Raw genomic sequence first — 118927 nt, 5'->3', positions numbered from 1 at the left:
CAAAAAAAAAAAAAAAAAAAAAAAAAAAAGTTAAAAGTGGCCAAGCCAGTTCAACAAACACGGCCAAATGCTCCTGCTACCGTTTGCCCACGTTGTCATAAAGGTAAACAGTGGGCAAGTACTTGCCACTCTAAGTCTGATATAAATGGAAATCCCTTGCCACAGAACCAGGGAAATGGGAAGCGGGGCCAGTCCCAGGCCCCAATATCAAATGGGACACCTCAGACTCAGACTAATGTTGCATTTCCGCTTCAAGTGGTCCCAACGCAGCCCCCAGCACAAACAAATTTACCTACAGCCAACCCAGATGGGTCCCAGCCTCTTCTTCTGTCTCAGTACAATGCTTGTCCACCTCCACAGTGCGGGGTGGAGTGGTCGATCTCTGTAGTATCATTCCTCTAAATTTACTACCTAATTCTTTGCCTTTAATTGTCCCCACAGGGGTCACTGGCCCTTTACCTCAAGGTTCGGTGGGCCTGGTGTTAGGCAGGGCATCCACTTCTGCCAAAGGAATCACCATTCATACTGGTCTCATTAATTCTGATTCCTCTGATGAGATTAAACTTATGGTGTCTGCCAAGGTTCCTGTTTCCATTCCTGCCAGGGAGTCATTTGCTCAAGTACTTTTACTACATAATATTGTTTTAAACAAAGGAGATAAGACACGGGGCCCTGGGATGGGCTCCAGCGGTGAAAAAACCGCTTATTGGATTAATGTAATTTCTAAACAACAGCCCACCTGCTCCATACACATTCAAGGAAGAAAGTTTGAGGGCCCAGAAGACACTGGGGCTGATGTTTCTATTATTTCCTCTAACTTATGGCCTTCCTGCTGGCTTAAGCATCCCGCTAACATGGGACTAGTAGGTGTTGGAAAAGCTGATGAGGTTCACCGGAGCACATTTATCTTACCTTGCACCGGCCCTGATGGTCAAAAGGGTACAATTCAGCCTCATATCATGCCAATCCCCGTTAATCTTTGGGGTAGAGATTTGCTGGCACAATGGGGGGCTGAAATTAATCTTCCATATAACTCTTATAGTGCTCCCAGTCAACATATACTACCTAATTCTTTGCCTTTAACTCCCAAACCAATACCTAGAAACCTGGAACAATTATAACGTGGGGAAGAGGGTATGCTTGTGTTTCACCAGGAGATCATCAATCTGCTGTCTGGGTGCCCACTAGGAGACTTAAACTTTGTGTAAATACTGACAATGAAAACCACAGGGAAGAGACGTCTGCGTCAGAGACCACCCTCATATGTGGTGAGATCTGTGCCGACTCCTCAGAAACTGGCACGCCAAATTAAAATGGGTCTGGTCAATCCTCCCTAATGGCAACGGAGACCCCTCTAGCTAATCCCACTTCTCCTAATTCCCTTTCTTTTTCTCCTTATGAACCTAAAAATCTCACCATTTCTATTAGCCTGAAAATAACATTCCTCTGTTCTTCTCTTCCTCCTTCAGCACTGGATCTCGCTTACAATAGGTTTTATTTAATAATTCTCCTCCTTATACTTTCTGACCAGTTTCCCCTCACACTGATTTACCTGCTGCACAGAATTATTCTTATTGGGCTTATGTGCCTTTTCCTCCACTTATTCGACCTCTCACCTGGATGGATACTCCTGCGGAAATCTATACTAATTATAGTATGTGGATGCCTGGAGCTACAGATGACTGTTGCCCCACTCAACCAGGAGAAGAACGCACTGCATTTAATGTTACTATGGGTTATAAATACCCTTCTCTGTGCCTCGGACATGCTCCTGGTTGTATCCATCTAGAAACTCAAGTCTGGGCTGCTTATCTTCCGAAGAGATTAGCTACAAAAGAATGGGGACATTTGGTCTCCGGCCTCTCCCTTTCTCCTTTAAGACAAATGAAAGGGGAAGTAATAGGAGATACCCCATACCTTCAATATAAACCTGCAGGAAAGCCATATCCTAAAAATTTTGAGGGCCCATCTAAAACTTTAATTTGGGAAGATTGTGTTAACTCACATGAAGTAGTATTAAAAAATGACTCACATGGTTTAATAATAGACTGGGCACCAAAGGGCTATTTAGGAAACAATTGCTCCTCTTGCAGAAGGGAATGCCTGGGGGCTGCTTATTTTATTTCTTAGTGGGAGGACAAGGATCATCATCCTACTTTGTATAGTAGGTTCAGCTCGTTCTTTCCCTTAAAATGGGAAGATAAGGATATTACCTCCCCCGCCCCGCCCGAGGCCTCATATGATACTCCCCGTTCTGAGTCCAGAACACCCAGAACTTTGGAAATTGGCGACTGCCATGTCCGGACTGCGAGTAAGGCAAGGGGAAGCTTTTCTGTCTGTTGTCCCTGCTACCGCCCCTGGCATCCGTGATTCTGAACCCCATGATAAATCCCCTTTGAACCCTTTTCCTCTTTTTGATGCCGATCCTCTTTTATGGGACTCCAATTGGCATTCTGATAATTTTTCTCAACCCAGGTATGCCCCTCTACCTGTTCAGCATCCCTGGGCACCTCGAATTGCTTTTTTATGGTGGAGAACAAGGGGCATGGCCACCGCCGCTCCTTTCTCTCGGTATCAGTGTAGATTCAGACATTCTGCTTTGTTTACCTCCAACCTGACTATTCCTATACAGAGCTGTGTTGAGCCTCCTTACATGCTGTTAGTGGGAAATATCAAAATTTGGATGAACAATCAAACTGTCCAATGTATTAATTGTCATTTTACACACTTGTGTTAACTCCCGTTTTGACTCCAGGAAAAGTGTAATGTTGGTTCAAGTTTGAGAAGGAATCTGGATACTGGTAACTTTACCCAGACCTTGGGAATCTTCCCCTCAGTACATTTAATTAATGAAGTGTGATAACAAATTCTCAAAAGATCTAACAGATTTGTTTTCACTTTAATTGCTGTGATCATGGGCCTAATTACAGTCACTGCACTGGCCACCACTGCCGGAATGGCGTTACATCAATCTATTCAAACGGCTGATTTTGTTAACGATTGGTAAGCCAATTCCACCCAAATGTGGAATTCTCAATAAGACGTTGATAAAAAATTAGCCAATCAAATTAATGATTTAAGACAGTCTGTCATTTGGCTTGGAGATTGGGTAGTGAGTCTCGAACATCACATGCAAATGCAATGTGATTGGAACGCTTCTGATTTCTGTGTCAAACCATATGCCTACAACAAGACTGATCATTCATGGGAATTGATCAAAGGACACCTTCTGGGTAGGGAAGATAATTTATCCTTGGACATAACCAAATTAAAGAAACAAATTTTCGAAGCCTCTCAAGCTCATTTATCCATTGTGCCTGGAGCTGAGGCATTAGATCAGGTGGCAGAAAGTCTTTCTGTGCTAAACCCCATGACCTGGATTAAGTCTGTTGGGGGCTCCACTGTGATAAATTTTGGAATTATGTTTTTCTGTTTAATTGACTTGTTTTTAGTGTGCCAGACCAGTCAAAGAATCTTGTGTCAAAACCAAGAGAATGAACAAGGCTTCATCACCATAGCACATTTATAGAAAAAGAAAGGGAGAGATGTTGTGGGAAGTCAGGGACCCCAAACGGAGGGACCAGCTGGAACCATGGCAGAGGAACACAAATTGTGAAGATTTCATTTTAATATGGACATATATCAGTTCCTAAATAACACTTTTATAATTTCTTATGCCTGTCTTTACTTCAATCTCTGAACATAAATTGTAAAGATTTCATTTTAATGTGGACATTTATCAGTTCCCAAAATTAATACTTTTATAATTTCTTTTTCTTTTTTCTTTTTTTTTTTTTTTGAGATGGAGTCTCCCTCTGTCACCCAGGCTGGAGTGCAGTGGTGCAATCTCGGCTCACTGCAAGGTCTGCCTCCTGGGCTCACACCTTTCTCCTGCCTCAGCCACCCGAGTAGCTGGAACTACAGGTGCCCAACACCATGCCTGACTAATTTTTTTTTGTTGTTGCATTTTTAGTAGAAATGGGGTTTCACTGTGTTGGCCAGGATAGTCTTGATCTCCTGACCTTGTGATCTGCCCGCCTCGGCCTCCCAAAGTGCTGGTATTGCAGGCATGAGCCACTGTGCTTGGCTCACTTTTATAATTTCTTACGCCTGTCTTTACTTCAACCTCTGAACATAAATTGTGAAGAATTCATTTTAATATGGACATTTATCAGTTCCCCAAATTAATACTTTTATAATTTCTTATACCTGTCTTTACTTTAATCTCTTTATCCTGTTATCTTCATAAGCTGAGAATGTACGGCACCTTAGGACCGCTATTGTGTTAACCATACAAATTGATTGTAAAACATGTGTGTTTGAACAATATGAACTCAGTGCACCTTGAAAAAGAACAGAATAACAGCAATTTTCAGGGAACCAGGGAAGACAGCCATAAGGTCTGCCTGCGGGGTCAGGCAGAATAGAGCCATATTTTTCTTCTTGCAGAGAGCTTATGAACGGACGTACAAGTAAGGAAGATATTGCTAAATTGTTTTCCTAGCAAGGAATATTAATAATTAAGACCCTGGCCGGGTGCGGTGGCTCAAGCCTGTAATCCCAGCACTTTGGGAGGCCGAGACAGGCGGATCACGAGGTCAGGAGTTCAAGACCATCCTGGCTAACACGGTGAAACCCCATCTCTACTAAAAAATACAAAAAACTAGCCAGGTGAGGTGGCGGGTGCCTGTAGTCCCAGCTACTCGGGAGGCTGAGGCAGGAGAATGGCATAAACCCAGGAGGCGGAGCTTGCAGTGAGCTGAGATCCGGCCACTGCACTCCAGCCTGGGCGACAGAGTGAGACTCCGTTTCCAAAAAAAAAAAAAAAAAAAAAAGGAAAATAGAACTTACATTGAAATATTGGGGGTGGGTTCCCCTGATACCTGGCCAGGCTCCATTTTGCAAGAGTTAAACCTCAGTGTGGCTATGCAGGGCCAGAGTCACAGTCCATGCCTCCTCCCCATGTCATCCACTGCCCTACCCCCAGCTGATGGGGAAGCTAGATTTCCCCTTCCAGTAGAAGCTGTTACAGGGTAATATTTCTGTTCAGACCAAAAAAAAAAAAAAAAAGGAAAGACACCAAAATTCTACTGCCCTGTCCCTCTCTCCCCACCTGCCACAGTACTGCACGCATACCTGCACACATGCAATCTAATTTTTCTTTCTTTTCCAGAACCCAGGATGGAGCTTCTGGCTGGCAGGCCTAGGGAGTGGGTGAGAAGGGCTACCTCTTGAGGGGAATGGTTCTGCCCTGCTCACCTCCCGGTGCCCCTTCCAGGTCACCTGGCCCCACTTGCCATCCTAGACCTGTAAACCTGCACATCTTCTCTTCACTGCAGGACCAGGCTGGGAGTCAGCACCACGCAGCTGAAGTTCAGCAGCCTTCTGGCCCTGGTGACTGGGGCAGGGGAAGGTGGGTATGAGCAGGAGAGGTGGAGGTGCAGGAGGTGCTGGCTGGGAGAGCAAGGTGGCCGGGCTGCAAGATTCACAGAGGCCTGGTGCAGGCCCTGAGTCCCACTGGTCAGGCTCCCACCAGCAGCTGAACCCACCCCCTCACTGCAGGCCCTGGGCCCTGGCCCTGAGCTGCTCTCCACCTGGCTGGCACAGGACACCCACTGGGACAGGACACCAGCCCCTCCGTGGTCAATATAAGACCCCCAAGAGAGGAGTGAGCTTTTTTTTTCCCCAGGCCAACCCCCAGACCCAGACTGCACAGCCAGGCCTCCTCCCTGGGTCCAGTGGGAGGGGCTGCCCTTGGGGGCCTCCCTAGTCCTGCTACTGGTCAGCTGGGTGTCAGATTTGGGCTCTGCCCACTGTTGGGCCTCCAGCCCCTCACTGGTCATTTCTGGGCAGCAGAGGCCGCAGCTCCCACTCCTGCCTGCTTCCCTGACCCCAGCCTTGACCACACATGCAGGGCCATTTACCCACCGAGTCCCCAACACTGCCAGGGACAGGGTGGAACCCTGCAAAGGCCTTGCATACCTTGGGAGCTAGAGTGGGGGCTGTGAGCCGCACCAGCACTGACCTGGTTGGCCTCCCCAAGGAGATGAGGCATGCAGCTTGGTGTGGCCTGTGCCTGCACCCACCACCCTCAGGGATGCATCACCCGCCTGGCAGGCCACCCCCCAGGCCACTGCCCAGCATCCCACAGCGTTGCGGGTTAGATCCCATGTGCATGGATCTGGGTCACTGGGAGACCGCTGAGCAGGTGCTGGTCAGCGTGGGCCCCATAGACCTGCTGGTGAACAGTGGTGTTGTGGCCCTGCTGCAGCCCTTCCCGGAGGTTACCTAGGAGGCCTGTGACAAGTGGGAAACAGGGACAACAGTCAGGCAGGAGAGCTGCTGAGGATGGGCCGGTGGAGGTGGCCGTGGTCGCTGTCTCCTGCCAGGTCCTTCAGTATGAATCTGTGCTCTGCACCCCAGGTGTCCCAGGTGAGCCAGTGGGAGGGGGAGGCCCATCGCTGAGTGGGCCGGGTGGGAGTGGGGTGGGGTGGGGTCAGTTGTCCCCCACTCTGCTTTCAGATCATAGTCTGGGGCCTTACAGACCACGGAGTGCCCAGCTCCATGGTCAAAATCTCCATCGTGGCCCATGTTGCCTTCCCAACCCCATCACCTACAGTGAGTCCCTCTGCCCACCTGCACACTGAGTCCATCAAGCAGGCCCCTGGCTCTGCAGATGGTCCTCCCTGGAAGGAGGGCACAGTCCCTAAAGGTCCTCAGTGTTGTCCTCAGCAGGCTCCACCAGAGGTGCAAAGCCCATGCTGACAAAAGCCATGGCCACCAAGCTGGGGTCACACAAGGTGGTTGTGGGGGTGGGGCTGGGGACCAGGCCTTAGGGGCGCAAAGCAGGTGCTGGGAGGCAGGGCTGGGGGCTGGTGATGAGAATGGGGAGAACGGAGACCACACAAGGCTCTAGGCAGAGGGGATGGGAATTGGCCAAACACAAGAAGTACCCTCAGGCCTGGGGGTGCCCAGGGACTGTGGGGACAGGGGGCTGGTGCACAGGCTGAGGCCACCACCTCTGGCTCCACTCCCAGATCCGGGTGATTCCCTGAGCTCCATGGTGGTACTGACAGCCAGGGACCAGAAAGAACCAGAAAGTCCCATCCCAGCTCTGCTGGAAGATGAGAGCCACCCACTGAGGAAGACTGCAGGTCAGCGTCACCTGTCAGTGGGGTGACCTGGGGAGCCTAGTCCAACTGCCCTGACAGGCCGCTGCCTCCACAGAGGTGGAGGATTTGTTCCCCAGCATCCTTTTCTTGCTCAGGGACTGTAGCACCTCCCCAGCAACTCGGACACCCTCATAGACACCAGGTACCCAGTCATCTAGAGCAGCCAGGGGCTCCTGCCCTGACCCCGCCCCAAGCTAAGGCCTGCCACGACAGGGTCGGTGTCCCACCCACGCCAGGTTCATGATCCCGCCCCTGCCGTGCTACCACTCAAGCTCCCGCCCCACCCACACCCTGCCTCCTCCTAACCCCCCACAACCAGCCCATTCACGTGCCCCACCCTGGCCTGCCCTCGCTCAGGCCCCACCCCTCCCTGCCCGGACCTCACTCTTGATCAGTCCCCAGTCCCACCCCAGCCCCACCTCCTCCTGACTCACCCCCACGCCACGCCTTGTGCATGCCCACAACCCACACTCTGCCTCCCCCAGCTCAGACCCATCATGCCCACTAACCCTCCCCGCTTGCACCCAGGCTCCGGACATGCCACGGTCATGCTCCTGTCCCACCCTTGGGTCCCCACCCAGCCTGTGCCAGGCCCTCCTCCCACGACCCCACTCAGTAGTCACCTGCAGCTCGTCCGTCATGCCCCTACTTATCCCAGACTCTGCCCCTAACAGGCCTGCTAACTCCCTGCCCCATTGCCATCCCCACCACGCCCTTCCCAGGCCACGCCTGCTCCAGCACCTCCACGGCCTCTACACCTGCCCCGCTCGCCCAGGCCTGGGTCAGACCCACCGCCCCACTGCGCTCCCCCACGTCCACGTCAGGGGCTATGGTGACACCACCTTTGTCTCCCCCACCCACTGTGTCCCCCCTGGGTTGGTGTGGATGGGTTTTAATAAATGGAAGCCTTTCTCTCTGGATCAGCACAGACCAGGATTCTGGGCTAGCTGCCATGAGGCTAAGAACAGGAGAAACAGGGACTGTTGCAGGAAGTCAGGGACCCCGAACGGAGGGACCGGCTGGAGCCACGGCAGAGGAACATAAATTGCGAAGATTTCATTTTAATGTGGACATGTATCAGTTCCCAAATAATACTTTTATAATTTCTTATGCTTAATTTGGGGAACTGATAAATGTCAGTTTTTTGTTTGTCCGGGAGCATCGGCAGACTCACGTCTAAAGAGTCGAGCTCCCCGAAAAAGACATTCTTGGCCTTTTTAAAGGCTTACAACTTTAAGGGGTCCACGCGAAAGGGTCGTGATAAATCAAGCAAGTGAGGGAAACGTGACTGGGGGCTACCTGCATCAGCTAACAGAACAAAAAGTTTTACAATGCTTTTTTTCATACAGTGTCTGGAATTTACAGACAACACAAGTAGTTTAGGTTGGTGTTGATGTTATTATTATTATTATTTTTAACTCCTAGGGCCAGGTGGTGGTGTCAAGGTTGTCTGGCTATTTATCTTACTTTTGTTTCTTTCTCTCTTTCCTCCTGTCTTGTGAACTAGGCAAGGTCGGGGGAGGAGGGCAGCAGGAGTAGTAGTGGTCTCCTTCCTTAGAATCAGTTACAGATGTGTGTGTGCACCTGCACACACTGGGCCTCCGTGTAAAAGCTACTTTGTTCTGTGGGTCATGGTAGGAAAGTCTAGAACTACTGCCCTGAGGACCTTCTGTGGCCAGGAGTATGGAATTGGTGACTGTAGGGCCTTTGCATCATCTGGGGCTTTGGGCCCGGAGAGGTGGACAGGTCGGAGGCAAGGGTGGCCAGGAACAGCAGGAGGCAAGGTCCTGGTTTGTTCTGGAGGACAGCCAAGTGCATTGTCCCCATCAGACCTGGCACTGCGGCCAGTCCAACCCCCCTTGACTGCCCTGTAAACTCTGCTTTCTGCCCCTACCCTTGGAGCCTGCTCTCTGCCTGCCAGCAGCCAAGGGAAGGACACCCCTCAACCTGTCCTTCCTGGAAGGCCCATCTGCTCAGACCCCTCCAGCGGCCTGCACATACCCCCAGGAGAGTGGCCCAGGCCTCACTGGTCCTGAGATCTGTGGCTCAAGACTTGCGCCCTATGAGTCCTGCTGGCTGGTCAGAAGTACCCTTGGCATCCCCCACCCCCACCCTGTGCCCTGTGCCCTCCCAGCCACTGCCTGGAGGGCCCGATCCTGGCCCCTAGCCCTCCGCCCTCTTGCCCAGCATTGGGCCCTGTGCCCGTCCACCTCAGGCCTATAGCTCCCTAGATGGTATGGTGACACCAGGGCCTGGCCGAGGCAAGCACAGCTGAAATCTGCAGGGCCTGCAAGACCCTCAGGACAGGCCTGGGCTGCAGGGCTGTTGAGCCCAGATTCAGTCCAGGGGTTCTCTTTCAGCAGAACTGGGAGCTGGACCTCCAACTTGGGCAGCCTCTTACGGGTGGCCTTGAATGAGAGGCGCATCCAGAAGTTGCTGTGCGTTCTCCGGGGTAAGCTGAGGATAAGCCAGATTTACTGCAACACGACGCTACCTCTGCAGTCCCAGCGGAACTCTCAGCCCCACCTTCCCTACGGAGGGCCTCAGGTCCAGGATGCGCCCCTCATTTTTCTGAACAGGCCATTTCAGAGCCGGTGAGCTGGGCTGAAGGACGGGGCCAGAGTTGCAGGGGAGAGGTGTGCAGGCTGTTGTCTGTCCTCCGCCCATGACTGGCTGGGTGTGGAGAGAAGGGCCATGGACAGCAGGATTCTCCTTGCAGAAGAGTTGCTGCCCTTTGGTCCTCAGGTGCGGTCTGTGGTGGGGTGGGCTGGCATCAGGGTCTGCAGGCTCAATCGCCTCATGCAGGGTGAGAGGTGTGCCCACGGTCCCCTATCGGGGGAACTCACCCCCAATATTTCAATGAATGTTCTTTCTATTTTCCATAAGTGTCAGCCGGCTGAGAAATAAAGAGAAAGAGTACAAAGAGAGGAATTTTACAGCTGGGTTGCCAGGGATGACATCACATATCAGTAGGACTGTGATGCCCATCCGAGCCTCAAAACCAGCAACCTTTTATTAAGGGTTTGAAAAGGGGGGCCAGGTGCGGTGGCTCAAGCCTGTAATCCCAGCACTTTGGGAGGCCGAGATGGGTGGATCACGAGGTCAGGAGATCAAGACCATCCTGGCGAACACGGTGAAACCCCGTCTCTACTAAAAAATACAAAAAACTAGCCGGGCGAGATGGCGGGCACCTGTAGTCCCAGCTACTCGGGAGGCTGAGGCAGGAGAATGGCGTGAACCCGGGAGGCGGAGCTTGCAGTGAGCTGAGATCTGGCCACTGCACTCCAGCCTGGGCGGCAGAGCGAGACTCCGTCTCAAAAAAAAAAAAAAAAAAAAAAAAAGAAAAGGGGAAGGGGTGTAAGCACAGGGAGTAGGTACAAAGATCACATGCTTAAAAGGGCAAAAAACAGAACTACTGATAAGCGTCCAACAAAGATCAGAAGGCAAAGGGCAAACAGAATTACTGATAAGGGTCTATGTTTAGCAGTGCACGTATTGTCTTGCTTAGCATCTTAAACAACAGAAAACAGGGTTCGAGAGCAGAGAATCGGTCTGACCACAAATTTACGAGGGCAGAGTTTTTCTCCACCCTAATAAGCCTGAGGGTACTGTAGGAGACCAAGGTGTAGCTCAGTCCTTATCTCAACCGCATAAGACAGACATTCCCAGAGCAGACATTTATAGACCTCCCCCCAGGAATGCATTCCTTTCCCAGGGTATTAATATTCCTTGCTAGGAAAAGAATTTAGCGATATCTTCCCTACTTACACATCCCTTTATAGGCTCTCTGCAAGAAGAAAAATATGGCTCTTTTTGCCTCACCCCTCAGGCAGTCAGACCTTATGGCTGTCTTCCCTTGTTCCCTAAAAATCGCTGTTATTCTGTTCTGTTTAAGGTGCACTGATTTCATATTGTCCAAACACATGTTTTACAATCAATTTGTACAGTTAACACAGTTATCACAGTGGTCCTGAGGTGATGTACATCCTCAACTTACGAAGATAACAGGATTAAGAGATTAAAGTAAGACAGGCATTAAGGAAGGAGACCACTGCTACTCCTGCTGCCCTCCTCCCCCCAACCTTGCCTAGTTCACAAGACAGGAGGAAAGAGAGAAAGAAACAAAAGTAAGATAAATAGCCAGACAACCTTGGCACCACCACTCGGCCCTAGGAGTTAAAATAAAAGTAGTAGTAATAACATCAACCTCTGACCTAAACTACTTGTGTTGTCTGTAAATTCCAGACACTATGAAAAAAAGCATTGTAAAACTTTATGTTCTGTTAGCTGATGCATGTAGCCCCCAGTCACGTTTCCCATGCTTGCTGGATTTATCACGACCCTTTCATGTGGACCCCTTAAAGTTGTAAGCCTTTAAAAAGGCCAAGTATTTCTTTTTCAGAGAGCTCAGCTTTTAAGACGTGAGTCTGCCGACACTCCCGGACGAAGAAAAAACCTCTTCCTTCTTTATCCGGTGTCCCAGGAGCTTTGTTTGTGGCTCATCCTGCTACATTTATTGGTTCCCTGACTGGGAATCGAGGTGATTAATGGATGGTCGAGGCAGCCCCTTAGGCAGCTTATGCCTACCCTGTAGAGCATCCCTGCAGGGGACTCTGACCAGCTTGAGCGATGCGGGTCCTGAGAACGCTCCCGGGTAGGCATTTGCCCCGGTGGAATGCCTCCTCAGAGCAGTGCACAGCAGGCCCCCATGGAGGATCAATGCAGTGGCTGAACACCGGGAAGGAACTGGCACTTTAAGTCCGGACATCTGAAACTTGGTAAGACTGGTCTTTGGAACTTGCCCACTCCATTTGAGTGGAAGCATGGCCTGATCACCCATGGGTTGCCTGTACCAGCACTTTGGTTCTTGTTTTTGACTTGACTTGAATTAATTGCTTGATACTTTGGTTTTAGTGTTGATTTTGACTTGACTTGAATTGCTTGATAAACAGGCGTGCCTTTATTGGCACTTTGGTTTTGGTTCTGATTTTGACTTGGTTTAAATTGCTTGACGAACAGGGGTGCCTTTAACAACACTTTGGTTTTAGTTTTGATTTTGATTTAGTGTGAATTAGACGAGTGAGTGACCTTTTACCCTTTCCTTCTTGTAGTGTGAATGTTGTTTTGTCTCTAGAGAAAAATGAGGCAGACACAAAGTAAGCCCACTCCGCTAGGAACTGTGTTTAAAAAAAAAAAAATCAAGAAAAGAAAAATAAAAGGAAAGTCATCAAATCACCAAAACTTACTCTATTAAAATGCATGTTACAGAACCTTAAGAAAGGTTTTGCAGGAGATTATAGAGTTAAGTTAACTCTCTAGGGGTTAAAAACTCTGTGTGAATTAGAATTGCCCTCTGTTGGTGTTGGACGGCCCACCGAAGGAACTATAGACAGAGAACAATTGGCCATGTATTTAAGGTGGTGACAGGGGTCGGAGAACAGCTAGTGTACCTAGATCAAATTCCTTTATATTGACTCATGGTTAAATATAATATAGACAAAATCAGCATAAATTTAGCCCTGTTTAACAGCTTATTGCAAAAAAGCCAAAAGTAAAAGTAAGAGCAGCTTCACCAGCAGACACAGAGTTAAACAAGGAGTCCCAGAAACAGCAAGAGAAGCCAGTTTTGCAGAAACCGCCAGAGATAATATAAATTATTTCTCCATATGTCCCAGCTTACCCCGCTTTACCGAGGCCAACAGCCCCCTCAGAAACTAGATTCAGGAGCTAACATGCCCCAGGTCTCACCTCGAAGAAGAGGATCGGAGGCTCGAGAAGCCAAGGAAGGAAGTCAAGACAGTCAAGTGCCCGTCTCAGATCTGGTTTTGCTCGAGCTATGCAAATGCCTCTCAGGGAGACACGAGGACCTGTCTATTATAATGACCAGGCCCACATCCGGAGGGGCAAAAGACTTTCGTCTATCAGCCCTTTTCAACCATTGATCTACTAAACTGGAAACACCCTGAACCTGCCACTTTGCTCCCGGCAGCTAGAGCCCTGTCGAGCATGACTGTGTAGAGGTGTTGGACTCAAATTTACTCTAGCAGACCTGACCTCTGGGACCAGCCTTGGGCATCAGTAGACCGGGAGCTATACGTGGGCGGGAACAACTTCATCAACCCACAAGGAGAGAGATGTGCAGAGTATGCGGTGGTAACCCTGGACACTGTTGTTAAGCTGAGCTCATTGCTTTAATTCGGGCCTTAGAACTCAGTGAAGGTAAGCCTGTAAACATCTACACTGACTCTTGGTGTGCCTGTTTAACCCTCCAGGTGAATGAAAAATTACATAAAGAAAAGAGCCTTGGCCGGGCGTGGTGGCTCACGCCTGTAATCCCAGCACTTTGGGAGGCCGAGGCGGGCGGATCACAAGGTCAGGAGATCGAGACCACGGTGAAACCTCGTCTCTACTAAAAATACAAAAAATTAGCCGGGCGCGGTTGTGGGCGCCTGTAGTCCCAGCTACTTGGGAGGCTGAGGCAGGAGAATGGCGGGAACCCGGGAGGCGGAGCTTGCAGTGAGCTGAGATCCGGCCACTGCACTCCAGCCTGGGCGACAGAGCGAGACTCCGTCTCAAAAAAAAAAAAAAAAAAAAAAAAAAGAAAAGAGCCTGTTAAACTCTAGGAAAAAGGGAAAAAAGACCCAGAGAATGCAATTCAGCTTCAGCGTTTGCAGAGGTACTGAGAAGCACTTCTGCAGAGGCTAAGAGTTGGTAGAAAAAAGCAAGTAATGGCCGGGCGCGGTGGCTCAAGCCTGTAATCCCAGCACTTTGGGAGGCCGAGACGGGCGGATCACGAGGTCAGGAGATCGAGACCATCCTGGCGAACACGGTGAAACCCCGTCTCTACTAAAAAAAAAATACAAAAAACTAGCCGGGCGAGGTGGCGGGCGCCTGTGGTCCCAGCTACTCGGGAGGCTGAGGCAGGAGAATGGCGTAAGCCCGGGAGGCGGAGCTTGCAGTGAGCCGAGATCGCGCCACTGCACTCCAGCCTGGGCGACAGAGCGAGACTCCGTCTCAAAAAAAAAAAACACTCTCTCAAAAAAAAAAAAAAAAAAAAAAAAGCAAGTAATATAAAAAAAGATTTCAGGAATGCTTCAAGGAGCTGACAAGAGCCTGAGTCAGTTTTATAAGAGACTCTATAAAGCATTCTGGCTTTACACCCCATTGAGCCCTGAGGCTGCTGAAAATCAGTGTATAGTGAATACTTCATTTGTAAAGCAAGCCCAGGGTAACATCAAGCAGAAGCTGCAGGCACAAATACCACCTAGTCTACAAAAGTGGCCACCAAGGTGTATGTTAACTGTGACCAAGGAACAAAACTGGGAAAGAGCAAAAGAAAAGGAAAGACTAAGAGTAAGTGTAAAAAAGAATAATTAGCAACGTGAGAGGACGTGGACGTGGATGTAGATATGAAAGAAGTCAAGTTAGGCAAGGATTCAAGAGCCGGACAAGGCGAGAGAGAGATTAATGTGCAAGATGCAAAAAGAAAGGACACTAGAAAGGTAAATGTTCAAAAGGCAATAAAGGAAATGGCCAAGGCGGCAAGACCAAGAGGCCATCGGCCACAGGCTGCCGCACTTTGGAGGAACCAAATACCAATTTGATCAGACTGACAGGAGCTGAAGAATATAAAGACTAGGGCAGACCCAGCACCTTCTCATTAGGCTCCCAGGAGCCCATGGTCACATTAGAAGTTAAAAGCAGCAAGATTCTGCCGTATCTGCATTCCAATTTCTCACTGAAGGCCGAGCCACTAAATAGAGTTACAAAGGGGGCGCGGAGGGAGAAGAACCCCTCCTCTAAGAAACTTGGCCGGGCGCGGTGGCTCAAGCCTGTAATCCCAGCACTTTGGGAGGCCGAGACGGGCGGATCACGAGGTCAGGAGATCGAGACCATCCTGGCTAACACGGTGAAACCCCGTCTCTATTAAGAAATACAAAAAACGGCCGGGCGCGGTGGCTCAAGCCTGTAATCCCAGCACTTTGGGAGGCCGAGGCGGGCGGATCACAAGGTCAGGAGATCGAGACCACGGTGAAACCCCATCTCTACTAAAAATACAAAAAATTAGCCGGGTGCGGTTGTGGGCGCCTGTAGTCCCACCTTCTCAGGAGGCTGAGGCAGGAGAATGGCGTGAACCCGGGAGGTGGAGCTTGCAGTGAGCCGAGATCGCACCACTGCACTCCAGCCTGGGCGACAGAACGAGACTCCGTCTCAAAAAAAAAAAAAAAAAAGAAATACAAAAAACTAGCCGGGCGAGGTGGTGGGCGCCTGTAGTACCAGCTACTCGGGAGGCTGAGGCCGGAGAATGGCGTGAACCCAGGAGGCGGAGCTTGCAGTGAGCTGAGATCCGGCCACTGCACTCCAGCCTGGGTGACAGAGGGAGACTCTGTCTCAAAAAAAAAAAACAAAAAACAAAAAAAAAAACAGGGCCGGGCGTGGTGGCTCAAGCCTGTAATCCCAGCACTTTGGGAGGCCGAGGTGGGCGGATCACGAGGTCAGGAGATCGAGATCATCCTGGCTAACACGGTGAAACCCCGTCTCTACTAAAAATACAAAAAAATTAACCGGGGGAGGTGGCGGGCGCCTGTAGTCCCAGCTACTCGGGAGGCTGAGGCGGGAGAATGGCGTGAACCCGGGAGGCGGAGCTTGCAGCGAGCTGAGATTGCGTCTCTGCACTCCAGCCTGGGTGACAGAGTGAGAGACTCCATCTCAAAAAAAAAAAACAAACAAACTTCTGTTATTAAAAAATACTGTTACTCGCAAATAAAAAGCTTTTTTTTTTTTTTGAGACTGAGTCTTGCTCTGCCGCCCAGGCTGGAGTGCAGCGACCGCATCTCAGCTCACTGCAAGCTCCGCCTCCCGGGTTTAGGCCATTCTCCGGCCTCAGCCTCCCGAGTAGCTGGGACTACACGCCCCGCCACCACGCCCGGGTAGTTTATTTGGTAGTTTATTTTGTATTTTTTAGTAGAGACGGGGTTTCACTGTGTTAGCCAGGATGGTCTCCATCTGCTGACCTCGTGACCCGCCCCTCTGGGCCTCCCAAAGTGCTGGGATTACAGGCTTGAGCCACCGTGCCTGGCCAGAAAAAGCTTTTAAGACTCAGTAAAAAACTAACCTGCTTAGGACATGACAAAGTTGATACACAAGCCTGTACAGGTTTAACATAGGTTTGATCCTAGGTCTTTATTTAGAAAATAGTTTCCAGCTATAAGAAAATTTAAAACCTTCACTGTAAGTGTATTACTAGTAATAGAAACTTGCTTGCTGCTGCCCTGTGTATTACACTTGCTCCTTCAAATAATAAAAGTGAGAACTCCCACTAATTGTGAAAATTCTCAAAGAGGGGGATAAGGACGGAGACCACTACTACTCCTGCTGCCCTTCTCCCACGCCCCCGCCACCTTGCCTAGTTCACAAGACAGGAGGAAAGAGAGAAAGAAACAAAAATAAGATAAATAGCCAGACAACCTTGGCACCACCACTCGGCCCCAGGAGTTTAAAAAAAAGGTAGTAATAATAACATCAACCCCTGACCTAAACTACTTGTGTTATCTGTAAATTCCAGACACTGTATGAAAAAAACATAGTAAAACTTTTTGTTCTGTTAGCTGATGCATGTAGCATCATTAAACCCCATGCTTGCTGGATTTATCACGACCCTTTCACGTGGACCCCTTAAAGTTGTAAGCCTTTAAAAAGGCCAAACATTTCTTTTTTGGAGAGCTCGGCTCTTAAGACGCGAATCTGCCGACACTCCCGGACGAATAAAAAACCTCTTCCTTCTTTAATCCGGTGTCTGAGGAGTTTTGTCTGCGGCTGGTCCTGCTACAATCCCAAAGCCTCGGGAAGCAATGCTGGTCTTTGCTGGACCACCATGTACTCTCATGACACCAATCCCTTCCTATCCTATTCAACTTCTAAAAGGTGCCCCTGGGCGGATGCTGGCTGTCCGAGGCGACCTGGGGTTCAGGTCCCTTTCAGATGAAGGTAGGGTCCAGCCCTATGGGGCTTAGCAGGTTTTCTCCCTGTGTGCAGAGACAAGAGATTGTGAGAAATAAAGACATAAGACAAAGAGATAAAGAGAAAACAGCTGGGCCCGGGGGACCACTACCATCAAGACGCGGAGACCAATAGTGGCTCCGAATGGCTGCACGCACTGATATTTATTGCATACAAAACAAGGGGGGCAGGGTAAGGAGGGTGACTCTTTCAAGTGATTGATAATGTCAAGCAAGTCATGTGATCATAGGACGGGGGGTCCTTCCCTTTTAAGTAGCTGAAACAGAGAGAAGGCAGCATACGTCAGCATTTTCTTCTATGTACTTATAAGAAAGATCAAAGACTTTAAGACTTTCACTATTTCTTCCACTACTATCTGCTACGAACTTTAAAGAGGAACCAGGAGTACGGGAGGAACATGAAAGTGGACAAGAAACGTGACCATTAAAGCACACCACCACAAGGAGGGGTTTAGGCCTCCGGATGACTGCGGGCGAGCCTGGATAATATCCAGCCCCCCACAAGAAGCTGGTGGAGCAGGGTGTTCCCTGACTCCTCCAAGGAGAGGGGACTCCCTTTCGCGGTCTGTTAAGTAACGGGTGTCTTCTTCCCAGACACTGGCATTACCGCTTGACCAAGGAGCCCTCAAGCGGCCCTTATGCGGGCGTGACAGAGTGCTCACTTCTTGTCTTCTAGGTCACTTCTCACATTGTTCCTAGGTTATATTAGTAATGCAACAAAGAGTAATATTAAAAGCCAATGATTAATGTTTGTACTAATGATTGATAATTATCCATGATCATTTTTATATCCAATTTGTATTATGACTATTTTCATTTTAACTATTTTCTTTATTATACTGAAACAGTTTGCGTCTTCAGTCTCTTGCCTTGGCACCTAGGTAATCCTCCGCCCACAGATGAAATCGGAGCTCTGCTGACATTGGTGTCTTCTCCAGATGTACTTGGTGGTTCAAATTCTTTCCCTTGGCTTTACAAGTGAGCCAGCGGTGTCCTGCTGTCAAGCCTGAGGGATAATGGGCACAGGCGACACTTTTTAGGACATGTGGGTGTTTTTAGAAACAAAACAAGAAATGTTAGCCCTGAATTCTCCATTTCACGTGTTCTTCCTGATATTAACCACACGTTCCTTCTAACATTAACCACCACATCGTCTTTTTGCAATAATCTTGGCAGGGGAAAATACGCTAGCCAGGGTCCACTAAATCGATTTCAAGCACGGAGGATGGGTCACACCAGGCAGTTCAAAAGACCCATCCCTGGGCTGGGCGCGGTAGCTCACGCCTGTAATCCCAGCACTTTGGGAGGCCGAGACGGGCGGATCACGAGGTGAGGAGTTCGAGACCATCCTGGCTGACACGGTGAAACCCCATCTCTACTAAAAAATACAAAAAACTAGCCGGGCGAGGTGGCGGCGCCTGTAGTCCCAGCTACTCGAGAGGCTGAGGCAGGAGAATGGCGTGAACCCGGGAAGTGGAGCTTGCAGTGAGCCGAGATCGCGCCACTGCACTCCAGCCTGGGCGACAGAGCGAGACTCTGTCTCAAAAAAAAAAAAAAAAGACCCGTCCCTGCGGCAGCGGAGACCCCGCCCCTCTCCCGTGCGCCCACTCCTTTCAGTCAATCACCGCAGTGGGGAGCAGCTATTTGAATGTCCCCGCCCCTTATCAGAAGGCCGCCCTGCCATTGGCCCCGCCCCGCCCCGCCCACCGTGGCCAGACCTTCAAGTCCGGCGGCCCCAGTAGGCGGCGCGGAGACTGTGCCGACATGGAGTTGGGTCTCGCGGGCCGCCGGGTGCTGGTCACCGGGGCGGGCAAAGGTGGGCGGCGGGGAAAGGTCGGTAAAGGCCGGCGGAGGGCAGAGGCGGGCAGGGGATGCCCTCACTGAGCCACGCTCCTGGCAGGTATCGGGCGCGGCACGGTCCAGGCGCTGCACGCGGCGGGCGCGCGGGTGGTGGCCGTGAGCCGAACACAGGCGGATCTTGACAGCCTCGTCCGCGAGGTAGGCCCCGCCGGGTCCCAGGGCTGCGAGGCGGCGAGGCGGCGAGCCAGGAGGGGGCGCCAGCCAGCGGGGGCGGTATCCCCGTGCGCGACTTCGCCTCCCCTCGCGGGCGCTGCGCTTCTCACCGCGGCCTGGGCGCCCTCGCACCGTCTTCCGGGGCTGGTGGCCTGCGTGGGCGGTCGGGCGGCCGGCAGAGCTGCCAGGGCCCCCGGGCTCAGAAAGAGGCCGAAATGGCTGCGGAGCAGGCCCCGGGCAGGAGTCGCTCGGGAGCAGGAAGGAAGTGACCCGGCCGGAGGCAGCGCCTGGCTGCTGGCCCCACAGTCCTGACACCTCCGGAACTCCTAACTCCTTTCCTTGTCCGGCTGAAAGGTCACCAGCCCCAGTCCCCAGCTGTGCCGCTTGGTGGGCACAGAGCCTCTGGTAACTGCCCCCTGATACACACAGTGCCCGGGGATAGAGCCCGTGTGCGTGGACCTGGGTGACTGGGAGGCCACCGAGCGGGCGCTGGGCAGCGTGGGCCCCGTGGACCTGCTGGTGAACAACGCCGCTGTCGCCCTGCTGCAGCCCTTCCTGGAGGTCACCAAGGATGCCTTTGACAGGTGAGCCTGTGAGGGCGGAGAAACCTCAGGGAGGGGCTGTCCCGGAGGAGGCAGCAGCCCTAATCTCTGACCAGGGTCTGTCCTTCGGCCTCTAGATCCTTTGAAGTGAACCTGCGTGCGGTCATCCAGGTGTCACAGGTGAGCTGCCCTGCGGACTGGACGGGAATTCTGATAAGTGGTGCCAGCTCTGCCTCACGGTCTCGCTGCAATTTCAGATCGTGGCCAGGGGCTTAATAGCCCGGGGAGCCCCGGGGGCCATCGTGAATATCTCCAGCCAGTGCTCCCAGCGGGCAGTAACTAACCATAGCGTCTACTGTGAGTACCCCAGCTGTGCCCTCAGCCCCACCCCCACCCCAGCCTCACCCGCATCACCAACCCCAGCCACAGCCAGCTTGGGTTCCTCTTCACAGGCTCCACCAAGGGTGCCCTGGACATGCTGACCAAGGTGATGGCCCTAGAGCTCGGGCCCCACAAGGTGAGCAGGGCTGGGGTACCTCCCCCAACCTAGGGCACCCCACTCACCCTGCTGACCCCAGCTGTCCCGGTGTAGATCCGAGTGAATGCAGTAAACCCCACAGTGGTGATGACGCCCATGGGCCAGGCCGCCTGGAGTGACCCCTGCAAGGCCAAGACTATGCTGGACCGAATCCCACTTGGCAAGTTTGCTGGTGAGTCAGGTGGGAGATCAGCCAGCGTGGTGCCAGCAGCCCCTGTGCGTGCCCTGGGCAGGGGTGGGAGGGAAAGATGGGCGACAGCCTCCTTCATCTATGCCCCTGACCCCCGCCCTGCCCACAGAGGTAGAGCATGTGGTGGATGCCATCCTCTTTCTGCTGAGTGACCGAAGCGGCATGACCACGGGCTCCACTCTGCCGGTGGAAGGGGGCTTCTGGGCCAACTGAGCTCCCTCCACACACCTCAAACCCCATGGCGTGCCCATCCTACCCCCAATCCCTCCAATAAACCTGATTCTGCTGCCCAGGCTATGTGCTATTCCTAGGCTGCCAGCAGGTAGCTGGGGGCTTGGAGCCTGGTATGGAATGCGGGCAGAGACCCATGAGATTCATATTCCAATCCAAGGCGGAGCCTGGCTCCCACTCCTGAGGTCTTCAGGCTTGGCCAGTTTGCTGTCAGGGAGGTAGGAGGTGGTGAAAGGCCAGCTCTTAAAGAGGGTGGTGAATTTCAGCAAGGTTGGCCTTTGGACCTGTCCAGAACCTCTGGGGTGAGACAGTGTGTGCTTGTTTTTTTTTTTTTTTTTTTTTTTGAGACGGAGTCTCGCTCTGTCGCCCAGGCTGGAGTGCAGTGGCCGGATCTCAGCTCACTGCAAGCTCCGCCTCCCGGGTTCCCGCCATTCTCCGGCCTCAGCCTCCCGAGTAGCTGGGACTACAGGCGCCCGCCACCTCGCCCGGCTAGTTTTTTGTATTTCTTAGTAGAGACGGGGTTTCACCGTGTTAGCCAGGATGGTCTCGATCTCCTGACCTCGTGATCCACCCGTCTCGGCCTCCCAAAGTGCTGGGATTACAGGCTTGAGCCACCGCGCCCGGCCCAGTGTGTGCTTGTTGATCACCCGCTCTGTGAGTATACGGTTGGCTCCTCTTCCTTTAAGCTAATGAGTAAGACAAAAGGGAAACAAGGAGGATGTCAAGCTTCTCCACTTCGTCAGTGACCTGAGCCACTGTGTTGAATCAGATGGTTTTTGGATACTAGAAGAGCATTTCCTCAACTTGTGCTGTTCACAAGGTAATGAGCAGACACAGCATCCTGAAGTCTAATCTACATTTTAATCATCTTAAGTCTAGACAAGTAACTGTAAATCAAGTCCCAATGTGAAGAATTGGCCAATTCCCATGGTGTAAATACTCCCACCACAGCTGATTTCAAGCTACCAGTTAGATGTCATTGAATGGGGAGCTGGAAGAGATGCCCTCAGCACCCCGTTATGTGGTGTCTGTGTCCATAGGTGCCGCAGATGTACATAACCCGGGGCAGAGAAAACAGTCCTGTGTGCAGAAATAACTAGGAAGTGATGTTTGTTGATTTTGCTTTTAATAACACAAATTGTAAACTTCTATAATTTAATTGTTAATGATCATTAACAACTGGCTAGCAAAATTCTTGAGAATTCCGCAGTCGGCTTTCCTGAGCCAGTAGGAGCTGCCCCCACACAGCACCAGGCAGAAGCAGACGGTGGCCCTCAGGGCACCCTCCAATCCCGAGTGACTCCATGCCCGGGACCATGGTTCGGGGCCCACCGTTTCTGGCTTCAGCGTCAGCAGACTGTGCTGGGTCGCTGCTCTCTTCGCTTTCCACACCACACCCCGACCTCCATGCCCTCCTCCACCCTGCCCCTCCGCCTGGATTGCCCTTACTCCCAGTGCCAGCCAGAGGAGCCGAGGGATGGGGGGAGGCTGCCTTGGCTCCCATGGGGCTCCGAGAGGCCTGACCTGCTTCAGCCTCTTTTCAGACTGTCCCAGTCAGCACAACAGGAGCTGCCTGAGAACCAGGCCGGCCTCTCCCCGACAGGTGCCCTCCCAGAGGCGCACATCAGCCTGAGGGAGCCTTGTACACAGCCAAGCAAACATCCCAAGGGCTCAATGCACTAGCTATTGCTTTGATCTGGGTCGGCTGCTTTGGGGGCTCAGCAGCTCAGGCCCCTCTTCCCTGGGGTGGGGTGGAGGAAGCTTAGTGCTGCCCTCTGGGAACTCGGCTCCGAGGTGAGGTGCGGCTGGGGTGACAACCTGCTCTGCACCATCACTTGGGGGAATTAGGAGCAAACCGCCCCAGGGCAGAAGGGCAGGTAGTGAGAGGCAAGAGGTGTAGGTGGAGAATGTTTATTGTATAAAATAAGAAGGGGCCGCCCCGCCTCGGGGCGCAATGGACAGAACTCCCCCCCACCCTCCCCCTCCAGGGAAGCCCATCCTGGGGCTTCCCTGCACCTGCCCCTGCAGCCCTGAGGGAGACCCTGCTCCCTCCTGGCCTCCAGCGGGGGCCAGGGAAGGCTGGAGCCACACCCCAGAATGAGGCAGCAGAGAGGACAGGATCCTGCCGCCCAGCCTCATCCCCATGCTTCCCCCCTGCCCACCCTCACTGCTCCCCACAGCCAACTCAGGGACACCACACGTCTCAACACAACAGCGGACACGTCTAGGGCTGCTCCCCGCCAGCCCTCAGGCTCAGGGGTGCCAGGGCTCTAGAAGACCGTGCACTTCTTCCCTGGCTTCTTCACTGGCGGCGGGCAGAGCACTGCGCGGATTGCCTCGTCAAACACTGTCTTCAGGCCCCGCTGGGTCAGGGCTGAGCACTCCAAGTACTTCACAGAGCCTAGGCAGTGAGGAGGGGAGACAATGAGGGTGGGGTAGGGCGAAGCCTCCCCACCCCTCCCCTGCAGGCCGCCTGCGCCTACCCACCAATCTCCCGGGCCATGGCCAGGCCCTGTGGGTAGGTGATGGGCGCCAGCTTCTTGTCCCGCAGCCGCTCAATGGTGTCCTTGTCGTCGCGGAGGTCCAGCTTGGTGCCCACCAGGAGGATGGGCGTGTGGGGGCAGTGGTGCCGCACCTCCGGGTACCACTGCAGGGACAGACGCTCTGACCCCAGGCCCGGAGTCTGCTACCCCAGCCCCACCTGAGCAAGTCACGGCCCTCCGGGACTTTCCCCACTGCTCCAGAGCTACACTTGGCTCTTCTTCCTTCAAGGGGTGACCAGGGGCGGATTTGGTGGGGAGATATTGAGAAAAAACATGCAGCCAGGGAACCTGGAGACCTCCCAGGGCCTCCCAGTCAAGGCCCATCCTCAGCAGACAGAGAGCCCCTCCGTTCTGAGAGCTGTGCCCACCACCACTACGCCACCCCATCAGCCCCCACAGTCATTTTCAGACCCCACCCCATGTGCCTACTCCAGGCAGAACCGTATCTCAATTGCCTCTAAAGGACAACTTCTCCGGGCAGGTTCTGGAGCAAGCCCTCTCCCCCACAGGGGCCCCCAGCCTTGCCCTACCTTGGCACGAACGTTCTCGAAGGAGGCCGGGCTCACCAGGGAGAAGCAGATCAGAAAGACGTCCTTGGGAAGAAGGTGGGGCCTGGTGGAGTGGTCAAGGGCTCCCCAGGGCCCTGCTCCCTCCCTCATCACGACCTCAGGGACCCACCCAGCTCCCGGGGCTGGCCCCGTTGTCACCTACAGTTTGGGGGTAGGAGAGTGGCCGCAGCCGATCATAGTCCTCCTGCCCCGCCGTGTCCCACAGCCCCAGGTTGACCGGCTTCCCGTCCACCATCACGTTGGCCGAGTAGTTGTCAAAACTGCAGAGTAGTGAGGGCAGGGTCAGGGCTTCGGAGGGGTCCCAGAAACCCCTGGCCCTGCCGGCCTGTGTCTTGGGTTTCACAACTCTGCACGGAACTAGAACTCTAGCCAGCACCTCAGCCCCAGCCGGGAAGCCCAGAGACAGGGCCACCTGAGCCGACATGGAAGCCCAGGGGAGATCCTGCCCATGAATCCCCCATGCCACACTCACACGGAGGGCCTGTGCTCTCCGGGGAAGCCCCCACACTCACACGGTGGGGATGTACTCTCCGGGGAAGGCGTTGGTCGTGTAGCTGATCAGCAAGCATGTCTTCCCCACGGCGCTGCGGACAGGGCAAGCCACGTGGCTCCCAGGCCCGGCCTCGGACCCTCTGCCCAGCAAGGGCAACCCCCTCCCCAGGAGCCAGAGGCGAGTTAGGGGCGTCTGGGGTGGAGACGGGGGTCCCAGCCCACCAGATCCGCGGCGACCTAGGGCTGGAGGACGACCAGGGCAGGCCGGGCTCCGGGGGCTGGGGTGGTGAATGGGGGCGCAGCGCGCCCAACATTGGGGCCCCAGGCAGAGGCCCCCGACTCCGAGGGTGGCGGCAGGGGAGGGTGGGGCCGGCGAAGGGTTCAGCCCAGGTGAGAGGCCTGGCCCCACCCACTGGGAGGACAGGGCGGCGGCCCCGCCTCGCCGGCAGCCAGCCCGGACGGGAGCCGGGCAGCATCAGGTGGGCCCAAGCTGGAGGCCCGCGGAACCCGCCCCGCCCCACCCCGCCCCACCCCGCCCTCCTCGGCCCCGGGGCGCACGCGGCTCGGGCGGGGTACTGCGGGGCCGCCTCGCGAGGACCCGGGCGCCACCCCCGCCCCGCCCCGGCGGCGCCCTGAGCCCCCGACCCCCCCCGGCCCAGCCCAGCCGAGCGACCTCCGGGCCGCGCACTCACCCATCGCCGACCACCACGCACTTGATGGCCTGCATGGGCGCGGGCCGGACGGCGGCGGGCGCGGCCGCGAGCCGAGCTGCGGAGAAATGCCCGGCGCCGCAGCGGCCGCGGACCCGAGCGCCGAGCGAGCGGCCGGAGACAGCCGAGCGCCGCCGAGCGCCGGGCGCGGAGACAGCCGAGCGCGGCCGGCGGGGGGCGGGGGCGGGGGCGGGGGCGGGGGCGGGTGGGGGGCGCCCGGCCGCGCGGCTTTGGGGGCGGGGCCGCCCGAACCCGGGCAGAGCTGCGCGAGCCGCCGAGCCCCCGCCTCTAGCGCGTCCCCTGCCCGGGGGTCTCCTGCAGGTCCCTCGGGGCGCCTTGCAGGCCGGAGAGAGCCCAGCGACCTGGACCCAGCGGGGACAGCTGCGCGCGCTGCGCGTTCTCGGGGACCCGCCCCCTGCCGCCGGGAGCCAGCTGGGAACTCCGGGGTCTGCAGCCGCCCGAACCCCCAAACGGACAGTCCCAGCGGCCCTCCCGTCCCTCCAGGCAGCGGCGAGGAGGGGCGAACGGCCGCACCCCGGCAGGCCCTCCCTGCAGGGCTGGGGGCAGAGGGCCGCGCGTTTGGAGAGAGGCACGGAGGGTCGCGCGTTTGGAGGGAGAGGCGGGGCCAGAATGTATCACAAAGTGCAAACGCGCTGTATTTCCAAACCCCGCCGCGCGCAGGCGGCTGCAGCGTTCACGGTGACATCGCAAAAGGCGAGGGGGAGACGCGCCCGCGGGACCCCTTCCTGGTGCGCTTCCAGGTGGCGTCGACCGGGATGAAGGGGCAGCGAGGGAGCCCTTCCCAGGCGCCTCCCACGGGATCGCCCGGCAGCCGCGGCACCACCTCCAGTCACCGCAACCCCCGCGTGGAACAGACGACCCGGGTCTCAAGGGGCGGCGCGGGCGGGAGGCGGCCCCCGGTCCATCTCGGGCGCCGCCTGATGTACTCCTGCTGCGCCCGGGTCCTCCCGGCCTGCCTCACTTTGGGGGGCTCAGGGTCCTCACGGGGGACCCCTGCACGTAAGCCAGGACGGCGTTCTGCAGGAAGCTCGCTCTCTGGGCCTCCTCGTCCCGGATGCGGGCGATCTCCGCCTCCCGGAGCCGCAGCTTCTCCCGGAGAGACGCGTTTTCGCTCTCCCTGTCCAGCAGCGCCTCTCGGTGGTCGCTCGCCATCACTGCAGGGCAAGGAGCGCAGTGAGCGGGCGCAGTCCCAGCGCACCGTGGCATGGCCTCAGCACGGGAGACCTGGCCAGCCCCGCTCTCTGGCTAGCCTCACGTCCCACCAGTGGGCGGCGGGAGGGCGAGGGTCTGGCTCACCTTTCAGCTGGCGCTCCAGGGCCGCCACCTTCTCCCTCAGCGCCTCCTGAGCTGCCAGCTCTGCCTGCAGCCGGCCGTTCTGCTCCTGCAGCTCCACGCGCACCCTGCTCACCTCGGCCACCCTTTCCTGGTCCTTGAGGCTCAGCTCCTGCCAGGCACGAAGGTTGGGGAGTGAGGTGAGGGGTCGGGCTAGCACGTCTGGGGCCCCCCGCTGGAGCCCCGGCTACCTGCTGCAGCTCTTCCAGGCGCCGCCGCAGGCTCTCGACTTGCAGGCCCAGCTGGGTGGCCCGGGTCTGGGCCTCGGCCACCGCCTGCCTCTGCTGCAGGCAAGCGCCCTGCGCCTCGTCCCGTGCCTGCGCCAGCAGTCGCAGCTTGTCCTCCAGGTGAGCCAGACGCTGTCGCTGTGAGCACAGGAGCCGCCACGGAGCATGAGGGGCTCAGCCTGAGCTCACCTGAGGGAATGTCTGCATGGGCACGACCCCACCCCTCTGCAGGACTGGCTGCTCTAGTTACTGCGACTCTGAACCTGCTCCCCTGGCAGCCACCTCCTCCAGATGCCCTCTGGGCTCCCCTCCTCCCTCTCCAGTCACACCACCCTTCCAGTCCCTCCATGCGTGTAGTCACAGGCTGCAGAGATGAGCCAAACCTTTCCACTCTCTCAGGCCCTGATCTAAGGCTGAAGCCAACCCAACAGTGTCCAGGGTGTGCTGATCTGACCTCAACACCACACTCCCGCCTCCCCACTCAGACCGCGGCTCTGGAGTCTGCATGTGGACCGTGATGCTGGGCAGCCTGGCTCTCGTAGAGGGTGGCGGACATCTGTGTGGCTCACCTCCTCCAGGTGGGCCTGGTTTTTGGCCTTGATCAGCTCCTCCTCCGCCTGGCCACGCTCGCTGAGTGCCGCTGCTTTCACTCGGCCCAACTCCTACATAGACGGTCACCTGCCAGTGCGTTCTCCTGTCCCTGGCCCAAGGCCCTTCTCTCTCTGGCCCATCCAGCCAACCCCAACGAGGGGAGCTCTTCTCTGCCAGCCTCCTGAGGGCCACGCAGCTGCTCTGCCACCTAGCTCGCTGGGCAAGGTGCCTACGGCCAACGGAGCCCGAATGCCACCTAAGTCCCTCTAGCTTCTTGGGCACATGGTGGGTGGGTCCCCAAAGTGGGACGTATGAGGCTCTGAGGGCAGGAAGGGGTCTCTGTGGTCCTGAGGTGGTGAACATCAGGGGTGCCTGCCTTGTTCAGCCCAGCGTGAAGGCAGAGCTTGGCCCTGCCTGGTGGGCGCTCACCTCTTCCAGGGACAGGCGAGCAGCCTCCAGCCTCTGCACCCGCTCCTGCATGGCCCTCTCACTCTCCTCCAGGTGCCGGGTCATATGCTCCACCTGCTCAGGGGCAGGAATTGTGGGGCCAGGCTGGAGAGCCGGGCCTCCCTACCTTTGCCCCATGGACTCCTCACCCTGGAAGGCAGGCGTCTCTTGGGAACCTTGTTCATTCTGAGAAAGCACTGCCTCGGGTGGCCTAGCAGGAAACTACCCTAGCATGCGCACGCTGCACAGGTGGGGCTTGGTATCTCTTCAGCGGCAGCCTGTACTACGGCTGAGGCATGGCCGGGGTCCCCTCCCAGCCCCAGTAGAAGGTTCTGGGTCTGACATCCGCTCAGGCTGGCAAAATACGGCCACCCAGTGACCCCAGGTTGGCAAGGGGAGCTCCCACCGGGCATGTGCTTTGGGGACACCTGCATGACGCCAAGGACAGAAGCTGAGGAGCGTTAGAGGCCAGATGAGGCCAACAAAGAGGGCACCTCCTTGATGCGCAGGCTTTCCGAGTCCTCCAGGCTCTGTCTGCACCTTCTCTTCTCCATGTCCAGGCGCTCTGGAAGCCCAGGGGGCAGAGCGTGTGTAAGCATCCCCTGGGGGACCCTGTCCCCAGGGTGCCCATCCCCAACCCTTCCACAGCAGGCCTGCCCATGCCCACCCTCGGCCTGGATGGCCCGCATCTTCAGCTCGGCTGATGTGCTGGTCAGTTCCTGCCTGGTCTGGAACAGCTGCTCCTGCTGACACCTGACCTTCCGCTCCAACTCCTCTACCTGGAAAGCCGGCACCAGAGAGGGAAGCTGCAGCCCGGCCCTGCCGTGCCCACCCTGGGCTCCCTGGCTCCCCCACAGCTACCTGGTTTTGCAGAAGCAGGTTCTTTTCATTAGCAGCAGACAAGTCTCTGAGGAGCTTAGACTCCCGCTCCGCAGCTTCCTGGGAGGGGAACGTGGTATGGGCAGTGAGGGTCACGAAGCTGCCGCCCACCCGTCTCAAGCCCGCCCACCCACCTGCTGCTCCAGCTTGAGCTCCTTGGCCTGCCTCTGCGATAGGCTCAGCTGCTCCTGCTCCGCTGTGGCCAGGAGCTCCCCCAGGTCCTGGGCCTTCTGCTCTGACAGAGCCAGGGCGGCCTCCGTCATCTGCAGCCTGCAGAAAGGAAGGGCAGCACCCCCGCCCCGGCTGGAGCTTCACGTGCCTTACAAAGTCCTCGCTGCTCTCACTGTTGCTGGGCGCCTAGTCAACTCCAGCCAGCACCCGCCTCCTCCAGGAAGGCTTCTGGGTTACTGCCCCAGCCTCACCGTTTCCCACCTCTACTTTGCAAACAGGACTTGCACACAGGCTCACACCACCCTCCTCTGCGCTGTGGGCACGTTTCTTTTTTTTTTTTTTTTTTTTTTTTTTTGAGACGGAGTCTCGCTCTGTCGCCCAGGCTGGAGTGCAGTGGCCGGATCTCAGCTCACTGCAAGCTCCGCCTCCCGGGTTTACGCCATTCTCCGGCCTCAGGTTCCCGAGTAGCTGGGACTACAGGCGCCCGCCACCTCGCCCGGCTAGTTTTTTGTATTTTTTTAGTAAAGACGGGGTTTCACCGGGTTAGCCAGGATGGTATCGATCTCCTGACCTCGTGATCCGCCCATCTCAGCCTCCCAAAGTGCTGGGATTACAGGCTTGAGCCACCGCGCCCGGCCCTACGTTTCTGAAGTATCCTGAGCCACCCCCTACTTACTTGGCCTTGAGAGCGTTGATGATGGAGTGCCTCTCATTCAGGGCTTCCTGAAGCTGTCCTACATGGGCTGCCGACGCCCTGTGGGCAGAGAGGAGGGTGCAGAGAGTAACCCAAACCCCAGAGCGCTCCTGTACCCCTCTGGCCTTGGTAGCTGCTGCTGTTCCTTAAGCATCTACGGTCGCCTGGGCACTGAGCCTCCAGCCACCACCTCGTGGTCTCACTTGTGGGCTCAGGTTGGTCCCATCTGAGTCTGAGCCAGGACCCAATCCCTGAAGCCTTGTCTTGCCCCTGCCCTGCGCCCGCTCACCTGCTGCTCTTGGCCATCTCTTCCCGCTGCTTATCAATGGTCTCCATCAAGTCCAGAAACTGGGGACAGAGACAGCCACAGCCCTGTCAGAGCACCTACAGCCTGTCCACGCGACCTTCTCGGGGGAAGGAGAGCCGGCGCCCACCAACACAGCAAGGCAGCAAAGGACTCCACCCACAGCGCCCTGTCTCCTTCACAGGAAGGGTGGCTCCTGTAGAGGGAGGCCTTGGGGCTCAGACACCAGCTCCCCAAGGAAGCCCACCTGCAGGAGATCAGACCAGGAGGCCGCCCTCCTTCCCGGTACGAGCCACTCAGACAGGCTCTGTGGCCCCAAGGAAGGGAAGGTGGGCAGACCACGGGGCCGAAGGAGGCAGGACATGGCCAGGCCCTCCAGCCACGAGCAGCTCCAAGGTCAGTGAAGGCGCCATTCTCACCTGCTTGGACTTCTCCTCCCGGAGGTGCTGGACCTCCTTGCTGAGGACGTGAGTGCGGGCTTGGTTCTCCTGGAAGGTGGTGAGCCGGTCCTGGCTGTGGCCCATGGCTTGCTCTGCAGAAGGGGCTGTGTCAGCCGGGCGCAGGGGCTCATGCCTGGAATCTCAGCACTTCGAGAGGCCGAGGTGGGCGGATCACCTGAGGTCAGGGGTTCGAGACCAGCCTGGCCAACATGATGAAACCCTATCTCTACTAAAAATGCAAAAAATTAGCCGTGCATGGTATTGCACACCTGTAATCCCAGCTACTCAGGAGGCTGAGGCAGGAGAATCGCTTGAACCCAGGAGGTGGAGGTTGCAGTGAGCCGAGATTGCGCCACTGTACTCCAGCCTGGGTGACAGAGCGAACTCAGTCACACACACACACACACACACACACACACACACACACACACGGAGCTGTGTCACCCCGGAGCTGCTTAGCCTCAGGAGTGGCTGGTGGCCACCAGCCCTGCACCCGGCAGCTGGCTGCTTGGGAATCTACGCCTTGTAGGGCAACGTCTCTCCTGGCAAGTCAGGGGTGCCCCCTCAGTGCATGAGGGTGGAAGGTGCTTTGTGGGGTTGGGGCTGTGAGCAGGAGGCACCTGGTGTTGGGGGGTGCGGGCACACGTGGGGCAGAGGTGGTGGGGGCTGCTACACCGCAAAAGGCGAGGGCCATCCTGGGGCATCTGGCCACCATTCCAAAGGTCAAGGGGCACCGCACAATGCTGAGGCGAACGCTGTGCCCAGCTCATGTTCTGGAAAGATCTGGGTGGCGTGTGGCTAGGGGGCAGAGGTCAGGAGCGATGACAACACCCAGGGCAGCACTGAGGCAAAGCCAGGGACGGTGCAGCTGGAGCCAGAGGCCAGGCAGAGCCAGCAGAAGGGGTGAGCCCTCAGTACAGGGGCCGGAAGAGGCTGCCACTGTGCGTGGATTAGGGAGTACAGGGCCTGGCAAAGTTCTCAGCTGGGTCTGGGGCACTGGGGCCTAAGGCTGAGACATCAGCTGCAAGGATTTGGGGTCGCTGGTGGGAGGGAATGTGGAGGCCAACACAGGCCAGGCGGCCCCACCTCTCATGACTCACATGCAGGGCCACAAACTCAGGGTGACCAGGGAGCCTTCCTGGCCAAGGCCTGGGCCACCTGAAACATCAGCAAAGCCATCAAGGCCAGGGCTGTGAGCCACACGGCTTCAGCTTTCCCAGCTGTGAAATGGGCACGCCGCCACTGCACAGGTCGTAAGAACTCAGCAAGCACAGGGCGCCTCAGACAATGCCAATGTGTGGTCAACGCCAATCAAGTGCCAAACAGGTGCCCCACGACCCCTCTGCTCCTTCCCGCTTCCCCTGGGCGCTCAGGCTGCTCTCCTCATCAGTTCCAGTCCTGAGCCGAGCACCCCGACCTCAGCGGACGGGCCTCTGTCAAAGGCTGACACAACGCTCCACACAGCCCCGCACCGTACCCACGGCTCTGAGGACATCCCCGGGGATGTTGTTCCCAGCCAGGTCCAGCCTCCACAGGGTTCTGTTGCTGGGGAGACAGTTCATGAGGGCCCGGCCCCCCAGGAGGCCAACGTTATTCCAGCGCAGGTCTGGAAGGAAACCTGTAGTCACCACACAGAATGCACCTGGCAGAGGGGGAGCTGGCCTGGCCAGGGTGCTTCCCTGTGGGGCACTGCCTTGTGGTCAACAGAGCAGGAACGCAGGCAAGTCCCCTAGCCCCTTACTTCCAAGAGCAAAGGCAGCCTCAGAGGGATGAAGGAGCCTGAGGCGCCTGGGAGGCCTCACCCAGCTGCTGGAGGGTGGTGTTGCCCTTCAGGGCGAGGGCCAGCTCCTCAGCGCCCTTGTGACTGATCTGGTTGTTGCGGAGGTCCAGCTGCTGCAGGGTGCCGTTGGCCGCCAGGCCCCCGCAGAAGGTGGCGAAGGCATCATCCCACGTGCCCAGGCTGTTCCACTCCAGCGTGAGGCTGCAGGAGGGGCAGGAACCAGAGTTCGCCTAGGGGACAGCCTGGCCTGTGGGGTCCAGGGCTTAGGGACAGGTGTGGGCTTGGGGTCTGATGGGCCGGAGCCTCTGACTACTCCCTGCCAGCGTATGTGAAACACGGGCAACTGGCAGTGTGGAACTCGGGCTGCAGAGCCATGTGCCCTGGGGCCAATCCTCAACCACAGAGACAGGGCCTGCGGTGATGGTGGGTCCGGACCACCCCCCACCTCTTAATGGACTTGTTCTGTTGGAGGAGTTTTCCCAGAGCCTCAGCCCCTGCGGCCCGAAGATTGTTGCCCTAGGAGAGAAACAGGCCGTCAGTCACTCCCGTGCCCTGACTGGCTCTGAATTCCCGCCCATGCCCCAAGGGCCTTGGTCAGCCAGGGGACAAGGCTGGGGTGCACTCTGCAGGGAGGTGCAGCCTCCCTCAGCTCCTGGGCTCCCTGCCTTCAGGGGACTTCCAAGGGCCGGCTTGTTTGCCGACATGAACTCTTGCTCCGGGGATGGTCACACACAGGAGGCCATCAGAGAACAGCCTGGGGACTCACAGTTTCCAGCCACCTGCCCAGACCCCCGGCCCCTGACACCTGGCATCTTCCCCCTCTCCTCTTGCCGGGGTGGCACATTCGGACACTCAAAAGCGCAGGTCTCTCACCTTTAAGTCCAGAAAGCGCAGCACGGTGTTGGCACACAGGCCTCGGAGCAGCAGTGTGGCCCCTGTGTAAGGGGGGCCAGCGGTCACTCTCTGCCCCTCCTGACCCCAAGATCCTCCCCGTTGGCCCCTTCTCAGGGCAGCTCCCTAGACCCAGGGAGGGACAACTGTCCCGGTGGTCTGGGTTGGCGCTGGCCAAGAGTCTCGCTGTGAAGTCATGTTTGAAACACCTGCAGCCCCTGTCAGGCACCAAGCCGGCTCAGCACGCGGGGAACCAGCTAAGCGAGACATGTTAAGGTCTCTCCCCTGTCCTACAGAGGAACTGTCCTCTACTCCCAGGTGCAGGAAGGGGCGCCCCTGCTCGCTTTAACTGCGGCACAGAAAGAGGAGAGCCTGGAGAGGAAGCGACCTCTGGGGCTGCCGAGGCAACAGTGTGGGCAGCTAAGGAGCAGAGGGATCCACCCTGCCGCGCCTGCCCACCTTCCTCGCTGAGCATGCAGTCACTCAGGACCAGCTCCGTGCACAGCATCTCCCTCGGCAGCAGCTTGCCCAAGGCCCTGCAGGTCTCCACCGTCAGGCTCTGCGTGGCCAGGTCCAGCCGGCCCCTGGGAAGCTGGTGCAGCTGCTGCAGGACAGCCTCCTGGGGCTCGGCCCCACTCTCCCTGCACAGGCGGCTGTAGGAGCGCCGGAACTCCTCCATGACCCGCGGGGTCGGCAGGGCCTCCTCCGCATGCTCCCGCAGCTGCTTAAAGGGAGCCGCCCGGTGCGGAGCAGTCCCAGCGCCGGGTACGGCAGACGGGGCCTCCGCCGACCCAGACGAATCCGAGTGGGCTCTGCGGGCGAGAGGTCCTGGAGCGCGGGGGCTGGGCGGTAGTCAAGGTCCGCTTTGGGCTGGGGCCCCGCAGTGCTTGGGGACTACCCGTGCAGGAAGCAGGCAGGCGCGTCGCACGACCCCTCCAGGTCCTGCCGCGCCTGCAGCCCCGACCCCCGCCCTCGCGACTGCCGCGTCGGGGCCTCAGTATCCAGGAAGAACAAGGCGCCCCGGGAGAGGCCGCGGGAACTACAACTCCCAGCAGGCTCTGCACAGGCAGCCCTCGGTGCGGGCCAATGAAAAAAAAGGAACTGGCGCGCCCTTCGGGCCGCAAGCTGAAAGAGGGCAGCGCGCTCCAGGTTCATTGGCTAGAGGCATGAGGGTGGGGCCCCGAAGGGGCATGCTCCGGGCTCATTGGCTGATGGGTGTGAGGGTGGTGTCCCGGAAGGGAGCGCTCCGGGTTTATTGGCTGAGGGACGTGAGGGCGGGGCTGATGGAGGGCGCGCTCCGGCCTCATTGGCTGAGACATTGGGGCGGGGCTCCGAGAGAAGGCGCTCCGGGCTCATTGGCTAGGGGAGCGGGGCGGGGCTCCGAGGGCGCGCTCTGCTCTCATTGGCTGGAGGGGCGGGGTTCCGGAGGGCGCGCTTCGATGCTGCGATCATGGAGGGAGCCGGAGCTGGGGCCGGCTTCCGGAAGGTGAGGGCCGGGAGGCAGGGGCCAGGCAGGTGTGGACGCTCCGTCCCGACCCCAAGCGTGAGGGCCAGACGCCAGCCCCCGCGCCGCCCACCTGTGTCTTTGAGGTTGGGCCCGTTCTCAGACTCCGACCCCCGCCTCGCAGCTAGTAGGAGGGCGCGTGGGGCAGCCGGGGCTGCGGGAAGGTGGAGAGGGTCTGCAGAAACAGGCAGGGGTGGGCGCCGTCATGGCGGAGTCCAAGCCGGCGAAGAGAGAGGACGAGCTGGGCCGCCGCCCTGCGCCCTGAGCCTGGGGTCTCCTGTTAAGGGGAGATCAGGCCCCAGGACGGGGACAGTGAGACCATCCAGCCCGAGGAGCCGGCAGGACCTACCCTAGCCGCCAGGCACAGTGGTTTCCCTTTTGCCTGCTCCCTAGTGGGCACCAGCACTGGGCTAGGAACGCGTGGTTTCCTCGGTACTCCACGTTACTCACACTTGACACGGATTAACCCCACCCGCGAGTGGGGAAACTGAGGCACGGGGGCGTTAAGTGACTCAGCAGAGCTAGGGTCAGACCCAGGCCGTCTGAGCCAGGATCCGCCCAGGCTGCAAGGCGTGCCCCGCTCTTCCCTGCCCCTGGCAAGTGGAGCTCTCACAGGGTGCCATGTGCAGAGTCCATGTGCGGGGTCCCATCGGTGCAGGCAGAGTGGTTTCTGAGCCTTTCTTTCTTTTGCTCTACCTGAAGGTTGGGCACTGAGCTTCCTCAATGTCAGCAGGGCCTCGTGGGCCTCTGTGGCCTGGGAAGGGAGGGTCTCAGGCCCTTGTGAACCCATCCTGGGGGGAGGACTTCAGGGAAGTCCTGTAGAAGCAGGGAGAATTCTTTGTTTCTCCTGCATCGGGCCCTTCTTTATCACCCGAGACAGCAGGGGGTCAGTGTGGGGCACTCTGGTGGAGTTGCTGAAGATTCTCGCCAGAACTCAGAAAGAGAAAGTCACTGAGGCCTGGGCCACCTCACTGGGTGGTTGGGAGAATCCACCAGGTTAGAGTAGCTGAAAGGCCACTGCTGGAGAGGGGGCACTGGGGACACACCCCAGGAGGTCATGTGTTCTCTCCATCAAGCCCACCTGACAACTAGAGGCCCGAGGGCTCTGGCCAGAGCTGGAGTTGTGGTCATTGCAGAGGATGAGTGTGAAGACGACGGGGAGCAGGGGGCCTGCAGCCCTGGTGTGGCGCCCACAGGTCATGAGGCAAAGCTGGGTGTGTCCCAGGCCCTCCCACAACCGCCCCAGTGCTGGGCCTGCCTTCCGAGGCCACTGCCGGTGTACGGAGCAGCCCCTTGGATTGTCAAGGCAGCCCCGGCATCCGCCACTCTCTGGCGTGGGGTCCCGGAGCAGGTGGGAAGGTAGTGCCTTCTGGACGTTTTCTGGTGCCTTTCCGGTATTGCTGGCTGTAAGCAGCAGGAAGGACCAGCAGGTGGCGCTGAGCTCATGCGGGTGGTGACTGGGACCCTGGCTAGGGGACGGCGAGGGCTCAGGACGAGCCGGGATGCTGGACCCTGCTGCCCCCTGCTGGGGAACATTTCACCTCCCGCGTCTCAGGGCTTCACCCATCCATGCTCTGCTTGTCACCTGCTGGACTGCTCTGGGTGAGGTGCTGTGACCTCCCTGTGGCCGACGCTGGCGGCCTGGCCGGTTGTTCACAGGTTAGTGCCTGTTTCTGGGCTCCTGGGCGCCCACTGCCCCTGCCCCCAGCCCTGGACGCTCCATGCTGGCTCCTTTCCCAGCCACTGTGGGCCAGTGCCTGGTCTGGGCCGCCTCACTGAGTCTCGTGGCTCCACCAGCCACCCAGGGCTGCCCTCCTGAGTCTCGGCCGCCACCACTGCCGCTGCCACCCGCCACTCTGTGTGGATAGCTCCTGTGTTCACACACAGTGCATCCCAAACTGAGCTCCTGCGTCCTGGCTCCAAAATACACATGCCCACAGCCCCCCATCTCCTCAGAGCAGTGCTGTCCTTTTGGGGTCTCAGCGTGGACTCCTCCCTTGTCCCTGTCCTCCGTCCATCAGGAAGGCAGAAAGGCCCTGGCTCTGCAGCCCCCTCCCTTCCCCCTACCCCGGGCTTGGCAGCCAGAGTGGTCCTTTCAAATGCCAGTGCTGCTTTCCACAAAAAACCTAGAAAGGACTCCCAGTTGCCTGCCACGGAGAGCTGATCAGGCCCTGGGCCCTCAGCGTCTGGCCCACCCCTCACTCCAGCCTGCGGACCACGCTGGCACAGCCTAGCTCTGTACCCCCAGGACACCAGCACCTCCTGCAGGATCATGAGCACCAGGGCAGGACTGGTGGAGCTGACCCGGCACCCAGAACAGAGTTGGCACAAGCAAGGCCTTACGGGTGGCACTCCCTCAGTCCAGCCCACCTGGGAGCAGCCACCTCCAGCCTCCAGACCCAACCTGGGCTCTGCCTTCCCTGCCTCTCCACAAGGAGAGCAGAGCCATGGCCCTCTGCCGGGGATGGGAGTACAAGATCAGGCCAGACTCAACGAGGCCTTTCTCCACTCTCCCTGGAGCCCCAGCAGCAGGGCTGCTCCCGTGTCTACGGCCACTCACTGTAGGGAGGCTCCTTGCACAGACCTTGCGAAGAGTCCTGGCGCCCCGAGTGGAGCTGCCCACACATCCTGCTTCTCCAGCTTCTGCCACCCTAACCACTAGGCTGGCCCTCGTCCCCTGCCCTGGGAGAAGCCCAAGCACAGAGGGCATCTCCAGCCGGAAATCACAGCCACCATCACCCAGAATGATCACCAGCCCGGGGGTGCGGGGGGAGGGTGGGGCCTGGCTGACACCCCCTCTCTTCCAGGAGCTGGTGAGCAGGCTGCTGCACCTGCACTTTAAGGATGACAAGACCAAAGGTACAGGCAGGGGTGTGGGCAGGAGGTGGGTCCCCGTACTTGTCCTCAGAGACCCTTTCCTGCAACTCTGCAGGGCCAAGGCCTGGGGCGGGCGGGGGTAGGTCTGGAGCCCCCAGCCGGAGCGGTGGGTGAGGGTCCCACATGACCTCCCCTGCCTTGCAGTGAGTGGGGACGCGCTGCAGCTCATGGCGGAGTTGCTGAAGATCTTTGTTGTGGGTGAGTCCGGGGCCCACGCTCCTTCCGGGCACCGCGTCCCGGATTCCTTTTGTGTTTTCACAGCGGGAAAACCAAGATGTGTTTTTCCCAGTTTCCCACAAGGTCCTAAACTTGGGTCTTCTGAGCCTGTTTGTCAGGTGCTGTGGCCTGGTTCTGGGGGCTGCCCGTGGGTGTGGGTGGGGGCACCGGCCCAGGCTGAGGCCCTCGCTGGGCTCGGGTTTAAGATCCCCCACCTCGCGTTTCTCACCGCAGAAGCAGCAGTCCGCGGGGTGCGGCAGGCCCAGGCAGAAGACACGCTCCGTGTGGATGTGGACCAGCTGGAGAAGGTGCTCCCGCAGCTGGTGGGTGAGCGTGGGTTGCGGCGCCAGTGGAGGTGCCCAGCTGGCTGGCCCTAAGCACTTCTCTCCCCCACAGCTCCTGGACTTCTAGGGATCTCAGCCGTGGCTGAGGCCACCCCCAGAGGAGCCCCTGGTCCACAGAAACAGGCCTTGTGTTTCCAGCGGTCTCTGATAACAGGCGGGGAAGGACCTGAGGGGTTGAGTTGATTCAAACAAGATCCCCAGGTGTCTCCAGCCTGTGCAGAAGGGGCAGGACTGCAGTGCATTGCTGCCCTCGGAGTGTCCAGTGGGGACACTGGTGTGGGAAGGGGCAGCACCTGGGGAGTCCCTGCCTCTCCTCCCTGGGGCAACAGTGTGCGTACCACCCAGGGTCCTACAGGCAGGTGCTGGGAAAGGCCCGGCCACCAGGTAGCCTGTGTGTTTGACAAACAGCGGCTGGCAGCACCGCCTCCTGCCCACATTCCTGCCACCCAACATCAAAGCTGGCATGTGACCTTTCCAGCCATGCGATATTCCCCTTGGAAGATGCTTCCCCCGGCTATAAATTTGTTCTCACAAAGCAACATCAATAAATCAAAACTGTCTCTCCCAGCTTGGCCTTCTTGCCATTAATCACCAAAGTCAAACTGCTTCAAAGCCTCGCTCCCCGTGTGCGCCCTTCCACTCCTGGTAAGAAAGCAAAGCACCAGGAGGACGCACTAACAAACAGCATGTGTGCGAGTGACTCGGCCCCGCCCCCAGGCGCTGCGGAACCCGGACCGCGTGCATGTGGCCACCCGCCTGGAAAATGTTACTCCTGCCTCAGGGGTTGGGGCAGCCACGGGAGCTGCCACCAGTGGGCAGTGGCTTCCAGGAATATTCCTGTGGCCGCAGGCAGTGGCCACAGGCAGGACCAAGACGCACAGGGTGAGAGAGACTGGCCCAAGGGCCTGCTGAAATGAAGAACAGGACTCCCCTTTTCTCCGACACCGGTCCCAAGCAGTGCGTGGGGGTGCAGCTCAGCCCCCTCAGGCCATGCCCTCTGCCCACCCTTGGAGACACAGGGCTGTGGGACCTGCCTGGATGCCCCGCCCAAGTCTGGCTGCCCTCTGACTCTCAGGGGCCTCTGGCATAAGCTCCACTTGTGCCAGTGCTTGGGAAGTGGGCAGAGCCTTGGCCACTTCCCCTCCAGCCCACCTCACTTTCTCTCTCGTCAGAGCCCAGGACTGGAAGCACCCCAGGGGCTCTCAGCTGAGCACCATCCCGGTGCCCCACGCAGGAAGGGGAAGGGGTAGGGAGTCAGGGTGGGAAGCACAAGAGCTGCCCCGTGGGACCCATCAGAGGCAGCCCAGCCTCTCTCCTGCCCTGGTGCCCAAAGACAACTTTGAGGCAAGCCTCTTCATCCTTGATTGAGCCCCACTGGCTCCGGGAAGGCACAGCTGCTGAGACCCACCCCTTCCCCGCTCTGCCCACCTCAGTAGGTCAGTTTGAAAGCCCTGGGAGCCTGTGGAAGTCATCAGACTTGCTGGGGAGGCTGGCTGTGGGGTGGGCCAGGGCCAGAACGCAGCACTATAGCCGCTCAGGGGCAGTGGGAGGCCCAAGGTCAGGCCCTGCCCTGCAGATGTGGGGGGACCTACTAACTCCTCCCCCAGCTCTCGGCCCGGGGCTTGGCTCCTGGGTTGCAGGTAATTTCCCCAAAAAAGCCTTTTTTCCAGCACTTCCGTTCTCCTTGGAGGAGGGATAAGTAACTATTAGGTAAAAATGAAGAGGAGACCCACATGGGTTCAGGATGCACACCACGGTCCACAGCGCTCCTCAGGGGCCCACACCGCGGTCCACCGCGCTCCTCAGGGGCCCACACTGCGGTCCACAGCGCTCCTCAGGGGCCCACACCACGGTCCACAACGCTCCTCAGGGGCCCACACCACGGTCCACCAGGCTCTCAGGCCTGGACACTGCGGTCCAGCTGAGCCAGGGCAGAGGACGGCGGCCCTTTTCTGGAGGAAGCACGACAGGAATGCGTTGAGGGATGCACAAGTCTTTATTCCTACTGGCAGGGGAGGTGGTCCTGTGGGTGGCAGAGTGGGCACCTTGGGCTGGTGGCTCTCACCTCTTGCTGGCTGTAGTGCAAACACACCAGGGTGACCACAGGCCCTGGGCTCCTGCCGCCCGGCCACCCGCCCAGCTGAAGCACTCGGCCCTGCCGGCCACAGCACCCGGCCCCCCACCCTCCACCCGGCCACAGCACCCTGCCTTCCACCCGGGCGCAGTACCCGGAAGCTTCAGCCACTTGGGCACCTTGCCCAGGCTCCTCTTCACAGGCTGGGCCGTCCCTGGGATGGGCTCAGGGGGGCCCAGTGCCCCCTCCTCAGCAGTTGGTTCAGACTCAGGTGCAGGGTCAGGGGCTGGCAATGGGGAAGGGGACCCGGTGACCCTGGACATGCACCTAGGGGGAGGCGAAGATGCAGGCTGGTGAGTGCCGCCATGGGAGGTGCCCCCAGACCCACAGGCACTTACCTGGCCACCAGCATGTCGGCTGCAGATGGAGAGATGGCATGCTCCAGCAGGCCAGGCTCCAGGTAGACACCTGCAGGGAGGCCCAAGCTCACCCTGAGCCTCTGAGGGGGGGCCCACCCGCCATCCACCATCCGCCCAGCATCTGCCCACTGGCACTCGGCTCTGGGAGGGCAGTGGCCAGCAGGTGGCTGTCCCAGCCCTCTCTCAGGGAGGTGGTTATTGGGGCCGCAGAGCTCCCTCTCAGACCCAAAGGAGGCCCCAGACTGAACGCCCTTCCAGGCAGCTGACTCTGAGGTCCAGAGACAGGCTGGCCGGGCTCCAACACCGGCCCCAACCACCGACACTCACCTGCCGGCTCCTTGGCTCCGAAGTGTACCAGAGCGGCCGGGAAGAGGTTTGCCTGCAGGGAGGGCGGGGGGCTCAGGGGCCGGGTGGGCACCGTGGGCAGAGCACCCCCCTGCGGTGGAGGCAGCCACACCCCCAGGGCCCGGCCCTGCTGATGGCCACAGCTCCACCATCAGGTGGGCTCTGCCTGCCCGGCCCCCATGAACCCCTCTTCGCCCAGCTTCCTGTCTGGCACCAACCCTACCCCTGTACGCAAGGCCAGGGCGCCCTGGGACCAGCGCCCTCCATGGGACCACCCCAAGCCCCAAGCCAGCTGAAAGCTGCAGCCTCGAGGGTCCTCAAGCCATGCAGCAACACAGTCCTCCCTCTTCTGGCCTCTGCACCTGAGGAAGGTGGGGCCAGGCGTGGCGGGTCCTGGCGTATGTGCCGGGACCACTGTGGAGAGGCGCAGCTGCCAGGGTGGGTATCCCCCTCCCAGCTCCAGATTCCCCCTCCCGGCTCCAGGCTGCTCGGGGCCACAGGCTGGGGGTGGGAGTGGGGCTGGGGGATGTTAAAAGATTAATAAGAGGAAGCTTCAAAGGCCAGGCCCAGGAACGCTGAAACCTCAGCCTCCAGCCAGGGGCCCAGGGACACAAACAAGGGCCGTGAATGCTTTGAAAACCCAATTGTGCCGCCTGGGATCAAAGCCTTGTGAGGAGAGAAGGGCCTGTGGGGTGGGCAGGGGCTGCCCGAGTGGCCCTGAAGAGGCGCCGGAAGCTGGGGAGCCAGGAAGGGAGCACGGGGAGGACAGCGCCAGGAGCCGCCGTGGTCTCGGCCTCTCACAGGCGGACGGCATGCTTCATCACCACGGGGCCTCCAAGATTCACATCCAGGCTGCAACTGCTCACAGAAACCCAGGGGACACTGCCCAGAGGCCGCTGTGGGCACAGGAGGCCTGGCCAGCCCCACCTGCAGCCCACCTGCAAGGGGCAAGAAGGCTCCCTCAGAAGCCACCGATGCAGAGAGGCACCTGGTGTTCATCACAGCCGCACAGGCCAGGACCCTCACCCGGCACTGCCCCGTGGGACACACAGAAAGAGGCAGGCAGGACTCGGGAACGCCAGCGGAGGGAAGTAGGCTTGGTGGCCGGGCCTGGGGCACCCGGGCTCTGTCTGCGCCTCTGTGCAAGGAGCACTGAGCCAGGCAGCCTACCCGGCTGTCCCCACGTGCTCGTGCCCAGCCTTGACTCAGGAGGGATCCCACTGCTTGGACGAGGGGATGGTGGAGAGGAGAGTCAGCAGACTGGGCGGCATGGAGGCTGACCCGTGCTTGGAGAGGCTCGGCCTCTGGATGGACCCCAAAAAAGGAGCCTCCCAGAGTCCATGTCACCTCTGTCCCCCACTGGTGGAAAGGGTGTTCTCTGCCCTGGTTCCCAGGCGCCATCTCAGTAAGCGACCCAGGGTGAACAGAACCACCCGGTCACCAAGCTGGGGCTAGAAAAGGAAGGTGGGTCACACCATCCCCCCAGCCACCCAGAGCAGGGCCCAGGACGGGCCTTTGAGGGAGGCTCAGGCTGAGAGGCCTTTCCCCACCAGCACTGCCCCAGGAGGTCTCAGGCTGCCCGCCTGGCTCCCTCGGCTGACAGGGAGAAGAGGGGGCACCCGCCCTGCCCTGACACAGCCTGAGGGCCTGGAGCCGGCTCCTCCCTCGCTGCTGCCCAGGACACTGGGGTTCCAAATCCGGCCACCTCTCTGCTGCCAGCCCCTTACCCCACTCAGTGTTGCCAGGAAGAGTTTCCGAAAGGAGGCCCACGCCAACCCCCATGGGGCAGCAACTCTGCAGGGGCTGCATGCACACGTGGCCCAGCGCCCCGGTCGCCCCCTCCAAAGAGAACGGCACCACCCTCGGGGAAACGAAGCCAAGAGAGGAGCCCTTACAGCCCAAGATGCCCGGGAGGGAGGTGGCACCATGGTGCCCGGGAGGGAGAAGGCACCACGGTGCCCGGGCAGGGAGAGACGGGGCATCCACCCACAGAGCGGGAGCGGGGACTGCAGGAGCCATCCCACCTTCTGCAAGACCATTTGTCAACGAGGAACATTTCAGAGGATCCAGGTGGGGTAGGGCCTGGTGGGTGGGAGGAAGGGGGCCTGTCGTTCCCAAGAGGCCCTGGCAGTGGGCAACACAGCAGTACAGGACGGGGCTGTCCGGGTGGAAAGGAAGGACAGACCTGGCTAGGGGTGGGCGCCCAGCAGGCACTCAGGCCGGAAGTGCCAGTCACTCCTTCCCAAGTGGGTGGCCAGTGTCCTGGCAGAGGGTCCCCCGAGGCAGCCTGAGAGCTCCAACAAACAGAGGGTGTTAGGAGCCAGGCTTGCCCCACCAAAGCCAACGGAAGGAAGCCCAAACAGCAGAGACTTTGAAGAGATAAGTGAGGTGACCGTGACATCAAAGGTGGGCCTAGTCCAGGATGACCTTCCTTACGACATGAGGATGCGGACTGCACACAGAGGTGACCGTGCCAGCCCTGATGCCCAGGGCCAGGAAGCAGGTTTCAGGCAGCGGTCGGGGCTTTGTTCCCCACAGTGGTGCCCCCACGCTGCTCACACTTCCCTGTCCTCAATCCTGGCCGCCTCCTCCCAGCCCTCCCAGAAAACCTGCGCTCTCCTGGGCCAGGGCCACAGAGGGCTGCCGGGCTACCCCAGCCCCCACACCCACGCACGCTGTCCCTCTTAGAAGCAGGGGCCGGAGCAGGGCCCCACCAGAGACAGACATGAAAGCCGGTGCTTCCACGCCCGCCGCCTGCTTGCCTGCCAGGGAGGCAGGCTTCCCCTCCTCGGCCCCGCCAGCTCTCTGACGGCAGGCAGGCAGGAACGTCACCAGGGACGCCACCCCGAGAGGCCCCCAGACTAGAGCTGAGCTGACGGAGGGCAGGAGATGGTGGCTGGCGGGGAAGCCATGTATCTCCAGGAGCAGCGCAGCAGCACCCCAGTGCTCTCAGGGGGCCTCCCAGTGGGAGGGTGGGCTGCAGGCCTGGGCGCTGGTCCTCCTCCACCCCAAGGCATCTTCCAAATTCAATGTTTATCAACTGGCTGGCCAGCAAGGGAGGGGGTGGAGACGGAGGAAGGAGGCCCAGAGTCCGCCCGGCAGCTCAGGGGCTGAGAGGGGACTGTCTCACCCCTCCCCTGCCTCCGTCTCAGGGAATCCCACTCAGTCCTGCTCCTGATCACCCCTGGCAGCTGCCAGCCTTCTTGCCCCATCTCAGCAAGTGGCTGCAGCCCCAGGCAGCAAGCAAGCTTCTCACCTCCAACCCAGGCCTCTGCAGAGGCCTGTGGCCACTTTAAAAAAAAAAAAAACGCCTCTGTTGCTAATTAAAATATCTGAAGAGGCTTTGAAGAGGAAACCATTAGGCCAGAGGGCTTCGGAAGGCCCCAGGCGGCTCTCCCACAGGCCAAGGACAGGACATTCATTGCTTCTGGCTCTGGAGGGCGGCCCAGCAGGTCTGGGGACCGGGCACCCTCACTCTGGCCCCACCCTCAGGAGCTCTCAGGGAGGTGGCAGGGACCCACAGAAGCAGCGGACAGCTATGGGTACCAGGGCATTCCTAGCAGGGGCCAGCGGGGCCAGCGGGAGAGGCCGGGAAGGGGGAAGGGGCAGGAACACAGACTTGGCAGCTGAAGCCCCAGGCGGCCGTCTCCAGCTGAGGTCCTGGTCCCTCTGGGGCTCCCCAAGCCCTGCTCCCAGGCCTGCCGGGCCCTTCCTCACCCAGACGCCTGGGCGGGCACTGGTGCTGCCTTGGCCCCAGCACAGCAGCCCAGGGGGGCCGAGACCTCCAAGCGGCCTCAGTTCAGGCAGGCCGCCTAGCAGGCCCTTTCTCACCCGGGGCCAGGCAGGAAGCAGAGGAGGCTGGAAAGACCTGTCAGAAACAACTTCAGAGGCGCACGGCCCCCTCTGAACCCACCCGCTCTCAAAGGCTTTATTATCCCACACCAGCGCCTGCCAAGCCACTCCTTCCTGACGGCGGGCCTCACCCTCGAGTCCTGCCCTCCCTGGAGGGCCCCGCCCCGCAGCACCCCAGGGAGGCCTTCGGGTACCTGAAAGAGGGTCCGCGTGTGGTCGTCCAGGACTGTTTTTGGAGGGGTGATGACTGAGGAGAGAAGGCATCTATGTGTTAGGAAGCACTGCGGTCCCCATCCACGCTCCCAAAAGAAGACAGGCCCGAAGATGGGGGTGACACCTCACGTGGGGCAGAAGAGCCCCTCATGATCACACCCTGTGCCCACACTCCGGCTGCAGAAACCCCAGCTGGGGGCTCGGAGGGGCTGGGGCGGGGCAGGCCCAACTGCAGGGGTCACCACCCATGTAGCCCAGCTCCCCTTGAGGGGGGCAGCCTAACCCGTTGCCACCTAGACGCTCCAAGGGAGGCCAGCCGCTTCCTGTCCACCGACCCTTCCCACAGTCCTCGCGCTGGAGTGGCCTGAGCCCCAGGGGTGGGGGAGCCCCAGGGCTCCAGAGGGGAGCGGAGCGCTGAGACAGAAGGCAGGAAGCCTGGCTCCCACCCTCCCACCGCCCGGCTCAGGGAGAAGGGCCCTGCTAGGTCCCCACACAGACACCATGGGCTGCAGGAGGCAGCTGGGCGGGAGGCCACAGATGCTGCTCCCGTGGAGAAGCTGCCGAGAGCCCCAGCTGGGACGGGCGGTGTGCCCACAGCACCAGGGTCTCGAGCACTGGAGGCAGGAGTGGGCTCAGGAGAAAAAACTTACACAGGTAAAACGACAGCTCGGGGTTCCCCAGGTGGCTCCTCACAAAGTCTCGCAAGTCCCCCACTGCAGAGGAGAAAGAACATACAGACAGCTCTTCTTCCACACCAGCCCCAGGCTGCCCCGGGCACTGGGCCACTGCTCCCACCCTCCTGGGCCTTTCCCCGAGGGGTGGGAATTCAGCCCTGTTCCTCCCACAGCACCCCAGGTGCTCGACGTGGCTGGGCCCCCGTGTGGGCCATACTTGGGACCCCCGCCCTGCTGCAGCAGGGCACTCCCGCTGCCAGCCTGTACCCCCCAGTCCCCCCCCCACCCCAGCCTCAGTGCTTCCCTGGGGGAGGTCCCTGCGACCTTGGGCTGCTGCCACCCAGCTGTCTGGGGTACAGGTCACAAGCCCCTGAATGTCACAGCACCACTGCCCTCCTCCCAGGGTATGGTGCCTTCCTCTGGGTGCCCCTCTGCCCCAGCTGTGCCCAGTAGGTGGGTGACGTGAGCACTCAGGACCACAGGCTCATCTGGAGCGAGTGCCCAGCCTGCCTGACACTGCAAACTGGGTTGCCTCTGCACCCCCAAGGGGACCTCAGCACCTGCACCTGCCCAGTGCCCTGGGACCCGCAGGCCAGGTGGCTGCAGTCCTGTAGCCTGGAAGGAAGGAGCCAGGAGGGGCTCTGTGGGCCCCCGCCCCCCTCCCCGGACACCGGCAGCGCTGCCCACCTGTCTCGCTGGGGCGGAAGAAGCCCTGTAGGACGTAGCGGTCGGGGAACAGAACCCTCAGAGCCACCTAGGCCAGACAAGTGCAGGGTTGGAGGGACGGCCGGAGCTGCACCAGGGACCAGGCACGGCCTCCCCGCTCGGCCCACGCCAGGCCACGGACACCAGGGCTGGGGCAGGCAGAAGCAGCAGCCACCCCCAATCAGGGCCCGGGCCTCGACTCCCCCATGGTAGGCCGGGCACGGAGACAGCCGAGTACCGTGCGTGCGCACAGTGGCCTGAGTTCTAAAACCACATTGACCTGTGTTCAAATTTGCTGTTTAAAGTTTCATTCGGGCCGGGCGCGGTGGCTCAAGCCTGTAATCCCAGCACTTTGGGAGGCCGAGATGGGCGGATCACGAGGTCAGGAGATCGAGACCATCCTGGCCAACCCGGTGAAACCCCGTCTCTACTAAAAAATACAAAAAACTAGCCGGGCGAGGCGGCAGGTGCCTGTAGTCCCAGCTACTCGGGAGGCTGAGGCAGGAGAATGGCGTGAACCCGGGAGGCGGAGCTTGCAGTGAGCTGAGATCCGGCCACTGTACTCCAGCCTGGGCCACAGAGTGAAACTCCGTCTCAAAAAAAAAAGTTTCATTCGGCCGGGCGTGGTGGCTCACACCTGTAATCCCGGAACTTTGGGAGGTCGAGGCGGGTGGATCACCTGAGGTTAGGAGTTCAAGAACAGCCTGGCCAACATAGTGAAACCCCATCTCTACTTAAGAAACATCCAAAAATTAGCCGAGCTACTGGTAGTGGACACCTGAAATCTCAGCTGCTCAGGAGGCTGAGGCAGGAGAACTGCTTGAACCAGGAGGCGGAGGCTGCGGTGAGGCGAGATTGCACCACCACACTCCAGCCTAGGTGACAGCAAAGCTCCATGTCAAAAAAAAAAAAGTTAGCCTGGACACTGGCTCACGCCTGTAATCCCAGCACTTTGGAAGGCCAAGGCGGGCAGATCACAAGGTCAGGAGATTGAGACCATCCTGGCTAACACGGTGAAACCCTGTCTCTACTAAAAAATACAAAAACAAAATTAGCTGGGCGTGAGTGGCGGGCGCCTGTAGTTACAGCTACTCGGGAGGCTGAGGCGGGAGAACGGCGTGAACCCAGGAGGCGGAGCTTGCAGTAAGCTAAGATCGCGCCACTGACTCCAGCCTGGGTGACAGAGAGAAACTCCGTCTCAAAAAAAAAAAAATTCATTCTAAATCATGAGCAGGGGAGGATCGACTGGCCACTACAGGCAGGCATGCCACAACAGGGGGGTGGGTCCTGCTCAGAGTTGTGCCTCCGCTGCCCCCACATCCCACCCGCAGACCTCTGGGGGGCCCTGCTCAGAGCTGTGCCTCAGTTGCCCCCATGTCCCGTCCATAGAACTGACAGGGGGCCCCCTCAGAGCTGTGCCTCTGCTGCCCCCACGTCCCGTCTGCAGACCTTTGGGTAGCGCTCCAGCTTCTCCTTTATCTGCGCCTCCCTGAAGGCCTTGGTCACCAAGGGTGCTTCTTCCAGGCGCTTCCTGTGGTGAGGAGGGGAAGGGAACAGGGCTTCTGGTCAGAATGGGGGCCACGGCAACTGGCCCCGGGCTCCTCACCTGCACCCGCCAGGGTGGAAGTGGGCTGCTCTCCCCGCACAAGGCAGGAAGATCTGAACACCCCTCCCGAGGCCCCAACCCTCTGAGGTGCTCTTAAGGGCAGCCTGTCAGGGACCTGGGCCACGAGCCAGTGCTGGCACCTGGGGACGGCGGGCAGCACAGGCACCCGACGGGGCAAACCCTGACTCGAAGAAGCTGGGAGGCACTGAGGGAGCACCCACCGCTCACTCTTGAGCTGGGCCAAGCGCCTTCTCACGTCATCCACTGTCAGCTCAAAGAACTCATCAGGCAGCTCCGCTGGCCAGGCCTGCAGCCGCTCCTCCAGGTCAGGGTGGCACACCACAGGCTCCCGGTCCACGGGCTCCAGGTCCACGGGCTAGAGGCAGAGGGCGCGGCTGACGGCAGGTGTCACGGGGGGCCCTCCACACCCCAGGCTGTCAGCGTCCCCAGCCGAGGTGGGCACACAGACTTGGGAGCTGGGCCCACTCTCTCCCTGGCCCCGGCCAGCACAGTGCCAGGGCCAGGTCCTGGGGGCAGGGCTGGGCACAGCAGCTGGGGGCCCCCACCCCACTCAGGGCCTGTCCAGGGCTGGAGACCCTCCTTCTCCCAGTCAGTGCACCAGACCTGACGCTGAGCCCCTGCTCCCCACCCATCAGGGTGCATGGCCCCTGGAGTCTGGCTCAGGCCACGTCAGGGTCTCTGTGGGGGGCAGGAGTGGCGACAGCCGCCAAATTAGAGCGTCGGCAAAAACCCCAGCCCAGCTGCCCCCGCTGTCCCCACTGCCCTTTTGGCCACAGCTCCATGGCCAGGCTGACTCCATGCACGCCTGCCCCCAGGGAACAAGTCGGCCCTTCCCTCTGCCCACCCTGGGATGCGGGAGGGACACTGTCACCCCTAATTGGCATCAACAGCAATGAAATGGACAAAGCCGGGCCGTGCAGCTCCCGGAGCCCTGGGCAGTGATTTCGGTGCATTCGGCCCAGTGTTGGAATGGGTGGGACACCACACTCGGCCCCATCCCCCCTCACACAGAACAGCCGAGAGCCGTCGGGAGTGCGGGTGGCCTGGAGCTGGCTCTGGGCTCCCACCCCTACCTCCAACTCTCAACACCTGGGGATGGCTTGGCAGGCCCTGGGAACAACCCTCCTGGTCTGGTCCCGTCTCCCCTGCAGTCTCCCACGCAGCCACAGGCCGCTGCCTCCTGCCCTGCACAGCATTCCAGCGCTCCCACCATGCCCACACTGGGTGACAGCCAGGGTGCGCCTGCCAGAGGTACACCTGTCCCAGGTGTCTCCAGGGCTGCCCTCCAGACAGACACATAAGACCTTGACTGCCGTAGGCGACAGGGCCCTGCAGCCACCCAGCACGTGGCTCTGTCATGACTTGTCACGGGAGTCTGGCAGAAGCCCCACTGGCTTTGGCAGTGTCGTCGCAGGGCAGCCAGCAAGGGCTGACCATGGCCCAGCAGTGGGGCCACAGGTGGCTGACCAAGGTCCCTGGGGGTTGCCCTTCCAAAGCCACAACCATCCTGCAGCCACTGAGAGCAGCCTGCGCCACAGCTTTTTATAACAAGATGCCAGGCGCCAGGCGGCCCCCCACAGCCCCAGCGCCTGCATTCCAGAGGGCCGCGAGCACGCCTGGGTTCCCAGGGGAGAGGAGGGCAGGACGCGGTGCACCCTGGGCCAGGAGCCACCGTGTCCATGAGCGGCCAGGCCAGCCTGTGGCAGGTCGGCATCCTCTGCAGCCTGGTCCAGAGCCTCCCTGGAGGGGCCCCCCGGAAGCCGCGCTGTCTCCCCGAGCGGGCAGAGCACCCCGATGGGCACGCACTGAGCCTGACGACCAGACGGGGCCCTGTCCCCAGGACACGACGTGCTCAGACGGCCACATCCAGGGCACAGCCTGGGAGTCACCGGGGGAAACGTGGGCTGCTGGCACGTCTGCATACTGGACAGCGCCAAGGATCCCCAGGCCCACAGCCCACACCAGGGTGCCTCCAGGATGGGGGCCATAGGGGACGGGGCCATCAGCGTCACGCTGCTAGGGGGCTGTTGAATTTCACTTGGAAAACAAAACTGATGAAATCTCTAATTCCTGTGGATCCTCCCTAGTTTCCTACTCATCATCCCAAGGGCCTGGCTCCGGAAGCTTCCGTCTGTCAGACGGACGCAGGGCCCCACACGGGGCTCGGGCAGCAGGGGAGAGCGGCCTCTACGGAAACCTCCCATGCCCGCCCTTCACCTGGGCAGAGAAGCCCCGATCGGAAGCAGCCTCACTGCAGCCTGGGGTCAGGCTGGATGAGCGGCTACCACAAGGGCCCAGGCCCCCTAACTCTCCCCCGAGAACAGACGGCGTCTGCAGCAGGGCTGCTGGGAAATGGCACTTGGCCGCCAAAGACAGAGGGAGATGCCAGGGGACCCTGTGTGTGGAGAAACTTCAAACACCCATCAGCTTAGCCCCGAGCCTTCCCCCGGAGAGAGGCTCTCCGTCCACAGAGAAGAGGCGCCAGGGAGCGAGAGGCGCCAGGGAGTGGGAGCCACAGTGGCGGGGCGTGGGGTCTCGGGGTTGCCCCGGCCATACCCGGCCCTGCTGACTGGCGAGCTCTGCCTGGCAGCCTGGCCCGAATTTGCGGCATCAGCGCTGCTTCCGCGCCAGGTGGATTCACTGAGATGTCTTTGGACGGAGGACAGAGGTTTGTGGATGAGACATCGTGAGGGAAAAAAGCGACAGCGACAGCCCTGCAGGGGAGTCAAGCCCTGGCTCCTGCAGGGGCTCCCGTCGGCCGGAGCCCAGCCTCCTCGCTGGTGCCCGGAGAAAAGAAAGGGGCTGCCTCTGCAGGCCAAAAATGACGTCAACCCGGGGTGAGGCGTCCTGGAGCCTCCAACACAGGGAGGAAGAGCAGGAGGCGAGGAGAGAGACAAGCACCCTCCTTTCTCTTTCCCCTCAATTTCTTATTTTGAAATATTTCATCCCACAGAAAGATTGCCAGACACAAAGTGAACACCCCTCACGCAGATATGATCGTCCGGCTGCATTCTCTTTCCTTCCGCTCTGGGGCAAATGCGAACGCACACACGTGCACACACAGACAGGTCCATACACACACCTGCATGCACCCAAGCACATGTGCACACGCAAGGACACGCACACACAGGCAGACATGTGTGCACACACACCCACAGACGTGCACACGTAAGGACATGCACACACACGCAGACACGTGTGAGCACCCACACCCAAGCACACATGTGCACACACAAAGACATGCAGACACACACACCCAAGCACACGTGCACATGCAAGTACACGCACACAAACGCAGACACGTGTGCGCACACACCCAAGCATACGTGCACACCCAAGGACACACACACCCCCCCAAGCACACGTGCACACGCAAGGACATACACACACCCAAGCACACGTGCACACGCAAGGATACGCACACACACCCAAGCACACACATGCACACAAAAGAAAACCACAGACTGCCCCCCAGAAACACAGCAGCATCTGCTGAGAAGAGGACCCTGGTCCCAGCTGCCAGCATCACACCAATGCCCACCACATGGGGGAGGTGGCACTCACACACCCACGCTGGAAATGTCCCTGCTGTCCCCAAGCACCCAGGCAGTTTTCCCACACGCACCATCATGCTGGGGCTGGAGCTGTGCCTCAGCCACTCCCCACGTCCCAGCAGGGGCTGTGTCAGCACGACACCTCCATCCACCACGGTCTGGCCCCCAGTTCCCTGTGCTGAGTGAGGTTCAGGTTGAAGGTTTCAGGGAGGAGACAACTGGATGTCGTACCACTGTCCCTACAAACGTCCCCACCTGGAAAGCTCCTGAGGGGAGGGCGGGCCAGCGGGGAATGAGGCCCAAACCTCAGCAGAGTGCGGGGGGCCCCAACCTGGGTCTCAGCCTTGGTGGGGTCCCCCAGGTGTGTGACCAGCAGGTGACCCTGGGGGCCTCGCCAAGCCTCAGGAAGCCGCTGGGGTCGGTCTCAGCCAATAGGGTGGCCGAGAGCCAGGACAGAGCCTTCCAGAAGCCTGCGTGGGGCTTCCTGTCTCAGATGAGGCCTCTCACAAGACCGGCCAACCCACAGGGCACAAGGCGGCAGCGGGAGGAACTGAACCACAGGGCAGCAAGAGCCGGGGGACCACTGCCCTGCAGGCCTCCAAGCCCAAACCCCAGGGTCCAGCTGATGCCCACGTCATGCGGCCTCATGTGTCTGCCATCCCGGCGCCCCCACCCCGCCTCTGTGCGGAGGCCGTGTTCTGCTCTGCCCAGCGGGCCAGGCCTGCCCCTGAAGAACCAGCAACATTTCCGGAGCACTCGGCACCCTCAGGCCTCCTGCTGCTCCCCAAAGCCCTTGCCAGTTCGCACGCTGCCTGCTCTGGCAGAGGCGAGAGCCCCGCGGCTGCTGGGGCATCCAAATGGCCGCTGACCCTCACCCAGCCGCGGACGGCCTCCCCTGAGCCGATCCAAAGAGGCCCAGACCTCCAGCCCCGGGCGGCAGGTCGCAGGTCCGTGGGAGCAGCTGGGCTCTTCCAGACAGGTTCAGGAGACGGAGCCTGGAACCTTCTCTGCGCCGCTGACATGCACGGACGCCAGTGCCTCCACCAGGAGCTTGGCATGCTGAGCCCGGCCTGGTTTCCGCCTCAGCACCCGGGCCCAGCTCCCGAAGGCCCCACACCCCCTTCTTCCCGGCCCTGCCCCTCTTGCTAGGCAGAGCCAGAGAGGTCTCAGAGGATGGGGACGATGCCAGAGACACGGCAGGCTCCAGCAGCCAGCGCCAGTGCTCTCACAGGGGCTGTGTGTGCTGAGCTCCTCAGAAGCTCAAAATACGCCACAAGGTTGGGGTGACTATGGTCACATGACACACAAGGAGGAGGCACGGAGCGTGGAGGGTCCAGCCAGCACCATGAGGGGAAGGGGTGCTGGCCTCTCAGGCTCCGAGGGTGGCCAGGCAGCTGTGAAAGACCCAACTCCTCCTGCAGGTGAAGCCCCTGCAAGCTTCTGCCCCTTTGGCCCCTTCCTGTCTCCTGCAAACCCAGGCCCCCAGCGGACCCCCAGGTCACAGCCTCCAGGAGGGCTGCACGGACTGGGCCGCAACGATGCTAACCATTTATCCAGATGCCCTGAAACTGGAAGGGGGCCGGAGAAAGGCCAGAAAGGACGGGCAGGACTGAGGACAGGGACGCTGTCGGGGATGCCGGGGGCAGCCCTCTGGGCGCGCAGCCCGACGACAGACAGTGCTGGGGCAGCCCCGGGCCGCTGACCTGGGAAACCAAGGGGAGGGAGGCTGGGGGCTGTGGGGCAAGGGCGCCAGGGGCACGCACACGGGCCGGGACACTAACCAGAGGTCTCCTTTTCTTGACAGTAATTTTCCAGGATGTGATGACACACAGAGGAAAAATGTGAACCCATTCAGAGGTGGCCCCAACCTCAGAGTTTCCAGCGTCTCTGAGGGTTTGTGTTTTTCCCTCCCAGCCTCCCTCCCTCTCCGGTCTCGGCCTGGCCTGCCCCACCAGGGCTCCGGTGAGAGGAGTGTGGAGTTTCCCCTGGAGGCTCTGAGCTTAAATGAATCACTACGCCAGACACGGGCCAAACCTCCCGAGTTACTCAGCACCCCGGCCACCCTCCGAGGCAGGCGGCGGAGCACGTGGACGTCATCAAAGGCCTGGGACGTGCACAGCAGGAGAGGCCGTGCCAGGGCGAGAGGCAGGCCTGGGCATGGACGCAGGCTCCATGGAGACACCGCTGCGACCGACGTGGACAGGTGCTCACACAGGACGCAGGTGGGACTGCCTCTGAAGACACCACAAACTCCATGCCCAAATTTTACATCCAAAGCATGGGGAACACCCTCAGCACACATCCCGCCTGCACCAAGCAGAGGCCTCGGGCCTCGAATCCCACCCAGAGGAGACAGCGCCTCACCCAGGCTGAGCACAACATCCGCACCGATGTCCACAGTCTGAGCCTGCCAGCGAGCAGCCACACGGCTGGGGAGAGGCCAACAAGCAAGGCCCAAAGCAGGAATGTTTCAGTTTTGAGACAACGTCGTGCCCAGGCTGGAGTGCAGTGATGCAATCTCAGCTCACTGCAGCCTCGATCTGTCAGGTCAGGCAATCCTCCCGTCTCAGCCTCCCAAGTAGCTGGGGCTACAGGCACACACCACCACGCCCTGCTAATTTTTAAATTTTCTTTGTAGAGATGGGGTCTCGTTATGTTGTCCAGGCTGGTCTCAAACCCCTAGGCTCAAGTGATCCTCCCAGCTCGGCCTCCCAAAGTGCTGGGATTACAGGTGGGAGCCACTGTACCTGGCCAAGAAAAGTTCTATTAGGCCTCATGTTAGGGTGCGATGGCTCAAACCTGTAATCCCAGCACTTCGGGAGGCCAAGGCGGGCAGATCACTTAAGGTCAGGAGTTCAAGAGCAGGCTGGTCAACATGACGAAAACTCCATCTCTACTAAAAATACAAAAATTAGCCAGGTGTGGTGGTGGGCACCTGTAATCCCAGCTATTCAGGAGGCTGAGACACAAGAATCTCTTGAATCCAGGAGGTGGAGGTTGTAGTGAGCAGAGATCACACCACCACACTCCAGCCTGGGTGACACAGACAGACCCTGCCTCAAAAAAAAAAAAGTTCTTTTAAAAAGATGAAAACAGGCCGGGCGCGGTGGCTCACACCTGTAATCCTAGCAATTTGGGAGGCCAAAGCAGGCGGATCACCTGAGGTCAGGAGTTTGAGATCAGCCTGACAAACATGGTAAAACCCCAACTCTACTAAAAATACAAAAATTAGCTGGGTGTGGTGGTACACGCCTCTTACCCCAGCTACTCGGGAGGCTGAGGTAGCAGAATCACTTGAACCCAGAAGTGGAGCTTGCAGTGAGCTGAGATCACGCCATTGCACTCCAGCATGGGCGACAGAGTGTGATTCTGTCTCAAAAAATAAAAATAAAAATAAGGCCGGGCGCGATGGCTCATGCCTGTAATCCCAGCACTTTGGGATGCTGAGGCGAGCGGATGACAAGGTCAGGAGATCGAGACCATCCTGGTTAACATGATGAAACCCCATCCCTACTAAAAATACAAAAAAAACTAGCCGGGCGAGGTGGCAGGCGCCTGTAATCCCAGTTACTCGGGAGGCTGAGGCAGGAGAATGGCGTGAACCCAGGAGGCGGAGCTTGCAGTGAGCTGAGATTGCGCCACTGCACTCCAGCCTGGGCGACAGAGCGAGACTCCATCTCAAAAAAAAAAAAAAAAAAAAAAAGGCTGGGCATGGAGGCTCACGCCTGTAATCTCAGCACCTTGGGAGGCCGATGCAGGTGGGTCACCAGAGGTCAGGAGATCGAGACCAGCCTGACCAACATGGCAAAACCCCTTCTCTACAAAAAACACAAAAATTACAGGGGGCGGGCACCTGTAATCAATCCCAGCTACTTGGGAGGCTGAGGCAGGAGAATTACTTGAACTGGGAGGCAAAGGTGGCAGTGAGCTGAGATCATGCGATTGTCCTCCAGCCTGGGTGACAGCAGGAGACTCTGTCTCAAAAAAATAAATTAATTAAATAAAATAAATATGAAAAGATGAAAATATAAAGCATGACGTGCTCATGAGAAAAAAATCATTTTTTAATTTTAAAAAGAAAAATAGTTTAAAAGATGAAAATAGAGGCCAGGTGCAGTGGCTCACACCTGCAGTCCCAGCTACTCAGGAGGCTGAGATGGGAGGTCAAGACTGCTGTGAGCCGTAACTGCGCCCCTGCACTCCTGCCTGGGCAACAGAGCAAGACCCTGTTTCAAAAAAAAAAAAAAAAAAGAAAAGAAAAATAAGAACAGGATTCCGGGAGCCTGGGCTGACTGTGAGCCCGCCCGGAGCTGGGCACGTTACAGGGTGGCAGGCGTGTGTCACCGTGGATAAAGTGTACCAACACCCATGGAGAGGCAGGAGAAGCGGTTTGGCGAGGGGGCTCATCCGCGGGGTGGTCTGGAGGCTGCTCCTGGAGGAGCCAGGGAAGGGCTGACAGGGCCCCTGACCTGAGTTCCTGGAACAATCCCAACCAGGGGATCTTGGGTCCAGCAGGGAGGGGAGTCCAGGCCAGGAGGGGCCGGTGGGGTCTGCGCCCTGCAGCAGCCGACTCACCCAGCACGGAGCCCCCACACTCCCGGTTCTCCCCACAGCCCCAGTGGTGAGCACCCACCCCCACTCGCCGGGTTCCTCACTGAAACACAAGCGCCTGTCAGTCACCAGGCTTCTAAACAGCCGGGACCCACCTGCAACGTCGCTGACCCATCTGCCAGCCACGCTTCACGGCCATTCCAATCAAGGCCATAGGCTGCGCCTCTAGGGACAGCCTGGGCCCTGCCTCAGAGCCCACGGTTGTCCTCAGACACCCATGAGGCATAACAGGGACCCGGGCCACCCTGGCCACTGACTGGGCTGGCCGCAGCGGCAGCACGGGCAGGAGCCCCTGGCCCCTCTGAGGATGCCTACTGCCCAGGGACAACAGCACCTGCCCTGCCAGGCACACGGGGGTCCCAGGCAGGGTGTGTTCACCACACCCAGTGCATGACCCGCTCCAGACCCAGCCTCCTCACTGCTGGTTTACCCCCAAAACCCTGGGACAGGCTCCTCCCTGCCCCACGAGTCCCACACTGGCCGTTGGCCACAGAGGGCCAGGGGTGAGCAGGGGTGCTGAGGAAACCTCAGGCCCCGGCTCCAGGAGCAAGGTTCACCCCCGAGGCAGGAGGGGCAGGCAGGGCAGCAGCCGCCAGTCCATGCGGGCAGACCCAGCCTTTGATCAGGAGCGGCCCTTGTGCCAGCTGCCGGGAGGCCGAGTCGTGGGGGGTGTCTGCTGGGACTGGCGTCCCAGCCCAGCACAGGGCTGCAGGGCGGCCTCCCGGCCGGTGGAGTCACTTCAAAGACAGGGCCAGGGGGCGCCGGGCAGCCCCAGCCTCTCCCAGCGCCCGGTTCTGATCGCCAGTAAAACTACCTTCTAATAATTAATGCCTGACATCAAAGGCAGGAACCGCCCGGGTCTGTGAACCACCCCGGGCCTCGGCCGAGGACCTGCCTGTATTTTATCCTGTCTCTTTCTTCTGACTCTTTATTTAAATCCAAAAACCACACACAGGCAAAACATTAATGGGAAACTTGGAAACTCTTTCTGCTTACTAAAGTGCACCTTTGAAGTTCCCCAAAAAAGTTCTGTTTTGTTCCTTTCTCCCCTCCCCCCCAGCACTGAAAGGACCCAGCAGCGGCATGTGGCCGCGGGCCCTCTGCGTGTGCGGCTGGCAGCGACGGGAGGCGCGGGGCAGGCAGGACGCCCTCTGTCAGTCAGCTGCCTCAGTCCCAGATCAAAGGCCCTCAGCACGCTGCGCAGGCCAGGCACACGCTCCCTCCCCTGGACCTCGCCTGCCAGCCGGGACCCCACCCCAACAGCACCTCCCGACGGGCGAGCACGGGCGGGCACTGCTCTGGGCTGCGAGCCCCAGCTCCACACCCCACACTCTGCAGACAAGACCCGCCCTGGGCACGGAGGGAAGAAGGGGCTGAGGCCCACACCTCTAGAATGGGGGAACGTGACAGCCAGTGTCCCTCACACCGAGGGGTCCCCACAAGAGCAGGCCTAGAGGGGGTCACCCCTGCTCACCCAGAGCACACGAGTCTGTCTCCAGCCTGACTCTGGGTCGAGGGGCACAAGCGCTTCATGGGGACTCAGGTGTCACAGTGCAGAGTTCGGCAGAGTTCCCAGAGGGAGGACGGCGTGCCAACACCATCATAGTCCCAGAATGGACCCAACGCCCTCACTCCCCACTCCCCTGTCCCCTCAACAGGGACAGTCCCAGGACAGCCAGGGGGACAGAAAGCAGAGGGACTGGACCCTGACGCCGGAAGCCCCTACATCCAATGTGGTGCAGATGCCCGGCCTCTGCCCTCCCAGGTGTGTGGCCAGGAGGCAAGTGGGAGGCGTGAGGCTGCTTCACTCAGAAGTGGCCAGAGGAGGACGAAGCAAACTCCTGACCTCACCTGAGGTCCGGGACACGGAGCACGAGTGCCCAGGGCACAGCCCAGGCCAGGGCTATGTGCACAGAGCCCTCCTGGCCACTTGTTTTTTTTTTTTGTTTTTTGAGACAGAGTTTCACTCTGTCACCCAGGCTGGAATGCAGTAGTGTGATCTCAGCTCACTGCAACCTCTGCCTCCCGGGTTCAAGTGATTCTCCTGCCTCAGACTACCAATGAGCTGGGATTACAGGCGCCTGCCACCACGCCCAGCTAATTTTTGTATTTTTAGTGGAGACAGGGTTTTGCCATGTTGTCCAGGCTGGTCTCAAACTCCTGACCTCAGGTCATCTGCCCACCTCGGTCTCCCAAAGTGCTGTGAGCCACTGCGCCCGGCCCAGACACAAATATTTTAAATGTCCACAGGAGATGGAGGCATGGGGGCCTTCCAGGCCCACTAGGTCAGCAGGAGCTCAGGAAGCTCTGACCCAGCCTCTGTGCTATGGCTGGCAGCTGGCAGCCTGGCCCTCAGGGGACACAAGGGCTGCGAAACAGCCTCCTCCCATCCCTCACCGAGAGCTGCATGACAGTCCCCCAGTCTGCCTCTTTTGGCACAAAATCCATAAATGCCACGAACACCCTAGTTCTGCAGGTGAGGAGGCTAAGGAAGTCAGGTTCCAGCAGCCCAGGTGCAGGGCTCTGATGCAGGGTCAGGACAGGAACAAAGGAAAAGTCAGCCACAGGGCCAGGGACCCCACAGACACGAGGTCCCCACGGTGTGGGGGAGGCATGAGACAGAGGGTCAGGCCACAACCCCACACAGGCATGCTCGGAGGTCAGCACCTGGCCGCCTGCCTGCACACACTCCCTGCCGAGGGCCCAGTGCCCCAGTGGTGGGTGGAGTCTGCAGTGAGCAGTGACCATAACCTTCGGAGAATTTCCAGAACCCAGAAAAGAGAGGCCACTGCCCAGTTCCCTTGTGAGCCAGGTGAAATCTGATTCCCAAACTGGATGAAGACAGAGCAAGGAAAAAAGTCTGTCTCATTTACTAACACACAGGCACAAGCCAATAAAATAAAGCACACGGTCATCTCCATCAATGCTGAAAACACTGGAACGGTTCAACACCCACTTAAGATTGTTTTAAATGTCAGAAAGTTAGGAATAGTGACTTTCTCAGCTTGATAAAGACTTTTTATAGCACACATCATCCTTGGCAGAGAAACTACTAGTAATTCCTGTTACAATCAAGACAAGGAAGGATGTCCACTAAGATCGCCACTATCCAAAAGCACCAGAGGCCCAGTTGCTGCAACAAAGGAAGAAAAACGATGAGAGGACAAAGGGAAAGAGGTCTGCAGAGACCCCAACAGAAACCAAGACACCACTAGAACTAACAAGGAGTCAGTCAGTCAAAAATGTAACAGGAAGCATGATACTATCCATAATATTATAAAAAGTAACTTTCAGGCCGGTGAGGTGGCTCACAATTGTAATCCCAGAATTTTGGGTGGCTGAGATAAGAGGATTGCTTGAGCCCAGGAATTTGAGACCAGCCTGGGCAACAGAGGGAGACCTTGTCTTTATGAAAAATAAAAATAAATTAGGCTGGGCGCGATGGCTCATGCTCATAATCCCAGCACTTTGGGAGGCCGAGGCGGGTGGATCACCCGAGGCCAGGAGTTTGAGACTAGCCCGGCCAACATGGTGAAACCCCATCTCTTTTAAAAATACAAAAATTAGCCGGCATGATGGTGAGTGCCTGTAATCCCAGCTACCTGGGAGGCTGAGGCAGGAGAATCACTGGAACCCAGGAGGCGGAGATTGCAGTGAGCTGAGATCACACCACTGCACTGCAGCCTCGGCAACAGAGCAAGATTCCTCATCTCATAAATAAATATATATATATATTAGCCGGGTGTGGTGGCTCACACCTGTGGTCCCAGCTGCTTGGGAGGCTGAGGTGGGGGGATCACTTGAACCCAGGAGGCGGAGGTTGCAGTGAACTGAGATCCCACCCACTCCAGCCTGGGTGACAAAGCGAGATTCTGTCTCAAAAAAAAATAATAAAAAAATAAATAAATTAGCCCGGCATGGTGGTGTACAGCTGTGGTCCCAGCTACTTGGGAGGCTGAGGGGAGAGGATGGCTTGAGACCAGGAGGTCAAGGCTACAGTGAACCAAGATCACACCACTGTACTCCAGCCTGGGCCACAGAGCAAGACCCCCGTCTCAAAAAATTTAAAAAAATTTGTGCTTGGCCGGGCGCGGTGGCTCAAGCCTGTAATCCCAGCACTTTGGGAGGCCGAGACGGGTGGATCACGAGGTCAGAAGATCGAGACCATCCTGGCGAACACGGTGAAACCCCGTCTCTACTAAAAAATACAAAAAAAACTAGCCGGGCGAGGTGGCGGGCGCCTGTAGTCCCAGTTACTTGGGAGGCTGAGGCCGGAGAATGGCGTGAACCCGGGAGGCGGAGCTTGCAGTGAGCTGAGATCCGGCCACTGCACTCCAGCCCGGGCGACAGAGCGAGACTCCGTCTCAAAAAAAAAAAAAAAAAAAAAAAAATTTGTGCCACTGAATGGCACCCTCTTGAACCAGCCCCCTTGTAGGCGTTTTGGAAAAAGAACACCCACGTGTGTGGCCGTGTCTGTCACTGGTGGCTCCTCCTCCCTCCAATTCCAGCACTCCCACGCCTGTCCTCCCGCAAACTGTTCTCGGACCTCGCATCCAGCTCTGTAAGTGCGGGGCGGCCACTCTCCCAGCCTGCGTGGGGCCTCGAGGGCATCAGGGTTGGCTCTGGGCCCTTCTCAGGACACTCTGAGGTTTGGGGATCACCTGGTGGCTTTGTGGACGTGTGGGGGGAGCGCAGGTGGGGTCCCTAACCTTCCCCACACACCAAGGGAGCAGAAGACAAGCTTAGCATCCATGCTGCCAGCCTGAGTGCTAACCAGCAGCAATGCGTGGCCACAGGGACAGGCCCTACCCTGTCCTGAGCAGCAGCAGGCAATCAGGGGCTGGGCTTTGGGAGGAAGACCCAGCACCTCCGGGAACAAGCCCAAGGAGGAGAGGAGCCTAGGATGTTCCAAGAGCCCAAGGAACTTCCTGGGGAATCCGCAGTGATGCCTTCACTCCCACGGGGTGGACGGGTTTCGCGGTATTTCTGAAGGCGCCATCGCCCAGTTGAGTCCCAGGAAGGCGGAACCCACACGAGTCTCCCGGCGAGGACGCCCACCAAGCCGCACCTCCAAGGAAGCCCACGGGGACACTGGGAAGGCAACTGGACGGCTCGGGGCTCCAGAGGGAAAATTCCACATCAGCTTCCAGGCAGGAGTTGATGGATGGGTGACCCATGCCACATGCTCCCCCTCTGAGCTCTGACGTGGCTGCAGTGGGCCAGGGAGGGGCCCTGCAAGCCCAGCTTGACCCAAAACACCAGAGACAGCCCTGGAGGCTGACAGCCAGTGGGCAGCACAGGGAAGGAGGAGGCGGACACTGGTGACGGGCAGAACCCCCAGGCACACAAGGCTCCGCACGATCAGCGTGATCCAAACGTGGGGCCAGCGGGCGCGGTGGCTCACGCCTGCGATCACAGCACTGTGGGGGGCCGAGGCGGGCAGATCACCTGAGGTCAGGAGTTCGAGACCAGACTGGCCGACATGGTGAAACCCCATCACTACTAAAAATACAAAAATTAGCCATGCATGGTGACAGGTGCCTGTAATCCCAGCTACTCCGGAGGCTGAGGCAAGAGAATCGCTTGAACCCAGGAGGTGGAGGTTGCAGTGAGCCGAGATCGCACTACTGCACTCCAGCCTGGGTGACAGAGCGAGACTCTGTTTCGAAAAAACGAAAAAAAGGCAAGGCGTGGTGGCTCATACCTGTAATCCCAACACTTTGGGAGGCTGAGGTGGGTGGATCACCTAAGGTCAGGAGTTTGAGACCAGCCTGGTCAACATGGTGAAACCATGTCTCTAGTAAAAATACAAAAATTAGCTGAGCATAGTGGCACACACCTGTAGTCCCAGCTACTCGGGAGGCTGAGGAAGGAGAATCACTTGGACCCGGGAGGTGGAGGTTGCAGTGAGCTGAAAGTGTGCCACTACACTCCAGCCTGGGCGACAAGAGCGAAACTCCATCTCAAAAAAAAAAAAAAAAAAGTGGGTGCCTCAGTAATGGGGGTTTAAAACCAGAAAAAAGGGCTGGAGGCGGTGGCTCACGCCTGTAATCTCAGCAGTTTGGGAGGCCAAGGTGGGCGGATCGTGAGGTCAAGAGATTGAGACCATCCTGGCCAACATGGTGAAACCCTGTCTGTACTAAAAACACAAAAAAATTAGCTGGGCATGGTGGTGCGCACCTGTAGTCCCAGCTACTCAGGAGGCTGAGGTAGGAGAATCACTTGAACCTGGGAGGTGGAAGTTGGGTTGCTGTGAGCCGAGATCGTGCCACTGCACTCCCACCTGGTGATAGAGTTAGACTCTGTCTCAAAAAAAAAAAAAAAAAAAAATCACCTCCCTGAGAGCTAAGAACAAGCCCAGACCCTGCTCAGGTCGGAGGATTCCAAGCCAGGCTGAAGACTGGCTGATGCGTCCACCAACGGCCCCACAACTCACCCTTTCCCCGGCCATGACCCGGAGGTTACCGCCCCTTTTCTGGAGATTTCTGAATACCCCACCTCTGAACGTGCACGTAGTTAAGAGTGGATGTAAATGTGACCGCGGCCATGCCCTGAGCTGCTGCCCTCCACGCACCACCCCAGGGCAGCCCACTCTGTGCCCTGTCACGGAGCCAACACGGAGCTGACATGGTTCCCGCCTCGTCATGGAGCCAACACGGTCTCATCCCGGAGCGGACACAGCCTCGTCCTGGAGCAGACACGGCCTCATGCGGGACCAGACACAGCCACCGTCTCAGTAAAGCTACTTTCTCTACCACCTGCCTACCCCTGAATCCCTTCCTGGGCAAAGCCAGAACCCTCCTGGCCGGAGCCCCACTTTCGGGTTCCTCTGCCCTGCATCACTGCCATGCCACCAGGCTGACCAGCTAAAGCCATGCAGGGCTACCATGTCAGGAGAAAGGACACCCCCAAGTCCCAAGGCCCAGGGCCCCTTTTACCAGCTCCGGCTCCCGCTCCTGCTCCTGCTGGGGATCCTGGCCCGACTTGGACTTCTTTGGCTTGGAGGGGCCTCCGGGGCTGGAGAGGGACTTCGGCAACGTGACTGAAGATGATGTCAGAGGCCTCGTGGGCCCAGGAGGGCCCCCCAGTCTCTGTCCCCCGCCTGAGAAAGGAACAAAGGGGGCAGGTGCGGGCGCCCTCGTGCTCTGCTTCTCCTGAGTGTCCTCGCAGCAGGGCCCTGAGGTGTCCACATCCTCCCAACGGCCCAGGTCGCCGCGGCTGAGCTCCCCAGATTCCAAGGGAAGTGAAGTGCTGGCGGCCGCCTGGCCAGCCGACACCGACGACACCGAGGAGCCCAGGCTTCCTGGGGTCTTGTCCACAGGGTCGCAGCACTTCATGACAAACCTGAGTGGGGCCAGAGGACAAGGGAAGCACCTTGTGGCGGCCCTGCCTGCCGCCTGCCCCGGCTCACCCCCTCCCACCCCCGGCTCACCCCCTCCCACCCCCGCCTCACCCCCTCCCACCCCCGCCTCACCCACTCCCGCCCCCAGCTCACCCTCTCCCGCCCCCTCCCACCCCATGCACCCTCCCAAGATCCACCTCCCCTCTGGGGGACACAGAGATGAGGCCAGCGCAGCCCGGCCCCCACGCCCACAGGCAGGCAGAGGCCGCCAGGCACCCTCCACGACGAGGGCCTGGGTACACCTTCTCCCCACTTGCCACGTGTCCTTTCTCCTTTCCTTTGAGACCACTTTTTTTTTTTTTTTTTGAGACGGAGTCTCGCTCTGTCACCCAGGCTGGAGTGCAGTGGCCGGATCTCAGCTCACTGCAAGCTCCGCCTCCCGGGTTCACGCCATTCTCCTGCCTCAGCCTCCCGAGTAGCCGGGACTACAGGCGCCACCACCTCGCCCGGCTAGTTTTTTGTATTTTTTTAGTAGAGACGGGATTTCACCGTGTTAGCCAGGATGGTCTCGATCTGCTGACCTCGTGATCCGCCCGTCTCGGCCTCCCAAAGCGCTGGGATTACAGGCTTGAGCCACCGTGCCCGGCCGAGCCCACTTTTTGTAGCTAAATAGACCCCTCGGCCCCAGCGGCACCGCCCTTACCTGATGGTGGCGCTGCCCCCGGTCAGGCCCAGCGACTGCAGCGTCGTGCCCCGCAGGGCGGCTTCACCCATCACCTGTGGGAGAAGCAGCCAGGACAGGTGGGCCTCGCACTGGGACCCCAGATCCCAGGGAAACCCTCCGGGCTCTGGCTCCAGGCACCACATCACCTCTGGGCACTGGCATCACCAGGACCACAGGCCACATGCCCTCTCCGGCCTCCGTCCTACCCACTCCCACATCTGGCCCCTGCCGGTCCACACCCTCCGCAAGGCCCAGCTTCAGTCTGGTCTGCAGCCGGGGCAGGACCTGCTGCCCATGCCTGAGCGAGTCTCCCCCAGCCTGGTCTCCGCAGCTGGGACCCAAGCTCACTGAGGCCTGGACTGGCAGAGCTGGGCTGCAAGGAGGAGGCCCTGGAACCAGGACCCCCTGCCCGGAGCGGGAGAGGCAGGAACGTGCTGTCACCCACGGGGGCAGGGAGGAGGCCTGGGCAAGACACGCACATCTGTGACTGAGCCGGCCGGGCCTCTGGGCCAGGGTCACCCCGGCTCCATGATGCTTGCCAGCCCTCCCTAGGCCCAGTCCCTGCCGGGAGCCCTCCCCCATCTGGTGGGTGGAGGTCAGGCCAGCAGCATCCACTCTTCAAAAGCCTCTGAGTGGGCCCCAAAATCACAACACACGGCTTCACAGGCTCTGGTGTCTGGCCAGGGCGAGACCCACCCCACGGCCGCCTCCCCCATGGGTCACAGCGGCCCAGCTGCCTCGGGACACTGCCCCACCCTCCTCCGACTCTCCTGCTCTCAGGGCATTCCTGGGGCTCGGCTTGGGGTGGGCAGGGCTTGGGCCTGGCTGGCTACGTCCCACATGCTAGCTCTGACCTGTGAGGAAGGTGTGGAGAAGCTGCCTCCAGCAAGGGCAGAGTCAAGGGCCCAGCACGAAAGCCAAAGGGTGTAAGGGTCCCCAGGGACCCCAGCCTCAGGCCAGTGCTGGGCCTGGGTCCTGAGCCCCGTGGCTGTCCCCTCGAGGGAGGACATAGACCTGAGCCCCTCTCACAGCCCTGGCCGGGGAGCTTCCAACTAGGGATAAATGGGGGGAGTGTCCCGTCCACACCAGGGCCCCCCAGGGCTCCCCCGGGACAGTGCCCCCCACCGCAGCAAAGGGCACTCAGCCAGGGTGGAAACAAAAGGCCCCTGTGAGGCCAGGGACGAGCGCTAGGAGGGTCCCGCCACGGCGGGCTTTGCTTGCGCCACGCCACACTCGGTTTTGAAAATGATCAAAACACCGAGCTAAGCAAATATTTATTAAATGAAACCACTTTTGTAACTCCTGGGCTTTGAGAGAAGCTGAAAAAACAAACAGGGCGCCGAGGGAGGTTTCGGGGCAGCCCGGGCTCCGAGGGCCGGCCACTCCCTCTTTTTCCATGAAACACGTCGTGCTTTCAAGAGCCCAAGTCTCTCGCCACTGCCCCGAGACGGCTGCGGGAGAGCGGATTTTCCAGCTGGGAAGTGGGCTGAGAGTGAGTGAGGACTGGGTGGGCAAGAGTGGGCCGCCTACCTCGTCCCTCGTGTACACGCAGACTGGGGTGGCCCCGCTGGGGTGCTGCAGGCACTCCCTGGGAGGAGAGGAAAGAAACCATCAGGTACCCCAGGGCACCTCAGCCAGTGCCACGGAGGCCCGGGGCAGGAGACTCAGAAAGCAAAGGTGTGGGGCCCTCACCCACCCCTTACCCAGAACAGCGTCCCAGGCCGAGGCCACAGCCCTCAGCCCAGGCCCCCACTGTGCCCCACAAGTACCGGGAGGAGACACCTGACAGCTGGAGGCACTCCCAAGGAGCATGGCCTGCGGTGCGTGGCCTGGGGGCTCCCCCCACCTCCAGTCTTGGGGCTGATGGCAGGACATGAAGCCGCCGATACGGCCCAGGGACCACACGGGAGGGACAAGCAGCGCTGGCTCCGGAATGTGGCTCATGGCCACCTTCACTCAGAAGCCTGAGCGTGAGGGTCCCAAGGTCTGGGCTTTCATCTAAAGCCACCCGCTAAGAGGAGGTGCCCCTGTCTCCACTGCCTGCTGTCCTCCCTCAGTGCCGACGCCTGATGTCACCAAAGCATGGGGGGAGGGGTGCTGCACTCCGCTCACGCCCGCTTGCCCGTGGCCGGGGAGGCCGTACTTGTAAGTCCATGTCGGACTCTGCCACCAGTGTCTTTCTGAGCCTTGCCCCCCAGGAGACACAGCTGGACCCGTGCATAAGTGGGCGTGCATATGCAGCATGCTCCCACACAGGCCTGATGTGCACAGCAGCCTGGGAGATAGGCGTATCCCACCACATACAGCCCCAGAGCACGTGAACTGCTGGCGGCACCTGCTGCATAACGGGGGCTCGCCTGTGTTTCCAACTCCCCACCGTGAATTCCTCCCCACTGAGAAAAACAAAAGCCTGTCTCAGGCCTTCCTCGGAGACGCCCCTGATCAGTCCCTCTCCAGGGAGGGGAATCCGAGAGGAGGGGGCAGGTGGCCGGAGCCTAGGCAAAGGGGAGGCCAGGGTTGGCCTCAGGTCAGGCAGGTGCCCTGCCGGACCCTATGGCCAGTGTGGCTTGCAGGGGCTCAGGTGGGACAGGAAGACACCTGTCTTCAGGTCAGGTGGTGACCAGAACACAGGGCATAAAGATAAGGTGAGAGCTGGGCTGGAAACTGCTTACAGCAACACCCTGGGATGGAAGGGTCAGAGGACAGAGTGTCTGCAGTGTCCAGGTCGAGACACCCATGCACGTACATGCACAGAGCGGGCTCCTGGGACAGGAGCTGTCAGCCTCCGCCTGAACCCACCTGCGTGCTTATAGGGCCACAGGGGCCCATCATGGGCCCACCGTGCACTCGCCATGCTCCTGACCCTGGGATCTGCTGACCTACTCGAAAGGGCAGGACTCAGCCGGGCACAGTGGCTCCCGCCTGTAATCCCAGCACTTTGCGGGGCTGAGAAGGGCGGATCACGAGGTCAGGAGATCGAGACCATCCTGGCTAACATGGTGAAACCCTGTCTCTACTAAAAATACAAACAATTGGGCCGGGCGCGGTGGCTCAAGCCTGTAATCCCAGCACTTTGGGAGGCCGAGACGGGCGGATCATGAGGTCAGGAGATCGAGACCATCCTGGCTAACACGGTGAAACCCCGTCTCTACTAAAAATACAAGAAAATTAGCCGGGCGAGGTGGCGGGCGCCTGTAGTCCCAGCTACTCTGGAGGCTGAGGCAGGAGAATGGCGTGAACCCAGAGGGGCGGAGCTTGCAGTGAGCCGAGATCGCGCTACTGCACTCCAGCCTGGGGCACAGAGCAAGACTCCGTCTCAAAAAAAAAAAAAAATGGTCAGGACTCGCCTCCGTGAAATGGGAACAGACCAAGCAGAAAAGTCAGAGGTGCCACACCCAGGACAGGCCCAGCCCCGCCACCTGGGGACTCGGCCATGTGTGTGGGTTTGACGTGTTTTCTTTTGTTTCGTGGCCTCTATTTTTCATGTCCTCACTCCTAGGGGAGGGGCATCCCTTCCCCACCCCAGCCCCAACTCTGACAGCCTGGTCTGGCTGCAGAGGCCCCACAGGGCCGTGAACTTAGCCCCATGCTCTCCCTGGACCCACTGCCTACAATGAAGCCCCTTCCCCGATGGCCTCTGGCCTGTGGAGCGCGTGCGCACCACGCACATGGCGGATGTCCTCTGCACACAGGCTGGGACACGCTCGCTGAGCTCCCATCCCACAGAAAAGCCAACAAAGGGCCTCGGATTTGCCTTCCCTCCAAATGGCTGGAGACTCGGCCCAGAGGCCCTGAGACCCAGGGCTCAGGAAAACACAAGGCCCCAAAATGCACGGAGCAGAGCCTGGACAGAGGCGGAGCGAGGCCTCAAGGAAGCACAGCCCCCAGGGCCAGGAAGGGGAACGGGGAGGGCAGAGGGTCCCGGCTCCCTAGCAGGATAGGGATGGCCAGGGGCCGGAGACGGCCACGAGGCCACTTATCTATGGCTGGGAAGCACTGGACCGTGTGGTGGCCGGAGTCCCAACTCAGTCCTTCCCCGGCACCGACCGCCAGCTTGGGGACCTCAAATCACAAACAGGGACAGAGCACAGCAGCGTGACATCAAACGCCAGCCGGGCTTTGATGTGCGGCTCCTCCAGAGGGATCAGATTCCCTCGTGCGGGATCTGAGGGAGCGGCTTGTGAACACGTTGTGTGGCGGCCAGCCGAGGGGAGGGGCGGCCGGCAATCGGTTCCAGACCTTCTGCGCCGGCCCAGCGCGCAGGACGACATGGCCCGGGGGAAATTCCAGCGCCCGAGGAGACAGAGCCCCCTGTGCCTGGCGAAGCCACCCCCGCCTGCCCCCTACACAGACCTCTGCAAGGCCCAATGCCTGCAAGGGCAAGACCCAGGGCCTCCCGGGGACCCTAGGCCAGGCCAAGCCACCAGACACCACGCTCCGAAGCCAGAAATGCAAGACAGGGTGCTGTTGGGCGCGTCCGCGGGTGCCTGCTCGCAGCGGGGTACTGGCACACTCTCACGCACTCTGCAGCTCTGCAGCCAGCAGAGCTCCCCGCTTGGCCAGGGCCAGAAGCCAGCAGGACGGCCAGGAGGGCAGACACGCCCCTGCTGCTGGCTTCGCCGGCATATTCTTTATGCACCACAAACCCCGCCCCGGTGGGGCCCTGCTCCGGCAAGGCGCGGCTGTGTGCTGGGGACAAGGCAGTGAGTCTGGAGCCCTCCGTGTTCATGTCCTGTCTGGGTCTGACAAAGCTGGGTGCAAACACAGGTGCTGACGAGAGCCTAGGCAGCAGCACGCGCCCTGCCGGGAACAGAAGGCCGCAGAGCTGTGGCTGCAGGCCAGGAGCCACTCGGCTCGGGGAGGCCCGCAGAGGGCACCACCCACCACACGACAGCCCAGCCGAGAAGTGGGCTGGACAGAGCCTGGGAGAGCCTCAGGGGAAGGCAGCCTCCGGCCGTCCCAACCCAGCCAGGTCCGGACAGGGATGGACAAGGATGAACAGGGATGAACAGGGACGGACAGGGATGGACAGGGATGGGCCCCAGAGCTCTGAGCTGGCCTGGCAGCATGCATAGACCCACCCTGAGTGTGGCCACAGCCAGTGCTCCACCTGGCAGAGCCCTGTTCTCACCGGCAGCCCCTCCCTACAGCCCAGCACACCCAGAGGGCCGCAGAAATCGCCCAGCTTTCCTGGAGCCACAGCTTTACCCACAGGAGGAGGAACGGGCTGAGATGCACTCAGCCAGACCCCAAGCACTGAGTCAAGGCTGGGAGCAGAGGGCTGGGCACCTGGGAAGAGATCCAGCCGGGGGCCGGGCACACTGGGGAGCCACTCCCACCTGGGGTGCCCACGCCAGCACAGCCCGGGGGCACCTCTGAGAGAGGGCAAATCCCCTCCACGGCCGAGCTCATGAATCTGACATTTACAGAAAGCCCATGCTGCTCCCTCACGGTCTCCAGACGGAAAGCAGCTCAGCTGCTGTGTGAGCTCCCTCGGCTCACCCTCGGTCACCCCCAACAGTCCCCGCTTCTCTTCCTGCTCAGCAGCTCAGCATGGTCCGTCCACACCCCTGCCTTTCACCACCGCTCCATGGCAACCAGGTCCTTACAGGACTTGGGGTTCAAGCTACGGGACTCGCTCGCCTGCCCCCGTGGACTGCCCCGACATGCCACAGCACCCCCCGAGTCGCAGTAGGACCTCCCGGGGCTCGTGCCTGCTGGCTCTAAACCCACGGAGAGAAACTCCTCATAGGAAATCCTTTGGCATTAACAACCTGAACCCCAGCAAAGACGCTGGCCAGAAAGGTGCTCCCTGTCCTTCTCCGGGTGCCTCCAGGAGGGCCCGTAGGCAATGAAATCCTCGTTTCCATCTCATGCGTCTCCTATCACGGAAGGCACACTCCCCATCATAAAGATCCCAAACTCAGACACGGGCCCACCGGGCAGGTGGAAACAGTGTCCCCCAGAACTCAGTGTGGCTATTCACACCCCTCTGCTGGGCAGAACCTTCAGATTACAGGGAAAATGGGAAAGCTTGAAGCCAGCAGTGTGCAGCCTCTGTCTCCTGCCTCCCTGCGGCAGAGCCTGAGAGGCAGAGCGGAGGAGCGGCCAGTCCACGAGGACCCGGCCCAGACCGAGATGCTCCAAGTGCACAGTACACGCAGGTCTCAAGGACTTTGCACAACAAAAGCATGAGACGGCTTGCTTTTCTACTGACTATGTGTCCAGGAAGTCGTATTTTGGGTATACTGAGTTAATTACACATATTACTAAAGCTAATGACACCTATTTTTATTTCTTCTTTAACGCAGTAACAAGAAAAAGTGAGTCACTGGCCAGGTGCGGTGGCTCACGCCTGTAATCCCAGCACTTTGGGAGGCCGGGGTGGGGTAGATCACCTGAGGTCTGGAGTTCCAGACAAGCCTGGCCAACATGGTGAAACTCCGTCCCTAAAAAAATACAAAGACTAGCCCGGCATGATGGCGCGCACCAGTAATCCCAGCTACTCGGGTGGCTGAGGCAGGAGAATTGCTTGAACCCGGGAGGCGGAGATTGCAGTGAGCCAAGATGGCACCACTGCACTCCAGCCTGGGTGAAAGAAAAGAAAACGTGAGGCACCTCCATGGCTGACACATGTGGCTCACTGGCATCCCCAAGGCCCCTGCTGCTCGAGTCGCTGGTCAGGCCAGGGCTGCGTGCTATGGTGACACCCTTGCAGTGGAGCTGCGACCTTTCAAACATGTGGCGGTCTCCATCCAAGGAAATCACCCAGGGGTCCCCAAATACACAAAGCAGGCTCTGTCCCAGGGCAACTCCTGGGCAGGCTACAGGCCTGCAGTCCCCAGCCATGGAACTCCCCTTCCAAGCACAGCGCTTACACTGTCCCTGGACTCAGACCTCCTCCGAAACACACGAAGGGAGAAACAACAGCTTCCCACCTGTCCCACTCTGCGAACACCTGGAGTTCCCAAGGCCTCCCCAAGCCTCCTGGGCCAGTGCAGGAACACTAGGCACGAGACAGCCTTCCTCCCTCATGCAGACCTGCTGGGGACCAGCTTCCAGCACAGAGCCCACGAGGCACTCCACCCTCACCGTGGGGCTGGCAACGCCAACGCCACCCACCACGAAACCTCGTCCACATCCTGCTCCATGGTTAGCAAACTCCAGCTTCTGGGACGAAGCTTGGGTCTGAGCTTTTAGAAATGTATTTATTTATTATTTATTTATTTTTGAGACGGAGTCTCAGTCTGTCACCCAGGCTGGAATTCAGTGGTGTGATGTCGGCTCACTGCAACCTCCACCTCCTGGGTTCAAGTGATTCTCCTGCCTTAACTTCCCGAGTAGCTGGGATTACAGGCACCTGCCACCACACCCGGTTAATTTTTGTACTTTTAGTAGAGACAGGGTTTCACCATGTTGGCCAGGCTGGTCTCAAACTCCTGACCTCAGATGATCTGCCTGCCTCAGCCTCCCAAAGTGCTGGGATTACACGTGAAAGCCGCCATGCCCGTCCCAGAGATAAAATGTAAGGAAACCCTGTCTTAAATTCCACCTCTGGAATTTAGCCCACGGGAGGAGCTGGAGTGGGTGACCAGGTGCAAAGGCCTCCAGCTGCAGGCTCTGCTCCAGCCCTGCCTGGGATGCCCTGAGACACAGCCAGATACCCCGCAACACCCACATGACACCCACATGATGGAACAGCATGGCTGTGAGGAGTGACAGGTGCGGGACCCTCCAGGAAGACGTCCACAGCATATTCACCAGCAATAAGAGTCAGCCACAAATCACTCTACACCCCAGGCATGAGCGTTCACCAAATGAGATGTACGTGCAGACACACCCGGAGACAGACCCACACCGCCACGCAGACCAGGGCCCCAGGCTGAGGGCTCCGGGCTTCACTACCAATGGCCCCACCACCTGCTGTCCCGGTTTCTCGAAAGAGTTGCCCCACTTGCTCCAGGTTTGTTTTTTTTTTTTTTTTTTTTTTTTGAGACGGACTCTCGCTCCATTGCCCAGGCTGGAGTGCAGCGGTGCAATCTTGGCTCACTGAAATCTCCACCTCCTGGGTTCAAGCAATTCTTCTGCCTCAGCCTTCTGAGTAGCTGGGACTACAGGCGCCCACCAGCACGCCCGGCTAATTTTTGTATTTTTAGTAGAGACGGGGTTTCACCATATTGGCCAGGCTGGTCTCGAACTCCTGACCTCATGATCCGCCCACCTCAGCCTCCCAAAGTGCTGGGATTACAGGGGTGAGCCACCGCACCCGGACCTGTTGTTTCTTTTTACTGGTTTTTTTTTTTTTTTTTTGGAGACGGAGTTTTGCTCTTATTGCCCAGGGTGGAGTGCAGTGGTGTGATCTCAGCTCGCTGCAACCTCCTCCAAAGCGCCCAAACCCACCCCCATAGCCACCACCAAAGCCACCTCCAGAACCACCACGCCCGGCCACACCTGTTGCTTCTTAAACTAAGTTTCACACAAGGTTTAGAGTCTGTCGAAGAGGCTTATGCTACCGCAATGCCCGCCCCACCTCTCCAGACACCCTTGGGCTCCTCCCCAGTGGCAGCGCCGGGCTACTCCGGGCCACTTCCTCACCTCCATCCCCATCTGAGGGCTGACAGCACAGCCAGGGAGGACGGCCCTCACCAAGCACCCATGCCCGTGGGAGCACTAGATTCTGCTCATGCCCGGAGGCACTGCGCAGCCCGGGGACATTTCCTTCAGGACGTTCATCTTTCCTGACTTCTGTTTCCCGTACTGTTTGGTTTTCTTCTCGCCCTCTGCCACTATTCTCTCAAGAAGCAGCACAGAGCCAGGGCGCCGGGCTCCCCAGTCCTCACCCAGCACCCACACAGCGCCTGGGGTCACCCACCTCCCTGCCTGGCACCACTCCTGCCTCGAGTTCCGCTCACCCCTGCCCGAGGCTTCGCTTTTCTCTTAGGCTCTGTCACCTCCTACCTCGGGTCTCGCTCACCCCTGCCTGTGGCTTCGGCTTTGCTCTTAGGCTCCATCACTGTTGTTTGAGTTGCGTTTTGGAGGGAAAATTCTGTGCTTGTCCTTAACCCGCTGCCATCCCCAGAGGTCTCCATTCACCCCAACACCTGCCAGGATGGCTTCCATCCCCATGACCACTGAGACCCAACCTGCAGACCTCAGTGCCCTCACCCATGAATGCAACACCTGTGCCACACAGCAGGAGCAGGCCCGGCCTGGGGCCACCAGGAGCACCCGACACACAGCCACCTTCCCAGTGTGGTGCTACTGTCAGACCGGAGCAGGCCTGGCCCTGGCCACCTTCCTAGCGCCCGACGCACAGCCACCTTCCCAGCGCCCGATGCACAGACACCTTCCCAGCCCCCGATGCACAGCCACCTTCCCAGCGCCCGATGCACAGCCACCTTCCCAGCCCCCGATGCACAGACACCTTCCCAGTGCCCGATGCACAGACACCTTCCCAGCGCCCGATGCACAGACACCTTCCCAGCCCCCAATGCACAGACACCTTCCCAGCGCCCGATGCACAGACACCTTCCCAGCCCCCGATGCACAGACATCTTCCCAGTGCCCGACGCACAGCCACCTTCCCACAGGCCCCACACTCAGCCCTCAAGACATGAACTCACTCCATCCACACACCAGCTGGGGCACAGGTGAGGAAACCGAGGCCCAGGGAGGGTGAGAACCTCCCAGGCTCACAGCAAACCCCAGCCCTGAATCCTTCCATTCTGCTGACTGAGCCTTTTACTGTCGACCAAGACTTCCAGCCACAATGAAAAGACCCAAATTGACAAAGTGCCCATTTTTACACATTTAGGAACAACGTTTAAACCATTAAGTGACAGATAGAAACTGATACACACCAATTACTTATTTTTATTTTTATTTTTGAGACAGAGTCTCGTTCTGTCACTCAGGCTGGAATGCAGCGGTGTGATCTCAGCTCACTGCTACCTCCACCTCCCGGGCTCAAGTGACCCTCCCACCTCAGCCTCCGGGGTAGCTGGGACCACAGGCACGCACCACCATGCCTGGCCTAACATTGCTATTTTTTGTAGAGGAGGGGTTTCACATGTTGCCAAGGCTGGTCTCAAACTCATGAGCTCAAGCGATCCGCCAGCCTCGACCTCCCGGAGTGCTGGGATTACAGGTGTCAGCCACTGTGCCCAGTCAGCCAATTACTATTAAGAAGATTTTCTGGCCAGGCGCGGTGGCTCATGCCTGTAATCCCAGCACTTTGGGAAGCCGAGACGGGCGGATCACGAGGTCAGGAGATCAAGACCACCCTGGCTAACACGGTGAAACCCTGTCTCTACTAAAAAATACAAAAAACTAGCTGGTCGTGGTGGCGGGCGCCTGTAGTCCCAGCTACTCAGGAGGCTGAGGCAGGAGAATGGCGTGAACCCGGGAGGCGGAGCTTGCAGTGAGCCGAGATCGCGCCACTGCACTCCAGCCTGGGTGACAGAGCGAGACTCCGCTTCAAAAAAAAAAAAAAAGAAAATTTTCTGGTGGAGCACAGCAGCTCACGCCTGTAATCCCAACAATTTGGGTGGCTGAGATGGGTGGATTGCTTGAGCCCATGGTTCAAGAGCAGCCTAAGTGACCAACACAGTGAGGCCCTGCCTCTTAAAAAAAAGATTTTATGAGCCCATCCAGGGGAATCAAGCACAGGGAGCCCTGTCCCCAGCACCAAACGTCTCCCCTTGGCACTCACCAGGCCCCCACAACGACAGAAGCACATCCCTGCTCTTCTAGGAGGGCAAGACTGGGCCGCTGGGCCCATGAAGCTCAGAATGATGAGCCGTGACCGGCCCATCCCCGAGGCTGCTGCTCGTGAACCGGCAGCCCACACACCCCTCCTCTACCGAGGAGTGCAAAGTGCCCAGAGGCACCACAGGCCAGCACAGAGCTTGGGTGTTCAGCTGTGGACCAGATCCAGTAACCACAACAGCTTTCCCACCAAACGGGGTAGGAAAGAGCCCACTGGCCCACTGAGGCTCACCTGGTCTGTGCAAAATGGCTGAGAAGCTCCCAGAGGCTCTGGCCTGAACAGAAACAGTCCTGCAGCCTGGAGCCATCGTCCAGCTGCAGAGCGATGCGAACCTGGAGAGTACCAGACGTGAGAAACTTCCTTAGGAAGAAAGGCAACCATTCTGTCTAAACCCCAGACTGATTCTCCAGGCGCAGAGACGGCGACTGCCCCTGCCCCGGCCTCCGGGGAGAGGCTGACCCCCACGGAGAAGGCTGCCCTCCTGTGTACTCTGGAGTGAGGGCCATGGAGGCTCCCTGGCAGGGCTGCACCAGCATGTGTCTGTGCATGTGTGTGTGCGGGTGTGTGCAAGGGTGTGTGCAGGTATGTGTGTGTGAGGGTGTGTCCAGGTGTGTGTGCATGTGTGTGCGAGAGTGTCTGCAGGTGTGTGTGCATGTGTGTGTGCAGGTGTGTGGGTGTGCAGGTGTGTGAGCACGTGTGTGTGGGTGTGTACAGGTGTGTGCGCGGATGTATCTGCAGGTATGTGTGCAGGTGTGTGCATGTGCATGTGCAGGTATGTCCATGTCTGTGTGCGGGCGTGTGCAGGTGTGTGTGCATGTGTGTGTGGTGTGTGGAGGTGTGTGTGTGTGTGTACACAGGTGTGTGCATGTTTCTATGGGTGGGTGGTGTGTGCGGGTGTGTGCAGGTGTGTGTGTGTGCATGTTTGTGTGCGGGTATGTGGGTGTGTGCATGTGTGTGCGAGTTGGGGGGGTTGTGTGCACACGCACATGTTTGTGTGCGGTGTGTGTGCAGGTATGTGCAGGCGCCACAGGAGGGAACTGTGTTGGAGACACTCTTCGTGTCCCAGTGGAGGCTTCAAAAGATTGCAGCTCCACGGAACCTGACTGCAGCCTCAGGAGACACCCTGAGCTAAGCTGCTCCCAGATTCCTGACGCTCAGAAACCACATGAGATGGTAAATCTTTTTTTTTTTTTTTTTGGAGACAGAGGCTCACTCTGTCGCCAGACTGGAGTGCAGTGGAGCGATCTCAGTTCACTACAACTCCGCCTCCCGGGTTCAAGCGATTCCCCTGTCTCAGCCTCCCAAGTAGCTGAGATTACAGGTGTGTGCCACCACATCCAGCTGCTTTTTGTATTTTTAGTAAAAACAGGGTTTCACCACGTTGGCCAGGATGGTCTCAATTTCTTGACCTCATGATCCCCCGGCCTCGGCCTCCTAAAGTGCTGGGATTACAGGATTACAGCTGAGCCACTGCGCCAGGTCCACTATATCTTAACATCCCAACTTTTTTTTTTTTTTGAGATGGAGTCTTGCTCTTCACCCAGGCTGGAGTGCAGTGGCGCAATCTCGGCTCACTGCAAGCTCCGCCTCCCGGGTTCACACCATTCTCCTGCCTCAGCCTCCCGAGTAGCTGGGACTACAGGCACCCACCACCACACCCGGCTAATTTTTGTATTTTTAGTAGAGACAGGGTTTCATTATGTTGGCCAGGCTGGTCCCAAAGTCCTGACCTCAGGTGATCTGCCCACCTCGGCCTCCCAAAGTGCCCTGATCACAGGCTGCCCTTGCGGCATCCATGCAGCGCTTTGGGCTCTAACATTCTGGGCAATTCTATGAGCAGGTGGTCAGGCTGGTGGGTGAATGCTGCTGACACCCCAAGCCGGGAAGGGCACAACTGACCCCACCAGAAAGCAAGTAAAACTTCCACACGAAGAATGATGTGGGCCGGGCACGGGGGCTCATGCCTGCAATCCTTTGGGAGCACTTCAGGAGGCCAAGGCAGGTGGATCACGAAGTCAGCAGTTCCAGACCAGCCTGGCCAACATGGTGAAACCCTGTCTCTACTAAAAATATAAAAGTTAGCTGGGCGCGGTGACAGACACCTGTAATCCCAGCTACTCGGGAGGCTGAGGCAGGAGAATCACTTGGGCACAGGAGGCGGAGGTTGCAGTAAGCCGAGATCCTATCATCACACTCCAGCGTGGGTGACAGAGGAAGACTCTGTTTCAGGAAAAAAAAACAAAACAAAACAAAAAACGGCGCGGGTGGATCACGAGGTCAGGAGATCGAGACCATCCTGGCTAACACGGTGAAACCCCGTCTCTGCTAAAAATTCAAAAAAATTAGCCGGGCATGGTGGCGGGTGCCTGTAGTCCCAGCTACTCAGGAGGCTGAGGCAGGAGAACAGCATGAACCTGGGAGGCGGAGCTTGCAGTGAGCCAAGGTTGCACCACTGCCCTCCAGCCTGGGCGACAGAGCGAGACTCCATCTCAAAAAAAAAAAAAAAACATGAAATGCTCATTTTCAGTCACTAGTTAACAAAACACAGAAAGTTGCTTGGACCCAACCCAGGGAAGGCAGAATTGGTGCTAAGACTCATGTCCCTCCTTCCCCAGCACCCCCGACCACCCCCCGGCCTCGGCCAGCTGAAAGATTCTGTGCTCCACAGTCAGTCTGCCCCAGAGCACAGCCCACCATGTTCTCAGGCCCCTCACGGCTCCGGGAAGCAGGCACCATCTCCAGCTTGGCATTGTTGGGTAGGTTGGCGAATCTCCACTGCAGAGAAAGGTCGAGCACACTCCTCTGAAACCTGCAAGACAGACCAGAACCCACTCGCTGCCCTGCAGACCCTGATGCGCCCTGCCATCCACGTCCCGCCATCCACGTCCTATGGCAGCTCCCCAATAGCAGGACGTCGTGAACTGCAGAGGCACAAGGCGGGTCCCTGATCACATGGGGCCTCCTGCAAGCAGAAGGGAACAGGGAAAAGGGAGAAGTGGGCCTTGGGGCGCACCGAGGGGGTTGCTCCTTCAGAGTCTGGGGTGCTGACAGCTCCAGTGCAGACTCTTGGAAAACAGAGAGAGAACGACTGGGGCGTGAACGCTGCTGCACTCGCAGACGCAGGGGTATCACAGCCCCCGGCCATCACAGCTGGAGCCACCACAGAAAACCCGGCTGGCCAGGCGCGGTGGCTCACGTCTAGAATCCCAGCACTTTGGGAGGCTGAGGAGGGTGGATCACCGAGGTCGGGAATTTGAGACTAGCCTGGCCAACATGGGTGAAACCCCGTCTCTACTAAAAATACTAAAAAAAAGCCAGGCATGGTGGCTCAGGCCTGTAATCCCAGCTACTCGGAGGCTGAGGCAGGAGAATCGCTTGAACCCAGGAGGCAGAGGCTGCAGTAAGCCGAGATCGTGCCACTGCACTCCAGCCTGGGCAACAAGAGCAAAACTCCGTCTCAAAAAAAGAAATCTGAATATACTCAAAGTGGTGGGCCCCACTTTAGAAATGCAAGCTGCTGTTGAAGACAACTAGTGAAGAGAGTTTAGACAGCCTGGGGGCATCTGGAAGAATTAAGAGAGAACAAACTTTGCCATCAATCTTCAATACTGGCCAGAAAGTGACTCTGGATTTGCCACATGAAATGTCTAGGGCAAGACATGATAGCAGATGGGGGGAACCCGAGGGCAGGCAGGCTGGGAGCCTTGGAGAGGAGGGCACTGTTCATGCAGGGGCTGCATTCCTCTGCACTGGCTGTGCTTTGTAAGCAAGCGGTACCATTAGCAGAGGAAAAGGAGATCTGAAAACATGGCCATGGTGCTGCAGGACCTGCCTCAAAATTGCACTCACTGGTTCCCACCAGACACCACCACACAGACCACGGGCAGGTGAGCAATCAGAAGTAACAATGGGCCAGGCATGGTGGCTCACGCCTGTAATCCCAGCAATTTGGGAGGCCAAGATGGGCGGATCACTTGAGGTCAGGAGTTTGAGAGCAGTCTGGCCAATGTGGTGAAATCCCATCTCTACTAAAAATACAAAAATTAGCCAGGCGTGGCGGTGCACGCTTGTAGTCCCAGCTACTCGGGAGGCTGAGGTGGGAGAAGTGCTTCAAGCCGGGAGGCAGAGGTTGTAGTGGGCCGAGATTGTGCCATTGCACTCCAGCCTGGGTGACAGAGCGAGACTCCATCTCAAAAAAAAAAAAAAAAGAAAGAAAGAAAAATGAGGCCAGGTGCAGTGGCTCACACCTATCAACCCAGCACTTTAGGAGGCCAAGGCGGGCGGATCACTTGAGGTCAGGAATTTGAGACCAGCCTGGCCAACATAGTGAAACCCTGTCTTTACTAAAAATACAAAAATTAGCCGGGCATGGCACGTGACTGTAATTCCAGCTACTCAAGATGCTGAGGCACAAGAATCACTTGAACCCGGGAGGCAGAGGTTGCGGTGAGCTGAGATCATGCCACTGCACTCCAGCCTAGGTGACACAGCAAGACTCTGTTTCAAAATAATGGCCAGGGCACAGTGACTCATGTTTGTAACCCCAACACTTTGGGAGACCAAGGTGGGCAGACCACCTGAGGTCAGGAGTTCAAGACCAGCCTGACCAACATGGTGAAACCCCGTTTCTACTAAAAACACAAAAATTAGCTGGGCATGGTGGCACATGCCTGTAATCCCACCTATCGGGAGGCTGGGGCAGGAGAATCGCTTGAACCTGGGAGACGGAGGTGGCAGTGGGCCGAGATAGCACCACTGCACTACAGCCTATGTGACAGAGCGAGACTCCATCTCAAAAAATAATAATAAAATAAAAAAGAAATAAAAATGAAACCCTAAGCCCCCAACCAACTGAACCGGCCTCTTCTCGGCCCAGTGGACCCCAGAAACCTTGAAAGCTAAGTTCCTGGCCATGGCTGGGTGGGAGATCAGACACACCTACAGGCTCTCTTCCCTAAGGGATAAACAGAAAGCAGCCTTTCCAAAGACTCTTGGGCTGGTATCTGACATCAGCCAACCTTCCGCCAGGCCCTTCTCTCTTGCGGTTTCTTCAAAACAACCCACAGGTATTTCTTTCTGATAAGAAACCACCAACCATGGAGTCGTTCTGGCATAGTCAGGGTTCTCGTGGCACAGTCAGGGTTCTCGTGGCATGGTCAGGGTTTTTGTGGCACGGTCAGGGTCTTCATGTCCGCTGGTTTGCCATTTATTTATTTATTTATTTATTTATTTACTTTTTTTGTAGAGACAGGGTCTCACTATGTTCCCCAGGCTGATCTGGAATTCCTAGGCTCAAGCAATCCTCTGCCTCAGGCTCCCAAAGTGCTGGGATTACAGGCATGAGCCACTTCGCCCAGCCTGCTTCACCTCTGACTTCAGAGGCCAAAAATTCCACCCTCAGGTCATGCTGGCGCTGCCAATTTTTGAACATAGGACCCATGGAGAGGCAGGAAGCTCAATTGTGTGCATAGTTCTCCTTTCGTGAATACTCACGATCCTCCTATAGTGTATTAAGTACGTCTGTATCAGCCACCCCATTCGGTGTAAATCCCTGTCTTATTCTTCCCTCTCTTGAAGTGTCAGTTTCTAGCTTCTGGCTGTAGGCTACACTTCCTGGCCTGTTAGAATGGCCACCCTGCAAGCTGCAACCGGTTATGAGAAATAAAGCCCTCCTTTCCAAACGTATGAACCTCATTCTTCAGTTGACAAGAGAGACTGGAGAAGGATGGTGGGAAGCCCAAGACCACCTGGCACTCAGAGCACAGGTCCTGGGAGTATCACATGGTCCAAACACAAAGTAGAAGACTGGAATGACGTGGCAGATATCACCCCTAAGAAACTCCTCCCAGGAGAGCCCCGTAAGGCAGGGTGGGCAAGGCCGGGAGGACAGTCTCCTGCCCTCTGCTCCCAGTGTTAGGACAACAGTACTATAAAAACAGGTCTTTAAGGCCAGGCGCAGTGGCTCATGTCTGTAATCCCAGAACTTTGGGATGCTGAGGCGGGCGGATCACAAGGTCAGGAGTTCTAGACCATCCTGGTCAACGTGGTGAAACCCCGTCTCTACTAAAAATACAAAAATTAGCTGGGTGTGGTGGCAAGCACCTCTAATCCCAGCTACTTGGGAGGCTGAGGCAGGAGAATCATTTGAACCTACGAGGTGGAAGTTGCAGTGAGCTGAGACCACACCACTGCATTCCAGCCTGGGCGACAAGAGTGAAACCCTGTCTCAAAAAAAAAAACAGAAAACAGGTTTTTAAAGTAAAAAGCTTTGCGTGTGGGATAGACATGCATGTCTTACTCATATGAGGGCTCTGACCCTTCTGCTCAGACTCCTTGAGAGTCTGGCAGAAGCCCTGTCTTGGGAACAATACCCCCACACAGAACCGTGTGTGTAATTCCCAGGGCTGAGACTGCAGAGATCCACCCGCAGTTTTCAGGGCATCCTATTTCTCCATGGCCAGCTCTTTCCCCTCAGAGTCCCACTGGGAACTTATGCAACCCAATGCCATAAAACCTACAGGAGGTTGAATGGTGGCTCCCCCAAAAAAAGACAGGTCAATGTCCTAACCCCCAGGACCTCTGAACATCTTACTGGGTATCCTGGTCTTTGGAGATGTAATGATAAATCATTCTAGATTATCCAAGAGGACCCAAAATCCAAACACAAGGGTCTTCCAATGACAAGGGTCTTCCCAAGACACAGAGAAAACAGGAAAAGGCCACAAGAAATTGAAGACAGAGAGCAATCCGGCCACAAGCCAAGGAAAGGGAAGCTGGAAGAGGCAAGAGGGATTCTCCCTTAGGGCATTCGGAGAGAGTGTGGCCCTGCCAAGACCTTGGGTCTCCAGAGCTGGGAGGCAATATATGACTGTTTAAAACCACCTGGGGGCTTTTCCAAGTGAGAGCCAGTATATTCAGGGGGTAGGGGCACAGATAAACTCAGACCCTGCCGCTGAGCTGCAGCAAACTCACTTCAGATCATATTCACAGGGGTTGAAGTCCTGTCGCCGGCACGTGTCCTCCAGAACCTGGGGATGAGATGAAAGGACCGTGAACCGCTGAGTGCGCAGGGCTGGCGGGCGCGGTGGGCCAGACCAGCCAAGAGCACTCAGCTTCCTGGTGAGCCAGGTGGCTCTGCTCAGGCAAAGCCAAGCACAAGACCACACTATGGACGGTCCCTGCAACAGCTGCAGGCTCTCACCTGCAAATCCTGTTCACTCTCTCTCCCTTCCTCACCATCCCCTCAGTTTTGTAGGAAAACTCCGCTCAGGGTTCCCCTGCAGTACAGCAACACGGGCATCTTCCTAGCACACACCCTGGGCTCTCCTTCAAACCCTGTAGTTCTGCAACCTGCCTTAAACCTGCCCAGCACAGGCTACCCCTTGGCTCTGGCATGGTTCTGTACACCTGCTCCCACTGCCTGCACCTCCTCCACCCCTCTTCTCCATGAGCCAAAGCCGTGGCCCTGGCACCAAGGGGTCCCGTGCAGTCTCTGCGGGAGTGCCCCACTTCCGCACTCTGCATGCCTGGCACCAACAGCCTCCTGGCTGCACCCTTCACCTGCCCAGGCCCGGCGACCCCACGCCGTGGGCTGCTCCCGCAAACTCCGAGTCGTGTGCACCTTCGGGTCCTCATGGTCCCCCACGCAGTAGAAGCTCAGTAAATACTTTTTTTTTTTTTTTTTTTGAGACGCAGCCTTGCTCTGTCTCCCAGGCTGGAGTGCAGTGCCGCGATCTCAGCTCACTGCAAGCTCCGCCTCCCGTGTTCACGCCATTCTCCTGCCTCAGCCTCCCGAGTAGCTGGGACTACAGGCGCCCACCGCCACGCCCGGCTAATTTTTAAAAAAATTTTTTAGTAGAGACGGGGTTTCACCGTGTTAGCCAGGATGGTCTCGATCTCTTGACCTCGTGATCCACCCGCCTCGGCCTCCCACAGTGCTGGGATTACAGGCGTGAGCCACCGCGCCCGGCCAATACTTTCACATGTAATTGATTCGAGGTCACAAGGTGCCCGACTAAAAGCGCAGTGCGTGACTCGGCAAAAATCGCTTCCAGGACCCACGGCCGGGACATTTGCCACCGCGCAACCCGGGCTCCCGCTCCGGGGGCACCCCGGGATGGGAACGCGGGTCTAGGGCTCCACTCTTCCCTCTTCCCGGCGCCCTCGCGAGCTGGGCTCGGCCAGGCGCTGAGTACTCGAGGGGGGTGAGACGCGGCACCGTTCCTACCTCACCCCTGGGAGGGCTCGCCACCCGCCCCCCACTTGGGACCCCCGGGACCCCCGCGGAAGCGCAGGTGCCCGCGGGCAGGGGGCGGGGCCGCCGCGCAGGAGGCCGCTCATTGGCCGCCGAGGCCCCGCCCCCGAACACCCGGACGCCGACCGCAGTGGGCGGGGCCTCGGCGCGGCGCCCCCCACCCGCCCACCCGTCCGCCACGGGCCGGCGGCCGCACCTGAAGCAGCACGGTGCTCGGCGTCACCTTCACCGTGTGGCGCCGGCCGTTCGGGGCCAGCACCGACACCGCGGAGCCTCCGCCGCCTGCCGGGGCCGCCATTTTCCGCTCACGTGACCCGCCGCCGGCCCGGCGTCAAACAACTTTATCGGCAACAGCCGGGACGCGCAGCCACGCGGCCTAGGGGCGGGGCCGCAGCGCGCTTCCGGGTCCCGCCAGGCCCCGCCTTTTCCCCGCCCACGGCGCACCGGCCCCGCCCTGGGGCCGCCGAAGCCCGCGCCAGACCAGGCGACCCGGAGAGCGCGGCCGACCTCTGCCTCTGGGAAGCGCGGCTCGGACGGGCTCGCCGGGGCCAGGCTGGGCCGGGGCTGGGCGCGCGGTCACCCCCAGTGAGCGGCACTGAGCCGCGGGGTCCCAGCCGTCCGCGCTCGCCCATCCTCGCTTCCTCCCGGACCCTTCCCCACCTAGGTGCCCTGCTCTACCCCGACCCTCGCGGCTTCCTCCACTCCAGCAGCTGAGCCTCTTCCCTGCGCACCTGTCCCTGTGGTCAGCGTCCACCTCCTGACCTTTATGCTTTGGGGCAGGCCCCCCGCCCCTGTACGAATCCTCCCTGGGTGTTGGGGGCTCGTGACCCTCAGTCTAGACCTGATTTCCTTCATCCTAAAATGGGAGTGCAATATCTGGCAGCCCTGCGGCTGCTGAGATGGTCCCTAAACCTGAGGGTAGGAAAGGCGGGAGACCGGTTTCAGAACCGTGGGGTGAGCGTACTTGAGTCTTACCGGAGCTCCTGCGGACCCACAGGCATTCGAGGACTTCCCGCACCAACGCATGCTGAGGAGGGGCTTGGTGGAAGTCTCGGAAAACACCTTCATCCCTAGCCGCCGCAGCAGGGAAAGTACCTGGCCTCACTGCCACCAGGGCCACGTGCCACCAACTCCAGGCTTTCAGAAGGAGCTGCCCTCCTGACTCGCAGCCGTCGAATGTGCTTAGCTCCCAGCACCTGGGCCAGTCATGGACAGCACTTGCACGTGTTCCCCCCGCCCCGCCCCCTCCACGGCTCAACCGGGCCTGGTGCTCCTCTCTCCATGTGCCTGCCTGTCTCTGCGGACTCTTGGCCAGGGCTCAGATGCGCAGAAGCCTATGGAAGGGGGAACTGGTGCAGTTATCAGTCAATCCTCCCACAGTGCTGGGAGCCACCGCACCTGGCAGTCGTTGCTGAGTCTAAGGACACCCACCTCCTCTGCATGAGTGCTGTTGTGCCTTCCTGTCGATGACATATCCATGTCACACACACACCTGTATGCTGGCAAACATGGACACCTATGTACATTGGAGAAACCTGGGGAAAGCCTCAGGTTAGCCACAGCCCTCCCATCCAGCCAGCCAGTCCCATGCCCTGTGCAACCTCAGAGCCTTACTGAACCACACATCACCTGGTGGGTTTTAATTCTTTTTTTTTTTTTTTGAGACGGAGTCTCGCTCTGCCGCCCAGGCTGGAGTGCAGTGGCCCGATCTCAGCTCACTGCAAGCTCCGCCTCCCGGGTTCACGCCATTCTCCTGCCTCAGCCTCCCGAGTAGCTGGGACTACAGGCGCCCGCCACCTCGCCCAGCTAGTTTTTTGTATTTTTTAGTAGACACGGGGTTTCACCGTGTTAGCCAGGATGGTCTCGATCTCCTGACCTCGTGGTCCGCCCGTCTCGGCCTCCCAAAGTGCTGGGATTACAGGCTTGAGCCACCGCGCCCAGCCGGGTTTTAATTCTTTAGTGGTGTTTTTGAAAAGTCTGTTCCTATTTTCCTTAGACTGTCCCACAGTCTGGATCCTTGGTTAAACGTTTGGGGCAATGGTGAAGGGAGGTGACAAGTCAGCAGGAGGTGCAGGACATCAGCGTGGCCATGAGTGAGGACATGAAGTTTAACCAGTGGTCAACTTCGGGTCTGCGAAATTCCTCCATGGTCAAGGTCTCTTGCTCCTTGTGGAGTAATTAAGGCATGTGTGAGGTCATTCTTTTAGACCACAAATATCAAGTTTTTCCAATAACCATTTGCCCAACAGTTTTAGCATCAGTTAATGAGTAGATTCATTGTTACACCATGAAGCTGCTAAATCATGGCTTCCCAAGTTTATTGTTTCTTCTACATTTATAGGCACTTTCGGTCAACTTTCCCCTCCTTTAAAAAATGATCAAATATTTGGGAGGCTGAGGCAGGAGAATGGCGTGAACCTGGGAGGCAGAGCTTGCAGTGAGCCAAGATCACGCCACTGCACTCCAGCCTGGGCGACAGAGCAAGACTCTGTCTCAAAAAAAAAAATTAAATATGGCCGGGCGCGGTGGCTCACGCCTACAATCCCAGCACTTTGGGAGGCTGAGTTGGGCGGATCACAAGGCCAAGAGATTGAAACCATCTTGGTCAACATGGTGAAATCCTGTCTCTACTAAAAAAAAAAAAAAGTACAAAAATTAGCTGGGCATGGTGGCGCGTGCCTGTTATCCCAGCTACTCGGGAGGCCGAGGTAGGAGAATCACTTGAACCTGGGGGAGGCGGAGGTTACAGTGAGCTGAGATTGCGCCATTGCCCTCCAGCCTGGGTGACGAGAGTGAAACTCCATCTCAAAAAAATATGTATATGTATATAATATTAATATGAACTCATGTATTTTTTTCATTTTCAGTCAGCATGCATTTTGATGCTCAAATTGGTCCAAATTGGGCCAGTGAGACCTCCTTTAAGCTGAGTCCTATGCTTTTTTTGATGGGAGGGATGACTTTTTATCCCAATATTATTTCAAACTTAGCTGAGCAAGGTGGCTCACACCTGTAGTCTTAGCTACTCAGGTAGCCGAGGCAAGTGGATTGCTTGAGCCCAAGTTCCAGCCATAGTGAATCACTGTCATACCTGTGAATAACTACTGCACCTCAGCCCCAGCAATATAGTACGATACCGTCTCAGAAAAGGAGAAGGAGAAGAAAGAAGAAGGAGGAGGAAGAAGGAGAAGAAAAGTTTGCAAAAGCAGTATGAAGAATTCCTGTATATCTTTTTTTTTTTTTTTTTTTTTGAGATGGAGTTTCCTTCTGTCACCAGGCTGGAGTGCAGTGGCACAGTCTCAGCTCACTGCAACCTCTGCCTTCCGGGTTCAAGCAATTCTCCTGCCTCAGCCTCCCAAGTAGCTGGGACTACAGGTGCACACCACCACACCCAGCTAATTTTTTTGTTTTCTTTTGTTTTGAGACGGAGTCTCTCTCTCTTGCCCAGGCTAGAGTGCAGTGGCGGGATCTCGGCTCACTGCAAGCTCCGCTTCCCAGGTTCACACCATTCTCCTGCCTCAGCCTCCCGAGTAGCTGGGACTACAGGCGCCCGCCACCATGCCAGACTAATTTTTTTGTATTTTTTAGTAGAGACGGGGCTTCACCGTGTTAGCCAGGATGGTCTCAATCTCCTGACCTCGTGATCTGCCCACCTTGGCCTCCCCAAGTGCTGGAATTACAGGCGTGAGCCACCGTGCCCAGCCTAATTTTTATATTTTTAATAGAGATGGGGTTTCACCATGTTGGCCAGGCTGGTCTCGAACTCCCTACCTCAGGTGATCCACCTACCTTGGCCTCCCAAAGTGCTGGGATTACAGGCATGAGCCACCATGCCCGGCTTCCTGAATATGTTTTAGCCAGATAAATCAGTGTTTACATGTCACCCCATTTGCTTTATCATATTCTCTCTCTCTCTCTCTCCATATATATGTAAAAAACTTTTTCTGGCCAGGCACAGTGGCTTACACCTATAATCCCACCACTTTGGGAGGCCAAAGTAGGAGGATCATTTGAGCCTAGGAGTTTGAGACCACCCTGGGCAACATAGTGAGACTCCAGCTCTACAAGAAGTACAAAAGTTAGCTAGGCATGGTGGCATGTCCCTGTAGTCCCAGAGATTTGAGAGACTGAGGCAGGAGGGTCACTTGAGCCCAGGAGGTCAAGGCTGCAGTAAAGACATTGTGCACCCTTGCCACTAAATACTTCAGTTTGTGTATTTCCTAAGAATAAGGCCAGTCTCAGCCAGGCACCGGGGCTCATGCTTGTAATCCCAGTACTTTGGGAGACCAAGGCGGGTGGATCACCTGAGGTCAGGAGTTCAAAACCAGCCTGGCCAGCGTGAAACCCTATCTCTACAAAAAAATATAAAAAGTAGCTGGGCATGATGGTGGGAGCCTGTAATTCTGGCTACTTGGGAGGCTGAGGTGGGCGAATTGCTTGATCCCAGGAGGTGGAGGTTATAGTGAGCCAAGATCATACCACTGCACTCCAGCCTGGGCAACAGAGCAAGACTCTGTCCAAAAAAAAAAAAAAAAAAGAAGGCCAGCCTCTTATATAGCCACCATAATTTCATACAAAATTGGGAAATCTAACAATGATATCATATTCTGAGTTAATCCACAGTTAATTGTCCAAGTGTGGACATCTTTCCTGCATCCTTTTGACATTTCCATTATTCTTTGGGCACCTCCTCCCTGCCCAAGCCCTGAAGTCAGCCATTTTTCAGAGAAACTCCAATCCCTTTTACAAGGAAATGGGATTTAGAGGCCAAGCTCTGGGTGCTGAATGTGCTCATGGCTACTGGGGTGTCACTGCTTTCTGGGCCCTCTCAGGGGACACAGTTAGTGTCATGAGTTCATCTGAATATTTCTAAGCCACACCTCAGCCTTCTCCCCCTTCTTCCCTCATTCCATATTTCTATTGGGTTGAATTCTATTAAATTGCCCTAATTGACCTTTTTTTCTTTTCTTTTTCTTTTGAGACAGAGTCTCACTCTATTGCCCAGGCTGGAATACAGTGTCACGACCTTGGCTCAATGCAACCCCCCACCTCCCGGGTTCAAGCGATTCTCCTTCCTCAGCCTCCTGAATAGCTGGGATTACAAGCGCCTCCCACCATGCCCAGCTAATCTTTGTATTTTTAGTAGCGATGGGGTTTCGCTATGTTGGCCAGGCTGGTCTTGAACTCCAGACCTCAGGTGATCCTCCCACCTCCGCCTCTCAAATGTACTGGGATTATAGGTGTGAGCTACTGCGCCCAGCTAATCATTTTTGATCTATAAAAAAATGACAAAACCTATATGGTTCAATCTAATACCTCCTTTGTCCACAGTGAGAACCCTAATTGTCAGTAAATCAATATATTTATTCATTTGGTTTGTTCTAAAATGCCCTCCAAGTAGTTTCAGAGGTACTGTGGCAATCTTGCTATTAACAACAGACCTACTATGGAAATTTCAAGATCTCTTTGTAGCTATTTTTGTCCTTTAGAGTATGTCCCATTAGAGAAAAATAGAGTGTTGTGTTCAAAAGTTATTTGAATTAGTTGGTGTTTTTTTGTGTTAGGTTAGGTTAGTGTATTATAGGCTTCTCCAGAGAAACAAAACCAATAGGATATGCATAGATATATACAAAAGGACAGCCTGGCCAACACGGGAAATCCCCATTTCTACTAAAAATACAAAAATTAGCCGGGCGTGTTGCCACACACCTATAGTCCCAGCTACTCGGGAGGCTGAGAGAAGAGAATCACTTGAACCTGGAAGGTGGAGGTTGCAGTGAGCCAAGATCACACCATTGTACTTCAGCCTGGGTGACAGAGCAAGACTCCATCTCAAAAAAAAAAAAAAAAAAAAAAAGAGGAAATGTATTATGGGAATTGGCTCAAATGATTATGGAGGCTGAGAAAGAAGTCCTGTGATCTGTTGTCTGCAAGCTTGAGACAGGAAAACCAGTGTATTATAAACCAGTGTGTAACTGAATACTCAATACCCCAAACCAGTGTATAACCCAATACACTGGTTTATAATATAATTTAATTCAATCCAAGTCTGCAGGTCTGAGAACCAGGGGAGCGAGAGGTGTAACTCCCATCCTGAAGCCCAAGAAGTGTAGGATGGGCGGCTGGTGTAAGTCCTGGAGTCCAAAAGCCTGAGAACCAGGTTGCCCTTCTCCAATGTCCAAGGGCAGGAGGATGGATGTCCCAGCTCAAGAAGAGAGAATTTGTCCTTCTTCCACCTTTTTGTTCCATTTGGGCCCTCAACAGATTGGATGATTCCTGGCCGCTGTGGTGAGGGTGGATCTTCTTACTTGGGCCACTGATCCAAATGCTAATTTCTTCCAGAAACACCCTGCCATGAGGTTTTACCAACTCTCTGGGTATCCCTTAGCCTGGTCAAGTTGACACATAAAATTAACCATTATAGTCAGGGTAGGTTCATTTAACAATTTGATACGTAGTTAGGTTAGGTTTATTTATTTTGGTTTTTACTAAATTTGGGAGTTTCTTTTTTTTCTTCATCCTTTTTATAGTGCTATATTTTCATTATTCAAAATGTTTATTTGATTCAGGCAGGATGTGGTGACTCACGCCTGTAATCCCAGCACTTTGGGAGGCCAAAATGGGTGGATCACCTGAGGTCAGGAGTTCGAGACCAGCCTGGCCAACATGATGAAACACCACCTCTACTAAAAATATAAAACTTAGCTGGGCGTGGTGGCGCATGCCTGTAATCCCAGCTACTCTGGAGGCTGAGGCAGGAGAATCACTTGAACCCGGGAGGTGGAGTTTGTGGTGAGCTGAGATCACGCCACTGCACTCCAGTCTGGGTAACAGAGTGAGACGCAGTCTCAAAAAATATATATATACACACACACACACACACACATATATATGTGCATGTATGTATACTTATATGTGTGTATACATACATATGTGTATATGAATATATATGCGTGTATATATCTGTGTGTGTATATATACATATATATGTGTATATATTTGATTCCAAAGTATAAAGACATGGCCTGACCTATTTCTTCTCCCACTCATCCCAATGGAAAACCATTTTCTTTTTTTATTTATTTTTATTTTTTTATTTTTTATTTTTTATTTTTTTTCATTTTTTAATTTTTTTTGAGACGGAGTCACTCTGTCGCCCAGGCTGGAGTGCAGTGGCCGGATCTCAGCTCACTGCAAGCTCCGCCTCCCGGGTTCACGCCATTCTCCTGCCTCAGCCTTCCAAGTAGCTGGGACTACAGGCGCCCGCCACCTCGCCCGGCTAGTTTTTTTGTATTTTTTAGTAGAGATGGGGTTTCACCGGGTTAGCCAGGATGGTCTTGATCTCCTGACCTCGTGATCCGCCCGTCTCGGCCTCCCAAAGTGCTGGGATTATAGGCTTGAGCCACCGCGCCCGGCCAGAAAACCATTTTCTTTTGTTTTCTCTTTTTAGAAATGGAGTCTCGCTCTGTTGCCCAGCCTCCTGGAGTGCAGTGGTGAGACTACAGCTCACTGCAGCCTCAAACTCCGGCCTCAGCCTCCTGAGTAGCTGGGACTACAGGCACACACCACCACACCTGGCTAATTCTTTTTTTTTTTTTTTTTGAGATGGAGTCTCGCTCTGTTGCCCAGGCTGGAGTATAGTGGTGCTGTCGGCTCACTGCAACCTCTGCCTCCTGGGTTCAAGCAATTCTCCTGTGTCAGCCTCCTCAGTAACTGGGATTACAGGTGTGCACCACAACGCTGGGCCAATTTTTGTGTTTTTAGTAGATGGGGTTTCACCACGTTGGTCAGGCTGGTCTCGAACTCCTGACCTCATGATCTGCCTGCCTCAGCTTCCCAAAGTGCTGGGATTACAGGTGTGAACCACTGCGCCCATCCAAGAAAACCATTTTCATTAACTTCTAGGGTAGCCTGCTTGTTCTTCTTTTTGCAAAAATGAGCAAATTCCTGTGGCGGGTGCCAGGTGGGCACGTACGTAGATTCTTTTTTTTTTTTTTTCTGAGACAGAGTCTTGCTGTGTTGCCCAGGCTGGAGTGCAAGAATAGTGGCGTGATCTCGGCTCACCACAACCTCCACCTCATGGGTTCAAGCGATTCTCCTGCCTCAGCCTCCAGAGTAGCTGGAATTATAGTCACCCGCCACCACACCCGGCTAATTTTTGTATTTTTAGTAGAGATGGAGTTTTCCCATGTTGACCAGGCTGGTCTCGAACTCCTGACCTCAAGTGAACCACCGACCTCAGCCTCCCAAAGTGCTGGGATTACAGGCGTGAGCCACCACACCCAGCCAGATGTAGATTCTTAACCTCTCTTCCTCCTTATACAACAGGTGACCACAGGATACCACAGTCTCTTTTGCTGTTGTCACTGCAGCCCACGTTTTCAAAGATTTATGCATGATCCCACTCTGCAGCCACCTGTGACTCCACTCTTCTCCACCATGCACTAAGTCAATAGCACAAAGTGCTCACTGCTGGATGTTGCAAGGGAAGTCACAGTGTCCAGGTGTGGAATGGTCCAGGCATGAGGTTCAGCCCCCTACCTGCACTGAACTGAACTTTGACCTAGTCTGTGCTGGCCTCCAACATAGAGCTTGCCTGCCCAGGCCTTGGATCCTCACCTGTAGCACCCGCCAGACAGGTGAGTGGACCCTGACTTGGCACAGGAAGGCCAAGAGGTCATTGCAGGCAGTGAGTCCCTGGTGGGCTGCAGGAAGCCTGAGCTGGGCCAGAAGATGAGTTTGGGTTCCTCCCCGCAGGCTGCACAAAGTCAATCCCAGGGCTGACCCGGCCCCTGCCAGGCCCACTGAATGCCCAGCACAGGGGCTGTTTTCTGCCTGGCTTTCCCGTCTTCCCTTCCCGTCACCCTGTCAGGGAGTTCCTTGAACAGCTACTTTTCATCATCTGCCTCTTCCAGAAGACAAGCCCTGCAAAGGCACACCTGCTATCCCAGCCCCATCTTCCCACGCCTGGGACGGGGCTCAGGCAAGTAAATGGGAAGTGGTCATGGAACCTTCCTGTGGCTCATGGAGCTGGCTAACTTCTGGCCTCAGTCAGTGGCCTCCAGGCAGGATGGATACCTGGGCAGGTTCACAATCCCACCTCAGGGCCAGGCAGGGTGGCGCACCACTGTAATCCCAGCATCTGGGGCGGCTAAGGGGGAGGATCATATGAGCCTGAGTTCAAGCCCAGCCTGGACAACATAGTTAGACCCCATCGCCACAAAAAAAATTAAAAAGTGTGGTGGTACACACCTGTAGTCCAAGGTACCCAGGAGGCTGAGGCAGGAGGATCACTTGAGCCCGGGAGTTCAGGGCTCAGGCAGTGATCGCACCACTGCACTCCAGCCTGGCAACACAGGGTAGGACCTTGTCTCTAAAAATAATAATAACAAAAGAATCGCCACTCATACATAAATGTGCGAGAGGGCTCACGCTATTTATTTTATTAAACGAATCTAGTTTCTATGTTGCTGCCGTCTGGCCACTTGGGACCTTGCTCAGCCTCAGTTCTGAGGACAGCATAGTGCTGGTTCTTCTTCTTGGTCCGACCCCTCTCCGGTTTAACTAGTTTTGTGTGTGTTTGTTTGTTTGACACAGAGTCTCACTCTGTCACCCAGGCTGGAGTGCAGTGGCGTGATCTCAGCTCATTCTAACCTCCATCTCCTGGGTTCAAGGAGTTCTCGGCCGGGCGTGGTGGCTCACGCCTGTAATCCCAGCACTGTGGAAGGCCAAGGGGGGTGGATCGCGAGGTCAGGAGATTGAGACCATCCTGGCTAACACGGTGAAACCCTGTCTCTACTAAAAATACAAAAAAATTAGCCGGGCGTGGTGGCGGGCGCCTATAGTCCCAGTTACTCGGCAGGCTGAGGCAGGAGAATGGCGTGAACCCGGGAGGCAGAGCTTGCAGTGAGCCGAGATCCCGCCACTGCACTCCAGCCTGGGTGACAGAGCGAGACTCCGTCTCAAAAAAAAAAAAAAACAAAAAGAATTCTCGTGCCTCAGCATCTCAAGTAGCTGGGATTACACAGGCACGCACCACCACCATGCCTGGCTGATTTTTTTTTTTTTCATCCCATGGGTTTTCCTTCTGTAATGATTTTTGTGTTTTTAGCAAAGACAGGGTTTCGCCATGTTGGCCAGGCTGGTCTCGAACTTCTGACCTCAGGTGATCTGCCTGCCTCGGCCTCCCAAAGTGCTGGGATTACAGGCGTGAGCCACCGCACCCAGCCCAGTTTAACTAGTTCTGAGGAGCAACTGTAGCCAGGTCTGGAGAGGGCTCGGCTGCCACCTTCCCTCCCAGACAGCAGCTAGACAGCTGCTCCCAGAATCTGCTTTGAATTAAAAATGGCGTGGCCCTTTAAGAGAAGCATCCGCTGGCCGCCCCCGCCGCCGCCGCCCCTCTTTGATGTCGCTGGCGCTGAAAGGTTCCCAGTGGCAAGATCTGAGGGTTTGTTTCTGCCTCCCCAGAGGCCACGTGGGGATCACAGGGAGGGAGGGAGGGCGAGCGAAGGTCACATGGCCTCCCTGGCCTGCTGCCGCTGTTACGGCAGGAGCAGGAGCGTGGGGACCAGCAGGCTGGACGGGTGGGGGCCCGGCCTGCAGCTCGTGAGGGCGGTGGAGCCTGGCAGCTGGGAGGGCAAAGGACCAGCCTCTCTGCCCCTCCCCTTGGCATCCAGGAGCCTGACCTCCAGCCTCCCTCACCTGTCCAGGAAGGAGCCACACACTCTCTGCGTGATGTCCCAAGAGGCTGCATCTCCACTGATGAGCTGGGACTCCCCCATCCCCATGCCCCTCCTCCCCCAGCTCTGGAAGGTGGCCTTTCCCTGGTGGGCCTGCCACTCCCAGTAGGCTACATGTTGGCACCAGCCAGGTGAAGCCTTAGGGAGGAGGCGGGATGGGGCGGGGTTCAGCTGCAGGGGTGCCAACAGGGGCAGATCCCGCCAAATACCTGGGTCCAAAAATGACAGCCTCGCCTCCCTGCTGGGTTCCAGGAGCTCTCACCTGGGTGAAGGACATCCTAAGGCAAGGCGGATCCTTTCCACCAGGGAACTCAGAGGCCACTCAGTCCAGGCACTGGGGACGGGGAGAGGGCAGCCGCAACACCAAGCCCAGTAGCAGCCGCCCCGCCCGGTGGCCCCCCTCGCCCCTCCGAGGACCTGGGCGAGAGCCACAGCAGCTCCTGACGAGGGACTTGGCTCATTAAGGTCCCAGGATATGAGGCCAAGAAGGGTCCTTCTGATGGATGGGGTGACTAGAAAAGGAGGTTGGGGAAAACCAAAAGGGGGCCAAGCTCTGCGACGGCAGCGCTTGGCCTCAGGGCACCTCCCCCACTCTGAGCCGACTGCAGAGCAGGGCCTCCCCCAAGAGCCAGCCAAGGGGAAAGTGGGCGGCCTCCCCCAAGAGACAGCCACATGGGGAAGCGGGTGGCCCGCCTCACTTCCCTGCTCACTTGGGCCTCAGAGGCCAGCAGCTGGGGCGCAGGGCAGCCCAGGTGGCCAGGCGGGGCGGGGCGGCTGAGGCCAGCACACAACAGCTGGGCCCCAGACGGCCGGCAGCAGCTGGAGCCCAGAGCGGCCCTGGCGCTCAAGGCCCTTGGGGGAGGGGCCCGGGATGTGCGGCAGGGAGCCGCCTCCAGTCTGGACAGGGAAGCCGGGTCCGCGGCTGCCTGACATGCTGTGTGCTGGAGGCTCATATCACCAAGCTCCAAGGCCCCACACGAGGTCTCCAGGGGACCCCTGTACCGCCAACCACCCTCCATCACACCCTCCTCCCTCTCCGCCTGCACCAGCCCGCCAGCCTGGGCCCTTGCTGACCCCTTTTTCCCACGGAGTGGGCTCCGGCCCCCCAGCACAGCCGTGACCCCGGTGGGTTGACTCAGAACCACCTGGGCATCCCCAGCTCCCTACCCAGGGGGAGGCAGTGAACTGAACCCTCACCCCATCCTGTCTCGGGGTGCCTCCCCTGAAGGACAGAGCCCCCTTTGGGCCTTCATTTCCCCAGCTTTCCTGCCGTGGGGCACACAGAGTCTAGGCTCAGTCAGAAGCCCCAGCGCCACCTGAATGGGAGCCTGGGGAACCCGGCATGGTCCTCCCTGAACGGGACAGTGGGGATGGGGCAGGGCCAGGGAAGCAGAGAAGGGCACACCCTGAGAGAGACACCACACAGAACCATGCTGCTCCTCCCCAGGCCCCCGTGTCTGCCCTCGCAGTCAACCTTGGTCCCTGGGGGATCGCCAGCATCCCCACGGTGCCTGGGCAGCATAACTGCCATTTATCACATGGTCATTGCCAGAGACGCTGAGCGGAGCCCCCAAACATCCTGCACCTTTGATGCTCACGAGGACCCCGTGAGGCAGGTGCTGTTCTCATCCCCGTTTTACAGATGAGGAACCCAAGACCCAGCTGCAGGCCCTGCAGCGGCCAGTACTTGGCTGTCCTACCCCATCCGCTCTGGTGCAGACGAAGTAGGTATCTGTCTAATATGCAAAAGGAGGATTCTGGAACACCCTACCTGCCAGGAGGATTTCTAGAGTGGAGCCAGCCCACCCCACCCGAAGCTGGCCATTCCCCTCACCGGGCCTCAGGCCTCACCCCCACCGCCTGGTGCCCTGTACCCAGCCTGATGGTCGTTGGTCTTACACTGATTCTTTTAGATAGAAGCAGGGTCTTGCTGTGCTGCCCAGGCTGGTCTCAAACCCCTGAGTTCAAGCAATCCTTCTGCCAGGGCCTCCCAAAGTGCTGGGATTATAGGTATGAGCCACTGTACCCAGTCAAAACTAATTACTTTAAAATATCAGGCTGGGTGCGGTGGCTCATGCCTGTAATCCCAGCACTTTGGGAGAACAAGGCAGGTGGATCACCTGAGGTCAGGAGTTCGAGACCAGCCTGACTAACATGGTAAAACCCCGTCTCTACTAAAAAAAAAAAAAAAAAAAAAATTAGCTGAGCGTGGTGGCGCATGTCTGTAATCCCAGTTACTCAGGAGTCTGAGGCAGGAGAATCGCTTCAACCTGGGAGGGGGAAGTTGCAGTGAGCCAAGATCGAGCCACTGCATTCCAGCCTGGGCAACAAGAGTAAAACTCCATCTCAAAAAAAAAAAAAAAAGAAAATCTAATCACATGACAGAGTACATTCAGAAAATTGTGCAACCACCACAGTCCATTTTAGAACATTTTAATCACCCCAAAAAGAAACCCTGTACTGGCTGGGCATAGTGGCTCATGCCTGTAATCCCAGCACTTTGGAAGGCCAAGGTGGGTGGATCACCTGAGATCAGGAGTTCAACACCAGCTGACCAACATGGTGAAACCCCATCTCTACTAAAAATACAAACAATTAGCCGGGCGTGGTGGTGCACGCCTGTAATCCCAGCTATGCAGGAGAATTGTTGGAACCTCAGAGTCGGAAGTTGCAGTGAGCCGAGATCGCATCACTGCACTCCAGCCTGGGTAACAGAGCAAAACTCTGTCTCAACCAAAAAAAAAAAAAAAAAAAGAGAGAGAGAGAGAGAAACTCTGTACCCAATAGTAATCACTCCCTGTTTCTGTTTCTCCCCACCTCCTGGAAACCACCAGCGGACTTTCTGTCTCTGTGAAGTTGCCTCTTCTGGACACTCGAACTGAATCACACTGCATGTGCCCTTCAGTGTCCGGCTCACGTCACTTGGTTGATATCCTTAAGATTCGTCCACAGTGCAGCGTATGTCAGAACTTGGTTGGTTTCACGGCTAGAATACATTCCGTTGTATGGCTACGTTCCATTGTCTTTACCCGCTCATCTGCCGACGGACTTTGGGGCTGTTGTCTGCCTTTTGGCTATTGTGACTAGTCCTGCTGTGAACATCCGTGAGCCAGTTTTTGTTTGAACACTTGTCTTCAATTCTCTGGGTGTATCCCTGGGAGTGGGCCTGCTGGGTCATGTGTTCTGTGTAACACACTGAGGAGCCACCAAACTGTTTTCCACAGTCAGGGACGTGGCCACCGCACTGTCTATCCCCACAGCCATGCTCTAGGTCTCCAGTGTTGCCGCAGCTGCATCCACACTTGTTATTTTCTGTTTTTGATCGTGGTCATCTTAGTGGGCATGAGGTAGCATCTGACCCATTACTGGTGGACCTGGGTCCCCCTTCCTTATACCTGTCAGGGCCAGGGTGGCCCTGCCTTGATGCATGTGGACTAGAAGCAGAGGCCCAGCACCTGCAACCCTGTGCAGCCAACTGAAAGACGCCATCACACTCTGGACTTGGAATAGCAGGTACCCAGTGGGAGAGGCCTCCTCCAGACAGGTTCCTGCTGGATGCTGAAATCTGCCCTGGGTCAGCCTTCCCCGCCAGGGTGTGGGTGGGAGAACACCTCAGGATGGGACCTGCATCTGAAGCTACTGCCCCTGGCCAGCCCCACACGCGGCCTTTAAACTGACCCGATGACAGGGGGACAGCAGGGGGGATTTTTGAGTGAGTAGAGAGCTAAGGGCGAGTCTCAGCTCTTCTGTTAGTGTCCCTGAACCTCAGTTCCCCTTGTCAGGAAAATGCTGCAACCCACCCTGTGATGAAGGGGGAGGCTGTGGAATGGACTTGAGTTTGTAATAGCCTGCCTCCCTCTTTGAAAATGTCCCTAGGCCAGGCTGACCTCCAGGGCACCCCAGCCTGATCTTAGGCCTTGTGGTTTACACTGGGGTGCCTTACACCCATCAAATGCATGGGGCAACAGCTCTCAGGGTTTGCTCTGTTTCACAAGAGCCCAGGCAACGCAGTTGTCTGCAGGTGCCAGTGGTGCTGAGACTTTCTGCCTAAGCTCCTCACTCAGCCTGGGGCTGGCAAGGAGGACATCCACAGGGCCCCAGCCCTCAGCTCAGGGGACATCCTGGCTGCAGTCACAGCCCTGCGCTTCTGCTCTCCTGCCCCACGAGGTGCTGTAGGCTCCCCACTGTCCTGAATTAGGAGGGATTCTGGAAGCTCTGCTTGGGTCTAGATCCTTGTCCTGAAATGTAAGACCTGTTACCTATCTTTAAAATGGGAGTCATGGTGCCCAGCAGGCTGCAGACCAGAGGGTCAAGGAGAAAGTCTGCCTGACCCCACTGGCCCTGTGTCCATCTTTTGTCCATCCCACCCCCTGCCCACAGCAGGAAGCCTCCTGAGCCACTCCTGTCCACCCAGGTCCAGTATTGATTTCCTACAGGAACCTTGTTCTGACACCACCACCCGCAACCTCAGGAGTGGACAGGGGTGCTCTCCAAGGTGAAGCATCTCCAGGTGCCCTTCGTGGCATGAAGGGCCCCAAGCAGAGGCCTAGCGGGCAGCCACTGGACCCCTGGCCTCCTCCCCTAGTGGCGGCTGGGGTCCTCGTCATGGGGCCAGCAGCCAGGCTGGGGCGGGTGGAGATCCAGAACCTCACCTCTGGCCCCGTGATCTCCTTAAGTTGTAGCTTCTTCTCTGACCCCAGCGCCAGCAGGAGCGCCCCAGAACTGGGCGACTACCCCGCGGCGCCTTGCTGGGGCGCGCGGTCCATCTCGCAGGTCTCCGAGGGAACGAGGACCTTGCGCCCCACCTGTCCGCTTCTCTAGGAGGCCCCGGCGCCGCTGCTGCCGAGCCCTCGGCTCGAAGCCCTGTGTCCGCCGCCGCTTTGATCCCGGGGGGCCCTGCTGGATAAAAGTCCCTGGCGGCTCCGCGCCAGCGCCAGAGGGGGAGCGCAGCGGGGCCGGGCGCACCAGCGGGACGGCGCAGGGCCAGGGGCGCTGAGAGGACGGGGCCACTGGGTCGCCCGCGCTGGCCGCGGTGAGAGCGGGACCCCAGGGCTGCGCGGGGTGGAGAGATGCGGGCCGGGGTCCGAGTCCCCCACGGCCTGCTCTGGGCCTGGGCACGGGGGGATGGGAGGGACACTGGCGGCTCCAGGTGAGCTCGCCCGCCCCGCGCCCCCAGCCCGTCGGCCGCGGCCAGCTGCGCCGCGGGCGGAGTTCCCCGTCCCGCTCCCCCCGCCGGCGCGGAAAAGCCTCGCCCCTCCCCGTCGCCGCCGCCCCTTCCAGCTGCCCCGGGGGCGGGGGCGGCGGCGCCGGGCTGGCCGCGGTGAATGGAGCCGCCGGGGCCGCCCGGCCGCGCTGCCCCCCCACGGAGCCGGGCCGGGAGCGCCTCCGGCGGCCGCGGCGGGGTAGTCCAGGCCCCTCCGTCAGGCTTGCGGTTTGGGAAGAAAAGGCGATGCCTCCGCCAAGAAAAGAGCGAGCGCGGCCCCCTCCCCCCTCCGCCGAGCCCGGGCGGCGGCGGCGGCACATCTAACGCGCGGGCACCCGGGCCGCCGCGGCCCCCGCAAATAAGCCCAGCCTCGGCCCCCGCCGCTCATTGGCGCGGGCCGCAGCCAGCGCACCCAGACCCTGCGCTGCCCTCGGACGGCCGGGCGCGGAGCCCCAGCTGCGGAGGCCGACGGCACCCAGCCCCGAGAGCCTCGACGCCCAGCCGCGCGCGCGTTCTCCGCCAGGCCCGGCGGGCGGGAGCGGGGACGAGGGAGCAGGAGCGCCAGTGCCCCCGGCATCCCCGGCCCGGCACCCTCCGCCGCCGCCGCCTCAAGGCCGCCCGCTCCCCGCAGGTGGACGCGGCCATGGGCCGAGGGGTGCGTGTGCTGCTGCTGCTGGGCCTACTGCACTGCGCAGGGGGCAGCGAGGGCAGGAAGACCTGGCGGCGCCGGGGTCAGCAGCCGCCGCCTCCCCCGCGGACCGAGGCGGCGCCGGCGGCTGGACAGCCCGTGGAGAGCTTCCCGCTGGACTTCACGGCCGTGGAGGGCAACATGGACAGCTTCATGGCGCAGGTCAAGAGCCTGGCGCAGTCCCTGTACCCCTGCTCCGCGCAGCAGCTCAACGAGGACCTGCGCCTGCACCTCCTGCTCAACACCTCGGTGACCTGCAACGACGGCAGCCCCGCCGGGTAAGGCCGGCGCCCTGCGCCTCCCCGCCCCGCCCGACGCGCCTGGGCTCCGGCTGGACCTTCCCTGCGGGCCGCGGCCGTTCTCTCCCCGGGGAGAAAGGGCTTCCGTCGGGAGCCCCGCAGTGCTGGCCCCGAGGAGGGCCCGGCTCGGTGACTCTCCGTGTGGGGAACGGAGCGGCCCTGGAAGGGCTGGTCCCCGGCCAGCTCGGGCACTGACCCCTCGGCCTCCGGGCCCAGCCGCTCTGCTGGCGTCCTTCGGTCCCGGGGCGGGGAGATGGCAGCCCGAGAGCGCGCCTGGCTCCAGCGGGAACCGGCGACACCGGGGGCGGGAGAGGCTTGTTGCCCACCTCCCCACAGCCCCGAAGTAGATAGAAGACGTGAGGCCGGGGGTCGGGGAGTGGCGGGGGCGCCCACGCGCTCAACAGGCCGAGGACACCCAGGGACAGCGGGAGACGTGGGCGTGGGGTCGGGGCTCGGCAGGAAGGCTCCCCCGCCGCGTCGGTGCCTCCCGCGCTCCCCGCAGCGTCCCGTGCCCCCGCCATGCGCGCTCCTTCCGTGCGGACGCGTTTCATGCTTCGAGAGCCGCCGAGCGCCCCGGGAGGACCGCCGCCCGCGCCGAGGTGACAACGGGACGCGCGCTGGGCTGGACGTGGGGATTTTCCACGCACCAGAGCCCCGCGCGGCCCGTTCCCCGACCCGCGAGCGCCACCTCCCGGGACCGCCGCCGTCCCTGAGCTCCGCGTGGGCCTGGCCGAGGGCGCCCCCGTGCGACCGCCGCGCACGGCCGGAACAGGTGGCGCGTTCCCTCCGCCAGAGCTGGGCGCGCGGGGCGCGGGAGGGCTGCAGCCCCGGCCGACCCCCCACGGTGCGTCCTCCCCGCAGCTACTACCTGAAGGAGTCCAGGGGCAGCCGGCGGTGGCTCCTCTTCCTGGAAGGTGCGTCCGGGGTCGAGGCTGGGGGAGGCCGGGGTTCTCTGAGCGCGCGGGCCTGAGCGGTGGCCGTGTCCGCAGGCGGCTGGTACTGCTTCAACCGCGAGAACTGCGACTCCAGATACAACACCATGCGGCGCCTCATGAGCTCCCGGGACTGGCCGCGCACTCGCACAGGTCAGCAGCGGGCCCTGGAGAAGGCGGCCCCGACGTGAGGCCCGGGAGGAAGCCGCGCCCGCGCCCTGGAGCCCCAGCGAGGCCCCCGCCCCGCACATCGTGCCCAGCCCGGCGCCCGGGTTTCCTAAGAGCAGGGGGCGCCCTTCACTCTCGCCCTTTGGGGTCCATTCCACATTAACATTCAGGTGCTTACCCAGCAGTTCTGGCCCTCCCCGGGGTCAAAGCAGGGCAGGGGATTGAAGTCAAGGTCAGACCTGGTGTCGTAGCCCAGCCGGGCACCGTGGCCGTGGTGTCTTCCCGGGGTAACTAAACCCGACTGCCCTGCACTTTCCCGGCAACCTTGATTCAGGCCAGCAGCACCAGCACACCTCCCTTGCTGGGGTCAAGTAGGAACCCCTACTCCTCGCCAGGGGTTCCCAGACCCGTCCCTACACAGCCTCCTCCCGCTAGAAAGACCCACTGCCTCTGTGTCCCCAGGCACAGGGATCCTGTCCTCACAGCCGGAGGAGAACCCCTACTGGTGGAACGCAAACATGGTGTAAGGGGGTGCAGGGTCCTGCCTGGGAGTCCTGCCTGGAGGGTGGTTCTTTCCGGGGGTCCTTCCTGGGGGGTCATGTCCTGGGATGGTCTTTCCTGGGGGTCCTGTTCTGGATGGTCCTTCTGGGGAGGTCCTGTCCTAGAGGGATTCTGGAGGCGTTTCTTCCCTGGCGATGAGGGGGTCCTGCCCTGGGATGGTGCTTGGGGGGGGCTCTCTCCTGGGATGGTCCTTCCTGGAGGGGGGGTCTTGTCCTGGGATGGTCCTTCCTGGGGGGTCCTGTCCTGGGATGGTCCTTCCTGGGGGGTTTCTATCCTGGGGGTCTTTCTTGGGGGGAGTTCTATTCTGGGATGATCCTTCCTTCCTGGGGGGTCCTGTCCTCGGTTAGCCCTTCCTGGGGGGTCTTGTCCTGGGATGGTCCTTCCTGGGGGTTCCTGTCCTGGGTTGGCCCTTCCTGGAAGGGTCCAGTCCTGGATTGGTCCTTTCTGGGGGATGGGTTCTATCCTGGGGGTCTTTCTTGTGAGGGCTCTATTCTGGGATGGTCCTTCCTTGCTGGGGGGTCCTGTCCTGGGTTGGTCCTTCCTGGGGGGGGGTCCTATCCTGGGCTGGCCCTTCCTGGGGCGTGGGTTCTATCCTGAGTTGGTCCTTCCTGGGGGGCTCTTGTCCTAGGATGGTCCTTCCTCAGCAGAGTCCTGTCCTGGGATGGTCCTTCCTGGGGGGTCCTGTCCTGGGTTGGCCCTTCCGGGGGGGGTCCTGTCCCGGGTTGGCCCTTTCTGGGGGGGGTCCTGTCCCGGGTTGGCCTTTCCTGGGGGTCCTGTCCTGGGATGGTCCTTCCTCAGGGGGGTCCTGTCCTGGGTCCTGGGGGAGGGGTTCTGTCCTGGGTTGGCCCTTCCTGGGGGGGGTCCTGTCCTGGGTTGGCCCTTCCCGGGGGGGGGTCCTGTCCTGGGTTGGCCCTTCCTGGGGGGGTCCTGTCCTGGTCAGTCTTTTCTGGGGGTCCTGTCCTGGGGGTCCTTTCTGGAGGCTGCCGGGCAGCAGGCTCTGTGACAGTCTCACTCTGTTCTGTGTTGCAGCTTCATCCCCTACTGCTCCAGTGATGTTTGGAGTGGGGCTTCATCCAAGTCTGAGAAGAGTGAGTCCCCGACCTTCCCAGGGCACAGCAGGGCAGGGACAAGGCAGGACGGCAGGGCAGGGACGAGGCGGGACGGGGGGATTCTGGGGAAAAGCTGACTCTCAGCCTTGTCTCACTTTCAAAACCCTTGACAGTATGTCCCAGGGTGCCTGACCCACGCATTCACTGCTTGCTTGTCCACGACTGTAAGGGGTCCTTATTTCTGAATATTCTCTGGGGAGGAGGCCCCAGCATGGCCTGGTGCACCCACCTTCCTCCAGTCTACCCCAGCCCCTGACCCCACCTCAGAAGATTCCCCCTAGTCCCCCAGCAGGGCAAGAACTCTGCCAGCCATTCTGGGGTAGGAGGTGGTTCCCTCTGCCCAGGCCCCTACCTGAGGCCACCCCGTCCCTCTTGCAGACGAGTATGCCTTCATGGGTGCCCTCATCATCCAGGAGGTGGTGCGGGAGCTTCTGGGCAGAGGGCTGAGCGGGGCCAAGGTGCTGCTGCTGGCCGGGAGCAGGTGGGCAGGGCGGGCAGGGGCTGGAGGTGAGGGGCGAGGACGGTGTGCAGGGTGCATAGAAGGGGTGTGGGGTGGGGGTGTATGGGAGGTGAGGAGGGGCTGGAGTCTGTGCATATCTTGGCAGGTGGCTGGGAGGGTGAGAGGCTGGAGCTGGGAGAACCCACATCATTGGGGACGTCTCTGAGGCCTGGCTTCAGAGTGCTGGGTAACCGGACGCTGTCTAGAGGATGTTTCTGGACCCCATGGTTGTTGGATATAGCGGAAGGTTCGGGCCGCAGGGACCTAGGTCGTTGGTTAGAGGTTGGCCATGGTGTAACACCCCTTCTCCAGGGCCCGGTAGGTGAGGATCACCCCTGTGGGTTCCTGTATCCCAGCAGGCATGCAGGAGACCCAGGGGACATATGAGGAACAGATGAAGGGGCCTGAGGCCATGTAGTTTATCTTCATTTTCAGATAAGGAAACTGAGTTAAAGAGACAGAGAGAGGAAAGGGAGGAGAGAGGGGAGAGCCTGGCTGTGTCAAGGACATGTGACCTGCCAGCCTCAGCCCTGGACTGTTCTGGAGGGGACAACCATGGGTCTTGCACATGAACAGAGAATGTAAAATGCATCCGCAGTTCAGAACGCATCAGGACTCCTGCCCACCTTGGGGCAGGGGCTGACGCTGAGCAGACTTGGGGGGGAGGTGAGTGCCTCTCCCCAGCCACCTGGCCTCACATCTGGCCCTCCTTGCAGTGCGGGGGGCACCGGGGTGCTGCTGAATGTGGACCGTGTGGCTGAGCAGCTGGAGGAGCTGGGCTACCCCGCCATCCAGGTGCGAGGCCTGGCTGACTCCGGCTGGTTCCTGGACAACAAGCAGTATCGCCACACAGACTGCGTCGACACCATCACATGTGCGCCCACAGAGGCCATCCGCCGTGGCATCAGGTGCGCCAGTGGGGAGGGCCCATTCCTGCGCTGCAGCTCTGCCCCAAAAGGGCCTGGGTGGAGTGGCATCTGTGGGCGGGGAGCTCCGGGGGACGAGGCCCACAGCAGCCTAACCTGTGTTTGTGGCTCCAGGTACTGGAACGGGGTCGTCCCGGAGCGCTGCCGACGCCAGTTCCAGGAGGGCGAGGAGTGGAACTGCTTCTTTGGCTATAAGATCTACCCGACGCTGCGCTGTGAGTGGGCGGCCGAGCGGAGCACACAGGGCAGCAGTGGGGTGGCTACACTTCCTTGCTTCTGAAAATCCAGCGTGGACTCCAGTCTCTCAGGCTGGGCTTAGAAACCACTGCCCTGGTCCAGGGAGGAGGCCGGCTGTGTGCCAGGGGGACCAGTCGCTGCAGCGTGCCTGGGACTTGCCTGCCCTCAGCACTGACACCCCCCAGTCCCAGGCAAAGTGGGCAGGTGGTCACCCTGTCTATACCGGGGGCTAAGGATGTGCTTTCGAGCTCATCCCCATGCTGCCCCTCCCTGCTGCAGGACCCCAGGCCGGTTCCTCCCCAGTCCCACACTCTGAGGAATGGTGAGGTTATGTGCAAGGGCATCATCACCAAATTTTGGTGAAAGTGGAGTCACTGAGAACCAGGCCAAGGTCATGGAGGAGTTAACAAGAGCCCTTCTTCAAGGAAACGCAGTTTATGTAGTTAGTTAATTATGAACCTATGAATTATAAAAAGGCTGGTTTGAAAGAAGGAAGCCACATTCTGTGGGGGCTTATGACTGATACCCCTGGGGAGAGTTGGGCCAAGGCTAGCTGGCCTGTGAGCCTCAGCAGCACTGCAGGGGGCCGGGGGGGTGCTGAGTTCTGAGCCTGGGGTCAGGGGCAGCAGCAGGGACCTGGGAGTGCTGAGCTCTGAGCCTGGGGTGAGCGGCACTGCAGGGGGCCTGGGAGTGCTGAGCTCTGAGCCTAGGATGTGGGGCAGCAGCAGGGGTCATGGGGAGGCCGAACTGAGCCCTGCTGCCCGCAGGCCCCGTGTTCGTGGTGCAGTGGCTGTTTGATGAGGCACAGCTGACGGTGGATAACGTGCACCTGACGGGGCAGCCAGTACAGGAGAGCCAACGACTGTACATCCAGAACCTCGGCCGCGAGCTGCGCCACACGCTTAAGGACGTGCCGTGAGTGCGTGGGCCCCGGGAGCCCCACGCCGAGTAGCTCCCTCTTGATTTACAAATAGAGGTCCTGAAAAAACAAAAGAAGAAAAAACAAAACAAAACAAAAAAAAATAGAGGTTTTGTAGGCCGGGCACGATGACTCATGCCTGTAATCCCAGCACTTTGGGATGCCCATGCAGGCAGATCACCTGAGGTCAGGAGTGCGAGACCAGCCTGGCCAATATGGCGAAAACCCATCTCCACAAAATATGCAAAAATTAGTCTGGTGTAGTGGCAGGCACCTGTAATCCCAGCTACTCAAGAGGTTGAGGCAGGAGAATCACTTGAACCAGGAGGCGCAGGTTGCAGCGAGCTGAGATCGTGCCACTGCACTCCAGCCTGCGTGACGGAATAAGACTCCATCTCAAAAAATACACATACACACACACACACACACACACACACACATATATATGTATGTATAAAACACCCTTTCTCTCTCTGTATATACAGAGAGAGACAGAGGTCTTGGGCCTGGCACGCTGGCTCATGGCTGTGATCCCACCCCTTTGGGAGGCCGAGGCAGCAGGATTGCTGGAGGCCAGGAGTCCAAGACCAGCCTGGGCAATACGGTGAAACCCTGTCTCTACTGCACATACAAAAATTATCTGCACATACAAAATTGTACTGCACATACAAAAATTATACAGGTAGTGTCACCTGTAATCCCAGCTACTCAGGAGGCTGAGGCAGGAGGATCACTTGAGCCCAGGAGTTCAAGGTTACAGTGAGCTAACCTTGCCTGCGGGAGGCAAGCAAGCTTCAATTGTACCACTACACTCCAGCTGGGGCGATAGAGCCAGACCCCAACGCAAAACAAAATAAAAGTAGAGTTCTGGATAGTAGCAGAATATTTGCCTGTCTGGGACAGCCTCCTGCCACCACCTGGGAGGGCCTGCCTGGAAGAGGTGGACTCTGGGCAGGGATTTGAGGCACAAAGGGATAAGGGTCAGCCGGGAGCTGGCCGACTAGGGGGAGGCCCGGGTCAGAGGAGCAGCTGGCAGCCACAGCAACAGGAAGGGGCGATGGCCAGGCTGGGGACAGCTCTAGGGGACTGGGGGTGGAAAAGGGGCTGAGGGGTTGGGGAGCTCACAAGCCACTGTCTCCTCTCCAACAGAGCCAGCTTTGCCCCTGCCTGCCTCTCCCATGAGATCATCATCCGGAGGTCAGTGTCCTTGCTCTGGGCAGCTTGTGTCCGTGACATCAACTTAAAAAGTCCACAGGTTCCTCAACCGCACTTGGCCTCCCATGGGCCTCTTCTTGGCCCTTCTAGGGGCGGGATTTCCTTGTAGGGGTGCCAGAGCCACTTGTACCAACAGCTGTATGGCAAGAATTAAGACTCAGCCCTGGGCTGGGCACAGTGGCTCGCGCCTGTAATCCCAGCACTTTGGGAGGCCGAGGCGGGCGGATCACCTGAGGTCAGGAGTTCGTGACCAGCCTGGCCAATGTAGTGAAACCCTGTCTCTACTAAAAATACAAAAACTTAGCCGGGCGTGGTGGCGGGCGCCTGTAATCCAGCTACTCAGGAGGCTGAGGCAGGAGAATCGCTTGAACCCGGGAGGCGGAGGTTGCAGTGAGCCAAGATCATGCCATTGCACTCCAGCCTGGTCTCAAAAAAAAAAAAAAAAAGCCACCTCAGTGTTGATGCCCCTCCCTCCATGTGACCCGCCTGGTTTTCCTCTGCAGCCACTGGACCGATGTCCAGGTGAAGGGGACATCGCTGCCCCGAGCACTGCACTGCTGGGACAGGAGCCTCCATGACAGCCACAAGACCAGCAAGACCCCCCTCAAGGGCTGCCCTGTCCACCTGGTGGACAGCTGCCCCTGGCCCCACTGCAACCCCTCATGCCCCACCGTCCGAGACCAGTTCACGGGGCAAGAGATGAACGTGGCCCAGTTCCTCATGCACATGGGCTTCGACGTGCAGACGGTGGCCCAGCAGCAGGGACTGGAGCCCAGCAAGCTGCTGGGGCTGCTGAGCGACGGAAGCTAGGCGGACCGTTTGAAGGAGATGCCAGCACTGAGGGGCCCAGCCACTGCTGCCCCAGTGCCACCTCACCCCCACCAGCAGGCCCTCCTATCTCTTCAGGACAGGGCCCCAGCCGTCCCTCTGCCTGGGTCTGCCCACCACCCTCCCTGCCCCGGCTTTCCCTGCCCCTCTCCCACAGCCCAGCCAGAGAAAAAGGACCTACTGTCATCCCCAGCTGTGACCTGGGGGCCCTTCCCGATGACGAGTGGGGAGCCAGAAGAGAAGCACTGGATTCCTCAGCCCACCAGCTCAGACAGCCCCCACCTGGCCCCACCCATCAAGCCCTTTTATATTATTTTATAAAGTGACTTTTTTATTACTTTAATTTTTAAAAAAAGGAAAATAAGAAATATATGATGAATGATATTGTTTTGTAAGTTTTTAAAAATGATTTTTAAAAAAGAGACAAAAAAGAACCTCACTGTTTATTTGCTTCATACACTTCACACCTCTCCCTCCCCTCCCCGGCCCCAGGGCAGCAGGGAGACCCAGGGAGGAGCCATGGGGACTCCCCAGCTCTGACCCCTTCTTGGATGCACAGACTCAGAGCAGGGTCTTCTGGGGGGGCCCTGCTTCCCTTCAACCCTTCCACAGGTGCCCACTTCCCAGGGCGGGTGGTAGTAGCTGCGTTTCTTTTTACTTATTCATTTATTTAGAGACAGGATCTCGTGTTGCCGAGGCTGGAGTGCAGTGGCACAATCACAGCTCACTGCAGCCTTGAACCCCTGGGCTCAAGCAATTCCCCCACTTCAGCCTCCCGAATAGCTGGGGTTACAGGCACGCGCCACCACACCCAACTACTGTTTGAATTTTTTGTAGAGATGGAATTTCCCTTTGTTGCCCAGACTGGTCTCGAACTCCTGGGCTCAAGCCATCCTCGCTGCTCAGCCTCCCAATGTGCTGGGATTACAGGTGTGAGCCACTGTACTTGGCCCCTTTTTATATTTTTTTTATTGGGAAGAAATTCGCATAACAGCCCAGGCATGGTGGCTCAAGCCTGTAATACCAGCACTTTGGGAGGCCGAGACGGGCGGATCACGGGGTCAGGAAATTGAGACCATCCTTGCTAACCCAGTGAAACCCCGTGTCTACTAAAAAATACAAAAAATATAAAAAACTAGCCGGGCGAGGTGGCGGGCGCCTGTAGTCCCAGCTACTTAGGAGGCTGAGGCAGGAGAATGGCGTGAACCCGGGAGGCGGAGCTTGCAGTGAGCTGAGATCCGGCCACTGCACTCCAGCCTGGGTGACAGAGCGAGACTCCATCTCAAAAAAAAAAAAAAAATTCGCATAAGATAGGATGAACCATTTCCAAGTGAGCGACTCAGAGGCATTTGTCACATTCAGAGAGCTATGCGATCCCTGGTTCTGTCCCGTTTCAAAATTCTTGCCAGGCGCAGTGGCTCACACCTGTAATCCCAGCACTTTGAGAGACTGAGGCAGGCAGATCACGAGGTCAGGGGTTTGAGACCAGTCTGACCAACATGATGAAACTCTGTCTCTACCAAAAATATTAAAAATTAGCTGGGTGTGGTGGCATGCATCTGTAATCCCAGCTACTCGGGAGGCTGAGGCAGAATTGTTTGAGCCCAGGAGGCAGAGGTTGCACTGAGCCGACATTGCACCACTGCACTCCAGCCTGGGCAACAGAGCAAGACTCCGTCTCAGAAAAAAACAAACAAAAAAAACCCAACAAAAAAAAAAAAAATTTTTTTTTTTTTTTTTTGAGACGGAGTCTCACTGTATCTCCCAGGCTGGAGTGCAGTGGCACAATCTCAGCTCATTACAACCTCTGCCTTCTGGGCTCAAGTGATTCTCCTGCCTCAGCTTCCCGAGTAGCTGGAATCACAGGCATGTGCCCACCATGCCCGGCTAATTTTTATTTTATTTTATTTTATTTTAATTTTTTAATTTAATTTAATTTTTTTTTTTTTTTGAGACGGAGTCTAGGTCAGTCGCCCAGGCTGGAGTGCAGTGGCCGGATCTCAGCTCATTGCAAGCTCTGCCTCCCAGGTTTACGCCATTCTCCTGCCTCAGCCTCCCAAGTAGCTGGGACTACAGGCGCCCGCCACCTCGCCCAGATAGTTTTTTGTATTTTTAGTAGAGACGGGGTTTCACCGTGTTAGCCAGGATGGTCTCGATCTTCTGACCTCGTGATCCGCCCGTCTCGGCCTCCCAAAGTGCTGGGATTACAGGCTTGAGCCACCACGCCCGGCCTAATTTTTATATTTTTAGTAGAGATGGGGTTTTGCCATGTTGGCCAGGCTGGTCTCAAACTCTTGACCTCAGGTGATCCGCCCTCCTCGGCCTCCCAAAGTGCTGGAATTAACAGGTGTGAGCCACTCCGCCCAGCCCCTAGTTTCAAAACTCTTATCAACCCAGAATGCTTCCTACCCAGCTGACAATTCCTTAAACGTTTGCATTTTATTTATTTCTACCAGGTCATTCGTGCACGTGGTTCAAAATTCAAAAGATGCAGAAGGTATGAAGGTGAATGTCCATTTCCCCCCCAGCCCAGGCTCCCTGGCTCTGCTCCAAGGGCAAACAGCGCTACCTTGTGGATATTCCCAGAGATCATTTTGTGAAAATTCCAGTAAACAGGTGCACACATTTGTAGGGACCAGCCCCACAAGGTCGGTGGTTTTTCTCCCCATGTGCAGAGACAAGAGATTGTAGAAATAAAGACACAAGACAAAGAGAGAAAAGAAAAGACAGCTGGGCCCGGGGACCTCTACCACCAAAACACGGAGACCAGTAGTGGCCCCGAATGCCAGGCTGCGTTGATATTTATTGGATACAAAACAAAGGGGCAGGATAAGGAGTGTGAGCCATCTCCAAAGATAGGTAAGGTCAAGTGGGTCACGTGTCCACTGGACAGGGGGCCCTTCCCTGCCTGGGAGCCGATGCAGAGAGAAAGAGAGGAGAGAGAGAGGAGACAGCCTATGTGCCATTATTTCTGCATATCAGAGACTTTTAGTACTTTCACTAATTTTGCTACTGCTACCTAGAAGGCAGAGCCAGGTGTACAGGATGGAACATGAAGGCGAACCAGTGTGACCACTGAAGCACAGCATCACAAGGAGATGTTAGGCCTCCGGATAACTGGGGGTGGGTCTGACTGATGTCAGGCCCTCCACAAGAAGGGGAGGACTACAGTCTTCTCTAAACTCCCCCCGGGAAAAGGAGACTCCCTTTCCCGGTCTGCTAAGTCGCGGGTGGTTTTCCTTGGCACTGACGCTACCGCTAGACCACCGTCCGCTGGCAACGGGTGTCTTCCCAGACGCTGGCATTACCGCTAAACCAGGGAGCCCTCTGGTGGCCCTGCCCGGGCATAACAGAAGGCTCGCACTCTGGTCTTCCGGTCACTTCTCACTATGTCCCCTCAGCTCCTATCTCTGTATGGCCTGGTTTTTCCTAGGTTATGATTGTAGAGCGAGGATTATTATAATATTGGAGGAAAGAGTAATTGTTACAAACTAATGATTAATGATATTCATATACAATCATGTGTATGATCTAGATCTACTATCTCTCTTGTTGTTTTACATATTTTATTAGACTGGAACAGCTCGTGCCCTCGGTCTCTTGCCTCGGCACCTGGGTGACTTGCGCCCACACACATTGACATGCATGCGATTTTTTCTTTTACACAGATGGCTACACATCACACACTGGTGTCTCCTCCTCTTAACACTGTGTCTCAGGGTGCGCAGCAAGCTGCCAAAGGTGTGACAGTCCAGGGCCTGCGGAGGGCTCTCCTGCACACTCAGGTGCAAAGGGTGCTCGTGCACAGCCTTGTCGTGTGGTCATCACATTGCATAAGGGCAAGTATGTCTGTGGGCTAAACCCTAGATGTGGGATTCCTGGGACAAGAACGTGAAGCTCTAGCCTGTCTCCCCAGCACTTTGGGAGGCCAGGGTGAGATAATCGCTTCGGCCCAGGAGTTTGAGACCAGCCTGGGCAACATAGGGAGACCCCTGTCTCCAAAAAAAAAAAAAAAAATTAAAACATTGGCTGGGGGTGGTGATGCACACCTCTGGTCCCAGCCACTCGGGAGGCCGAGGTAGGAGGATCGCTTAAACCTGGGAAGTCACAGCTGCAGTGAGCAGTGATTGTGCCAGTGCACTCCAGCCTGAGTGACAGAGCAAGACCCTGTTTCAAAAAAAAAAAAAAAAAAACAGGCCAGACGCAGTGGCTCACGCCTGTAATCCCAGCACTTTGGGAGGCTGAGGCAGGCGGATCAGTTGAGGTCAGAAGTTCAACACCAGCCTGGCCAACATGGTGAAATCCTGTCTCTACTAAAAATACAAGAATTAGCCGGGTGTGGGGGCACACACCTGTAATCCCAGCTACTTGGGAGGCTGCGGCAGGAGAATTGCTTGAACCCGGGAGGTGGAGGTTGCAGTGAGCCGAGATTGTGCCACGGCACTCCAGCTTGGGTGACAGAGCAAGACTCTGTCTCGAAACACACACACACACACACACACACACACATCTCTGTAGTTTTGATAATACCGAGGTCACACCAACGCCAACCCTGGGCACCGTTGTGGGTGGAGCTTTCTAAGCAAAGCATTTCATGCCAATTGTCATGTGATCCCCAAGTAGCCCCACAAGGTAGGTTTCATTATAAACACCAGTTTACAGGCCAGGCACACTAGCTCATGCCTGTAATCTCGGCATTTTGGGAGGCCAAGGTGGGTGGATTGCTTGAGACCAGGAGTTTGAGACCAGCCTGGGCAACACGGTGAAACCCCGTCTCTACTAAAAATACCAAAAAAAAAAAAAAAGGTCAGGCGCAGTGGCTCATGCCTGTAATCCCAGCACTTTGGGAGACTGAGGCGGGCAGATCACAAGGTCAGGAGATCGAGACCATCCTGGCTAACACGGTGAAACCCCATCTCTACTAAAAATACAAAAAATTAGTTGGGCGTGGTGACAGGTGCTTGTAGTCCCAGCTACTTGGGAGGCTGAGGCACGAGAATTGCTTGAACCCAGGAGGCAGAGGTTGCAGTGAGCCAAGATCACAACACTGCATTCCACCCTGGGTGACAGAGCAAGATTCTGACTCAAAAAATAAAATAAAATACTCCAGTTTACAAAGAAACAGGCCCAGAGAGGCAGTGTGACTATAAGGGTTAGAGGAGGATGCTGAGGCCAGGCCAGCCTGAGCTTCACACCTGCCCTGCGGCCACAGCTCCATTCCCAGAGTGACCGGGACTGTAGAGACCCTGTGCCCTGGGGACATGTCCTGGGGTCTGACTCTCTGTGCCAATGAGTCAGGGCTGCCCTGGGCCCGAGAATACCCAGCAAGGACTGGTGCCCATTGGCAGGTGTCTATCACCCCAGGCAGAGCCAAGTGGCTTGTCCACGATCCCCCTGGGCCTGAGAATACCCGGGAAGGACTGGTGCCCATGGGCAGGTGTCTGCCACCCCAGGCAGAGCCAAGTGGCCTGTCCACCATCCACCTCTGGGCTCCTATGTAGTCTCTGGTGGGAATCCATGCAGTCCCAGCAGCCACAGGAGACAACAAGGTCAGAGACGTGGAGACCAAGGGCTGGAGGTGAAAGAAGGGGTCTGGGGAGTCTGGTGGTCTCCTCCTCGGGGCCTCCAGAGCCAAACCTCCAGGCAGGGCCTCGGACAGGACTCCCCACAAGGACAGAGCTCTGGAGGGAGAGGGGGCTGGGGGACCTGAAAGAGGCCTGGCTGTCGCCCTGTCTGGGGAGGGCTATGGCCTTTGCTGGGAGGGCGGGGCCTGCAGTGCTGTCGGAGCTGGGGAACCACATGCGAGGTGCTGGCTCCTGGCCAACTCTGGCTTGAGCACTGCAGTCCAGCAGCCGTGACGTTTGCTCCTCTGAGGTGGCTGAAAGGGACCTGAGGGCGGATGGTGGTATGTTGAGGGACCAGGCTCACTGAACAGGACACTTGTGGGTTGGGTCCAAAGGGATTTCACCAGTGAATAAACCCTTTCTTCCTACGTTTGTGCCGAAAGAGAGAGAGGCCCAGCTCACCTAATGGTCAATCGGTCAATTGGTGCCACACTTTCCTGCAGGTCCAGGGACAAAACAAGCCCTAGGACACGAAGAGGACGCTGGCCTGTAGCTCCGTGGTGACGGTGACCCCAGGCTGTCCACGCTGACTTCTCACCTTTCCCAGGACGGTTGGCACCTTTCATTCTCCAGAATGAAAACACTCAGGACATTCACCCAACACTGAGCCGTGTCTCTTCCAGCAGCGATGGCTGAGGCGTAGCCTTTGCTATCCAGGGACCGGAAGCAGGGAACTTCCACTGTGTGACAACATCCATTGCAAATTTAAACTCTGTACTTAAAAAAAAAAAAAAAAAGCCCGTCGGGCGCGGTGGCTCACTCCGGTAATCCCGGCACTTTGGGAGGCCGAGGTGGACGGATCACCTGAGGTCAGGAGTTCAAGATCAGCCTGACCAACATGGTGAAACCCCATCTCTACTAAAAATAGAAAAATTAGCCAGGCGTGGTGCTCCGTGCCTATAATTCCAGCTACCCAGGAGGCTGAGGCAGGAGAATCTCCTGAACCCAGGAGGCGGAGGTTGCAGGGAGCTGAGATCACGACACTGCACTCCAGGTTGGGCACGGAGCGAGACCCCATCTTCAATAAATAAATAAGTAAAAATAAAAATATTTGTGAATGTATACCGCAGTAGCAAAAAATGTGCCTGGCCCCATATCTTGGTCTCTGACGCCATTCCCCCAACACAAGGAACCAGGTTCCTGGGAGAAACATGGCTGACTCCAGGGCTGGGCTGGTGTCTGAGACAGGAAAAAAAAAAAAACAGTGTTTTCCCTGCTCTCACATACTCAACAGTCAACATCCAACACAGAACACTTCAACTCTGGTCACCAAAATGTGTGTGGGGATTTTCCCCAAACACCAAGCGAGTCTCCAGCCGACACGCGCTGGGTGTCCTCCAGCCCTGTTCCATCGTGACACTTTCTCCCTGCAGACGGTATCCGATCCTGCAGGCTAAGGTCTCAGTCCCACAAGCGTGTCCTACATTTCTGATGCCAGTCCCAAGTACAGCTGTCCCTTTGTATCCTTGGGGGATGGGATCCAGGACCTCCTAAACACCAAAATCCACAAGGCTGGAGTCCCTGATACAAAATGGCATGTTCTTTGCATATAACCTCTGCACCGCCTCCTGTGGACTCAAATCACCTCTAGATTACTTATAACACCTACTATGTAAATTCTATGTAAACAGTTGTTACATCATATTGTTTTTTAAATTTGTATTATTTGTATTATTATTATTATTATTTTTGAGATGGAGTCTCCCTCTGTTACCCAGGCTAAAGTACAGTGGCATGATCTCGGCTCACTGCAATCTCTACCTCTCAGGTTCAAGCGAGTCTCCTGCCTCAGCCTCTGGAGTAGCTGGGATTACAGGCACATACCACCATGCCTGGCTAATTTTTGTATTTTTAGTAGAGACGGGATTTCACCATGTTGGTTGGTCAGGCTGGTCTCAAACTCCTGACTTCAGGTGATCCACCCACCTCGGCCTCCCACAGTGCTGGATGTACAGGCATGAGCCACCGCGCCCAGCCTTATTTACTGTTTTATTTTTTTTATTTTTTTATTTTTTTTGAGACTGAGTCTGGCTCTGTCGCCCAGGCTGGAGTGCAGTGGCCGGATCTCAGCTCACTGCAAGCTCCGCCTCCCGGGTTCACGCCATTCTCCTGCCTCAGCCTCCCGAGTAGCTGGGACCACAGGCGCCCCCCACTTCGCCCGGCTAGTTTTTGTATTTTTTAGTAGAGACGGGGTTTCACCGTGTTAGCCAGGATGGTCTCGATCTCCTGACCTCGTGATCCGCCCGTCTCGGCCTCCCAAAGTGCTGGGATTACAGGCTTGAGCCACCGCGCCCGGCCACTGTTTTATTTTTGTTTTTTGTATTTTCTTTTCTTTTTCTTTGTAATGGAGTCTCGCTCTGCCACCCAGGCTGGAGTGCAGTGGCACGATCTCAGCTCACGGCAACCTCTGCCTCCCGGGTTCCCGCCATTCTCCTGCCTCAGCCTTCCGAGTAGCTGGGACTATAGGCACCTGCCACCACGCATGGCCAATTTTTGTATTTTTAGTACAAACGGGGTTTCACCATGTTGGCCTGGCTGGTCTCAAACTCCTGACCTCAGGTGATCTGCCTGCCTCAACCTCTCAACGTGCTGGGATTACAGGCGTGACCCACCGTGCTGGGGCAGTATATTTTGTATTTTCAGTTCGAGATTTCTTAAATACTTGGATGTGGAACCTGAGGACAGACGGCCAAATGTAGCAGGTGTCACCCACCTTCGGGCCAACTGAGGTTCCCATGGCCCCTCCTCCAGTTTGGTGACTTTGCTGGAGTGACACAGAACTCAGGGAAGTACTTTCCTCATTTTATTTTTTATTTTTTTTATTTTTTATTTTTTTTTTGAGACGGAGTCTTACCCTGTCCCCCAGGTTAGAGTGCAGTGGCCGGATCTCAGCTCACTGCAAGCTCCGCCTCCCGGGTTTACGCCATTCTCCTGCCTCAGCCTCCCAAGTAGCTGGGACTACAGGCGCCCGCCACCTCGCCCGGCTAGTTTTTTTTTTTTGTATTTTTTAGTAGAGACGGGGTTTCACCACGTTAGCCAGGATGGTCTCGATCTCCTGACCTCGTGATCCGCCTGTCTCAGCCTCCCAAAGTGCTGGGATTACAGGCTTGAGCCACCGCGCCCGGCCTCCTCATTTTATTATTTATTGATTTACTTTCGGAGATGGGGTCTCACTGTGTTGCCCAGGCTGCAGTGTGATGGCATAATCACAGTTCACTGCACCCTCAACCTCCTGGGTTCAAGCAATCCTCCCACCTCAACCTCCCAAGTAGCTGGGATTACAGGTGTGCACCACCACTCCCAACTAATTTTTTTTTTTTTTTGAGACAGAGTCTCTCTCACTCTGTCGCCCAGGCTGAAGTGCAGTGGTGCGATCTCAGCTCATGGCAACCTCGGTCTCCTGCGTTCAACTGATTCTCCTACCTCAGCCTCCCCAGGAGCTGAGATCACAGGCGTGTGACACCACACCCAGCCAATTTTTTTTTTTTTTTCTGAGACGGAGTCTCGCTCTGTCGCCCAGGCTGGAGTGCTGTGGCGCCATCTCTGCTCACTGCAAGCTCCGCCCCCCGGGTTCCCACCATTCTCCTGCCTCAGCCTCCCCAGTAGCTGGGACTACAGGCGCCGCCACCTCGCCCGGCTAATTTTTTGTATTTTTAGTAGAGACGGGGTTTCACTATGTTAGGCAGGATGGTCTCGATCTCCTGACCTCGTGATCCGCCCGTCTCGGCCTCCCAAAGTGCTGGGATTACAGGCTTGAGCCACCGCGCCCGGCCAAATTTTTTTATTTTTAGTAGAAACGGAGTTTCACTATGTTGGCCAGGCTGGTTTAGAACTTCTGACGTCAGGCAATCCACCTGCCTCAGCCTCCCAAAGTGCTGGAATTACAGGCGTGAGCCACCGCGTCCAGCTTTGTTAGTACAAAGAGAAACAAAAATTGCCTGTAATTGCATCACCTGGATTCAACCACTTTGAACATTTTCTGGTATATCCTTGTAGATATTTCCTGAACGTTTTAGTTAGAAAAACTGAAATCCGCAGAAGGGCTACAAAATAGCATGACAAACACTCATATACCCTTCATCTTGTCACGTCTGAGCGCTCTCTCCCACCAGACACTTAATTAATTCTTCGATTATGACGATGTGACCTTAGATTTCACAGACCTGGTCTTCCTTTTTCTTCTTTTTCTTTTTTCTTTTCTTTTTTTTTTTTTTTTGTATTTTTGTATTTTCAGTAGAGACGGGGTTTCACTATGTTGACCAGATGGTCTTGATCTCTTGACCTCGTGATCCACCTGCGTTGGCCTCCCAAAGTGCTGGGATTACAGGCGTGAGCCACCGCGCCCGGCCTTTTTTTTTTTTTGAGACGGAGTCTTGCTCTGTCGCCCAGGCTACAGTGCAGTGACGCGTTCTCGGCTCACTGCAACCTCTGCCTCCCAGGTTCACGCCATTCTCCTGCCTCTGCCTTTTGACTAGCTGGGACTACAGGCGCCTGCCACCACGCATGGCCAATTTTTGTATTTTTAGTACAAACAGCGTTTCACCGTGTTAGCCTGGCTGTTCTCAAACTCCTGACCTCAGGTGATCTGCCTGCCTCAACCTCTCAACGTGCTGGGATTACAGGCATGAGCCACCGTGCCCGGCCTCATTTTTTATTATATCACGGTATCACAGGAAATACACAGGTTGAACCTGGAATATCTTGTAGTGCCAAAAAGTAAGGAAGTGCTTACACACACACACACACACTCACACACACTGATGGAAGCATGTCGGGGGAGCCCAGCAGACCACAAGAGCCCCCGTAGCTCCGGATTCTAATCCAAACTATAAACACCCAGTCAGGCACGGTGGCTCATGCCTGTAATACCAACACTTCAGGAAGCTGAGGCGGGTGGATCACTTGAGGTCAGGAGTTCAAGACCAGGCTGGTCAACGTGGTGAACCACCATCTCTACTAAAAATACAAATATTAGCTTAGTGTGGTGACCAGCGCCTGTAAGCCCAGCTACTCAGGAGGCTGAGGCTGGAGAATCACTTGAACCCAGGAGACGGAGGTTGCAGTGTGCCAAGATCGTGCCACTGCACTCCAGTCTGGGTGACAGAGTAAGACTCCATCTCAAAAATACAACAACAGGCCGGGCGTGATGGCTCATGCCTGTAATCCCAGCACTTTGGGAGGCCAACGCAGGTGGATCACGAGGTCAAGAGATCAAGACCATCTGGTCAACATAGTGAAACCCCGTCTCTACTGAAAATACAAAAATACAAAAAAAAAAAAAAAAGAAAAGAAAAAAGAAAAAGAAGAAAAAGGAAGACCAGGTCTGTGAAATCTAAGGTCACATCGTCATAATCGAAGAATTAATTAAGTGTCTGGTGGGAGAGAGCGCTCAGACGTGACAAGATGAAGGGTATATGAGTGTTTGTCATGCTATTTTGTAGCCCTTCTGCGGATTTCAGTTTTTCTAACTAAAACGTTCAGGAAATATCTACAAGGATATACCAGAAAATGTTCAAAGTGGTTGAATCCAGTTGATGCAATTACAGGCAATTTTTGTTTCTCTTTGTACTAACAAAGCTGGACGCGGTGGCTCACGCCTGTAATTCCAGCACTTTGGGAGGCTGAGGCAGGTGGATTGCCTGACGTCAGAAGTTCTAAACCAGCCTGGCCAACATAGTGAAACTCCGTTTCTACTAAAAATAAAAAAATTTGGCCGGGCGCGGTGGCTCAAGCCTGTAATCCCAGCACTTTGGGAGGCCGAGATGGGCGGATCACGAGGTCAGGAGATCGAGACCATCCTGGCTAACACGGTGAAACCCCGTCTCTATTAAGAAATACAAAAAACGGCCGGGCGCGGTGGCTCAAGCCTGTAATCCCAGCACTTTGGGAGGCCGAGACGGGCGGATCACGAGGTCAGGAGATCGAGACCATGCTGGCTAACACGGTGAAACCCCGTTTCTACTAAAAAATACAAAAAATTAGCCGGGCGAGGTGGCGGACGCCTGTAGTCCCAGTTACTCGGGAGGCTGAGGCAGGAGAATGGCGTGAACCCAGGAGGCGGAGCTTGCAGTGAGCTGAGAT

The 118927-nt window shown here is 57.7% G+C and overlaps 6 protein-coding genes across 15 annotated transcripts; 3 read left to right on the top strand and 3 right to left on the bottom strand.

Moving 5' to 3' along the window:
- The first annotated feature begins 18931 nt into the window (after window positions 1-18931).
- On the top strand, window positions 18932-20766 carry DCXR (dicarbonyl and L-xylulose reductase). Of its 2 annotated transcripts, XM_025362468.1 has the most exons (8): window positions 18932-19007; window positions 19092-19189; window positions 19634-19788; window positions 19884-19926; window positions 20004-20103; window positions 20199-20263; window positions 20339-20456; window positions 20584-20766. In XM_025362468.1, exons 1-8 carry the CDS (start codon window positions 18956-18958, stop codon window positions 20685-20687), a joined length of 735 nt encoding a protein of 244 aa, XP_025218253.1. In that variant the 5' UTR covers window positions 18932-18955; the 3' UTR covers window positions 20688-20766. The 2 variants fall into 2 exon arrangements, with proteins under 2 accessions (XP_025218253.1, XP_025218252.1); XM_025362467.1 differs by having other exon boundaries at window positions 20339-20766.
- Window positions 20767-22600: 1834 nt separating this feature from the next.
- RAC3 (Rac family small GTPase 3) lies at window positions 22601-25136 on the bottom strand. Of its 3 annotated transcripts, none has more exons than XM_025362324.1 (6): window positions 25002-25136; window positions 24330-24401; window positions 23960-24077; window positions 23779-23841; window positions 23189-23352; window positions 22601-23106 (listed from the first exon to the last, which is right to left on the bottom strand). In XM_025362324.1, exons 1-6 carry the CDS (start codon window positions 25034-25036, stop codon window positions 23046-23048), a joined length of 513 nt encoding a protein of 170 aa, XP_025218109.1. In that variant the 5' UTR covers window positions 25037-25136; the 3' UTR covers window positions 22601-23045. The 3 variants fall into 3 exon arrangements, with proteins under 3 accessions (XP_025218109.1, XP_025218108.1, XP_025218110.1); XM_025362323.1 differs by having other exon boundaries at window positions 23193-23352; XM_025362325.1 differs by having other exon boundaries at window positions 23193-23352; window positions 23779-23891; window positions 23956-24077; window positions 25002-25114.
- A 516-nt stretch (window positions 25137-25652) lies between these two features.
- Window positions 25653-33833, bottom strand: LRRC45 (leucine rich repeat containing 45). The gene is made up of 17 exons (XM_025362179.1): window positions 33256-33833; window positions 32779-32840; window positions 32351-32421; window positions 31928-32106; window positions 31603-31731; window positions 30105-30217; window positions 29671-29729; window positions 29364-29441; window positions 28651-28786; window positions 28499-28576; window positions 28305-28416; window positions 28132-28202; window positions 27620-27712; window positions 27169-27261; window positions 26564-26737; window positions 26337-26484; window positions 25653-26194 (listed from the first exon to the last, which is right to left on the bottom strand). The coding sequence occupies exons 1-17, from the start codon at window positions 33473-33475 to the stop codon at window positions 25998-26000; spliced, it is 2013 nt and encodes a 670-aa protein (XP_025217964.1). The 5' UTR covers window positions 33476-33833; the 3' UTR covers window positions 25653-25997.
- Window positions 33834-34200: 367 nt separating this feature from the next.
- Window positions 34201-38304, top strand: CENPX (centromere protein X). Of its 7 annotated transcripts, none has more exons than XM_025361941.1 (5): window positions 34201-34282; window positions 37108-37159; window positions 37322-37375; window positions 37628-37716; window positions 37790-38304. In XM_025361941.1, exons 1-5 carry the CDS (start codon window positions 34247-34249, stop codon window positions 37802-37804), a joined length of 246 nt encoding a protein of 81 aa, XP_025217726.1. In that variant the 5' UTR covers window positions 34201-34246; the 3' UTR covers window positions 37805-38304. The 7 variants fall into 7 exon arrangements, with proteins under 7 accessions (XP_025217726.1, XP_025217724.1, XP_025217730.1 ...); XM_025361939.1 differs by having other exon boundaries at window positions 37322-37512; XM_025361942.1 differs by having other exon boundaries at window positions 34220-34282; window positions 37628-37701.
- A 1410-nt stretch (window positions 38305-39714) lies between these two features.
- ASPSCR1 (ASPSCR1, UBX domain containing tether for SLC2A4) lies at window positions 39715-83296 on the bottom strand. Its single transcript, XM_025363230.1, has 16 exons — window positions 83096-83296; window positions 81618-81673; window positions 77340-77454; window positions 74877-74977; window positions 65408-65465; window positions 63857-63930; window positions 62750-63155; window positions 47847-48001; window positions 47469-47550; window positions 46002-46068; window positions 45291-45353; window positions 44622-44674; window positions 40558-40609; window positions 40210-40279; window positions 39966-40138; window positions 39715-39812 (listed from the first exon to the last, which is right to left on the bottom strand). Exons 1-16 carry the CDS (start codon window positions 83195-83197, stop codon window positions 39799-39801), a joined length of 1641 nt encoding a protein of 546 aa, XP_025219015.1. The 5' UTR covers window positions 83198-83296; the 3' UTR covers window positions 39715-39798.
- Window positions 83297-99233: 15937 nt separating this feature from the next.
- Window positions 99234-107661, top strand: NOTUM (notum, palmitoleoyl-protein carboxylesterase). The gene is made up of 11 exons (XM_025362482.1): window positions 99234-99807; window positions 100690-100742; window positions 100818-100913; window positions 101391-101451; window positions 102519-102577; window positions 102977-103079; window positions 103814-104005; window positions 104138-104238; window positions 105028-105175; window positions 106329-106376; window positions 106898-107661. Exons 1-11 carry the CDS (start codon window positions 99485-99487, stop codon window positions 107202-107204), a joined length of 1491 nt encoding a protein of 496 aa, XP_025218267.1. The 5' UTR covers window positions 99234-99484; the 3' UTR covers window positions 107205-107661.
- The last annotated feature ends 11266 nt before the right edge of the window (window positions 107662-118927 follow it).

Source organism: Theropithecus gelada, chromosome 16 (genome assembly GCF_003255815.1).
Source record: "Theropithecus gelada isolate Dixy chromosome 16, Tgel_1.0, whole genome shotgun sequence".
NCBI lineage: Eukaryota > Metazoa > Chordata > Mammalia > Primates > Cercopithecidae > Theropithecus > Theropithecus gelada.
The sequence above is the reverse complement of the archived record's forward strand: the minus strand, read 5'-3'. Positions and strand labels throughout refer to the sequence as shown.

Bases quoted from the DNA above. Each gene is read 5' to 3' on its own strand.
- ASPSCR1 (XM_025363230.1), bottom strand. From the start codon at position 83,197: ATGGCGGCCCCGGCAGGCGGCGGAGGCTCCGCGGTGTCGGTGCTGGCC. The intron at 77,455-81,617 runs GTGAGTTTGCTG...TCTGTCTTGCAG, and splicing joins CCCTGTGAATATGATCTGAA to GTTTCAGAGGAGTGTGCTCG. The intron at 45,354-46,001 runs GTGGGCAGCGCT...TCTCCTCTGCAG, and splicing joins CTTCCGCCCCAGCGAGACAG to TGGGGGACTTGCGAGACTTT.
- LRRC45 (XM_025362179.1), bottom strand. From the start codon at position 33,475: ATGGAGGAGTTCCGGCGCTCCTACAGCCGCCTGTGCAGGGAGAGTGGG. The intron at 32,841-33,255 runs GTGGGCAGGCGC...CCCCTTACACAG, and splicing joins CTGCATGCTCAGCGAGGAAG to GGGCCACACTGCTGCTCCGA. The intron at 26,738-27,168 runs GTGAGCCACACA...CTGTGCTCACAG, and splicing joins ACCAGGCCCACCTGGAGGAG to CGACAGCGTCTGGCTCACCT.
- NOTUM (XM_025362482.1), top strand. From the start codon at position 99,485: ATGGGCCGAGGGGTGCGTGTGCTGCTGCTGCTGGGCCTACTGCACTGC. The intron at 102,578-102,976 runs GTGAGTCCCCGA...TCCCTCTTGCAG, and splicing joins TTCATCCAAGTCTGAGAAGA to ACGAGTATGCCTTCATGGGT. The intron at 105,176-106,328 runs GTGAGTGCGTGG...CCTCTCCAACAG, and splicing joins CACACGCTTAAGGACGTGCC to AGCCAGCTTTGCCCCTGCCT.
- RAC3 (XM_025362325.1), bottom strand. From the start codon at position 25,036: ATGCAGGCCATCAAGTGCGTGGTGGTCGGCGATGG. The intron at 24,078-24,329 runs GTGAGTGTGGGG...ACTACTCTGCAG, and splicing joins GGAGAGTACATCCCCACCGT to TTTTGACAACTACTCGGCCA. The intron at 23,892-23,955 runs GTGACAACGGGG...GGGAGGGAGCAG, and splicing joins CTCCTACCCCCAAACTGTAG to GGCCCTGGGGAGCCCTTGAC.
- CENPX (XM_025361939.1), top strand. From the start codon at position 34,247: ATGGAGGGAGCCGGAGCTGGGGCCGGCTTCCGGAAG. The intron at 37,160-37,321 runs GTACAGGCAGGG...CCTGCCTTGCAG, and splicing joins TAAGGATGACAAGACCAAAG to TGAGTGGGGACGCGCTGCAG. The intron at 37,513-37,627 runs GTGCTGTGGCCT...TTCTCACCGCAG, and splicing joins CTTCTGAGCCTGTTTGTCAG to AAGCAGCAGTCCGCGGGGTG.
- DCXR (XM_025362467.1), top strand. From the start codon at position 18,956: ATGGAGTTGGGTCTCGCGGGCCGCCGGGTGCTGGTCACCGGGGCGGGC. The intron at 19,190-19,633 runs GTAGGCCCCGCC...TGATACACACAG, and splicing joins TTGACAGCCTCGTCCGCGAG to TGCCCGGGGATAGAGCCCGT. The intron at 19,927-20,003 runs GTGAGCTGCCCT...CTGCAATTTCAG, and splicing joins CGGTCATCCAGGTGTCACAG to ATCGTGGCCAGGGGCTTAAT.